The 117,641-nt window shown below is 41.7% G+C and overlaps 4 protein-coding genes across 8 annotated transcripts in view; all 4 read left to right on the forward strand.

Moving 5' to 3' along the window:
* The first annotated feature begins 4,551 nt into the window (after positions 1-4,551).
* Positions 4,552-21,047, forward strand: RP2 (RP2 activator of ARL3 GTPase). Its single transcript, XM_064711531.1, has 5 exons — positions 4,552-4,742; positions 13,524-14,189; positions 15,812-15,926; positions 17,104-17,189; positions 18,470-21,047. Exons 1-5 carry the CDS (start codon positions 4,605-4,607, stop codon positions 18,551-18,553), a joined length of 1,089 nt encoding a protein of 362 aa, XP_064567601.1. The 5' UTR covers positions 4,552-4,604; the 3' UTR covers positions 18,554-21,047.
* A 7,330-nt stretch (positions 21,048-28,377) lies between these two features.
* JADE3 (jade family PHD finger 3) lies at positions 28,378-92,504 on the forward strand. 4 transcript variants are annotated; one of them, XM_064711552.1, is made up of 12 exons: positions 28,378-28,524; positions 46,207-46,259; positions 60,034-60,093; positions 61,236-61,318; positions 71,735-71,892; positions 73,722-73,912; positions 76,096-76,307; positions 78,857-79,024; positions 84,700-84,816; positions 85,283-85,756; positions 87,464-87,581; positions 89,082-92,504. In XM_064711552.1, exons 3-12 carry the CDS (start codon positions 60,045-60,047, stop codon positions 89,972-89,974), a joined length of 2,463 nt encoding a protein of 820 aa, XP_064567622.1. In that variant the 5' UTR covers positions 28,378-28,524; positions 46,207-46,259; positions 60,034-60,044; the 3' UTR covers positions 89,975-92,504. The 4 variants fall into 4 exon arrangements, with proteins under 4 accessions (XP_064567622.1, XP_064567642.1, XP_064567632.1 ...); XM_064711543.1 differs by lacking the exon at positions 28,378-28,524 and adding an exon at positions 28,680-28,705; XM_064711572.1 differs by lacking the exon at positions 46,207-46,259.
* Positions 92,505-100,225: 7,721 nt separating this feature from the next.
* Positions 100,226-111,192, forward strand: LOC135448870 (regucalcin). 2 transcript variants are annotated; one of them, XM_064715311.1, is made up of 7 exons: positions 100,226-100,374; positions 100,841-101,003; positions 103,175-103,357; positions 104,641-104,856; positions 106,113-106,244; positions 109,956-110,110; positions 110,846-111,192. In XM_064715311.1, the coding sequence occupies exons 2-7, from the start codon at positions 100,844-100,846 to the stop codon at positions 110,894-110,896; spliced, it is 897 nt and encodes a 298-aa protein (XP_064571381.1). In that variant the 5' UTR covers positions 100,226-100,374; positions 100,841-100,843; the 3' UTR covers positions 110,897-111,192. The 2 variants fall into 2 exon arrangements, with proteins under 2 accessions (XP_064571381.1, XP_064571295.1); XM_064715225.1 differs by lacking the exon at positions 100,226-100,374 and adding an exon at positions 100,390-100,414 and having other exon boundaries at positions 110,846-111,186.
* A 3,398-nt stretch (positions 111,193-114,590) lies between these two features.
* The window catches only part of LOC135448980 (regucalcin-like), an 11,691-nt gene continuing 8,640 nt past the window's right edge, over positions 114,591-117,641 (forward strand). Inside the window, exon 1 of the mRNA XM_064715436.1 lies at positions 114,591-114,645. The gene's annotated coding sequence lies outside the window, so the exon portion shown is untranslated. The remainder of the gene's footprint in view (positions 114,646-117,641) is intronic.

Consider the following 117,641-nt stretch of genomic DNA (forward strand, 5'->3'; position numbering starts at 1 on the left):
TTATTGACTATTTGGATCTTCAGTAAAAAATACTTCTAAAATTACTTGTAGTACTCTGTGGTGTAATAATGATTTCAAATACTGTGCTGTCTCTGCATCTCATGTACTGCATAGAACACTGCTCACTTTGGTTCCGAACACCAGCGACAGGAAAAGGTCTATAGACAAACTGCAATTTCTTACAGGGAAGGTAATTTTTGAACAAACAGCTTAGCAAACATTAGCTATTCAGTTTGGCTGTTTGTTCCTTGTCCTATCAGGTTATGTTCACAGTAACCTGGGGCACAGGCACGCCTATCCATTGTTCCCACTTAAATAACCCCAGTATTAAAGCTGCATATCACAGACTCTATGCTAGGGACAGCTACCCACAAAACTGCAGAAAAAAGAGTGCATTTCCTTGTTGAGCAGCAGTAATGTGATTTAGCACAGTTACTGGTGACCAGGGCTAATTTCTGTATGCAAGGAAATGCTGAAAAGCCATATGTTGCTTGAAAATGGGCAGGACATTAGTCCAAAATAACCATTAGTAATGCTAAAAAGAAGATTCTAGTACATCTTATCACAAAATCAGCCATTTTGTTTGTTCTACCCTACTTGTTCTCAAGTTGCAGAGTAGCTTCTCTTGATGTTCAGTCTGGCAAGAATCTCCAGCAGTAGAGAATCTGCTAAAGAGAAAAATAAAGGCTAATATCTCATAGAATGTAATGACTGTGTGAAAATCCTAGTCTGTATATTCATCATCTGCTTCTGAAAAAGAAAAAAAATAAAAGAAAGGGGAAAAAAGGAAAAAAAGTATATGAGACTGAAATACACAGATGTCTTATTGAAATGGTTGTTTTACACATTCATCTGTTTCCCAACACAACTTACCAAGTCTGTGCAAGTATTTGTGCTGGGCAAGGGATGTTTTCTATGACAGTTCTGTCTTAAATGTGCATGAAAACACAGCCACAGAGAGCGAACCCAGCAGTAAAGTATCCTTCCCTTCCTTTCTGTTGAATACTGTGTAATGAATTCAATACTGTGGAAGGATTCATCTGTAATTCACAATTTTGTATGAGTATAGGTTAATCTAATGTTAACTAGGAGTTCTTTCCAAAGCTGTATATCAATTTTAGATAAGTTGCTAGGATCACAAACACAGGATTTATAATCTTTCCTGACAGAAAACATGAAAGGAACTTTTAGAAAGTATTTAAGCTCTTTTGTTTTCTTTATTTTCATGTCTTAGAAATTATATTTTCAAGGTGTTCTCTATAACCAACAGGATTAAAAACCTGCTTCAAACAAAACACAATTATTTCATAAAGGTATGATTACAAGAGCTTTAAGAGACATACAGAGAATACAATGAATCTCATGAAGGAGAAGGCTGTGAGAGTTGGCTTTGTGCATTTTGTCAGGCTTCCAACACCACCAGGGCAAACAGATTCTAATCCATGATAGGAGAAGTGCAGATGTGCACACAGTGAGCTCTCGGTTCCCTAAGATACCTGCTCAGGACCTGGGCAGGTTTCCAGGTCCTGATGTTTTCTGAAAACTCCTTTTCTGTGCTTTTGGGGCAATGCAGAAGACTGTCAAATGAAAGGAGGAAAGGGAGTTAGAATCTTGTCTGTGGGCATGCAAGCACTTCCAAGCAGTGTGGGGATGAGAGCCACTCTGTACAGACACAGCCCATGCAGGTGCTTTGCCCATCTGCCTGAGAATGGCATCACTGCTCCCCTGGGAAGGACAGCAGAGATCTGAAAGGCTCCTTGCAAGCTGTATGTGCCCAGAAGTTACCAATCCAGCAAGCCTCTTTCACCAAATACCTTAGAATATAACTTTTACAAAGAAAATGTTTTACTTTTCAGTTACCTAGAAACCGCTTGTGGAGATCACAAAACTCTGTATTAGACTGTAATTAGATATATTTCACAACACTCCCATGAGGGAAATCACTAATTACAGCAGTTTGTTGAAATTAAGGTGAGTGTAGTCATGGTTGGTAGTGACTGTGATACCATTGCAATCTTGTATTACTACACTTCAGGCTATGATTGTATCAGATCTCAGAAGCCAAGAGGGCTGGGTCTGGCTGGCAGATAAATAGAGAACGAAGAACTGAGCTACACACTTGGGATTTCTTAAGAAGTTACAGGCTTATAAATCACGAGTCATATTAATTTGACCAGGAGCTTTGGTGTCAGGAAACACCCTAGAGCTTGAGAGGTTGTGCTATGCCAGAGAAATAACACCTACAGCCTTTCCTGATCGGCTGCTGTCATAAAAAAAATCCTGTATTTTTATGGGACTGATAATTTTGCAGGACAAGTATATTGGTCATGGCAACATGGGAAAATCTCAACTCCAAAACTTGCATTTGCCTTGCATCCTCTCCTTAGTGATGTAAAAATAACTTTATTTTTCTTGCATTTGAATACCTTTTAGAAACATTACTACAGCAGTGGTGGGATATTTCCATTAGAGACCTCAGTGCATCTCAGCAAGGAAAGAAGTCTCTCTACACACACAGACTATGAAATTTTCTGTTACAACAGGAAATCCAATAATTGATGTGAGAGAACTATGTTCTGGTAACATAGTTTCAGGTTTTGTTGGTTTTAGCCTAATTAAATGGTATTTTAGCTTTTAACAAAAAGGTATCAAATGTTACTTTTTATTCCTTCTAATTTTTTTTTTAATGGTTGCGCAGAAAGAGGAGCCTGGTTGCCTAAAGGCTGCAGAACTTTGTTAATCTATATGAAATACGGATGTCTGGGAGGGCTGTAAGACTTCCAGAGAGTGAGCTAGAAGAGGTGAAGGTGTATCAGACTCCCGCATTAGCAAACACTCTCAAACTGTCTTAGCTGGACACACTCTGTGTCCTGGGTTGAGACACAATTTGGGAGGAAAGAACTGGTGTACAGAGGATTAGATGAAGATCAGCAAACCAGTGCCCAAGAAGATGGCATAGAGCAAATCCACTTTTCAGCTGAGATGTAAAGCTGTGCTTGGTGGTGTTGAGGGTAGCTATTGACCTGAACTGTAGCCTCAAAAGCTCAGAGCAGGCTTCACTACTGCCCAGGCACACGGTTCTGAGGTAAAGATGACGCCAAAAGGAGTGTCAGTCACACCTCCTCCTTAGCAACCATTTCTGAGCAATTGGTTTCACTTCCTCCTTCCTGCTGTCCTCGGGGCTCTGAGGTGGACAAGCCTTTCAGCCTGCTCAGCTGGCAGAGCACTGCTCTGCCACATCTCCTGGCTTCTCACCTCTTCTGCTCCTGCAGCATTCTTTGTTTTACACAGAATGTCTCAGAGGTTTTGTTGGTGGGTATGGGCCGGGTGTAGGTGGCCAGGCGCTGGCAGCACGGGTGGTCTCTGTGAGGAAACAGGGCTGTCCCATTCTGGACACCGCCACTTCCAGACCGCTCCAACAGATCCGCCATGGGCAATGGCTGAGCCCCTCCAGTAACACCAGCAGCACCCCTGGGAAAACGTATTTAAGGAAGGGCAAAACTATTACATACCAGTGAGAGAGAAAGAGGAGTGAGGAGAAGAAAGTGGGGAATTCCACTGTGAACAGAAAGGTCAAAAAAGTAAGAGGGAGTGGAGGTGCTGCAGTGCTGGAGCAAGGAGTTCCCTGTAGCCCATGTAAAGGACCACAGTGGGTGCAAATATCCACAGTGTGGCCCATGAGGGACCCCACAACAGAGCAGGGGGATACTTTCTGAAGGAATTGAACAAAGCATCGGAGACAACTTTGAAGTATTTCACCTCAACCACAGAAAAAATCCTCTGTAAAATCTCGGGAAAAAATGTTTTTGACTGGTCAGTCTGATAAAAAAAAATGTGAGTTTTCACTCTGGGGAAAAAAAACCAGCCAAAGAAAAGCAAGCCAAACAACAAACTCGCAAACCACAAGCCAACATAGGAAGCCCGACTATTTGCAAACGGAGGCACAAAGCAGAACGCTGGGGGTTCTTATGCCGCCGCTGGCCGCTTCTGCTGCTCTGAAACAGTTGCAAGGAGCTGGGTCGGCTGGGGCAGCGCTTCCAGGGAGGGAGCACGGCGGTGGCGCTGTCCCGAGGGGACCGCACCGGTGTATCCATAGGAAAATGATAAAATGATGTGATGCAGGATTAGTCGGGTTGTATTTACACCCCGAACCGGGCTGTTTGCCTCCGACATGCACAGCTGAGCCCACACACGGCTCCGGGCGGGACACGGGTTTCACCTCGGTGGAGCGCTGCGTTCACGGGCAGCCACCGCCGCCCGTTCCGAGCCTCTCCCGCGGGACGGGCGGGAGGGAACCCTCCCCGGGGCGGGGGAGCGATGCTGATCACGGACAAACAGCGCTGTGCCGCTCGTCCCGGCCCCTCGGCCCCGCGGGTGCGCTGCCTCCGGCGGCCCTGGCCCGTGTCAGGCACCGCCCCGCAGGCCGGAGGCGACGGCTGGAGCGGGATTGGGCGGGCAAGGGAAAGGGAAAGGCGGGGGGAAATGTCGCGGTCGCTACGGGAGACGGGAGAAAACCGGAAGCCGGCGGGGCGGGGCGGCGCGGCGCTGGCGAGCCCTTCCCCGCCGCCAGCCTCTCCCCGCCGGGCGGCGGCGGCAGCAGCGCCATGGGCTGCTTCTTCTCCCGCCGCAGGAAGCCGGCCCAGGGCGGCCAGCTGCCGCCGCAGCCGCCAGCGGGAGCTGGGCAGGACGCGGCCACCGGCGAGCAGAAGGCGCCGCAGTACAGCTGGGACCTGCGAGCCAAGGTACCGCCCCGGCGGCTGCGGGATGGGAATGGGGCTGGGGCTGGGGCTGGAACTAGGACTAGCACTAGGGCTATCGCTATCCCCTCTCTCAGTGGGCAGCGTGCCGCTCTCTCCTGCCCTCCGGGCTGTGTGCTCCGGCAGGGAGCACGCCTTCCCCGGTCCCGCTGGGTCCGCGCAGTTCAATGCGTTTATTTGAACAATTAAAAAGTGTTTAGCCTAAGGATTTTACCAGGCAGTCTCAAATTGTGCAAGCGGGGAGGCGGCGCGCTGGATGCGCGGCTGCCGGCGGGGCCAGCATCGGTCCCGGTGCGGGGCTGCTCCCGAGGGGCCGGCGCTGCCTCCCGGTGGGACGGCGCCCTGGGGACAGACGGCTTGGCTGTGACGGTCCCCAAGGTGCCTGCCTGCCCTCGGGGTTCCTGAGACAGCGCGGAGTCCCCTGGGTGCGTGCTTCCATCCAGAAAATCGGGATTAATGGCTGGGGAGCTGCTCGTGCCCGGGCGAGCCCCGCACTGGCATTGGAGCGGAGGCACAACACTCGTGCCTTGTGTCCTCACCATTGTCGATATTGATTCTTCCTGCTTAGGTGTTTGCGTTTGCGCTGCTGGTTTGGTTGGGGTTTTTTTTTTTTTTTTTTTTGTGTTTTGGGGTTTTTTTTGTTTGTTTGTTTGGTTTTTTTTAAGGTTTTGGGGTTGGGTTTTTTTGGTTTTTTTTTTTTTTTTTTGAGGAAGTAGAACTAGTTTACTAGCCCCTAAAAAAACAGATGAAGTCAAATCCTTTTTCCCGTGCTGTTTCCAGAGCTCCCGGAGGCAGTCATGAAGACTCAAGCCGGAAAGCATTTAAATGCTGGATAAAATGTATTTCTTCCTAGCGTCACTTCAAGTTTCACTTCCTAAACATATAATGACATTGTAGCCCTACTAGGCCTCTCTTCCTCTCCAGCTGCCTTCGGGTGGGGGAAGCAGAAACTGGGCAGGCGAAACACGTAATTAATGTGGTTTCAACAAACAAAATCCTCAAACCTTCTGGCCGTATTTTATAAGTATGGAAAAGAAAATGTGTGAACTTATTTGAATGTTTAGCTTGCTTGTTTTTTAAACTTGACCAGGTGCTCCAGGGTGTCCCTTAAGTCTTCCAAGTAGATTAAAGCAAGCTTAGATGGAGATGAGCTAGAGAGTGTGTGCGTGTGGCCTGGAGGAATTGGTTCCCTGCGGATAAAGATGAGCAGTCTGTGTTGGGCTTATTGCTTTGACTGGCCAGCAGATATTTAGGAAGCACACAGAGAAGGAGAGGAGAACAGCCTGTCATTTGTATGGAGACTATTCTCACAGCCAGAGGGGATGCACTGAAGCCGTATTTTAGTGACAGAACAGAACTTGGTCTAAAAGTAAATTACTAAATCAGCCTTTGGAATAATATTGTTTAATTTTAGAGCAAATTCACCAGCTAAAGCTCAATAGGTATGAAAATTTTTGCCCCATCTACTTATATACAGCTAACTTTGAAAACTAAAAGAAGGAAAGTCAGGATATAGAAAGACTTGATTCAGAGAATAGCCGACCTTGTTGCTAAGGAGATGATTGTTGTTAACTTACTGGAAGTAGGCTCAGGCTAACATGAAACTGTTACAGCACCAACAATCTATCTCTGTGGAGTAAAAAAACGTGATCATGTATTGCATGTGAAACTTCCTCTTTTTCTATAAAAGACTCTTACAAACCAGAAGAATCAGTGAGTTTGGGCTGTGCTAGTGAACTAGTGTGCAAGCCATCAACTTAGCTGCTTAATTTCGTACTGTTCAGCCTAAGAATGGCTATTTAATGTCTAAATTCATTTCTCTTGCTCTTTGCAGCGTTAGTTTTCATTGGGCTTTTTGGGTGTAAGATTAATACATTAAACTAGGAAAGAACCTTATCTTAGGTGAAGGAGTACTGAGCACTTGCTGCACTAAACTTGTTGATCCCAGTTTGTATTAAGTGATACCCTGTCAGTGTTAATGTAGTAGTTTTAAATGTTGTCTGTGATAATTTGTCCTGTTGTCTATTACTTTCTCATTTATGATGCTTCGCATATATTTATTTATTTCACAAATTTGCACACAAAGTTAAATTGAAATCAATTGGAAAACTTGTGGCACCAAGACTCCTTTTTATCCATCCAGTGCATTGAGTTGTATTCTAAACCCTGAAAATCTCAACTCTGTCAAGAGATGTGCTAAATTGTCTTTTGATGTTTATTGCCACTATTTGGGTTGGGGGTGTGTTTCTAATTTTAGGCTCTCCTATTCGGTGGTGCAGCTGTGGTTATATAGTTCCGTTTCACAAGCAGGTTTGTCCGTAGTTTTTGTAAACTATGCTCAGTATATTCTTACAGGTGAGCATGTCTTGCTGCTCAGACACTCCAGCTGTCTTCCTGTAAACTAATGCCACCCTGACATGGCAGAAAAATGTAGGCACACTTGTGTGCATATTTGTGTGATTAGGAATGTGTAGAGGGGTGACTGAACCTGAGGGGTTCCTCCAACAAAACTATTTCTTCTGCTTCTGAAGGGCATCATTGCTAGTTGAGACTATTTTAATGATGTTCTGATGGCAAAGGTTGATTGAATTGACGCTGTCTGTCTGCTAGTGTAGCCCTAGACAAAGAGAAGTATGATGATATCCCAGTGACTATATAACTCTTGTTAATAGTCCCAAAAATGGACCGTGCGGTAGGAAATTCTAAATAGAAAATATTATAAGATGCTGGTAGTTGAATTGAAATTAAGGAAAGTACATGAATTTGAGGAGCCTTTTCAGATTTCTATGTATTAAGTGAGGGCAGAAGTTTTAAGGTATTCAAAATTTAATAAAATCCAGATTCCATTGTAAATCTGCTGAGGTCTCTGTAATGCTTTCTGAGCCTTGGGTTCAGAGAAGTGGGTGAACATTACTCATGGTGCAGTAGAAGAACCAGAGGATCAGATTATTTTGAAAAAAGAAAGGAGAACGATGAGCATTCAGTTTCTTGCTGCTCTGGCATTCTCAGTCCATGAGTGGAAGTTTATTCCAGTCTGTTAGTACTGCATTGCATCCTGAGGACTTATCATGCCTCTTGATGTCTTTGGGCTGTCATGAGTCTCTTTCTGACCAAGGGTGGGAGAGGAACTTGGTGGTGCTCAGCCCTTCCTTCAGCTAGCTTTCCACCTGGCTTGGTTTTGTTTCCCATTGCATGACTAACAGCAGCAACTGAATGTGGGTATGCACAGACAGGAACTGGGGCTTTTGTGTCTTGTGATGGTACAAGATACACTCATGACCTCCACAGGAGAAGAAACACAAACAGCTGCATCATCTTTTTTGCTGTTGTCTCATGTTCAAAGAAGTAGGATTAGATTAATTATGATCATAGTAGCATTTAGAGCTTAGGGGAACTTTGCTTCCCAGATGACTTTTTAACTTTTAGGAGGAACAAGTAAAGTTTTGTTTTATGTCAACTGACTTGCAACTTAACTGGTTTAGTTGATAGGAAACATGCAGCTATCATCGTTATTGTGCTGTGTAGCTGGATTTAAAAAGTTAAAAAATCTCAAGAGGTTTCACTTTTTGCCTAAATCATAGTCTTTTGTTAGTTACCTTACATTTGAGGATTCTTTATGAATGGTCTGAGCTCAAGTGGGTATCTTGAATTGTCTAGATCTTGTTTAGGTAGCCATTTTGTACTTCATTTTTGAATATTAATAAAACAACTTTTTTTCTCTAAACATTGAATTTAAGGACAAGCTAAGTCATTGTATCTTCCTTATGCCTCCTGCTGCACCAGAAGAACTGTTGCTGTTTTTCTCAAAATGTGGTCAGATCAACTGAGAAACAGTCAGAAGGTTCATATTAAGCAGTATTTCCAGTTAGATCAAATACAGGCCCGTGGTAGCTTCTTTTCTTCTTTCACTTTTTCAGTATGCAGTGGTTAGCAGTGGTTTGCTGAATGTGAATGACTGTTTTATGCTCTTATGGGCATTATGGAAAAGCATGAATATTCCCAAGAATAGAATGAAATGAGCATTCAGACTGTTGTATTGGCCACTTCTAAAGTCAGGGTGTGCAGGAGATGCTCCAAAATGAAAAACTGTTTGCTGGAGACAGGAATCTTCATTACACTTTCTACCTTTTCTTGTTGTGCAAGAATCTTGAAATCTGCCAGTGGGTGAGTAACTTCAACAAGCAATCTCCAGAGGATGTTGCAACTCCTTACTTGAGGGCACCAAACCCATACAAGTATGAATATGCAGAAGTGTCTAGGCCTGGGAATGCACTTTTTTTTCTTATTTCCCTAATGTTAATTCCCCTGCTGACAAAAATAGTGCTTAAAGCTTCTTAAGTTGATGTGCCTACCCTACAGGTGCAGCTTTTAATGTCCCTGGGTCAGCAGCCAACTTTTGTGTATTATCAGCTGTAAGTTCTTTTCTTGAACTGCCGTCTGTAGTGACTTAGAGAGACAGGGGATGATTTTTTGAGAATTATATTAAAAAGAGAAGACCTTGGTGGAAGTGGTTTAGAAATACTTTACAAACTGTTTGCTCTGCAGCCTGAACAAGGGTAACTAGAGGAAAAAAAGTAACCTGTTAAGAACAGCTGTACTTTTTCATATTTGTGGGGGTCTATCACTATTGACTGAAACTCCTTCCCTAACGGATCCTGTGAAAAAGTCTTGCCAAGACATGAACTCATACCAGAAACTCTTCAAGATGTTGGGATCCTTTATGATTCTAGGTACAGTCACCGCTAACAGCTGTGAAGGTCTAGTGCTTGCAAGCCTTTATCTAAATGGCAGCTGCCCAGTTTTGGTACCAGCAAACTGGATGGTGGTGGCTGAGGAGCTGTACGTCATGTGCAGCTTTCACACAGCCTCTGACCTTCTTGCAAGACAAGTGTCTGCAGGAAGCAAAGCTGCTTAATGCACCTTGCACTTGTAACAGAATGCCCTGGAGCTGTAAGGAGCCGTGACAAACTCGTTTGCCTTCACTTCTCTGCTTTTGTTTGCTCTTTAAAATCCCTGCTCCTTACAGTTTATCCTCTAGCCCTTTGTAACAGACTTCTCACCATTGTGTAATTGCTAAGAAACGAAAATTAGGCTTCTGTGCCGGTTCTGAGAAGGCACAGAAGCCTATGAGAAGGAAAAATATTAGCCCTGTAAGAAGGGCTGGCTTGTTCATCATCACATCTGGTTATTTTAGGTCATTCCACGGAGTAATTCCTGAACCTGTGCATAGCCACTTTGGTAAGAAGGCTTCAACGCCTGAGCTGTGCCAATATCTATTAATGTGCAACTCCTATCTACTCTAAGAACTCTTTCAATTCAGCTGAAAATATTAAAAGCTACTGCTGTGAGTACTGGCACCTTTTGAATTTTATATCAGCCTGGGGAAAAAGGATGTTTAAAAAACCTGTTAAGGGCTGGAGAGTAAAGCATCTCTCTGGGTAAAATGGGTGGATTTGGACAAAGGCTTTTGAAACTTTATCCAAACACAAAGGACAAATAGATAAGGTGTCAAATAGTTGAATTTTCCTGACCTGACAGATGCTTAAGATTTTATAGCCAGTGGAGCACCAAATGAATGGGCAGAAAAATGTATATAGCCCTGGTTATGGTTGTATGAGACTGAAGATTTTACTTCTGTTTCTTTTGGCTTTCCTAGCCTGCTTTTTTTTTTCTATGTTGCCAAGACAGAGCTTAAGAAGCAGTTGGTGTTCACTGTCAGGGGAAGGAAGGTGATTGCAGTGATTTAATATTAACCTTGATGATACCTGAAGAGTTCAGAGATGGTGAATGTGCACCAAGAAGGCTGATGGCATCCTGGCTTGTATGAAATGGAGTGTGGCCTGCAGGACTAGGGCCATGACCTGTGCTTGGCACTGTTGAGGTTGTACCTCAAATCCTGTGCTCAGTTCTGGTTTCCTCACTTCAAGAAAGACACAGAAGTGCTGAAGCATGTCCAGAGGAGGGCAATGGAGTTGGTGAAGGTTCTGGAGCACAAATCTGATGAGAAGCAGCTGAGGGAGCTGTGGTTGTTGGAAGAAAAGGAGGCTCAGGGAAGACCTTATTGCTCTCTACAACCACCTGAAAGGAGGCTGTAGGAGGTCAGGGTTGCTCTCTTCTCCCAAGTACTGAGTGATAGGATAAGATAAAAGGCCCCAAGTTGCTGCAGTGGAGGATTAGATTGGGTATTAGGAAAAATTTCTTCATAGCAAGAGTTAGAACAGGCATCCCAGAGAAGTGTTTGAGTCACCATCCATGGAGATATTTAAAATATGTGTAGATGTGGCAGCTGGGGACATGGTTTAGTGGTGGACTTGGCAGTGCCAGGTTGATGGTTGCACTTGATGGACTTAGAGCACTTTTCCAATTTAAACTATTCTATAATCATATGGGCATATAAGGCGCTGTTGGATGCATCCTCACAGTCATGGTTCTGCCTTCAGACCTGTTTCTCTGGCATGTTTCTTTTACCCAGGAGAAGTGAAATATTTATATCTGCTATAGTCTTATATCCTGTCCTCTCAGGGGCAATAACCCAGTGGGGTGAGAGAGTATCAAACCTATTCCATGCAGTCCCTCCAGTCTGTACTGCAGTGTTACTCAAGAAATAGTCTTTAAAAGGATAACTGCAAACAAAATCAGAGGAAATGTACAAATTCCTTGGCATGGTCAACAAACTGAGAAGTAAAAGCTGTGTCAAGGTGGAACTCTTAGTTCTGGAAAATAGGCAAATAAAGAGGAGCTCCTGAATCTGGTAATAAGCTGTACTTTTGTCTTTAACTTGACTACTGTTGGTACTCAAAAACTCTAATTTGAAACTGTCTATAAGCTGTGAGTTTGCTGGCTAACCAGTGTTTTTCACCTAAGCCTAAATAAAATTGCAAAGTGAAGTTTCACACGTCCTTGCAAAGGCCACTGGGTAGGAGGAGCTAGAGCTGCTTCACAGGCTTTGTAGAGCAGAGCAAATCAGAAAGATGTGCTTGTGTTCCAAGTTTCAAAAGTGCTGTGAGTTCTGGAAACACTGAACTTCTCATTCCTAAGATAAGTAACTATTCCTCTGTGCCTCTTTTGAAAGCAGTAAGTCTGTGTCCCATGGCCATTAAAAAAAAAAACCCAACATACACAAAGATATACACAAAGATACGTACATGTTCTAGGAGATGCCTGGGAAAAATATGTCCAAAAGCATTTTTAATATTTGTTTTCTCAAGTAAGGGGGAATATGAGGGTAAGTAACTTGTATATTCAAATATGTAACACTACTTGAGACTAAGGATCTTGGAGAGTTAGAAACCAAAGCATGCTGTGTGACTGAGTCTTCCATGAGGTGTCCCTTATCTTTTGAGTCTCCCAGTTTTATTTGTAACACTTCCAGCTAACTTTCCTGGATGTGTACTAGTGGAATTAAATATGATTGAGGAGAGAATTCTAGGAAGCCATCTTCATTGTCTCAACTTGCATTTTATTTGGAAGATTCATCAGCTGCAAAACTCCTTTCCTGTCTGAAGGTCATATATGTTGCACAGAACAAAATACATTTTATCAGCTGGTAGAGATTTTTAGCTTTCTTTGGCTGTTCCAGTCAAAAGCAACCAGGGCTGGTTTTATGAATGTCTGATGCTAGCCCATTCTGGTTTATGCCTTTTGCTGGCCTCAAATATTGTGTCAATGTTTAACATGCTAGGAAGAGGTATTTTTAGGAATAGAACTACACCAAAACTGTGGTAATGCATGATAACTGATTAGGGTACAGCAAATTTTGGGAGCCTCAAGGCTGATAATCAGAGAGCAGGTTGGTGAAGAGGTCTTGTGTTAATAATTCACTTATACACTTTGAAGTGCTATTTTAATGAGCTTTCACAAGAGGGCAGAGTAGAATTTGCTCCAGGAACTGTGGATGGCTTGAGACTTAACTTATAAGTAGAAATGAGCCAGCTCAGATTCCTTTGGTTTTGGCACAGTATGGGCTGTATTATTCATGCTTTCCACCTGTATTGCATCCATCCTAGATGCTGTGTGGCTTGTGAGTTGCTGCTCTCTAAAGGAGAGTGCCAGGGAAAGCCACAGCCTCCCCCAAGTGTTCTGCCCCTGCCAGAGGGATGCTGGAGTGTGGAGGAGTTCTGCAAATGTGCCCCCCGTACCACCACTGCCAGTTTTTGCTTCTTGGACATAGCTAAAACAATCTCGTATGTTTTGTTAGCACAAAAGTCTTGTCATTGTTAGCACAAGATAATGCTGTGGCACGCATTAATGAGCTCTCTGTAGTTTGCAAACATAATAGAGAAGATACTGTTTGGCAGCAACAAGATTTCCTTGCAATGTGTTGAGGTAAAATATGACCAAGAAAATTACTCAAAAAAGAAAATACTGTGTATCTCCAGCTGTAACTATGTTGGACAATTTAATTATTACAGTTACTACTCTACACAGAGCCATCATCCTCGTTGAAACAGTTCAGAGTCTACAGTTAAAAATAGCTTCCCTTGCCCCTTTCTTTATTAAAGGACTAACTGAGTTGCTTTTTTTTATTCCCTTGGAGATCTTCAGAGGGATCTCTTAGTTGTATCTCAATACTGTGTATTCCAGTAGTTTAGCTGATAGAGTTGCTTCTGATCTTTCATCACTCATTGAAGACCCTTGTGGCAGTATATCCTGTACTATTCAGTGGTACTTCAATCAGTGCAGATCAATGGGCATTAAGCATTTTAATATTTTCTGCATTTGAAGACTTAAACCTTATTTTTCTTTTTTTTTTTATTCCTCCTTCAGATTGACCCCAAAGAGTACACTTTTTCCGGACTTAAGAATGAAACTGTGGGTCGACTGCCTGGAAAAGTAGCAGGGCAACAGTTTGTCATTCAGGACTGCGAGAACTGTCAAATCTACATATTTGACCATTCTGCTACAATCACAATTGACGACTGTGTAAATTGCCAAATCTTTTTAGGACCAATAAAAGGCAGCGTGTTCTTCCGTGACTGCAAAGACTGTAAGTGTGTGGTTGCCTGCCAGCAGTTCCGCACACGGGACTGCAGGAAGCTGGAGGTGTTCTTGTGCTGTGCCACCCAGCCCATTATCGAGTCCTCCACAGGAATGAAATTTGGATGTTTCCAGTACTATTATCCTGAGCTTGCTTTACAATTTAAAGATGCTGGTCTGAGTATCTTCAATAACACGTGGAGCAACATCCATGACTTTACCCCTGTGTCTGGAGAAAATAACTGGGGCCTTTTGCCTGAAACTGCTGCAGTCCAAGATTATGTTCCTCTGCCCAGCTCTGAGGAGCTGAAAGCTGTCAGGGTGTCTACTGATGCCACAAAGAGCATAATACCCATAACTCGAGGGCGGAGACAGAAAAACAGCGATGAATCGTGTTTGGCCGTGTTTTTTGCTGGTGACTACACAACTGCAAATGCCAGGAAGTTAATTGATGAGGTGAGCAACATTTGTCTTCATTCAGGCTTTTCAATTCCTAATTCAGCATTCCTGTGGCCAGCCTCTGATTCTCCCTGAAGGGAGACTATAGAGGCTCTGTTTGACTACTGACCATACTGATCAACTGCATGATTTAAGACTTCAAAGCAAGGTAAGAGACTGAATTTCATTTTATCAGTCAGTTGGTTTACAGTTGGCATCCTGTGAGTGGCACATCTGTCTTCTAACAGTTCTGGTCTACTTTTCCATCATGGCACAGCAAAGCAATGCTCTGAAGAAAATATGTAGTTGATTTGATGAATTTGGTCAAATATAGAGTAAGTGTTTGACAATGCTTGTGAAAGGGATGTAACTGATCAGCTTGTTAGCTTATTGTCCTGAAAGTCTCAGCTAACTAAAGTCTGCCCTGAAAGTTTTTCCAGTACTAGCAGGGAGTCTTAAAAGAAAAAAAAAAAGTGTTAAAATGTATCCCCCATGTCATCCAGTGCTGAAACTTTTTTTCTGAAAGGGGCAGTGGGTGTTTGTCAAGGCTGGTCAGCTGTCTTCAATGACTTAAATAGCTTTTTAAAATTTTTCTTTCTTTTTTTAATTTTTTTTCCCTGTGAGACAGCAGCTTCTAAGCTTGTCTTTCCTGGGGCTAAAACCTGGGAGTGGCTGGCTGCTTTCACCAGCCTCAAGTGCCAAGGATGTCACAGAGCAGAGCCAGTAACCATGGGCTACAGCATTTGAGAGTGGTATCTGCAAAAGCGGCCGATCACAGTGTTGTATGATCAACTAAACATCTGGTGGAGCTCTTTCCCTTGGGTTTTTGTCTGCAAGGAAAGAAAGCTGTAGGGTGTCTCCTTGCCTTCCCATTGCCCAGCTCGACTTTTGTGGATCTGAGCTACTGAGTTACTTGAGTGAAGGGAGATAATGATACTTATGGGTGGTTTCTTTTCTGACGAAGGAATAGCTACAGGAGGAGGGTAATAGATGTGTTCTCCTCTGTTAGTAGTTATTTAGAAGTTAGAGTTAAGAAGATGCTAAAGGACTAGCTAGTGAGTTTCTGTGGAAATCTAACTGCTCTGCAGATTAATGGATGTTTTGGAAGTAAAAATGTATTTGCTCCTTTCCCATGTGCTTTTAGTTTCAGATTAGATTTGGAGTAAAAATGAGGGGGTGGGACGTGTATATGTGTTTTCAAATGTTGTTAACTCTTGTTCCAAAACTGAAAATTAGCAGTGGATAGATGAGAGTTTCAGCTAATGCTTGACTGAACTATTGCAGACTGAAGAGAACTGACTGCTTGTTTCCAGATGCTGAATGCCTTTAAATCCCATTAGTTTCTGCTTGTGGGGGATTGTGGGGAAAAACACATAACCCTGGGCCCTAATATATAAAACAAAAACATTCACATTTATTCCTCTAGGTGCACTAGGGCAGAGGAGAAAATCTGGATGAATGGAATGAAAATAAACAGAAGTGTAGAAAAAGCAAATGATCTCTGAAAAGAGAAAAAAGGTCCCTTTGCTCTGAGACCTAATGTGTATGGGAAAAATGAGTCTATTACAGTGTAATCTGGATACTCAAGTTGAACTCTGTCTTAGAAGCATTTTTAACATGAATTCTTCCTCTGTTAACAGATGACTAGCAAAGGCTTTCAGCTGGTACAGACTAAAGAGGTTTTAATGAAGGCAGAGGATGCTCACCGAGTTTTCCAGCAGAGTGCATCAGAATTCATTCCACTGCTGGAAAAAGGTGAGTTTGTGTTTTCTTTCTCCTCTTGATATAGAAATCTGTCACTTGAGAGTTCTGGAGAAGAAAGGAATGAAGGACAAATTTGTATTTCAAAGGCATACTGTAAAACCTGTTGAGATGAGTTTTGGAAGCCTCAGTGAGGCCCTAAACCAGCCAAAACTCCTGAAGGCATCACAAAAGAGTTATTTCACATTTATTTTGTGTTTCTGCTCCCCCTCTAGTGGTCCAGCTGCATAGTTCAGGAGCAGTGGCACATGCAGATCTGCCTGGAGTGGTCAAAAAAAGCTCATGCTTTTAGACTGTTTCTGACTTGTCACAAGTGCTGCTCAACCACTGAGCTGTTCAGTGTTTCTGCATAAATTATTTAAGCAAATCAATATAGATGTACATAAAGCAGATAAGTGTTTAAAATTCTTGTTTGTAACTGTATGTGCTGTCTGAGTATTTCAAAAGCCTTTCTATTGATATGACTGCAGTTGGGTTTTGTTTCTTCTTTCAGAAGTACTGACATCTTGTTATGTGTTACATGCAAAAGCTCACTGCACATTCCAAAACTGGGTAGCAAGATGCAGGTTTTTCCATGGTGACATGAGAGGTCTGTGATGCTCATTGTAAGAATGGGACAAAAGTCATTGCATTTGTAAGATGGTAGTCCAGCTTATGGGCAATATTATAGTCATGTGGGAAGAAACACCATGTTCAGAATGAAACCAGAGAAAGCAGATCTGCAAATAGTGGGTGAGAACCAGTCTAAAAATCAGGCAATTCACTATCTTGGGACTGAAGCAAAAATGCTTGAATGACTCAGTCCCACTCCAGATGTCTGTGAAATGGCTCACTATTTGAGCAGTGTAGTCTGACTCACTTCCATGATGCCTTGACTCCTTAGCATTTTTGTGCTATTGCTGCCTTTCAAGAAGTAAAACTGGAATCCTGTCCAAATCTCTGAAAAAAAGAAAAAGGCATGAAATTGCAGATAACACTGTACTTTTTTTTGTAACATGTTTTAAGTCTTTTCAATTCTTTATCTTCTGTTATGGGGCTGCTCAAGCAAAAAAAATAAAATGCTTCTTGCAAGCTTCACAATTCCCTATGGGTTGAGACTATGGGCTGAGAAATCTACTGTTTAATGCCAAGCTTAAAAGTATTATTGATTTCAGATGAACCTATTTTCTAGGTCCAGTGGTTGCTTTGGAATTCAATGGAGATGGTGCTGTGGAACAATGTCGAAGCACCGTAAATGAAGTTTTTAGTGGCACCAAGGTAGGCTGGTGTATTGCTTGATTCACAGAAAATATTACAGAATGTTTGAGCTATTTCATGGTCAAGAGAGAGTGTTTACATGCTACACAATCTTTTTCAGTTCATGGGTAGTAAAATTGGAATATCCTTTTGTTGCTGTTTTGGTTTTTTGTACTTAAACATGAGTTACTTTTTGCTGACAAGAAAATTGTCCTAGGAAAGAAAGTTCTGAATCCCCATTTCCACTGAAGAATACAAGACTTCCACTTAGAACTGTTATTTCACATAACACAAAATCAAGTTCTATAATTGTAGTACAAAAAAGTTCCACTTAAGTCCTGGGTTTAGTCACTTAACTGTGGTGGCCTGTCTATTAAACCCTGACAAAGATAATATAATGGGATTTCAACTTTTTTCCATGTTTACTTTTGCTATGTAGGATACCACAGAATGGCTTCCTTCAAAGACAGTGTTCTTTTTTTCTTCTGTCAGCTTCTTTCATTTTAGCTTCCTTACACCATACCTCCTCTTTCCTTGCTGTTCCCTTTCTCTAAATGGTAATGGTTTTGAGAAAGTTTATGGAAACATTTAGAACACTCCTGATAACAGGAGAGTGACAAACCCTTTGCTTTCAGGCTGTTGTTCAAAGAAGACTTGAATATCTTTTAGACATCTAGCATCCAGGCAGCTCCTTGCTGTCTTTCAGTTCCTTTTAAAAGACTTACTTGGAACTAGGCTGCCTAATTTCTGGAAAACAGTAATCTTGTAGCTGGAGCTTGGACTTTCACATATATTCATAAATTTTGAAAAATGAAAAAGTAATTGAAGTTACTTTTTAAAAAATAGTCATCTGCTGGAGAAGCAATGAAGATTTTTTAAGAGTAATGTAGCACAAGGAAGTCTTTCTTACAAACTCTCCCTTTCTGTTAAAGGAAAGTAGTAGCCAAAGGATTTTGTGTATTTATATTTCCCCCTCTCTCCTGGAGAGAGTTGACTTTATCAATCAAAATACATCTAAATAGATGCTAACTGAAGCTGTGACCTCTGAATAATGAAGCCCCAAGCTGCTGATCCTGAAGGCAAGAGTTAATGCAGCCAGCATGTGTGCTAGGAAAGGGTGACAATAACAAATGGTGGAGGCATCAGGGCTGAGAGAATACTAGGATTTGTTCTATCACACAGTGGGAACCAGCAGAGTTGTGTCTCTCATGAAATGCAAAACTAAAAATAAGTCTTACTGGTTCCAAATGAGCATGACTGCTTTTACTGATGTATAACTATTTTCTTGTTTAACAAAACAGGTTTTTGTATCAGAAAGCAAAGCATCAGCATCTCAAGATGTAGACAATTTCTACAATTTTGCTGACATGCAGATGGGAATGTGAAGTTTAGCATGAAGGTGCTCACGTACGGTTTGTCTTAGACTTGGACGTCACTTGGCTTGAATATCGCAGTAGTTTTGTCATTTAGTTTTGTATTTCTCATATATCCCTTTTATAAAGCCACTGGTGGTTTTTAATACAATATTATCTGAACTGGAGTAAACTGCATAGCTGGCCATGTGCATTGTGTTTGAAACTTAAATTTAACTTCAAAAACAATTGAGCTTTTCTACTAACTTTTTTACAGTGATTTCTAAACATCTATCGACGCTTGAATGTTTCTTGACAACATCTAATGATTATACATATTTTATAAGTGCAATGCTGATCCAAGTTTGATGCAGTAGTAATTGTTATCTCTCACTCAGACACATTGTTTAGAAAGTGTATTTATGTGAAATTTGCCCTTCAAAATTTTCCCACATGCAAATTTGTCTTTACTGGGGGTCCAGGAAGGAAGCTGTAGTCATTTACTTTTTCTGACAGCTTAGTCTGAAATTAATTTTCCTTGTAGCATGCTTTCAAAAGCAGTTTGTGACTTTGGCTAACTCTCCTTCAGCATGCTTTTTGAATAAAGTTGTTTGCAGCAGCATTTGTGGTGAGAGTTGTCACAGCAGCATTGTGGTGAGTGAGCACTTGCCAGGCTTTTCTGCTCTAGGGTGAATCCTGAGCATGAATGCCCTGCAGAAGCTGCTCTGCTCAGGTTCTTTGGTGATACAGCTGCCTCTGGCATTGCCACCTCACACGTGGGATATATTTGAGGTTTCTTTGCACTTGAGCAATAAACCTCTGGCATATTGTTGTTTGCTAGAAGAGACATAGCCAGTAGTCAGAGAAGGATTCTGATGGCATTAAAAACCCCTTCTTCCTTGCTAGACCCCAGGAGAAGGCTTTTGCTTGCAGATGTAATATAGAAAGTGCTGTAAAATGCTACACACTGCCATAGGATTTATTTTGTATTAATTCTAAAGACAGACTGAAGAGGTACCACAAGCATTTTGTGAGATGCATTTGAATAGTGTTCAGAAATAATGCTTATTGCTAAATAATGCATATTAGAATGCAAATATTTATAGGTATTAAATACATGATTGATTTATTTTTGCATATTGCATCCTTACTGATTTTTCTACATGAACTTAAAGCTTCAGTCCAGGTTTACAAGCTCTCTGTAATACTTGAACCAATTGTGCATGCAGACACCCAAAACCAAATTTCATAATTAAAACATGGCTTGCCAGTTTGCTTAGCCTTTACAATTCATTGAAAGGATTGGGGCTGTGTTGAGGTGCTAAAGCCATTTCCTCATTATGGTCATCCATCAAAAGGGAAAATCTTGCAAATTTTAACTGAAGATGAGTCTTGACTCATCAGTTTCACAGCTCTGGAGCTCCAAAGTGGGTAGCTAAAAACATCTCTAATCTTTTTTTTGAATTAGCACATGAAAGAATCTCTTCTCCTGAAATTCATAATTCTGTAATGCCCAAGAGAGGTTCTGAACTGTTATTTTGTTGCTACTGGGCAAATGCTTGCCATTAGTTTAAATTCAAGAATATGTCCTTAGGACTTCTTGTTATAGTTATCCATAGATTAAATAAGGAAGAATATGTCCTGAATAAACTAAACCATTGGTGTACTGGAGGTAAGAAAATTGCCACTTCTTTGAAATGTTTTTATTTGACAAAGTCAGGCCACCACCAGAATTAAACTGATAGCAGAAAATACCACTTACTTGCACTTAGGTAGCCAGAAATTTGTTGTTTTCTTTTTTTTTTTTTTTGGTAAGTGTGAGGTGAGGTCTGTAAAAAGAGCTAAAAATTTTATCTTGCTCTCCAAAGTACTAGCACAACTAATCAGTCAACTTCCACAGGAATTAATCTAGATATATACAGTAAATATTATTTTGGTATGGACAGTACATTGAAATTGTATAATGTACTTCAGAGCTGGTGTTGTGTGATTTGTATAAGCAGTACATATACTGGACTATCTTGGTCTCTAAACTTTAACATATAATATTTCCAAAGTTACATGTTGACACATAATTATGTGTATGTTTATAGCTTATTTTTTGTATCATTAACCTGCCCTGGAAACAAAGTGCTAAATGGACTTTTGTGACTCCTTTTGCTGGAGGACAGGAAGATTAATTGAAAATTCTTCTAGGCTTGAAACAGTGGAATAATTTTTCTATGTGCTGGGAAAGAGCAGTGTTGCTTTTTTATTTTTAACAATGATGGTCTGTTTACTGATATCAAGAATTTTTAATTAAAAAAATCCCTAAATAATGAAGGAGTTTCTCAATCCAATTATTTATCTATCTTTTGATTTCCATTTCTTGCTAACAGGTGTTAAGAACACTTCTAGCTTAAGAGTCAGGAATTCTTTGCATTACAGAATGGTACGTGTTTAATGTATCCTTTGTACATTTCTTGTGTAGCTTTTAATGTAATTTGTATTGCACTGTGAATGTGATTCATAATAAACATTTGAAATGTTTGAACTCTGGATTCTGAAGACTTCTTAAAATTATGGTAGATTGAAAAACATAATTACATTTTATTAGGTATAAAAACTGGGATATTAAACAGGAATAGATCTTGAAATAGATACTCATAGCTAATTGAAAATAGGCATTCATCTTCTGAAAAAGGTGATTTTCTGACAGCAGGGATTCATCTTCTGAAAAAGGTGATTTTTTGACAGGAGGGATTTTTCCTCGGTCAGAGATTGTGGTGTTTATAGTAGTAAAATTGTTAATTAAGAAAGCAGGTCCATTTAATATCTGACAACCAGTAAAATCCTCCTGAAAACAGGCAAACATTTAATACATTTCCAAATGTGGCTTTAAACTCATCAGAAATGTGACTCTTCCAAGAAGAGATGGTCTGGGGTAACTCTCACTAGGCATAAGTGTTTGGAAAGAACATGAAGTACTGTATCAATACAATTGTCTTTTGAATATGTTGAGTAAAATTGTGAAACTTTCAAGTATCAAAGCTTTTGGTTTACCTTTAGCTATAATTGTACAGGTTTGCAGTTTGGAAACCATCTTGTTACTTCAGTTGGAGGCAAGTTGCCTAACAATCTTTTGTTTTATGTGTCTGAGTCATACCAAAGCTGCCCTTAAGTATTTTCACCATTTTTAACAATCTCATCTTCAAATATGAACACGAAGAAGTATCTGTGCCCCAGCTGCTAGAAGATCACCCTATTTCTTTTGTCATATCTAATATACATGCCTTCTTTTGCGTGAATTTAATCCACATACCAGGCTGCACTTATATAACTTGGACAAATTTTTTTCAATTCCATAAAGCAGCCTTAACCTTTTATTATAAAATACTTGCTTAAGTCATTCTGACTAATAAGGGGAAAAAAATTTTATTAACTTAAGCACGAGTAAAACTCTGTAGCTGAATATTTTCTTATTTAAATGCTGGTTTTTAAGTATTTAGGTCTTATTAAGACAGAATTCAGTGTTCTGCACAAATTTAAATCAGCATTGACAATGGTATCTTCTAAAAGATGTTGACTTCAAAGGCTGTTCATAAAAATTTAATGCAGGACATAGTGAAATAAATCTTTTAACACCTTGGAGTAGCCCAGTTGTCTGCCTGATTAGTTCCTAAACTCTAGGTCTTTTACTATCAAGTTCCTTGTTGACTCATTGGGACCTTTGTGCCATTTATTTCTGGAATGAATGAGTAAGCCTCCTGAGTCCACAAGGGTGATGTAGGCCTTAGGAGGTCTGCAGAAACAGCTCTTCCAAGGCATGTTTAAATCTGATCTAAACCATGTAAATTCTACTCCAACAGTTTCAGAAGCTGTGAATAAGCGCCAGTTGCAAGAATTGTCTCTAGCATCCATGGATTTGAGTGGGATGGTGCAACTGGCTGTAGCACTTCCTGAAGCTGTGTGCTGTAGTGCTGCATTTTGCTGCAGTATATGTTGGAAGGCAGCTAGTTCTGGGAGTCCACTCTGTTCCTTGGGCATTGACTGCAGAGTTTGCAGCCTGAGCTATAGTAATTTGCTGAGGACAACAATTTCTGAAAAGTAATCATTTGCTGTATTGCCATCCTGGAGGTTTTTCTTAAAGCTGTTTATTCTGAGCTCTGTCTCTCAACACAACCATCTACATATGGCAAAGCCTTGCAAACATCAAACCTGCTAGAAACAAGATGTGCAGGAGGATTAACTGAATGCCTGGGAGTCACGGAGCGTTAACAGTCCAGACATTCATATCTTGGTGTCCACTTTGATAGAAAAATGCTTTTTACTGCTTTCATCTCTTCAGAGGGCCCAGTTGCCATAAGACTGTTGCTGGTAATGTTTGTGGTCAGAGCCTTCCTGAGGCACATGTAGTCATCACTGCTTCTGAGTAAGAGAGGAGAAAAGGAGGGGGAAGTGAGAGAAGCTTTTAAAAAAAGCAGTTTTCTGAGTACATAAAGAAAAATGTACAACTGCTCGTTCTTTTTTTTTTTTTTTTTTGATTCATTTAGTGATAATCCCCAGCTATGACAATTTAATGGCCAGAATATCTGAGTATTTTCCCAGAATGTATATTAAGAAATCTGGCCAGCATCTGTCAAGTACAAGTCATCCTCTTTCCAATTGCTCAAGGCTTTAAAACTGCCAGTGCTGCAAGGGCCCAGGAGATCTTTCAAATATGTGTGGCTTTTACTTGTATCCTTTTGCTAAAAAAGATGTAGAAAGTTTGTCCTTCAAACAACAGGTAAAGTTCATAGATAGGAAATTACAGAGATGTTAAAAGGCTCTTGAACAGTGTTTAAATGAGTGTTTGTCTGATATTCCCAAACTGCAAAGGCTGAAAACAATGTGCTATTATAAGGTCTACCCAAATGATGAGGCTAAATTTAAGGCAAAGCACCTCTGCAGTACTGGAAGCTCAAAGGACTCTGTGTCTAGATGACAGTGGTATGGATCTCTCTGCTTTTTCAACTTCATTTTAGCACAAGTATTGTGGTACTGAAGTCACAGTTCATAGAGTCAAGTGAGAATCTACACTTTGATTTTTAAGAACCTTTTGTCATAGGGAAGAAAACTTTGAAAGCTTGGGTTTGTTTCTTTATTTTGGTTTGTCTTTTTATTTTCCTGCTTAAGCCATTAAACTCGTGTCTCAAAAATAAAAAGAAAAATAATTAAACCTTTTGAGGGATATGGAAAGGTTGGGTGATCACAGAGCTGTGATTTCTGAGCACTGAAGGGAGCAGCAGCCCTACTGTACCCTACTTACCTGGATGCTGTCTGCTGTGGTGAGATTTCCCCCAAACTGATGTACGTCACCAGAGAGGCAGCTAACTTTGTTGCCTCTTTTAGGCAATTTATTTCCTTTATTTTTTAGGCAATTTTATTTCCTCACTAATACAAGCATAACATGTATTCTTTGATTCATTTTTTTTTTAGGTACTTACTTCCATGCATTTAAGGTACAGAACTATAATACTAATTGGTTTTGAAAGCTACTGGCAGCCCTCTCCATTCTGTGCTACTGTCTTAGAAGGAGAAAGATAAATCAAAGATCTCCCTAAGCACAGAACTTTGAACTTGTCAGATCCTGAGAAGTGAAGCTGGGACATTTTGCTCTTAAGAGCGTAAATGGTTCATGATTGTGAAAGTACTTTTTTTTTTTTGTCTGAATGTCCTGATCTTTTTATGAAGGGAGATCTTCCCCTCCATTTCTGAAGTCCCTTCACAAAACAAAACAAAACAAAAAACCACTTCAGGGGCCTTTTTTTATAGAGTCCTGGAGATGAAATGGAAGGGCTGTACTATGACCTGAGGGCATCTTTTGATAGCTGCCCCAACAAGTGCTAAAGGATTGGATTCAGTGTTTAAAGACTGTCTTTTGAAGCTCTGAGTGTTCTTTGCTTCTATTTCTGCTAGTGAGTATCAGAAACATTTTTAGTCACAAGGGTTTAGAGATGGCTAGCCATCCTTATTAGAGATTCTGCTTTGCATTTTTTTACACAGAAGAATGAAAGTTTCTCTGCAGTCATAATTTATGCTCTCATTTGCAGGTGCATGTTTGTGCTTTATGGTAACAGTTCAATAATTTTGCTCACTGTGAAAGGAAAATAAAGAAGTTAAGCATTTCTGTCTCTTGCCAGTAACTGCCAGTGCTTGCTCTGGTTTCAAGGACATTGTGTCAAGGTTTCATCAATGGTATCTGCTTGCTGATGAAGGGAGTTTTATGCAGCATCTATGCATTTCAAAGAAAAGCGGTATTACCAGCCTTTGGTATCTGTGTATTTCTTTTATCAGAGACAAATAGAATCACTGGCCAGGGAGGCTTCTATGTACAGGCTGGGAATGCCACAAAGACTTGGAGGTAAGGGGTTTGATTTAATTTCCCAGGTCTTTCTAATGCTTATTTCCCCCAACTACTCCTCTGTGACATACTTGTTGTCTTTTTCTTCTCTGGCATCTGATCAGTGATAGCAGATGCAGTATAAAAAAATACTTGTTATTCAAATTTACTGGAGTGCTTCTAGGTATTTCAGTTAGAGGTGCTTCTTTTGTGGCTCAGATCCATGTCAAACTGGGTGACCATCTTCTCAAATGTTAAATGCTACTTCAGTGTAACTTTCTTAATATCCTAATATACCACAGGCAGCTTTTGTACAGCTGAGTTAGGACTGGGTTCAACTTGGGTATGGTATATGTGCATACATTATTTTACCCTGATCATACCTCTTCTAGTTTCCAGATCATCCTTCCTTTGGGAAGACTTCCTGCTTGTGTTACATTTTATCAACATGTTAACATCTGGCTTTGTAAATTCCTTATATTCTCTAGGTGCATAAGAGCATCTGTAGTTCATCCTTTTGTGAGCAAATGTAGAAACTGTGTTGCATACATCTTCAAAAGGAACAAAAGTGTACAATCTGCTTCCTATTTATTCATCTTGCTTGATGTTCCTATAGAAATACACAATGAATGTAAAGCATTTATTGAAATTTGTAGCCCCACAGACTTTCTGATATGGGTTTTCCTATGTCACTTATCTTTTGGCTATGAGCCCACCATGTACAGTTGTAGATTTATTACAGAATTAGAAGCTTGGATGCCTTTTTCTCTTGACATGGAACAGCCAGTGTAGGGAGGAGTGTGAGATTCCAGACATGGGAAATGAAGATAGCTGCTTAACACCTTTCCTGGGTTGGGCTGCATCTGCTCCTGATGAGGTCACTCATATATAAAGTAATGTGTCAGGAAACTTCTTGTAAGGATGTTTCCTTCACTGATGGGAATATACATTCTTTATTGTCCTTCAGAATGATGGATACTTTAAACACTATATGTGGGTGTGTGTGTGGTGTGAGTATACTCTACTTAGCAGGTTTCATGGACACAGAAAAAATATAAATTGCTCTGAAATCCTAACGGAAGATATTGGTACTTGAAAATGGTTTTTGTTCAGTTTAACTCAATCAGACTTTATTTCTTTTATGATAAGAAAACAGGTCTTTAGTACATGAACTTGGTTTTATCACTCTGAATTCCCTTCATTTGGGTTTTCAAATCTCTTGTCTTGAATTTAATATTGCTTGCCTTGCTGCCTGCTCCACCTGGTTTGATATAAAGGATTCCACAAGTGGCAGTGGTAAGGGCAGCATTCTTGGTGTTTTACTCGATATTGTGGTTTTCTGAAGATGCTCAGAGTGCTTTTCTGGCAGGTAAATGAACTGAAGGCAAATGAGGTGATTGCTGGTGTGTGAAGGAAGTCATACGTGTCAGCATTGCTGTTTAGTTGTGGTCTAACTGCATTTGTAGAAAGCTATGCCTCATATTACACTCAGGAATATGAACCAGTTATTTCAAAGAAAAAAGACTTTTTTTTTTTTTTTAATTTTGAAGCAGGTAGTAGATGCATGGAAGCCCTTGCCAGCAGTGATTTACAGTCAGAAGCCCACAAGAATTCAGTAAGAGCTGACTTGGACAAGTATTGGAGAAGTGATTTGCTGAGGGTTACTAAACAACGCTCAACATACTGTTTGGGAAATGTGATTAAGTACTTGAAGAGCACTCAGGGGAAGTATCTTACTGTGGATGCCCACATGGGCCAAGAGGAAATCAGTGCGAGGTGCCCGTGACTCGGTAGAGCAGGTGGGAGGCTAGGCTGAGCGAGATGGAACATTTGGCTGAAACAGTGCCTCTCTTCTGATGATCTGTTTCTCTTCATCTTTCAGCTGCTGTCAGAAAACATTGTAGAAATGCAGCTCAGGCATGCCAAACTATCCTTTCCATGCTTGCTGCTTATCTCTTCCTTTTTCTCCTTTGTACTCCTTATTATAGTCTTGCTGTTTCTTTTCTGTGCCTGGCCTCAGGAGAAGGCCTGTACCCCACATCTGAGTCCCCAGGTTCCATTTCTTTCTCTGCTGAGTTTCCATAGCCCTTCCATGCCTCAGTTACTGTGTGCATGGAGAAATGGGACTGCAGCAGCTGAAGGATGATCTCCAGCTAAGACTCTTTGCAGCAGTCCTTCTGCTAAGGAAGGCAAAAGGGGTTTCCAGAGGGTTTGACGCAAGCGATACTTGGTAATAGCAGTATGGGAAATGAGTGTGGGTGTGGGGCGTAACAACGGAGGAGGTTTGCTGAATTTTTGCCACTGTTTCCTTTATTCTGATGCTTCCTACTGTGCTTTCTATCCAATGTTGTTTCAATGCCAAAGGCTGAATGATTAACACTGATAACTGGCTAAAAGCTGCCTTAAGAAAAACTTGATGCTCCTTATTTTACAAATTGTGCCACTAAGTTCCCAGTTTAATGCTGGACTGGGCTGAGATGGGTGCATTGTGCCCTCAGAAGCTGCTGGAAGGTAAAAGGGATGTGGTGAGGTGCCTGGCCACCTCCATCGCTGCCACCAGCTGCCCAGTCCAAAGCTGAGTCTTGGTAGCCAGTGGCTTCAGGGATGCATACCAGGCACTACCCCTTGGCTCATCTTCTGAAGTGGCAAAGGGAAAAGTAACACGTGGGAACGGCAGGAGCCAGCTCCTGTCTCTCATCTGGTTTCAGGTATGGTTCTCTCCCCTCAGACCCTGACACCCACTGGAAGGGCTAAGACGGTGACCTTCCCTTCCAGCCCCTTCACAGAACCACAGAATGACTTAGGTTGGAAAGACCCCTGGGAGCACCGAGTCCAACCCATGACCAAACTCTACTATGTCAACTAGACCATGACACTGAGAGCCACATCCAGTCTTTTCTTGAACATCTCCAGGGACGGTGACTGCACTATCTCCCTGGGCAGCCCATTCCAATATCTAATCGCCCTTTCTGTGGAAAAATTCTTCCTCATGTCCGACCTAAAACTCCGGTCCATAGTTTTAGACTATGACCTCTTGTCCTGTCACTGGTTGCCTGGGAGAAGATGTTGACCCCCACCAGGCTACAGCCTCCTTTCGTGGTTGTAGAAAGTGATAAGGTCAACCCTGAGCCTCCTCTTCTGCAGGCTGAACACCCGCAGCTCCCTCAGCCGCTCCTCGCAGGACATGCGCTCCACACCTTCACCAGACACGCTGCCCTTCTTCCTTCCCCGCCGTGCGCTTCCCGCTCGCTCTCCGGGCGGGGGGCGGCTCTGCCGGCGCAGCTGGCAGGAAGGCCCGGCGCGGGCAGGGAGGGAAGGGGAAGAGGCGGGGCCTGGAGCCCAGCAGTGTCAATAATACAATAGGGCTCTTGTGCGGCCGCCGCCGCCGGAGGAGGAGCGGGCCGGGCTGCGGGCGCGCCGAGCAGCCGGCACGCAGGGCGGGAGCCGCCGCCGGCCACGGGCCCGGGCGGGCGGGCGGGGGCGATGCGCGCCGGCGCGGGACGGCACCAGCAGCACCCGCAGCAGGAGCCGCCGCCGCGGCGGGAGCGCCAGCCCTGACGGTCCGCGGCCGCCCACGGCAGCGAGCAGGGCAGGAGCAGGAGGAGGAGGCGGCGGCGCGCCGGGCCGGGCCCGGCGGCGGGAGGTGAGCGCGGCCCGGGCTGCCCGCATGGAGGCGGGGCGGGGGGCGGGCGCCGGGGCCGCCGCGCCGGGCCTGTGCGGGGGAGGCGCCGGGCCTGCGGCGGCGGCGTTTGGCGCCAAGGCCGGGCAGGAGGGAGGAGGAGGAGGAAGCGGCGGCGAGCGCGGAGAGGCGGCGGGCGCTGCGGGTATGTGGGAAGCGGCGGAGAGCGCGCGTTGCCGCGCCGGGGGCGGCGGGCGGGCGGGCGGCATGGCGCGGCGGGCAGCCCGTCCGGTGTGGGCGCTGCGGCCCCGGCCGCGTCCGGAGGGAAAAGTTACGGCGGCTCTGGAGCCGGGCGGGCGCTGCACCCGCGGGGGGCGGCAAGAGCCGGGCGACCTCCGGCCAAGCGCCCTTTTGTTCGCCGCAGCCCGGAGAGGCGGCGACCCGGCGGTGCCCGAGCCGGCGGGGCCCTGCGGAGCGCGGCTGGGCGTGGCTGGCGGGCGGGCAGACAGACAGACAGCCGGGCGCTTGTCCGCCGCCGAGCACCGCTCCGCCGGTATGTCGAGGAACTTGCTAGAACTGAGTTTGACAATGAAGCGCTAGCGCAGCCCGCCCCGCCGCGCCGCCAAGGTAAGTTTTTTCCCGAGCGGCGGGGGCGGGTGGCCCCCCGGTGCCCCCTGTGCCTGCAGGCAGAGGAGCGGAAAGGTCCCGGCTTCACTTCCCCAGATCAAACCTTCCTCCTTTGAATGCTGTTCGCTTTAATGCTGTTCATGTTTCTGCAAAGGCATGGCTTCGTTCTATGGATGTGCCGCGATCGGTGTGGTTAGCGGCTGGGGATGTAGTAAAAGTATTTATTCTTGCAAATAATAATGGGATGATTAATGGGAGAATTTGGTACAGGGCACCCTAAAATGCATGTTACTAGGCAAATAAACACCACTTTTTTCTGTGTTTTAACTAGAGTGATTTTAAAAAATCACTTGTAGTTACTTGAGGAGTTCAGCTATTGTTTGCAATTGTTATAACGAGCAGCTATGTATTTTTATTAAAATATCACTCACTTTGCACTGTGCTTCGAAGCCCAATGGTTTTTTTCATGTTCAGGAGAAAAGGGATGCTGAAGACAACATCCAAGTATGATAAGAAAGCCTTCAATTACTACACACTAGATACTTGAAAGCTGTTGTGCTTCTCTGATAATATAAAAGAGCCTTTGCCCTAAAACTGAAAGATTAAGAAAAATGTATTTTGTCCTGATGCTTGCAAGATGCATGATCAGCAGCCGACTTTTTACATCAGGTTGGTGCTTGTTATGGGCTGTTCTGTAGGGGATCTTGAGCACACCTGCTCATCTCTACACAGTGAGACTGCATCTTAGTGATGGTTAGAGAGCTGCCTTGAAAAGTGTGAGAGCCTTAGGCTGGAAAGGTCGACCTGGATGAAGGCACATTTGCGTAACATTCCAGCTTGCCACAGAGTTCCTTAAGGAGACATCAGAAAAGTCTTTACCTGCACTTACCAATGGGAGAAAATGCAATTAGAAGTCTCTGACCTTTTCAAAGTAAAAGCAAATTAGTACTTTTAGGATCTAAAGTTTGTGTTGTTTTGTTTTTCTTTTTTAATTGAATGTCTGACCTCTTTTCAGACTAGACGTGACATGCCCTGGTTTTATTGCAGAGAGGAGGAGAACTTGAAAGGTTTATTTGCAAAAGTTGGACTTTAGATGCAGTAAAAGTAATCAAAATAGCAGAACTGTTTCTGTTACCTGTCCCTCCTTTGATGTTTCCTCTTTCTAGGTTCCTCTTACAGAGCAAGCCGCCCTCCCCCAGTGGCAAAAATTCCTCTGAATTGGGTCTGACTGTAGGTCTTTTTTTGTTATATTTGTGTTATGTACACGTAGCAGATACCCAGAAAGGTTTGCTAGAGAACTGATGTAGGAACATATGCAGTGGCATTTATTGGCAAGGATGCGTGTTCTTTTGGGATCTCATTAAAACCATGAAAATCCACTGTGAATGTAAGAGCCTGGGATAGATAGATCTCAGTGTAGTGTTAGAATAAACCCAGCTGTTTTCTTCTCTGTGGTTCTGTGCACTTCCTCTCAGCAGTAGAAAATCAGGAAGTTTGTGTTTAGGATTTATTGGGATACCTGGGATTGTTGTGGGCTTTAATTTTGATTTTTAAAATATGTGCATACTTTTAACAGACCTGGATAATTCACTTATGGAGAAGAATTTATATGACGCCTTCTTAGCTACAATTGAGTATTATTTTTCCCTGTACATTTCTCTATGTATATACACACGGGCAAAGACGTGTGTGTGGTCACTGCAGTAGCTCCCACATGCTGAATGCTGTAGAGCATTTTCCCCAAGAGCTTGCTGCAGCTGGCCTGGGGGATGGCTTGGCTGGTGACCTCAGCTCCTGGCAAGTTGTTGGCAAGTGTCCAAGGCTATGGTGAAAATGGCTGGATTTGGTAGACTTGATGGGGAGAAGTGAAACTAAACCCTGCACAAGCTGACTTGAGTTTGAAACACTCCTGCAGTGTTCCTTGTGGTCTATTTAGGTAGCTTATTTTAATCTTTGTAATTAATTTCTGACTATCATGCCCCAGTGGGTGAGAAGCAGGGCATGGTGCCTGCATATTTTTGGTTAGCTTGGCAAGACATGGGATGCATCTGGAGAAGGAATGTGCACCCATTTCTGTTGTGCATCTTTTATCATCCATGGATGGAAATGTCATGTAAACATCTGTTTCTGTGGTTTGTCTTCCTCCTTTAGTCCCTAGAAGTCTCCTTCAAAAGTTAGTATGTGCTTTGGGGGGCTATTACTCGAATGGGTCTGATGGTGTAATGTTATGACCACTCTTCAGAAAATACCAGGTAATTTGATAGCAAAGAATGTTGTATTCAACCAAAATGTAAAAGTTAATATTTGGTTAAGTATAGGTATAATTCTCTCAGTGCATTTATAACCAAAAATTTACTGTTTTGTCTAGATCAGTGGTAGTGTTGTGTTTTAGTTGGTGACTTCTTTCTTTATGGACAGAAATGGGCTGAGCCAAAACTTGCTGTTTGCGCATGTTGCTTAATCTCTCCACTCCCACAATTTTTGTGGGAGCTATAGCTAAGGGAGCTTGGGGGCTTTTGAATTCTACAGAGAGGGGAGCCTCTGACATTGTGTGGTGTTTCCCTTTTCTGAAGATTTGAAGTGCCTGTAATGTTCAAGGCTTCATGTAATTGGAGACATAAATGCAATTTTTACATACTTTACTTAAAATGGAAACTAACAAGTTAATAATAGCTCTTATCGGGGGTATTTATGTAATGGAAGCCAACAGATGCTATTTGCATCTTGAAGAGCTGATGTACAAAATGTTATGTCAAGGCCCTGGCAGGTTTTATGCTGGTGGAGGCTGGGTCAGGTGGGAGTGGGAGATGCTGGAGATCTGGAGGGCTTGATGGCACCTCTGAAAAGTGAGATAACTGTATGAAATTTTACATTTTAACACATAGCTTATTTTAATCTAATGCTGCTAATAAAAAGGATAGTGTTTCAATTTGAAAATTGATTTCTTTTATATTTATTCATGTTAAATGATCAATTACACCTGTCACTTTAAAAGTACTTTTTTTAATGCTATTTTTCAGCTACAGCTGCATGTCTAATAAACCCCTAAAAAATTTGTCTATAGGTACTATTTTTATTGATACTTCAACTTATTTTGACTACAAGAAAGCATCTGGTAAATAAGTTTCAGAAATGTAATGTGACAAACTGGGTGTTGCTTTCTGTGGAAAGATGCTGATGTAATTAACAAGCACCTCCCTGTTTCCCTGGGCTGTTCACTCTTTCTTATTAATTTGCTTCCAAGTTACCCTTTTCTGGATGACATCTGAACTCTTCCAACATGTAATATCTTATTTCAGTGTGTAGGAGACCACGAATTTAGGGATTAGAGCAGTCTGGGATGCGCGATCTTGGACCCTAGGAATGCTCCTGCATTTGTAGAGCAATAATGCAGGCTTTGCTTGGATTTAAAGGAATGGAAGAGACCCTGAGCTGTGAGCATGACTGCGGAGGCTCCACTGGCACTTGCTTAGTCGCCCTCTTCAGAGAAGCAGGAGAAGGTGGGAGGATAAGCTCGTGACTGCTGATGCTATTTGTTATAACTTTCTGCTGGATTAAATACTGGAATGCTTGCCTTGGCTTGTTAAACTTTGTTTGAAAACTTTGGAGTGCTTTTCTTCTTCAAAGTACACCTGTTACAGCATTAGCTTAAAGAGCTGTGCTTCCTCATCATTGAATTGAATGGTGAACATAACAAATTGTGTCGTTAATGTCTCTTTGTGTTTTAATTAGAGCTCTAGGAGATGTTAAAAAAACAGGTTTGTGCCACATGCCTGACTGGTTGCTAAACTGAATATGTTTGTCACACAGTCTTGGGGGAATTTTGTATTATTTTGCTAATCTACTGTTCTGGGCTTCCTGCAGCCCCCTTTCCTTCCTTCTTCCTTTTTTCCTACCTCGCTCTAAAAAGTTACTTCTGAATATTTTCTGAGGGTTTGTCTTACGTGCTTAAAGCTCCTGATTGTTGATAGCCTTTGCTGGTGAAAGGCTCAGGCTCTTGCTCATGTCTTAAAGAGCAGTTTCATGCCTGCACAAGTGGTTTTGGTGCACAGCAAGTCCAACAGCCTCCGAGAGTTAGCGTAGTGCAGTGGGTGAGTCAAGGCTGGGATGCCTGAGATCCTCCAAAGGGAGGGGTGATACCCCACGCACCAGGAGCTGCAAAGTGAAACAACTGACCAGGAATATTTATTGTAACTAGGTAATTTTGTTTGACTGTGTTATGGAGAGTTTTCCAAGCTGATTTTTATTTTCAGGTAGTTCTTATTTTGGAATATGTTGTTGGGTTGATGACAAAATAATGAGAGGAGAACTGCATAGGAGAAGTTCTGCCTGGGTGTTGTCTTTTAATTATGCTATATAGTTTATTATGTAATATTGAATGACTGAAATTGTTTAAATCTGTAGATAAATGATGGATTTACTGTTCTAGACAAGAGCTACAGTAATGTGGCTGTTCACAAGCCCTTGAAAACCATAACTGAACTATGAGCTTTTGTTTGTACTTAAAAAATCTAAGTCTTGGTTTAACAGACCAGACAGTTTTTAAATAATGATTCCTCTATGGACTGTGGTGGTATTGAGAAAATTTCTTTTAGTGTGCAAATATTTAAATCTTCCCCTACATATCAAGTATAGCAGAATAAAAAGGTAGTATTTTCTATCTGCTGACAAGTCAGAAAACGTGACATCTTGAGCTGCTGGATACAAAAGTGTATAGGAGAAATGTCTACCCTGTCAAGGGAGGAAACAAATGTCCCTAGTGGGATTCCTTGTGTTTAATTCTCTTTATTTGTTCTGCTTTTAACTGCTAGTACTTATTAAATATTTTTTCAGTGTTAATTTGCAAGCTTTGATATGAAAGTGGCTGTAGAGGATTTATCATAGGAAATAGTGTCTGTGTCCTATACAGGCTTTGACTTTAATGAAAAAGCAAGCCAACCGAGGACCTTGTGGAGCTGAAATACTCAGTGTGTGAGTGTATTGGGAACACACAGGAAAGTGTAAGGCTCAGCAATTATCTGGCCAGGAGGAGCCTCAGCAGAGAGGTAGGACTAATACCTCTCCCACTTTTAATAATACTTGGATAGAAAGAGCAGTAGTAAAGTGGTGCTCTTCTTCCTGCTTTCATACTAATAGACTCTTTTCCCAGCAGGAAAATAGTGACTGAAACAGTGATAACGAGTGATTACTCTGCAGTGCAATGTAAACTTGTTAGATGTTGTTTGATAGGAGAGAGGATAAAAATGCTCATTTCAAGCACATAACAGCTTTTTATGGTAGCTTTTTTTTTTTTTCAAGAACTGCTGACCAGAGCACTGGAAAAGGAAGGGGTACTGCTTGTCAGCATTGCTGCTATGCTTTGACATCCTTAACCTTGTTTGGGGGAGTTCCAGCATCTCTTCAGCTTGGGCCTAATTCAAGAGCAGTTGTGTTTCTTTTACAAAAATCAAATTGCTTGTCATTTAAGTAACTGAAAGAGAGATACTTAAACCTGATAATGAAGTTGCAGTCTTCCTTATGTTAACAATGTAATCATTTCCATTGTAGCATGAAATGAGCAATCTTAAGAAGTAAGTGAAGCATTTTGCTTGACAAATTTGAGCTTGCAGCTCTGCAACAGAATGTGCTAGGAGTGAGGGAGGAACCAAAAAGTTGATCTTAATGTAAGGTCCGTGTTTATGAACAACAGTATTGTAATGGCTGTTGGCATACCTAGAAAGTAAAATTCACTTATGGTACTGATTCTTGTAAGGAAGATATTTTTTCAAAATACTATGTCTGTATGACAGATACCAATTTTCTTCACTTTGTTTGGTTAGTGCTTCTTCACTTTTTTGGGCCAAAGAAGAAAAAGATGAAAAAGCCCGTGGGAAGAAATAATTCCGTATTTTTATATAAATAGAAATGATGCAAAATGGTTTTGTATGCCCTTTGCAACTGGTATCCATAAATTCAAGTGGTTTCATTTTGGTTCTTGTAGTTTTGTACTTTTTAATGATTCATACTATAATTTCCAGTAATATTTTATGAAAATTGTGAAAGCTGTTCTTTATTCAGGTATTTTTCAGATGCCTAAGTTTGCTGCAGTTAGTAGTAAACGTATTTTTGATCCAAATACTTACGTAGATAGCTAGTGTACAAAGAGTTTACTTAAAATGGCAACTGAATGAGATTTTGCTGGTGACTGACAGGTTACATTCCTGTGTGTTTCTGCAGTTTTGATGGAGATCTGACTTGCCTTTATTTGGTTGCACACCTATACAGGGACAGAATATCTGTGGTATAATACTGTAGAAAATGGGGCTCTGCTCTGAGCTCCAAGAAAGAGTATGTTAAACTTTGTTTCAGTACTTAGTATTCTTAGTAGTCTTCCCTCTGTTACTTAAAACTGAATACATATGGATCTGATGCATGATGTTTTCATTTTTCTTCCTCTATAAATGCCATAAGACTTGAGAAGGTGGTACATAAGTTCTTAGAAAGCTTACACTCCTGCCAATCAGCTCAGTATCAGTCAGAGCCCTGTGACTCCCATTGCGTGGATTAAACTGGCTTAAGTGCTGTCTTAGATCCTTTGTTTGGTATCTTCTTGTACTTGTAGATTTGCAGAAGCCTCTATATGTAACACCAAACAGGGATGTGCATGAATTTACTGAAATTTAGTAGCTTTTGCAGGTGCCATTTCATTCTCTAAGATTATTGAAGTACTTTATTTTCTGTGTTCGCTTCTGTGTGCTTGATTTCTACATCTGAATCAGTCCATTTTTGAAGTATTAATGGGATAAGAATTGGAAAAAAAAGTCTGCAGAAACTTAAGGGAAAAACTAAAGCCTCACTTGCAGATGAGAAGTTGAATGTGATTTGTAGTTTTTACTTACCTCTCTCAGCCATCCATGTCTTTGATGGCTTTGTAGTCTCCCTTTGGCCCTCTTCTCTTCTTTTTGACTTAACTTTCCAACTTTTTCCTTATTATTGGAGAAATCAGTGTTTCCAGTGAATAGGGTCTCACAGTTTTCTTGAGACCCTATAAATCATCTAGGTAAAATTAAATCTGTCTCCTCTACCAGACTACAGACAGTATGGACTTCCAGATTGTTAGCAGTCAACCTGAAAGTATTTTGGCAGACTTGTTGGTTTGGGGATTTTTTTGGTGTAAGTTTGCTCAGTCTGATAAAGGGGGCATTTTCCTTCATCAGTGGTTTTTTGGGTTTTTTTTTTGTGGCTGGTACATTTGTGGGAGTTTACATATGTGTATGTATAAAAGCATCATGCACTGCAAATTTAAGTTGTATTTTTAAAAATTCATTAATAGAAGGATTTGTGATATTAAACTTTTTTCCTGGTGAATGCTGATATTGGTGTGATGACTATTTAGCTAGTGTTTAACAAGAAACCCTTCTGTGTTATGCCTGTACATAGGTAAATTTTGCTTGGTTAAGGAAGTTAAGTCTGTATGTTGAACTAAGACACACATCAACAATTGTATTTACTTTGGTACAGATAGTGAGAGTGTTTTAAAACAAAGTTGCTTTTATATTGGGAGGAAGTGCTAGAAAAAGTGAGACAGTGGCAAAGCATTGGTTTAGTGGAGTAACTTTTAAAACATTTTAATGCATCGTGGTTACTTGTATTTAACCATTTGCTACTCTAAGATAATTTTTTTGTCAAAATGCTATTTTTCTTTTCTCCCTTTAAATAATTTCAGGGAATCTATCCTAAGCTCATTCTGTCAAAGAAGTCAGCTTTCATAACAGCTTGAAGGTGTTACTCTGGTGTAACTCTGTTATAATGATCTGACTGGTCATGTACACCAAATTCTGAAGTGGCATTAGTGTCAGCCTTTGCACAAGGGCTGGACAAGTTGAGCCACCTTCACTCCTGTACCAGATTCCTTTGGCCATAACAAAGTGTCTTTAGATCTAATCTTTTAGAGGATTTAATGTCACATTAGGGTGCTCTATGTCACCTCTGCCTGTTTGTGGTCCCTTATAGGTTCACAGGGATTTAATCAGTCAGAATTGTGGATTTAACTGCATGATGGCAATTCTCAAAGGAGACAAAGCTCAGCTCCTTTGTTTACTTCTGCTTTTGAGCTTTCCAGGTCTGGCAGGATTATTGACGTTTTTGTGCTTCAGGTAAGCAGAAGTAATGTAAAACTCTTAAGGGAGCAAACCTATTAAGGCAAGTTTTCTCTCTTTTTATTTTTAATGCCAGTGTATTGTGAAGGGCAGTGTTACCTGCTGTCCTTCTTGGAACTGGTGGAAGCCTATCCATAATGACGTGGCTGGGAAACTGTCCAAATCTAGTTTTATCCCTTGCTAAGCAATATCAGAATTTTTGCCTCTGTAAAGGCAACAGATTTGTGTAGTAGAAGTCCTACATTAATAAACTACAAGAAAACAGAAAGATCTAAATATTTTAGACAATTCTGGTAAAGGTTTTTCCTTTTGACAGTAAGTTGTTATGACAGTGGGTACTTTAAAAAAGAATAGTTTTTGTGCTTTGCAACTTGGTCTTGCAATCCCCCACCCTTCCCCAATATATTTGCATCAGAAGATTTTAAAAAGAAATAAGCTCAGTTTTGTAATTTAGGAATTTGGATCACAAATTCATCAGATAAATGTTTTGCTAATTTCTGGCTTTGTTTTGGCAGTGGCTTTCATTCCCATTGACTCCACCAAGATCTAAGTTTCTCTGCTTGTTTCTCAGAGTTTGTCATGTGTTTTGTATAACTGAGTAGGAATGACTTTGGAAAAGGATTGACACAAGTTTCTCCTTTATAGCAGTAAAAAAAAAAAACCAACACAACCCTTTCCAACCAAGATGATTAAATATCATCTTCAGTGAAGAAGGCATATTTGGTTGCTGCCATGGGATTTGCAGCCACAGAGGAGGAAGGTGATGAAGTCTTGTTTACTGTGTTTTAGTGTCTGCTGCTTCATTAGTTGTCATTTGATTGTGCTCCCAGCCTTGTGTTTTTGCGGTCTAAGGGCAAAGCTTGGGTGCTTTATTTATTTATGCAGTTTCTTTGCAGGGGAAGGTCACAGTTTAAGTGCTGGTTTGATGTCTGACCATGAAGGAACAGAGAGGCTTTCCTTATGAAAAATCACAAATACCAATGTGCCAGGTTTAATAAAGGATGTCAAAAGTACTTTAAATCATTGTGGTCATCAAGTGAAGTTAACACTGTTACCTTTTTCTGGCCTCCTTTTTTTTTTCCTCTGGGAGCTGACATTCAGTTAAATACTGACTAAATGGTTTTATGTGAGGTGAGCTGTTTATGAGGGTTATTTTTCTGTGGCCACTGAGACCTCCTTAAGGGCCAGGAATATTCAGTATCTACACTGCTCTTTACTCAATTTCTACATAGCTGGAGTATTTGAAGAAACTCAAAAGAGTGTGCTCTGTAGCATTTCTGAAGCTCTGTGTTGTACACTGGTGAGCATCACAACTTAGTGTATCCAGAAAAGGAGACAGAATCTTTTCTTGCTATCATCCAGTTGTGAGATAACTTTCCTCCTGTAATCCAGGTATAAATTATTCTCAGTCTTTTTGCCTGTAGTTTCCTGTTTTTTTATTTGCATTGACTAGGATAGGAACAGAGGCTCGGCAGGCTCATTTGTTGTGGTGGTGGTTTGAGCTACGAGTTCCTGACACTCCCCAGCAACTGGTGGTTGGTCATCCTGCAAGTAAATGGTTGAAGCAAAATAGCACAGCATAGATAAGAAATGCTTGTACAGAGGGGTCTTCTGGTGAAGTGATGGGAATGACCATAGATGCTTAAGTGCTGTAGGTAGGCAGCAGCAGAGTTGTGCAATGGAAAAGGGTTTGAGCAAAAGGCAGAAAGTGCTGGGGTAGACTCTTGGTTGACCAGAGAGGAGGATTGGGAAGATGGGGTGAAAACTAAGGACAGCCTTTGAAGGTTTGGCAACTGCTGACACTTTGTGTCTTGAGGTGCATCCTGCTGCCGGGAATAGCCGCTCTTCAGAGAGAGATGCATCCTGCGCCAGGCCGAAGTAACATATCTCCTTAACATTCTGTCCCACAAAAGAGGAGCAGGGGTTTGAGCTGCTGTGCACTAACTGTCCTTGCATGCCTGAAGAGTACATATGAGGAGAGGAGGAAGAGAAGTCCCAGCATGTATCTGATTCCTGAAGGTATCCTTCACAGAACTGCAAATCAGTAGTTGAATGTGTGAGAAGAGAGAGTTCTGGCATCATTCCCTATTTGGTGTGTGAACTGGCTGTCCTGAACATGCTGGGCACTTTGAATCTCACTGTAAAGACCTTTCCATTTGCTGGGTGGGGAGTTAAAACCTTGTGGTGTTTGCTGTTTCTTGTTCCAGAGCTCTAGCTTGAGTACATTGGAGTGCACAGTTTGGTATTACTTTGGTCCAAAGGTTAAATATATCCCTTCATATTTTATATTGTCATTGTGTGGAGGATCCATATACTGCTTTTAGCGTTTGTAACTCTCTTTTGTGTGTGGTGGGGTCATGGAACTTGCTGTGGAGAGTATGAAAGTGGCATAGCTGTTGCATCAGAAACATAGCATCTGTTATCTTACCATACTTTGTAAGTTCTCACACATAAATAATTTTATTTTTTATTTTAAGATCTCCACTAAAGGTCTGTGTACAAATATAGTTGCATTAAATAATAGAATTTGGCTATGGAAAAAGATGCTTCTAGGTCATCTAGATTATTGCTTCTGAAATGTTTGTTTGAACCACCCTTCAGAAAATAGCATGGAACAGTACTGCCATCACTCAGCTACAGGAAATGCACACGAGCACATCTGCTTAGTACAGGAGGTAGAAGTCAAATGAGGTGGGTTGATACTTGAAATCCAACTGGCCAGCATGTGGCTGTGGCTAACAGCAGGACATGTAATGATCTCTTTCCTCAAGAACTGCATCCATTTTGTTTTGCTCAAGATCCTCATAAATAGCTTGATTTTGCTGCTCTGTGGCTCACAGACCTGTTTCCAAGTTTCTGGTAGCAGGTAGTGCCAAAATACTTCTGTTGTTTCTGCCTGTACCCCATTCCAGGCTTTGTGGATCAGGAGGCCTCCTGCCAGTTTCCTATGTTTTTATCTCAGTTTAGATCTTGTTCTGCAGCCTTCTGCCTCATGCATTTGTATTCTTTCTTCTACATTCCTCTGCCTTGAGGTGCATCCTGCTGCAGGGAGTACCTCTTCTGAGAGAGATGCATCCTGCACCAGGCTAAAGTAGCACATTGCCTTAACATTTCATCCCAAAAAGAGGAGCAGGGATCTGAGCTGCTGTGCACTAACTGTCCTTGCATGCAGCTGTACACTGCAGCATCTGTCAGGGATACCTATAGATAGATAGATAGATCCCTCAGTCTCTGATGTAGGGAAGAGATGGAATGGTGGAAGAGCTGCCTGCGATTGCTTTGCTCTCCCCAGCATGCAGCATACACGTGAGTTCTGTGGCTGTCTGAGGCACAGTACTTGCTGCTCTGCGTGTCTCATGGTGAGGTGCAGCCCTCAGCACAGACAGTCCCCACAAACCACTTTGTGCAGAGCCCTTTATACCCAAGTCCCATGTACTGTTGCCTTGCCCTCCGGCTGCGTTGGGAAGAGCTGGGCTCCGCGGAGCATGTTGTGTTGGCAGCACAGCAACCGGGACTCTTGTCCAATCTTTGTTTAAACGTCAAGAGCTGCAGCCTCCAATCCTCCCCCTGGGGACATGGGGCAGCAGTTCTCACTCTCAGGATGTTTCCTTAATGCTAAGCTTAAACCTTTTGGGTTTTGTCTTAAGTGTGTCCCATTTCATTTCATCTCTTACAGATACAGGCTTTTGTTTGACTAATTATAATTTCCAATCTGTATATGAAGAATGTAAACAACTTTGCATCTTAAAGTAGGTGTTTGTTTATGTTGGTGTTAGTAGCTTTTCCCTGTAAGGGCAGTTTTTTCAGCCTGACTCAGTTTTTTGCATGTGTATGTAACTTATGTTGTGTAACAATGATTTTCAAGTAATCGATAAAATGTTTTGAGTGTTTTGCAGAGTGGTTGGCACTGCACACAGGCTAAATAGCTGCTGTGTTGGATCACCATCTGATTGCCTGGGGCCCAGGACTTCAGAGCATTTAATAAAATGTCTTGATGTTACTTGTTAGTTGCCTTATGAAACCTATCCTTCTAGACATCCTGCTGCATTGTTTGTCTGAAGGTGGGGTAAGCTGCTGTGGGAAATTTTTTTCCCAGCAAGTTTAATTGGTTGCTGGGAATTACTAAATCACTGGCTGTTATTAAGAATAGGCTTGTTGCTGCATAAAGGTGTCACAAAATAGTTTTGTGACAGTGGGAAGAGCTGAAGGTGCTAGGAAGTTGCAGGCTTTACTAAATGCTTTCAGCGTCTGTATACCTTAAGGTGAGATGGACTGTCTTTAGATTTTTACAATGAAATTGTGAATTTATACTGAATTACTTTGTTGGCTAAGCCAGTGTGGAAGAGGGATAAAAATCAAGAGTACTGTTTAGAAGCTTGTGAAGAAGAGGAAGAATAAACAACAAATCAGTTTATTACAAGCAGAAATCCAGCACTGTTTGCTTCAAAGACTTTGTAGGGATTTTACAAGACTTTTCTTAAAGCTTACTGTCTTTTTCTTTGCTACCTCTAATCAGTGCAGGATAAGTATTGCCTGGAAATAGCTCTTCAGCTAAATATGATGGGAACTGTTTTGGTGTTTGGATACTTGTTCTATTATGATTTTTTCAGAACTATAAGGGAAGGAGTACCATTACCTTAAATACTATATTTATAATCTTAAAGACTACTGGCTTTATTTCTTTTGCTGTATTGGTAGCATTAATTTTTTGACCTGCCTTTTGTAAGAGGTCTGTGTGGTGTTTACTGGTAGTCCGTGGGGAGCTGTCTGTATGTGCTAGATATCTGAAACAATCTGTAAAAAACCAGGAAATTACAAATTTTTCTAATACCTTTCCCACCTAAGCAGTATTATATCCCTGGGATTATTTATGGAGGAGATGTGAAGCATCACAAGACCAGCTTTCTAATTCAGTTTTGAAAGTAATTTGTGAGGTAGGAATTGCACAGTAGATGATGCAAGTTATCAGGCAATCCATACTATCAGAAGCTAGCTAAGGAAGCATGGATTAGCAGAAATGCTCACAGGAGTGTTTGTAGCTGCTGAGAGAAACTGAGAGGATAATTGCTAATTAGTTTCAAACAAGACAGGTGAATTAATATTTGCAATTAATGATGTGGGTGAAGGAATGAGGCCTCTGTTCATTCAATACCTGAATCAAGCTGGGTGGAGCTGCATGTCTCCTTGAGAAGATGCTTTGAACTCCAAGTTACTTTGGCTGATTGGAGATGGAGTCTGGAAGGAGGGGTTGGATGGGGCTGAGCAGGGCATGGAGGGGCAGCTCTGTGACATAAAGCTTTGGCTGCATGCCTGCAGGCTGGGGGCAGTGGGCCCCAGCAGCAATAATTGCTCACAGCCAGGACTTGAGACAACAGTCGTGCTGCTGCAAAAGCAAATGCACTGGAGTTTATATGTAGGATTATTATCTGCAGCTCAGGTGACCGTAAAGGATATTTTTCTGTAAAAAGAGAATAGCCTTTTTTTGTGTAGGGAAGGATTCAGATGGGGAACTTTGTTGAGGATATCAAACTTCATACTGGTTTTGTGTGCCAGCCCAGGAAAGGGTGGTGGGCAGCAGCAACTAGAAGAATCAGAAACGTAGAAGGCATGTGCTGTAAACAGAGGGTGAGAAAACTGGGTTTCATTTAGTCTGGAGAAAAGACAAGGACCTACTTAAAAGAGAGTTAGATTGGTGTTCAAACTGTGTCAACAAAAAAGAGGTGAGATCATCAGGGTCCAGTGCTAGGAGAGACCTGGGAAAGGCTTGAGCAGCATGGGGAAAGGTGTGCTTAAAGTGTTGGGACAACTTGCTGGCACCAAGGGTCACACTGTGTGGAAGGAGCTCCCCTGGAGAAGCCCAGGTGCCTCTGTGATGCAGAGTCTGAGTTCCCAGTCCTACCTGGCTGTCCTTTTCAGGACCCTGGCAGATCTTTATTCTGTGACCATCTCTGTTTTTGCAAATGGCAGCACAGTGTGTGGGATGGTTGATGAGAAAAGCACGAAGCTCTATTTTCAACCAGTCCAATGCTTGTTTTGGTGGCTTGGCTGTTGGTAAGCACTGTGGTAAATTACAGAGAGAGCGATAGTATAGCAGTAGTGATAACTACAAAAATAGATCTGTGTTCCAAGTGGCCTTCTGTTGTTATAAGTTGTATTTTAAGAAATAAATCTTGCTGATGCTTTTTTCCCTGGTGACGCTTAGTTTCTAGGCAGTATTTATGAAAAGCTACTGTGCATTTCTAAGTTTGTTTTCTATGTCTACACTGTCCTTTAGCTCCTATAATTTTTTTTTTTTGTTTGTTTCTTCATGCCACAGTTTCTGTTGCTGGCCCATTGCTTTTTCAAATGCATCTGGAGAGTAGGAGTTAAGTCTGTTGGCAGTCTGTGTAGAAGGGAGGGTGAGCATCTTCTGTGTATTCTTTACCTTGCTCCTGAACTTGCTGCTCACAGGGAGGTTGGTATACTTCCATTTTTTATAATCTGTTGAGGAAGAACCCCCTGATCATTAATTTGAGGTTACTTAATTTAGAATTTCTCAATCAATATGTTGAGACAGATTTTAAAACAAGGAGGGGGGAAATAGTATTTTGTGGGGGCAACTGTATTTTTCATCCCATTGTGTATATTTGTTCATGGTTGTGAAATAAGTAAGGTTGGGACTGAAGATTATGACTATACTGTAAGGATTAGAGAAAGAAAACAATTTTTAGTTGAACCTTCCAGTATTTCAGAGCTCATCTTGGCATTTGACTGAGCAAATAAATGTGTTTTTAATGAAGAGTTCAAAAATATATTAGTTTTGTGGTTCAGCTGAGAGGCAAAAGCTGTGGTTTTGTTCACACTTGCAAGTTGTAGGCTGTGTTGCATTTTAATGATGCCATTTGCGCTGCCACAACCAGGGCTTTGCTTGTGTTTCTATGGAAAACTTATATTAAATGGCTTTGATCGGGACATTAAAGAATTATCCCATAATGAAATAAGTCATAAGAAAAATTGATTCAAAGTCATGTTTGGAAACTTAGCCAGCCATTTATTAATTATTTACTTATTTTCTTCGCTTGCCCTCCCTCCTCCAGTGTGTTTTGCGGGTGAGGCTCTTGGCATTTCTTAGCTGGAGGGTAGAGGCAGAGTACCAGGCAGGGTAGGACCAGCAGAGCAGCTGTTTAAGTGAGCCCCTCTGGTGACCCCCACTCCCTGTGTGCCAGGTGTTCCTGCTGCCCCTGAGCTGGGTCCCTCTGGATGGACCCTGTGGATTGCTTTGGGCCATGTGTGTGGTGGTGGTGGCTGAGTGTGTCTGCTTATCTCGAGTTAAAAACCCGACCCACATAGTGTGATTCATGTTTCAACAACCTTGGCTCTGGTACTGCTTTGATCTACAGATCTTGTGTTGCTCAAAGTTAATTGCTTAATGTGGGGTATAGCCAGAGAATGTCAGGAAGATGGGAAGAGGAACTTAGGAAGATTTAATAAAAAGAAACAAACCCCCAAACCAGCCAAGCACCTCTGCTGCCCACCCCCCTCCCCTCGCAAAAGAAAACCCCTAAAAAAAAAAACAAAACACCAAACACAGAAACACAAAAAAAAACCACCCAAAAGTGAAACTTTAAATCACATAGAATTAGTAGAGCCAAAATTTCAAAATCTTGCATAGTCAACATGCAGGAGCTGTAATATATTGTGTTCCTTCTCTCTTCCCCACCCCCCTGCCCCCCTTGCATTGTAAAGAAATGTTTTCTTTTGATGCCACAGCCTAAGTTGAGCAACAATAGTTGTAATAAGTAATGGGATCAGTGCCACTCCTTAGTGGATGGGTGGTTGTATCTTTTTCTTGTACTCCAGATGGGTGGAGGAGCGCAGATGTTAGAGCACGGTGCTGACACTTTGGCCAGAAACTGCCTTATTTCAGTTAGAAAAACCATGTCATATCCCCATTTTGAATTCTTTTTCTTCTGACAGGCTATGCAGTTATCGCTTCCTCGGTTTTTACTTGCATTTTTGCTCTGTAATACTTTCTTCCACAGCTCATAGCTGTCCTGTTTTTGTTAAGTTTTTGCTCCAAGGCATGGGGCAGACTGCCTGCCAGGACAGCCCTTGGTCGGGCTGCTGACATCTCTGAGGAGTGCTGCAACTCATCTGTTGGGTGTGACAGCTGTAATGCCTTTGCCATGTGCATTACAATAGAGCACAAAACATACATGTGCATGATCCTGCAGCAGGGGAATGTGGGCAGTTGGTAGAGGGAAAAATGCCTTCTATTCCCATGTTTAATATTGCTCAAGGCTCAGGACTAGATTAAAAAGGGCGAGTAAGCAGAATCCCTGCCAGGGAAGCTAAGCTATTTGGGATTGTCAAGGAGAGGTCTGGAGGAATGTCGTGGGGAATTAAATCAGGAGCCACATGGAGCTTTCCCTCTATGCTTATTTTGTTTGCCCTCCTGTGAATTTCTAAGCATGTGTGGTTCATGGAAGACCCTCTTGAATGAAGAAAGCATCTGTGTATAAGGAGAAATCAACACCTTAAGCCAGCTGAATAAGTGTGCATCTATTTGAATGTGTTTGTTGAAGTGGTTTTATTGCCAAAACAGGATAGAAAAAATCCTAATCAAAATTTCATTTTGTTGGTATTAGTAAAGTTCATTCATATTAAGAGGATGGCAAAATCAACTTTGAGAATATTCTTATAAATTTGTTTTTAGCTGTTGTACTTATTGCATTTCTATCATAGTAGGTGCACATATAGCTGATATATATCAGTTTCCCTCATATCAAAAGAGAATTGTGGAATTTAAGGCTTTATATTCTGGGCATATCATTTGCTTGGGAAAGCTGTAATAAAAATTTAATACAACCTTCACTTACTTGCCAAAGATTAAATTGTAGCTCAAACATGAAATGCTTGATGTCATTCCTACTACCTAAAAGCACTCCTTTCGTTTTTTTAGGAGCTTGTGATGTCATCAGCTGAAGCGAAAACATCTACCTCATGACCTGGCATGTAAGTGAGGGAGGAACTAATACTTAAAAATAAATAAATAAATAAATGTGTGTTGGTGTTTACAATGTGTAAATTGAATCTATATACCTTCAACTTTCAGATATCACCTTTTGAATGAAAGCTTTCTGAATTTTAAAGGAATATAAAGTCTTTTAAAGGGGAGGAAGTCATAAAAGAAGCTGTTAACAGTAACATTTCAGCCTGCGGGACTCCGTAATAATCTCAGTTAAAATCTGTCTTATGTATCCCGTAATGTTTGAAATGCTGTTAGGCATAGATGGAATAATTTTATCTTAACTCAGTATTTGCTTGTGCTGCTTCTACTCCTTTTTATTCTGTGATTCTTTTCTGGATGTAAATTCTGATAGTTCTGATGAATGCACACTATACATGGTGATACCCTTCCTAAAATTAAATACTCTGCTTGTGCAGAAGATTTATATTCTTGTTATACTCAAGATACTTCATAGTGAACTTTCTGCAGCTTTGTGACTCTTCTATTTTGTTCCCTTAAGTAAGCAAAAATATTCCAATCCTCTGCAGAGGCATTTTTAGATTTTTTTTTTGTCTGCCCACTCTGCTTTTCTTTTATGTGGCTTAGAGGATTAAAGTGCAGTCAGTGCTTTGAGGGGCCAATGTCAGCAGTGAGCTGAGTGTTCCTAATTGGTGCCAACACCTGTCCCTCATTATGAAGCCTTGTTCAAGCTGTCCGGTGAACCGAGGTAACCGGCCTCCCTTGCATGTCTCTAATGTGATTATAAAGCCCTCTCCTCATGCAAGTTTTATTACTTATTCAACTTTTGGACTGATGTGGAAAGTAAAGCTAAGCTGAGCCATTTGGCTGGCTACCAAAGATCATAAGGAGTGGCAAAGAGAAGGGATTCACTCATCTCAATTTCAAGAATTTTAGATCAAAGCTTGCTTCTGTTATGACCGTTTAATATTTTTTTTTTAAATGGGGGGAGGGCAGGACTGTTTTTTGGGTTTTTTTTCGTAGTTTTCAGCGTCAAATACTCTGAATTTAGAGACCAGTTCTACAAACTCCAGCTGAGCTGTGAACCTCTGAGTGTAGCTGCTATTGTGCATAACCCATTGATTTTCTGCAAATAGAGCTTTGGCCTTGACTACTCTTGCACCATCGCTTTGTCTTCGAGGGGTCAGGGCTTAGCAATTCTTTTCTACACAAAGCCAGCATCAGCCTCTCCTCCCACCTGATTCTGTACTGTTAGCAGGGCTGTGATGCATTGTGCTTTGCCATTGCAGTTGGAAAAGATGACCTCAGATAGATTTCACCAGTGAAATTGATGGCTCAGATGAGATGGATCACTATCATGTTTAGGCTTTACAGGTTTAAGCAGATTTCATTTTTCTAAGTAGTTTAGGTAAGTTTTTAAGTGTTTAGCTTGCAAAATTCAAGTGTGCAGCAATACAGTGCTGGCTGGAGGTTTTGGGTTATTTCCCTATGAGGGAGGAGAGAGGCAGAATAACTTCAGATGTGTATCTTGGAAAGGTTCGAGATAATAAACCTGTAAGAATCACATGAGAACACTGTTAGTTATCCAGATTTGGAAAAATGTAAGAAAATGAAAGCATAGTGGATTCTTAAACTTGAGACATGGAATTAGAAGTCTAGTTATTAAGGGGATTGAATCTCTGCAGAATAGAAGAGAACCCAAAAGAAAATCCCAAGTGGATAGGGCCCTAAGGTGGATGTAGGCTGTATTTGTACAACTGTTTATTTGATTTCTCCTTTAAAAAGAAAAACTAAAAATCAACAACTCAAGCACACTGGGAATGATCTAATCTTTTACTTAATAATTTTGATCAGAATTGTTCTGTGAACAGCAATCAACAAATTTTAAGGGTAACAGTATGTCAAGTGTCAGAATCTCTGCTGAGTGTGCTCATCATAATCAAAATCTTATCTGATAAACAGAGTCATTTCAATATTTATCATGGCCTTATAGACACCCCTCTGATCTGTAGTCCATAGAGGTCAGGTTAGGAAGCAGTGAATTAAAAACCAATGAAATCCATAGCACAAGAGGATTTAATGGATCATGAGTATGTGTAGTTTCAGATGATTTACCTTACTCAATTAGGCCAGTTGCTGTCTCTCATAATAGTCTGCAGTGGACACCTCGGGAAAGAAAGCATTATAAAGTTCTATGACTCTGTTTCTTGTAAAATTTTGATTTTGGGATTTCCAGCAGATTGACATGACATTGTGTTTAATAGCCCTTATTCTCCATTTTGCTTAATTTCCTTCAATCTGTTTTTCAACCTCTGCAATATGCCATAGCATGGAGTTTCTCAAAGTCATTTTGTACATAATGATATTTTTTTCCCTTCATTTAATTACTTTCCCTTGAAGTTTCTTCTGTAACTTTGTTTTCCTTGTCTCCTGGGCCATGAGAAACTGTGAGTAGTCTCTTCATTATGTTGCTTCTCTTTGCCACTTAAAATAGATCTCTCCTCTTCTACATCCTCCTTTCACAGAGAGTCTGTTTCATCTCTTACCCTAAAGCCATGGTAAACTTTCCTTAGAGCTGTAGGTGGGGGTTCACATTTTACAAATACTTCTCTAAGGGTGTTGAGGGAGCTGGAAGATACTGCCTTGCACTTAGCCTCAATGAGTGATCCACTAATGTTGCTCATCCATAAAGCTTTCTCTGTGTCATTGAGTGTAGCAAATGAAACCAGACAGGTTTGTGTTGGTGCTTGTTGCTGCTGCTCCTGGGCCTTCCCAGAAGGATGCCTCTCTTGCATCAATGTGGTGTTCTCCTCCTACAGTAGTTTGCTACGGGTGATTTGGGAATGTCCAAGTACTGTATTTTTAAAGGCATTCAATTAATGTGTGTGTTTCCATTTTCTTCAGACCTAGAAGTGTCTCACAGGTGCCGTGGTGTGACTGTGTATGTATTAACCAGAAGCCATAGTCAATATTGTGATAGGCCCACAGCACTCTGCCTCACTGGCAGGATGGCTGAAGGAGCAGCTGCATGTGTCTGATCTGTCATCTGCTGCCATATCACAGCTTCTCTCTGAACAGCCAGTCACTTTTGGTGTTGCAGAGCTGGGGAGGTGCATGGCCAGAGTCTGGGGTGGTTTTATTCTGCCCCAGTCCAAGTGCAGGCTTGATTGTGCCTTCTCTCCTTTGCAGAGCCCCTGGGAGCTGGTACAGCTGCAGTGTGCCCCATGTCCTGCAGCTGGGTGAGGTAAGGGCCTGCAGAGAAGGCAGCTTCTTTACAGGCCTGTGAAAACCTCTCTGAGCAGGTGGAGTTGCATGTACAAAACATATCAGCTGCAGGTTTTGCCTTGCATCATGGAGTCTTAAGAGTGATGCTGCTGTAAGGGTGGTTTTGTTTGTTTTGTTCAGTTTCATAGTTGTACTTTCAGTTGGAACCTCTTTTCCTGTTTCTCAGCAGAGATTTTAGTACTGTTCTTCACAGCATGGGATTCAATTGCAGCAGCTGCAGCATCTTGTAGCTCTTACCATATGAGTAAACATGTAGTGAAACACCTTCCTACTTCCATGGCTCGTAGGCATTTCCATTCTTGCCAGTACAGGAGTGCAGACAAGAGACCTGCTTTGGAGGCAGACTCATTTCCTCACACCTTGGCAGCTTTGCAAGGTCAGCTGTGGATAGTTCCTTATCCTCAGGAGATGGAGAGTGTTCTCCTCTACTTTGAGTCTACCTGTTCAAGTCCCCATGTTCTTTGTGATCCACCTTGTGGGTTGGCACCTTTTCTCCTGTGCCAGAAAAGCCACCTGCATCAGCACAGCCTGAGAAGGACATGTTTTCTGCTAGGAGCTGTAGAATTAGTTATTTAAATCTTGTTTATTTCCACAGAATAGAAGAGGAAGGAGGAATTTAGAGGACTGTTAATGGTCAGTCCTGATCAGTGTGTCCCTTCATTAAAAATATGAAAGTACTTTGGCTTCAGTTGGGCCATTTGATGAGAAATTGAACCTTACATGGTTTTCAGGATGCTTCCCCAAACAAGATGTGGCATTTTTGAAACCTTGGGCAGATAGAATGGTTCTTTCCTCTTTTCAGGGGTAGTATCAGCCCCAGTGAACAAGTCTGTTACTTATTTAGTCATTGCTGCAACTCGTGTTATGGCAGAGAAAAATACTTGTTTCTGCCTCTACTTTGTACATAAAAATGGACAAACATCATTTGGCCACAGTACATCTTTCATTATGTTTTTTCCCCATGTCAGTTTGGTGATATAGAGAAACCTGGAATAGTATTTATTTTTATAAATCTATTTTAAATATTTGACTAAAAGACCCTCTGTGTCCTCTGATGTGTTGTATATTACAGATAGTACAATAACATTAATTTAATTAACCAGACATTAAAATTAATTTTAAATCATTAGTTATTAAGACAGATTTTTTTATCTCTTCAAAAGATTTTTTTAAAAATACTAACCTAATCTAAAAAATATTTTTAAAAACCTTATAGTAAATGTTTTCTCATGCTGTGATATTTTGACATGGAGAGCCAAAATAACAATACAATTGCATATATACATGTTGTGTGAAAGGAAAATGTTGAATAAGTATTCAACCAGAGATTTGAAATACTCTAAATACTGTTTAGAGTTCTGGCTGTGACAGAACATTCCCTTTAATTGTTCCTATCCAATGATCCCCTTAGTGCACTCTTTTTACTTGAGGAAAGCTTTAGCATCTAGATTTATTTCAACTTGTAAATGACAACCGTTTCTTGTCAGATAAGGAAAGAAATTATCAACCTAATGTTTCCTGCAGGAAAATATTTGTGTTCTTACTTTCTTTGTGTAGGATATAAAGATGCATATTGATATTTTCTGCCTTTTACAATCTGTCAGGTTTTGTTGGTGATGGAAAATTTTGCAGTGAAGTGGTTAGCCTCTTGGAAGCATTATAACTAAGAAAAAAATTAGTTGAAACAGATAAAATAGTTAATGCAGGCTGCTGTTGTTGATTCTTTTATTTGATATTTGAAAAGAACAAAGCAAGAACAGTGAAATCAACTTTAATATATTTATTAGCAAGTACAAAAAATTTAAATTATTATTTTAAGCAAGTGTTTTGTAGGATATAAGAACTGTTTCCTATGCTATTAATAGAAAAGTTGTTTTTCATAATCCCAAATAGCACAAACATTTCTGGATCCTTCCTTCTTTGATAGTATTTCCTGCCTGTGATCCTAGCTGCAATGCTAGTACTGTATTTTGTCATGAAAGCATGCATTAGTACAGCTGAATAAAAGAAAAAGATACAAGTGGGCAACTGCTGGCAGCATCAGGCAGATGGGGCAAAGTGGAGCTTCACTTGAACTAGTCTAATACTGGTTATTGCTTAATTTTCAATTAAGTAGGGATACTTCTGTGGGCTTTCTTTTGTCCCCATCTCCCGTGTCTCTGCAGTTTCATCATTGTGCAACAGCAGAACATAGTGCATCACAGGGATTTTTCTTCTGTTTTTTTCCACATGTGCATCAGCACAGGAAGGGCAGTGAGTGACAAGGTCACAGAATGTGCACTTGGGAGACCTGCCTGGATGCAGCTGCTTGCTGATGCTAGAGGCTCCAGCATGATGTATGGCTGCTCTGCGCTGCAGCTCTGAAATGTCAGGGCTTTTAGTGCTTGCTTAATATGAGCTTATCATGAGGGTAGATATGGTGAAGACTGAAAAACACTTAGAGCCAAGGTAACGTGAATCATTCCAGTTCTTAAAATAGAAAGCCCAGCTAAGCGCTCGGAGGTTTTTCTGCTCAGTCATATTGGTGAAGCGTGTGCTGGTCCTGTTTCTCACCAGTGCCTGGCATGCCTGTGGCTGCAGTCTCCTTACAGATAGACACAGGGCACGTGGCTGCCTTTGGGTGCTGAGCCCCCTGGGCAGCCAGCCCCTTGTTTGCCTGGCTTAGCATAGGGTGTGATGACCTCTCCTGGTCCATTTTTAGTAGCAGTGCACCCACATCAGTCTTTCTTCAAAGCCAATGTTGTCCTTAGCTTTGTTTAGTAAGTGGACTTTTCTTCTTTTGTCCCTTGGTTCTTGAATGTCAGTGTTTAGTCAGGTATGAGTTTTCTTCTGAGGAAGCCCTGTAAAACAGAACATGTTCAATAACTGTGAGCCCAGCTGAGGGCTCTTCCGAGTGGATGAGCAGCTGGGGTAGGTGCTTTTCCGTGGCCCTTGGTGCAGGTGCAGTTTCAGGGCTGTTATGTGACCTGGCCCTGCCTCCTGGGCATTTCCTTCAGGGATCAATTTGCTGCTGTGTTGTTTCCAGCAGCCTGACAAGAGACAGTTTATGTGATGCTGAGCAGAGGAAGTGAGAGCTGTAGTGGCATCCTTGTGTTGGCAGTGTCCTGCTGGCCACCTCAGCAGGTGGTGGTGCTTGTTTGTTCAGTATCAAACAAGCACCACCACTTCCCATTGTGACTTTCCCCTTGGGAACTTGTTCCTCATTTCATCATGCTGGAGACTTCCTTGCTCCCCCAGGGAGGGACCTACAGCACTGAGACGGACCTGGCTGGGGTGGGCAGGCAGAGTACCCTGCTGAGGGCTGTGACTCCCTTTTCTGAGGGATGGACCCTCCTTTTTGCCTTTTCTCTGCCTGGGAGTGATGCCAGGAGGAAGGTGAGAGGAGCTGGGAGGTGGGTGTGAGGAGTGTTCATGGGGCTGCAGCTACACAGACACACTTCAGGCGTGTAAGCGTGGCGATGCCAGGAAGCACCAGACTGGTTGTGGTTCTAGGGAAGGAAGGGATTTGGGGTTGTTTTCTTTTATATTAAAAGCAGATTTGCATTCAAATGCAATATGATGTTTTGAAGGAAATGATTTTGTGTGTCCAAATCTTTGATGCTGTTTTAGGAAAATGATAGTCCTTTTAATAAACAGCTGGTATAAAACCAGTGTTGTGTTCAGGAGCAGAAAACTGATAATGAGGTCTGAAGCAGAGAGTAGCTCAGAACCAGGTATAGAGTGGTGTATTTGATTGAATTAATGACAGTCTGATGTGGTTTATTTTTGTTTTAATGGACTGCCCAGATCAGTATTGTCTTCAGGATGCTAATGCTAGAACTGCATGTTTAATAGACAGAAATATTTCCATGTCAGCCTGGCCCACCTGGCTGTTCTGTGTACAGGCCAACACGTGTAGCTTGTCTTAAAGATGAAAATAAGGCTGCTCAGTCAGTGCTGGGTGTCAGGAAAGCACTGGGAAGACAGTGCAGTGTAATATCTTTATAGCCTCTTGGAGAGTTTCTGCTGAGGTAATGGCGGCACTGCACGTGTTGCTGGTGATTTGTTCTTCTGAGGATTTCTGGTTTTTAACAAGCTGCTTGGTGTGAGGCAATTTAGAAGGCCTCTGGTGTAAATCTGCTCCCCTACCCTTGCAGTGGGTCAATGCATGGGTGTGGTACCAGAAATTAAAAACTGTACTTCTGTTTTCAAGGTAGGAAAGGTACTTGGGGTGCGCTGTATGTTATCGTGTTGTCAAAGCACATTATGAATGTGAAGTAGCATCACTGACCCTCTTTTTATACTTGGAAGGCAAAGTGATGGGCATTAAGTACTTTGCACTAGGCTGAATGATGGATCATCATGGTAGAAGGGCACGTGAAGTGATGTCACATTTCCTTTTTGGCCCATAATCCACAATGAATGTGTCTATGTGATTATATTTGGGGTTTCTTCATCCTAGTTTTATGATCTATCAGATTACTTCAGTCCAGTTCAGAATTTAGCAATTTTAAGGGGTAAGTCATGTTGGAATATGATATTTTGGACTTCTTTTTTTCTTCTCCTTTTTAAACCTTCAGTACCTTTGAGGCAGCTGCCGAATTGCTTTATATAAAGATGCAACATCCAAGGAAGACAGAGTTTGAGACTGTCTTGTTGCTACTGCATTTCATATAGACCCATGTTATTAGCCATATTCCTGTAATGTGCACTTCCTTGCTTGCTACAATTACTTACTGCCTAATGACAAAGGAATTGGCTGTTGCTGGTACTGCTGCTTCTAAAAACTGGTGCATTCCTCCTTTGTTGAATTACAGATTATTATGTTAATTGAGACTTAGTATGGAATAGTAGCAAGAAAAATTTTACTTTGTGGTGAGCCCAGAAGTGAGCCCAGACCAATCTTCACAAAACAATTCCTTATTTTATTTTGAGAGTTAGGGGAGACTAGGATAGATGTGGTCACTCTATTATGGACTTCTTGAGTACAGTAGGAGTATACTACAAATTTTTAAGAATTTTCTGGTTAGAGTGAAATAAAAAAGCAATCACAGAATTCTTAAGGTTGCTACTTAGTTTGCTGATCATCCTCTTCTGTGACTTGTTTAACCTTTCAAAACTTTTCAGTGTAGCAAATATTGCTACATCAGGTTCTAAGTGAGTATTTTTTCCAGTTTATATAGCCTTTTTGTGAGATTGGATAGGATATTAAAAAATAATAATAAAAAACCCAAACACGAGTGATCTCTCTTCCTCTAGTTATTTGAAAGGTTGCATTAACTCTATTCATATTTCGTAATTTCCCTGGCAGTTGACTATGAAATCTGACCTATTTAAATGGTTTTACTGTACTACATTTCCTGGAGACCTTTCAAGATAATTTGCTTCCTAATCTAAATTTAACAGTTACATAAACCACATTTTGGAGACTTGGAAATTGCTACCTACTGCCTCTGCCTTTTTTTTTTCTTTTTTATTGTAGACAAGCCATATTGTAAAAATGTAAGTACAGAATTTTAATCTGAAATTTGCATGTAGCCTGTTGTTTGGTTTTCATACATAGATGCTGTTTTTCTTTTTAATAAAATGAAGTAGGTTACTTTTTGTCCCACTTGAAAATTTCCATAGTGTTGTGGCCAATTCCATTTTTGTCAGGCTATTTTAAGATGTGAAGAAGTAAAATCTCACAGGTCTAGGATATATTTGCTTTACAGTTTCTTGAATTTTCTGGTTCTGTCTTTTCCATCTTTATAGGTCCTTACAGGTACTGAGTAGTGTATGGATGTGTTTAACCTTTGTCTGCAACAAACTGAAGCCAGGAAGCACGGCTATTCCTTGGAGATACTGTTTTGTTCAGAAATCTTGGCTCTCTGTAAGGATTCATTTTGTGTGCTTGTCACTGATGTCTTGCCTAATATGCTGTACAAATTCAGACTGTGATATCTCATCCTTATGTCTGCTGTTACTGATGAACTATGCAGAGGAATGCATTAGAAAAAGTAGCTAAAGGTAATAGTTTATTTGGTAAATTTAGTTGTTTACTCTGATGCAAATTGAAAATGAAAAAACATTTGTTTGTCTTGTTTCTGCAGATATTTGAAATGGGTTTTTGTTTTGGATAAGGCTCTGAAATTTTGTTACCTGTCTGCTACTTACATATGCTACTTGAGTGATTTTTTTTTTTTTTTTTTGAGTAATTCATGGTAACTAGCTTTTGAAAAGTGGGAAGTACCTTAAGTCAGTGCTACATTGATTTTCCTCAGGGGCAGGAGAGAATGGTGGTGGAGGCAAGTGGCTGCTTCTTGTTCACTTTAGCAGTGCAAGTACTTGTGAATAAGCAAAAAGGAGCAAATAAAACTTAGAAATCATTAATTACAAAACATATCTCTTAGATTTTTGGAAATATCAGTGTTACTATCTTAAGATTGTTGCACATGCTGGCTGAGGTGTTGATTCCTCTTAGCTTGGGATTCATGTTTTAATTTCAGCCAGGCGTGTGCAGGGTGGCTTTTTCCTGGCTTTCCTTGAAAGTGCGGTGATGTGTTGGATACAAGCATCGATTCTGTCTCCAGGGCAAAATTCCCAATATGTACAGCAGCCTTGTGGAAGCCAGGAAAAGCTGGCAGCATAGTGCTGCTGTCTGTAGCTGAGGTTTTCCTGGGGTTGTTTTCTGCTTAAACACACAGAGAGGTTCAGGGCATCTTGACCTGTGTTCAGTTGTTAAGGTGACTGCAGGCAGTGATGCTGAGTTCTCTTTATTAAAGTTGCAGTTCATGTCTTAAACTGTTTCAAACAGATTGGGCATAAATGTGCAGCCATGGCTTGGCAAGTTAGAAGTACAACAGGTGTAGAATATGGTTCAAGTTTAGGAATAACTACTAATTCATATTAAAAATTATGCCAGCAAATGTTTCATTGCAGTAATTGCCTGGAGAGTTGAACATCTTTTTCCTTGTGACATGATGATTTCTTACTGCTGCTTCTGTTTTTCAGTTTTCATTTAGAAGATCCCTGAAGGTGGGCATCTTTAGAATTTGTATATGTTGTCATACAAGTGATTAATAAGATGTCAGTCTCTCTGTGGACTAAAAATGAAAAAAAGGGGGCAAAAGCACTTAATATATTGTGTTTGTATTTTTAATGATCATTTTTGAGGTAGTCTGTGCTTGCCTATAATGTCTGTGCACTCTTGAAGTCCATAGCCAAAGCACCCCTACTTACTTCCTAAGGTAGGGAGAATCATGACCACTGTAGTGACTGAGAAACAAGGATTTTCTCCAGGCATTTTGGGGGGAGGCGGGTAGAGCCGTGCCTCATCTGCTCTGCAACAACGTTTCAGTCTTGAGTTGCTTTACACTCCCTGAGCTTGTACATTGAAACTGCAAGAAAGTGTTAATGTTGAAACTTAAGTCTGTCGAATCAAGAAGTTCGTCGTGTCCATTTGCAAAATGCCTGGACAAACTGAAGGATGCCAGTCTGCTTTGGGGCTTTTGGACTGAAGCTGGGAAGGGTTGACATAAATTTTCATGTGGGAGGAAGGGTGTCCCCTGTTTCTCTGAACTGTGCAGCTTCTGATTCTCCATTCTTCAGAGGCAGGTGAAGTGAGGCAGGAGCTTTCCCACGGAATGGATGTTTTGGGATCCCTCTCTAGTGTCTAGGGAATGGAAGCATCATTATCAGGGAGCCTTTCTGATGAGCCCTCATGCCTTGGGTGGAAGTGAGCTGGAAGTTGTGTGGCAGTCCCAGTGTGCACAAGGGGACAGCAAAGCGGTTCTCTGTTAAACAGAAAAGTGAAATCCCCTGTAGAGGTGGTCTCTGCTGAATGGTGCTCAGGCTCTGGGTCCTCCTGCATCGTGTGGGGACATAGGGTGAACTTGTAGCCCATTAGGCACTTAAATAACCTGACTTACCAAACACACCCCACCAGTAATTTGTTGTAACTGTGGATTTTTATACGCTGTTAATGTGGTTAATATTGCTGAAAAAATCAGGAATCCAATACTATTACTATTTTGGGCTTTTTGCCCTCAGTGACTACTTTTTCTGTTTGTCTGCTATCATGGAGGTGTAAATCTTCCCTGAGCTGCTACAAACCCAGTTCTCAAATAACAGCTTGTTCCTTTTGTTTAGTGTGTGTTTGTTTGTTTTTCTACTCTCATGGAGTTTTTGGCAGAGGTGAGCTTTCTGTTCTAAAGGTTTTATTACACTTGCCATTTCTATGTAAGCTCTCTTTGGAGCGTAGGCATCTCTACTCTTCCTTCCTAGCTGCCCAGGCAGGAGTCCAGGCTTCCTGGGTGTTCTGTCCTGTAGTTGTCTCTCTCAGCCTCATGTTTGACCCTACTTTAATTGAATGCTCATGTTATGCTTTGCAGATAGCTGTCCTTAGTACAGAGTGAAAAAGTTTTATTGCAGCATGTTTATATAGGCTCTAAGAGATGGGAATCACCTGCCATAGGCTTGCAACACCTTTTAACAATTGCTCAAAAATTCACCTGGACATAAAAGCAAAGCAAGTAGCAAGCACTTCCATTTCTTGCTAAAATGGGAGTAAGTTTTATTTGCTCTTGATTAAAATCCATGCCTTTTAATTTCACAAGTTGACAATATGAAAGTAGTCGTGTACACCTGCCTTCAGTACTCTACAGCAAACTTCAAGTCTGGTGTCCCCAAAATATATACAAAGACAAGTCCTTCTGACCCAAGTGCCTTCTACATGTCAAACAACTTTTGTCCAAGAGCTTCGTGGAAGTTTCTTCATCTGTACAAGCTACCTTATGTTGCTTGCTGGAAGCAAAGCCCTGGTGGTGTTTTGACTATTTAATATTTGATGTTGCTCTTTTCTTGGACACTGGTCTGCACATGTAGCATGGCTGCCTTGTCTCCTCTATGTTGCTTGAGCTGTGAGAAGGTGAATTAATGTGAAATTATTTGTTATGTGATGGAATTTTATACCATGCTTAAGTGATGATGCAAATGACCTTTGTCCTGTGTCTTTTTTTCTTCCTCCCCCAGGTTAAATACCTGACTCAGAAATTCTGTATCTGCTTTCTTGATAACTGCAAGCATTGCTTCCTTTGTCAGCTTTCAGGAGTGTGGACAATGTCTTTTTGTATAACAGGTTGAAAGGATTGATTTAAACTTGGAGTTGATCACTGCATTTAGATTCAGTAAACTCACTCTCTTAAATATAAAGACTGCTGAAATTTTCCACTAAATTAAACACTTGTGCTGCAAACAATTCAATTTCAATCTCTTCAAAGCCTTTGGGCAGGCTTCTCTTATCTGGAGATCTTGTTTATCCTGTGGTATTTAGATAATCTCAAGAGCCATTGTACAGTAAGTAATGTGGAGTGCTTATCAAATGGGATATTCAACTGTGTTGCTTTTTTTAATGGCATGTGGTTATGTTTAAGCAATGAAGCTGTTTACACTTCAGGTATAGCCAAGCTGGCACTTAAGAGTACTGCAGACATTTCAGGTTCAGCTATCTGCAACCTACTTGAGCATATCTTCTGCTTAAAAAGAAGCAAAAAAAAAAAAAAAAGAGTTCTTGTATATTCCTTTATAATTACTTTTTACTTCTTTTCTTTATTGATTTTCTCATTCAATCCATTACAAACATAGGGGTGATTTTTATTTACTGCTATTAATTGTAAACTGTTATTGAACCTTAGTTAACAAACATAACATTGAATGTTATAGAGTGGCAGGACTAATAAGAATATATATGGATTTTTCTTGGCACTTGTTTAGAGTATATAGGTGATAACTGTTTTGATTTTTCTTTTATTAAGTAGAAGTGCAGAAGGTTCTTCTTCCCCTCTCTCTGTAGCATTACATGTTCAAAATTGAATTTCAAAAAGTTCAAAACCTTTTTTTAATGCAGCTGGTGCAGTGCCACTGAAGTATTTCTCAGTGATGCTCTTGATCACTTCTCAAACTTCTGAAAACCACGTTGCTTGTGAAATAAAGGGTGATCAGATGACTTAAATGGCATCAGTCACTGCTTTCTATGATTGTCGCTATTTAAAATCTGCCTTTTGCTTTGCATCGATGCCTTAAGGTTTCTTTGTGTTTTTTTTGTTTGTTTAGGTTTTTTTAAGGTGTGTTATATTTCTAAATCCCTGCCTTGCTGTGCATCCACCTTATTTCCTGGCCTCCACTGTCTCTCAGCTAGCTCCTGCCGCCATGGCAACTCTTGCTCCAGCTGAACAGATGGGACATTGAGTGGAGCAGTGCACGCTCATGCCCTGCCGGGAATCAGCTGGCGGCTTGCACTTCTTTCTGCAAAATTAAAAGCAGGCTCTGCCCAGCAGAGGCATGCTGGTTTTGAGGGTGCTCAGTTTCACAAATAGCACTGTGATCCATTAGTTGCTTGCAGAAATAAAACATAGTGACTGGACTGGGATTGTTTCTATGCCCAAGGCCTCTTCAGAGGAGCTTTGCCTTTAGTTAGAAGAACTTGGCATCAGCCAGCAGCCAAGTGATTTTCTGGTAGAACAATTGCCATCAACTTGGTTTTTTTTTTCTCTTTAGGATGCGTCAGGATGAAACGCCACAGGCATCTAAGCACCAGTGACAGTTCAGACAATGAGAGTAAGTAATACCTGCTAGTTTTTTCTTTGGTCTATCACCCCCTTGTGGTTTCCCTCTGTGGTTTGAGGGCAAACTGTTTAACCTCTTAAAATTTAAAAAAAAAATGTTTCTTGGTGGGTTTCTTTTTGCATTTGTGGTCTTTGGTGTTCTGAATCATGTTATAGGAGGAGAATAAGGCAAAGAATCTTATAAGGGGAGTTCTGAGTATACTTAGAATTTCAAGAGAAACTTGTATATCTTTCTCATTTATAGTTGGCAAGAAGAAATCTGTAAATCAAGAGAAATTTTACTGCCCAGGGTTCTATTCTGTGATTATTTTTCTAAAAATAATCCCATTGTCTCATGGTATGCAGAGCTTCAACATTAAAATAGTTGGGGGTGGCAAGCTTCTTGAGCATTAATGTGTTAGAATTATAATCAGTACATTGATTGCTCTGTTATCTCATACTGAATGGAGTTCTTGATCTACTCCATTTCTCTCTGTTCAACAATTTAGTAAAGTTACATTTTAAGTGTTCCTTGGCAGACATCTACCTGAATATCTTCCCATTTTATCTGCCAGAAAACCAAAACAGAACAACCCTGTGTGACAGGGTCTTGTTTGTATCTTATAAACCGGTGCCTACCTAGTAGCTCTGTACATAATAATGATTCATTGTCATACTCACTGCAAGTCATGGATGTATCCTCTGCTAAAATAACATTTTGCCAGAAACATCTCAGATATCGCACTATGGGTTTTTTGCATCTCTTGTTAGCACATTTTAGTATCATTGCTTTTTTCTTTAGAGGTTTTTTTTTTGAACATTTTCAAGCTCTGTTTTACTCTTCCTTCCACTTTGTTTGAAGGGAACTAAATGAAAGAAAGCAGTCTGTCTGCTTGTTTCTGTTTACTCATGCTTGTGTTGGGCAGAGCAGAGTGTACCCATAAACTTGGTGTGCTGTGCTGTGGTTTTATAAAGAACGAGTGGAACAGGAAGAGCTGAAATTAAGCCTACAGACTGCCTAACAGGTTTTTTTTTGCCCACATCTTGTCAAAAATTATAATTCAAGAGATTGGAGTGCCTTGTGTTTCACTGGAAAATAAATGAATTGAACTGAGCTATAATGATCCTTTTTTATTTCTTCTTTTTTTTTAACAGGTCCTTCCACTTCCTTTTCTTCTTGTTCAAAATACAGGAGCAAGTCAAAAACACCAGCAAATGAACAAAAGAAGCCTGCTGAGGTAAGAACTGGGTTGGTCACTGGTAGTTTGCTTTCATGCAGTTTTCATGTTTCTAAGCCTTGAAGATAGTGAGCTATGGATCTATTGCTGGTGAGTCCTTTTGTCACCTGTCAAATTCTTTGTGAACCCTCGTTTTCCTCACTGTGTGAGTATTATAGGAGCTCTGATGTGTGATGGTCCAAAATGACTTATGGCATTTGCAGATGGTAATATGTAGTTTGTTCTTTCCCTGGAATTTTAATATCATTTTGAAATTGGGAAAAACTGTTATGGTTTTAGGAGTAGAAAAGTGGCTAATATGTATGTGTTTGGGAAGGATATTGTCTGCTTCAGGATGAAACAGTGGGACACTTAAGTGGGTAGGATATGTATATGCAGTGTTTGCTACTTTGTTACTCTTGGCTTTTTACTGTCAGTGTAGCTTTTTTGTGTACTCTGCCATCTCCACCTGTTAGAATCTCAACACTTACCACTGTCACTGGACCTGTACTGACCTATTTAATAAATTGACATTTTTGCACAATCCAGTGCCCAAAGCTATCCTGTTGGCCATTCCATTGGTAGACCCTCCTAGTGGAAGATTTGTTGGCTGCCTTCTCCAGATTTTATGCTTGCTTTCTTAAGGGCTGAAGTCAGATGCCAACTACAAATTTGAGAAATATTTCTTGTAGTTAATTCCCCTTACTTGTTATCATATTGCCTCTGAAAGAGTCCTTCAGAATTTTAGTATGAGTGCTGAAAAAACGCTGACAAACCCCACTTATTTCTATAGAATTTAAGGTTATTTACTATACCAGCAGCTTTTTACCTGAGTGGTTACTGCAGTGCAAAGTTGTGTGAAATATGTAGATCATGCTCCTATAGCTTAAGCTATTCAGCAAATATGCTTTGTGCTTCTTTTCTATGTGCTGCTAACTAGGTGGTTTTGGTGTGGTAAGAACAGGGTAAATGATACAGGATGTGTCATTTCTTTGGAAGCTTAATTCTCATTGCAAGTCAATTCAAGAAAACTCAATTCTAAAAGAAAATGCAAAAATGTTAAAAAATTAAAATTGGCTAGAACTAGCTAGCTACTTAGTGTTTTATTTGCAGCCACCAAGAACGTTAATAAAAACCTTCTAAGCTTTTTGCCTTTAAGATATGAGGATTATGGTTCTGTAAGAATTTAAATCTTAAAGCAGCTTGTGGCTACTGAGGTCTTGTAAGCGTTGCTCATGTGTGCCTAGGCAGTAGCTTTGTTACCAGTCAAGCCGTGCAAATGGGAGCTGAAGCACATGTTTTGCCAGACTTGTTGCTGTTTTGGATACACCTCGGTGCTAGTCCCTTCTTTCTGCCCAGCCATCCAGTTTTATTCTTGTATCTCTTCATCATAGGAAATGCCCTATTACAGCCTTCTCTGAGTTTGCTCCATTTTTTCTCTATGTGCATATGTACATTAAAATAATAATTATGAAGATGTGGTCCAGCTATGTAGCATACAAGTTTTGTTTACATGACATCTAGCAATTAAAACAAGTAGTGTTTTCAGTTCCTCCTTTTCAGATCATCTTTGCTGCCTTTTACCAGTTCTGAGGCAAAATCTTGATTCCTTTAATGCTTAAAATATGAAACTTTGAAGAACAAAACCTGGAGTATACACTTGAAATTTCAAAGTCTGTTTCATGATGTAATCCTTCTAGTAATACTGGAATTTCTTTGTCATATTTGACTTAAGATTCTCCTCCTGGGGGGTGGAAAAAAGAAGAAAAAGAAAAGGAAAAAAGTCCCAAACTTTAGAACATATCCCCTTTGGAAAGAGTGTTCTGAGTACAACATTTAAAAGATCCCTGAAATGAAGTTCTCTTGGAAAGGCAGTGGAAGGGAAGGTGACAGTAGTAGCTGTACCTCTTGTACATAAGACTTCTGGCTGTTGTTTATGTTTTGCTTTTATTCCACTAAAAGCAAGCACTCCCTCCAACCCCTTGAAAAGCATATACTGGGAAGTGTACTATACAAAATGCTTTTGCCAGCAGAGCATTGAAATTGATTATTTATGCATCAAGTGGTGACAGGGGAGCAAAGCAAATACTGAAAAGGTACCCCACTATACATCTAATATCTATTAGATAGAAATTTAAATTTTCAGGCTGACAGCATCTCTTTAGCAAGGCCTCTCTGTAACAAGTTGGCATTGCTCTCCTTTCATTCACCTCTGCTTGCCAGACAGCAGGCTGTTTCTTGAGTTAGTGATGCAGAAAATCTAGAAGGTCAAAGCTATAAATAGTTGTTTGGGAATATTTTTGTTCATGGTCTTCATACATTAAAATTTTTTTCATGCCAGTAAGCCTTGGTTTTTCAAATAAATTGCACGTGAGTATATATGCTTTCTTCCCCTTCCTGTACCATCACCAGCCCAACCTGAGTACCTGGGTTCTCTCCAAAGAAAAGCTTGGGTTTGGTGCTCCAATAAGCAAGTAGTGAGTATATGTCCAGTTCAGGCCTTATCTAAATATGCTGGTGTCCTCTTGAGTTTGCCTGTAAAAAGTGATGAGTGGCTGCCTCTGAGGACTGCTTGAATTGCCTTCCAGGTGCTTTAGAATGCAGGTGGGTTTGGGAATGGCCTCAGCGAAGCGAGGTCTCTGGTGTTACTGCCAGGCCAAGAGGTGTTGTGTTACAGTGCAAGTGCCAAAGCCCATTTCCAGAGCCTGTATCAATCCAGAAGAGATTGATTGATTGATGTTAGTGGGTTGGACCTGGTTTCAACTTACTCCAGTCTGCTCCTTGGAGAAGAAGGTGAGAACAAGGGAAGCCTGCAATGATGCTTCTTCAGACCGTGGTGCTTCTGTAGGTAGCGTCAAAAGCAGGGCTGTGTCTCTTTCTCACTGCTCACCTTCTCTGGATTACAGTCTATCACAAACTACTGAAATGGTGACTTCAAAATTCTGTTATCCAATTAGTTCAGCATTTACTGTGAATAAATAAATTGTGTTGAGGTTAGAGGCACACCAGTATTTCAAAGTCATAGCTGGTTTGGAGACTTTTATGATGATGTTGGCTGCATACCATTTGTGGTGTTGCCCCTCAGTGGATTTAAACATAGACAGGAGGGACTCACAGCCTTCTGCAGTAGGCTGTGTGGGAGCAGCAGGGTAGGAGACATTTGGATGTCTGGCTCAGCATGAAGCCTGTACTTGGCAGTTTCCTGTCTCCATGAAAGCTGAGGCAGAAAATGATGGCAGAGTAGTGGGAGTAATTTTTGCAGGGAAAATGCATTAGCTGGACTGGCCTGTATGACTGGCCATGTCTTTTCCCTTATGCTTGTGGGATCAAAAAAGAGCCCAAGAGATCTTTATGACACTCAAATTTATGTATATCGTTTTTCAATCCTGTCTCCTCCTTGAAAGTGCAAAGAGGTTAAGTTAGTGTTGTGCTTTTTTTTAAACCTTTTCCATATAACATGGTAATATTTTACTGCTCTTTGCAAATAGGGTTTCGAATCTCACAGCAGGAGTAATTTTTAATCCGTCATTGCTGATTGTGACAGCTGTATTATCATGTGAAATGCAGCTTATCTTCCAAAAGTAAATGGTCTGCATTCATTACTTGGGTACGTGAAACTCTTTTTAGTGCATTTAACTGCCACATAAATTGCAGGTCTTGATCCTGAGAAGCAGCCTGTAAGACTAGACTCTTGGCAGCAAATGGACTCTTTTTGCAGTTTGAAAGTGCTTTATTTTGTTCTGTGACTGAATGGGCAACGTGGTTAAACTATATTGCTTTGCATGCACCATGTGTAATAAGAGACTGCCACTTTTATGTGCATGCTCACTTTAAAAAATTCTGAATTATCTGGGATGTGTACAGGCTTCTCAGGACCTCTGGCAAGTGTGTGCTATCCATGAGCTACTTTTTAGCCTGCTTGGGTTAGTTGTTTTTTTTTTAAAAATACGTAAGGCTGGAGGTGCAAACTCATCGGTTACTTCTATGATTTTTTTTTTCCTTTGAGATACTGTCTCAGGCTATTTGAACTCTTTAGGAAGAGGTGACCCAAATGCAGAAAGGTGTGGAAGAGCTTGCCTGTGAAAAAGCTGAGTTATTTTACCTTTGAAGCGAATGAGCAGGCATAACAGTAAAGTGTGAATGGGTTGGAAACAGCAGAGCTAGAGTGCTTCAGTCCTGCCTGTCCTTGTGATGGAAGAACTGGACAGAAAAGGCAGCCATGAGCATTGAAAAATGAGGCCAAAACTTGAAAAATCTGTAGCAATTAAAAGGATATCCTTTTCATGCAATTAGGCTGGGAAGCTCATCTGCTACAGGAAGTGGTTGAGACTGAGAATTAAACAAGATTAAAAAAGGAATTGGACAGATGATAGCAAGTACAGATTTTTAAAAATATCTGTATAAATTAATACCACTTTAAAAATTGATTGTTAGGATTAACCCCAAAATCCAAAGCTTATGTCTGATTAGCAACCAGAAGGAAACTTGACATGTTCTTGCACATTCTTCTGGCTCATGAGATACTGTCAGAGACATGATGTTAGGTAGCATTGATTTAGTATCCAGTTTCCTGGCATTTCCTATACATGCTTGTAAAAGGAGGCTTGGAGGAATCATGGCTACTTAAATGAAAAGTACAATATTTAATTTACTTAAGCCCTGGATAATTAAGATAGTTTTAGAGAGTAAGGGGTTTTAATATTAAGATTTACTGCCTTACTTGCCCAATTGTGTGGATGTTTGGGAACTAAAAATTTAATTCTACACATATTCCTGACTATCACAGCATTTTTAACATTTCAAGTTTCTCAGTCTAGTTGGTATATGTGCCTGGAACTGTAGCTTCATTTCCATTTGAAATTTATGTTGCCTTTTATTTTTCTTTGCTGCCAAAAATTGCTCAACCAACCAAAACCCAAAGCAAACCTGCCTTAAGTTTCTACACTTCTCTAGAAGGTAAATTTCTTAGTTCAGAAACTTCCTGCACAGGTAGCAATATATTAACAAGAAGAATTCTCCCTTTCCGGGATAAGCTCACTAAGTTCTGTTCTTGGAGTTTCATCCCCTATAAATGGGCAGTCTTTTGTGCATACTGTCAAACATTCACAAAGATAAAGTATGCTTAGATATTGTGTGATTTGTAATAAGTCATATTAGAATTTAAATTTTGTTTATTATTTTTGAGGTGATTTTTGGTGTAAATCTGCTGCTTCAGAAGTCTGTTTGCTAAGGGCCTGTATTTGAGAGCTACAATAGTAGAGTAAGCCTTAATGCTTGGGGGTGCTTATGGGAATAAAAGTTACTAGATTCTTTCAAAGGAGAATAAAGAAAGATTATTTTACTCTCAAAACGATGGAAAAACTCTTGTGTAATTTACATTTCACATAAACTCAAGTGTTTGACAGTAGAATTTCAAACTTGGCCTTCGAGGTGTGTTGGGAGGGACACCAAAAATCTAGGAAAATACTAGCTGTTGTCTGGTTAGAGAGGATGCTGGCCCTCATTCCATGCTGTTTGCTGTAAAAGATCTAATATACTTCTGCAGGGAAGACAGGACATAGTAGTTCCCTCCTGCTTTTTAAAAAAATCCTAGCTCTGTGTTTGTGAGCAGTGCATCTGCTGACTCCCCAGGTGATGGGTGACAGCTGAAAAGCCTGAATTATTGCTGAGTTCTGCTGGGTGCAGGGGAAGCCTGAAGCAGTTCCATGCAATCCAGCATAAAGTGGGCTTTGATTGTAACAAGAGCAGTTAACCCATAAGGTCCTTGGGCCTTGGAGCTGTGGTTCCCAGTCATGGCCTGGATGCCTGTGACAAGTGACTTACCCGTGCTGGGAGTCTGTAAGCAGTTGATCAAAGGACCTGAAAGCACAGCGAGTGTCACAAGAAGTAGTACTGGCTTACATTTAATTTTTAAGAGATGACACAATCCATTTATTTTTCCTCACACATGCATTTGGGCAAGACATGGTGAATGAGCAGTGGCATCAGTCAGCTTTGGTAGTAGCTTGCAAGGGGTATTGGAAAAAGTATTTCACTAATTTTTTTCTTCATGTGGTTTTAAGTTTGCAGTGGTCATGAACAGAAGGTGCCTGTGCAGATTTGATATTTGAATTGTTCATCAAAGATGGGGGTTGTAGAAGGCCATTTTATTGTTAAGACCATTCTGTTTTCAGTGCTAGTATTTTACTGTAATTCTCTATAGCATTATTTGCATTCTCCCTGATATCTTTAATGGATAAGGATACTTCATGCGAAATCATATTCTTTGTTTCAGAGCCTGATTTATTCAGAGGAAGCACAACAGGGTCCAGTGAGGAAGATTATATATTGCATTTCCATAGAGTGCTTCCAGAATGAGTTTGGGTTCAAATCAGAGGTGGCTTTTGGTGAAGCATTTTAAAATAAATTCTGAGAAGTTAATTTTTCTCGGACATACTCTTCTAACATAATTTCCAAATAGGACTCAGAAGTCTGAAAAACAAATATAACGTGCAAACTATATATTTGATATTGTTGTTTCTTGGTGTATTAGTGCTTTGGAGGAGCACAGCATCCAGATTTCTCAAGACTTTTTGTAGAATTTAGCTTTTAAAGGCTTTATAGATGGCAATGTGTCTGCAGAGCTGACTGGGTGGTTCTCATTTCCTCAGCAAAAGCAGGCAGACTTCTACTGCAGAACAAGCCACTGTTGGCTTGTTCTGGTTTCAGTAAGGGTAAAGCTAATTTCTTCTCAGTAGGTGTTGCAGTGCTGTGTTTTGGATTTGGAATTAATATGGTGTTGATAACACAGTGATGCTTTGTTTATTTGGTAATTTATGTTTATCCCGATTCAAGGACTTCTTTTATGTGTCTCATGCTCTGTCAGGGAGGAGGTATGCAATAAAAAATAAACCGTGAAACCAAAAAGACTGGGAGGGAGCATAACTGGGACAGGTGACCCAAGCTGACCAAAGGGATATTCCACACCATAGAATTGTTCCATGAACTGGGGGAGTTACCCAGAAGGGGAGCTGATCTGGGTTTGGGAAGCGAGGTGTGGCACTGGTCAGTGGATGGTGAGCAGCTGTATTGTGCACCACTTGTTTGAGTTTTTCCTTTTTATTATCATTATTGTAACTATTATTTACCATTATTATTGTATTTTACTTTATTTTCAATTATTGAACTGTTCTTATCTCAACATGTAAGTTTACTTTGATTCTACTCCCCATTCCACCAGGTTTGGGCGGGAAGACAGGGGATCAAGTGGCTGAGTAGTTAATTTCCAGCTGGGCTTAAAACCACACCATGAGTAAAGAACAAAGTCTTTTATTCCAGATTTAGGCCCCAGTTCTAAAGCATGAAATATGTAATAGAAGTTCTCAATGAAATGGTAACGATTAGATTATGAGACAATGATGACATAAGCAGACACATTTCATTGATGTAATTTACTCAAAGTGCTGTACTGCTTGTGGTGGAAGCCAAAAATTCCTGGCAGCAAAATGAAATTTTAAGTTCAGACCAAGCAGTCTTGCATGGTAAGGCTAAAACTCGTTTGTACTTTCACGCTCTCTTTACTAAAAATTATTTTTAATAAATCCCACTGTCACACAGTAACTACTGTGGAATGCTCAGAGTGGTGGAGAGTTTCCCACTTCTGTGTGGCTCTGGGGGCTGCACTTGATTATAGCTCTGCTCTACAGGGCCTTGTTCTGTTGTGTGCTAAAGACACTTGGCACCAGCTGAGTCTGGTTGTGAGGAATGGTGTTTCTGGATGGGAATATTTTATAAGCCTAGCCTTGGTGTGCTCATTTCAGGTATTTTCAATATATATGATACTACAGGTGATGTTAAAATAAAGGTGAGGGGTTGTGCTTTATATAAGGCAAGAAGTAAAACTACTTTGGGGCGATTGAAAGGTGAGCTGAGCTTCATGGGCTAACTGGAAATGCAGGTGGTTCTTGCCAGGAGGGGAGAGTGTGTGCTGTAGAGCAGACTAGCTGTTGTTCCATGGACACAGTTAGTAAAGGAGCAGCATTTATTTGTTTTTCAACATGAGGAGAAGCTGGCTATCTAAATCCTGGAGGCATGTGTGCTGCTCTTTGTGTGGATGGCTTAGTTCATAGCCTTGAGGCTGACTGCTGAAGTTGAATTTACTTCATTTGTCAGAAAACTCTCTTTGGGTCCCCTGAGTGTTTTGGTTTACTTCCACAATGAAAGAAATACAGATTGAGTATTCTCATACGTTGCCCTCTGAGAGTATTTTACTGTTGGAAGATCCTGCTTTGCCACACGTGAAGAAATGAAGAATGACTAGAGCTAGATTGTAATGATTCCAAGTGTCTGCAAGAAATCCTCAATTGCACTGTTAATCACAAGTATGAACAGGCAATTCTTAGGAAGTCTTAGCTGAGTTTTGGAGTCCCTTAAGGTTTCAACAGTTATCTTTTTATTGATTAAATTATTGACTTTCAGTGGTACCTATACTGTAAACTGTAGAAATCTGAAGCAGAGAAATTAATGTTGTGGCATGGTGACGGTGTGGTCAGTACTTACAACAGTCAAAAGAAACGCAGAAAAAGTTCATGGTCCAAGGGGTTTGTGCTCTAAAAATAGAGGTACAGTTTGCATACATAATGGATGATCAGAAGACTTGCTGCTAAGCAATGCAGTTAGAATACTGATGCCTTTAATATAATTTTTCATCTAGTGGTTAAGAAATAGTGAGTTTGATAGGAAATACTTCACTTTTATATTCTGTCACTGGCTTAAAAGGTAGTTTGTAAAGCACTTACCTCAGATAAGATTTGAGAAATATATTTTCTGGTAATTAAAGCAGTCATTGCACTTCTCCTGTATCATACTTTTCCATTCCAGCGTTCTTTGGAATTGTACCCTGTTGGTGTTACTAATAATTCTGGCTCTGTACCTGTAGCACAGAAAACTAAAATGCCTTTTAAGCAACATAAATAATTTTACATTTTATTTTGGTGTGTACATATAGTGCTTGGAGAAAAAAAAAGGATGCTTGCAGTCTCAATGTTTCACTCTTGACATTCAGATTTTAATAGGAGCCTGTTATGTACCTGAGGAGTTTTGTACAGAAGGCAGCAGTGAACAGCCTGTTCTGAACCAAGGCAGGTAGCACATGATTAGCAAATACAAGACCCTTGAGTCTGTGGGTTTGAGTACCCTCGGTCAGCTTGCTCTCCTGGCCACCCGTATGAGATGCAGTTGTGGAACATAATGAAGTAATACTGATGTTCCAGGTCACCAGCAGCTATTTCAATACCTGTTTAGCACAGAGACTTTTAAAGTAATATTTACTGGATGATTTCCAAGAACAGCCGAGAATTTTTGCAGTAGGCATAACCAGTCTGGTACTGTCAAATTGAAAAGGGTACATGGAGATATTGGGCTCTGAGATTATTACTCTCTGGTTATAAAACTGAATTGGTAAGAAGAGAATTCAACCTGTCACAACTTACTGCAGGGGTATTTTCCATTTCGTTTTATGACCCTTTGAGGATTTGATTTCTTATTACAATAATACAGTTAATTAGTTGCAATGTCTCCCTAAAACCAAGTCACGGTTACTGTTTTGCTTTACTGATCATTAAGCTGGTGCAGTGTAGCAGTGGAGGAAAAAAAGAGGATAACTGTGCCCTTTATTTAAATTGTCCACACCTGTAGTTGACAGATATTGACATTAAGTAAGCTTTGAGATGACTAATAATCATGTTTACATGCTTGTAAAAACGTAACTCTCTGGAGCCAAGTGTTATGGCTGAAGATCTGCTGCTATGGTTTGCTTTGTTTGAGGGTGATGTTTCATGGGATAAGTTTGCTGAAAGATGCTGAGGCTGGATTTTGTCCATCACTGCTTACCCACAGAGCAACACAGGTCTTATGTTCCAGCAAGGGCTGCTGTTAATCTTCAATCTCAGAGATCCCAACCAATAAAACTTCAAGTGGTTTTAATAAATGAGCAAGTGCCTGTCCATCAGTTTTGCCATGGCAGCTGTTTGAACCCCATGATGAATATGACAGTTTAAAGTAGCTGAACTGAGTGAAAGAAAAGGATATCCTACCTTGTGTCTAAGTTGGGGTACAACCTACAGGCTGACAATAAGCTGATTGAAAATATGGTGAGATGCCTTGAATCAGATGCAGGCTTCCTTTCTCTTCTCTCTGGTTACCTGTAAAAAACTTCTTCCTTCTGGTTAGCCTTTGGGCAGCAGTATGATTTTGAATTAGTGTAAACTTCTTATCATACTGTACCTAATACAGTAAAAATTAATAATCTAGGTAGTTTCAAATTGATTTGTGTTGATACTCTTAAGAAAATTATCAATGCTTATGCACTGTTTCAGTGTAAATAAGAAAAGTACCTGCTACATTGTTTAACACAATGCTCTCTCTCAAATCCATGTTTGCACTCTGTGTTTCCTGCAGGTGTTCCGCAAGGATCTCATTAGTGCCATGAAACTGCCAGACTCTCACCATGTCAACCCTGATGAGTATTACGTCTTTGCAGACACGTGGAAACAAGAATGGGAGAAAGGGGTTCAGGTTCCAGCCAGTCCAGAAACTATTCCGCAGCCTTCTCTCAGGTATTGCTGGTCAGACATGGATCATGTCTGCAAAATGGCAACTCTGAGAAGATGGTCTCTCAAAACCGAGTTGTCTAAGTGCAGTCAGATTTTCTCTGTTGGTATGTTTAAATCTTCAGTGTAGCAGCCTTCAGACATGTTCTTAAACCACACAAGTGCCAATTTGGAAAGCATTTCTGTGGTGCTTCAGTCCAGATTTCATTCTGTCTGCACGCTGTTACAGTATCTACATTGTGAGTGTAAAGAGATCTATTTTGCTCAGTCACATGGTGCTATGGATTAAAAGCTGTTTTTTATTTCAGCATGGGGAGTTGAATAAATTAAAAATAAGCCCATACTTTATGCATATTACTTGAAGGGTTTCCCTACACTGCATGGTGATATAGAACACTAGGCATTCAGTAATCACTGATACCTGATAAAATGACTCATTTGCTTATATAATCTAATTTTGGTTATTCTCAATGTTTTAACTTTTTATACCTTCTCTCACCACAGTTGGCTATTTAAGATTATGGAAGTTTAGTGATCTCAGATTCTGAAGATAGATAAAGAATCTTCTTTTCTCTCACACTGTATTTAGGCTAGGGAAACATAGCACTGTAGTCCTGCAGCCCTTCCTGGTGGAAACAAAGCTTGTTTCAACAAAGAAAGGTTAATGCCAGTGTGCTCTTCAAGATGAAGATAAATGAATTGTCTGGTGAAAGTGCTGTGTCAGCATAATTTAATTTCTACTGAAGCTTTTGTCACTACCAAGTTATTAAAAATAAGTATATTGCAGCTCATACCAGCAGTATTATATTAGAGGAAAATATTGGACCAGAAAGAAGAAAAGCTCACAAGGGAATTAGAGGAAAAAGTGAGCAGGGTAAAGGGGGATGAAGAATGGGAGAAGGACATTGTTTGTGCTGACATCGTCCAGTTAGAATTATGTGGGATACAGCTTGACAGCTGCCTCCTCCTTCTTTACTGCCTTATTTTCTAGAGTTTTTATTTTTTCCTTGTCCTGTGGAGGGTGAGCTCCAGAAAGCATGTAGAGCTGCTCATGCATGGCACTATTCCATTCTGTATCTCTCTGGCTTCCTTCCACATGTAGGGCTTTTTGCATTGAATTCAGAGAAAGATTGAACTTTATCTAGTTCAGATTATTCTTTCCATTCCAAAATCAAACCAATTAAATACAGAGCTTATCTCTGAAAATACTTGAAAGAAACAACAGAAGGAACACAAATCTTTTTCTCTGTTGCTTCTTGGATAACTTTTCCCCTTTACATTTTTGCTTGGCATCATAATGTTTCTTGCATAACAAAAGTAATGTATTTGTAATGTGGGTAAGTTGTCATTTACAAAATAAGGGTTGACTAAGTATCCCAAATGGAGAGCAAGGATTTTTCCCACAGACACATAGACACTACAGTAGAATTACTACAGTAAGCTTTCATGAAAAAGCTGGTGTTTTGAAGACATCAGTTGGCAAGATTTCCTTATATCATTGAGGAAGAATATAGGACAAAGATTGTATTGGTTTTGTGCATAATACTTTCTGTGGGTTTCAGAAACAGTTGCTTTGTCATAGCAGTAGCATTTGTTAAATTGAAGTCATATGGACAGGCTTACATTTTAAATAGGGTTCTGTATGTGTAGTAAACCTTGGAACATTTTGGGTGAAGAAATGACATTTCGAGAATCCTGTCTCCCTAGGCTGACTATACTTACTGGCTGGTTTAAAATCTGTGAAACCCCAGTTTTCTTTGCACTTACAGCAAATATTTTATGTCTTTCAAGGATGGGTCTTAAAAAGCTGTAAGTATTTTTTTTTTCACTCACAGGGTTGTAGCAGAAAAGGTAAAAGAAGTACTGTATACACGACCCAGGAAATACATCCACTGTTCCAGCCAAGAGCCCACAGAGCCAGGTTACATCAACATTTTGGAACTAGCAGAATCTATGTGTCGCTATGACTTGGATGACATGGACATCTTTTGGCTCCAGGAGCTAAATGAAGAGCTTACAGAAATGGGTAATTCCACAACATGTTCTCATTTTAAAAGCTGCGCTTAATTTTTGCTGTTTATGTTTTTTGCTGTTGACTAGTATTTCTGTGTAAGGTCTCTGAAAGATTGCTGAATGAGAATTGAATGGAGAAACAGGAGCTAAAAAGTAATTACTTTCTTGATCTGTTAATGTTTTATCTTTTATCTGTTGTACCTAAAAATTTCTTGATGTCCGAAATCATCGGCAACTTCTGCAGACTGAGGCAGGAGAGAAAACGCCTACACCAGGTGGAACTAATTCTAGGACTTCAAAAGTTAAAGATTTTGTGTAGGGAAAGCAGATGTTTCCATTTCTTGAACTTGGAACATATCTACAAATTCAGAGTTCTGAGGAACTTGCATGCTGGGTTCTCAACAGAGTAATTAAGTTTCACACATGTTAGCCCATTCAAAATCAGCAAAGTAAACTTTCTTTTGCCATGCAAGTTGTGGGTATAGAGGTCTATGAGCAGGACTGAGCTATGGAAAATGATGTTGGAATTATCACTGGAATAACTGAATTGTGGTGGAATAGCCTGTGTGACTGGTATTCTTCCATGTGTGATTGTAGGTCCTTTAGGAAGGACGGATTAGCATCTCCTGAATTGGCTGCTAATAAAATAAGAAGTACCCATAGAGAAGTGCTAATCAATGGCAGCATTGTCTGTAACAGCAATGAAATAGTGGTGACTGAGATCCAGAGGGGAGTGAGGAGGGGAAGTAGTTTTTCTGGTCCTGGGCTTCAGGACAGCATGTTTCTTCTTAGGTAACTGGGTGGGATCTGGGAGGCAGCTCTGAAGGGTGGAATTACTGAAGAGAGCTAGCAGGACTTCAAGAGCACTGTCCTCTAAGCACAAGAAAGTTCCAATTATGCATTCAGGAAGATGAGTAGAAGTGCTGGGAGACTGCTTTGGTGAAGTAGGGAGCTCATGACTGAGCTCCAGTGCCAGAGGATGCATATAAGTAGAAGCAAGGACGAAAACTTCCCAGGCATACAGGAATGCTGTGAGTAAAAGCTGTTAGCTTTTCAAGGGGGCAGATCTCCTCCATCCATGGAGATTTTCAAGATATGACTGCATGTATCTCTCAAGCAACAGCCTTTTTGGATTTCCTATTGACTCTGCTTGGAGCCCAGGCAGAGGCTGAAGCCCTCTGTAGGACCTTCCTACCTGAATGATTTGGTAATTCATTTAATTCAGGCAATGAGAAAGTATTAGAGCATGGGAGAGAATACTTTAACTCTCCCTCTTTATTGTTTGTAACAAGGAATCACAATATTTTAACTGAAGTAGCCTTAGTTAAAATATTAGCCTCTGCAATTAATGTTATGTGAGTATCCCAACATTTGAAGACCTGAGTAAATCACAAGCTGTGAACATTATTATCATTTTTGAGCAAGGATTTTGATGAGATGCAATTTGGAGATGTCTTGTAGCTGTGAACGTCATGGGGTTTCTAATGCTGTATGTCCTGAAGCTGCAAACTGAGGGCTAATCTCATAGCAAATACTTTTAAAGTGGTCCTGCTTATGCTAAGTTTGATTAGTGGTGAGTATATATAACGTGTGTAGTGTTCACGTGAACAGATAGTATGGATTGCAACAGTATATTTATCTACTATTTTATTTTTTAAAAAAAAACATCAGAAAAATAAAACCATTTTTCATAATCATCATATTTTGATCACATCATCATGATGGACTTAGAGGTACTGGGTGGTGCAACTTTCATTATAAGATATGAAGTATTACTTTCATTATAAGATACGAAGTATTCTTGATAAGTTTTGTTTCCTAGAGCATTAGTCTTCAGAAGAACACAGTGTGTGATTTTGGATTTCATTAGTGTTTAGTGAAATTATGGAGATGCAGGAAGGGTTGTGTGAGAGCAGCCAGCAGTTATAGCAACTGCTGTCTTTTATGCTGCAGTGTTTTCTTCCAGGTGCAGCCTTGTGGTTTGTGTAAAATTTTTACTCAAGTAGTAGTTCTGCTTGTATTTATAAAACAATGTTATAATTAGTCTGTGAGTGAAAAATCTTGTGTTTTTTATTTTATTTTTAGATGCCGTGTCTGCTGCATTAGTTGCTAGAAGTTGTCTTTTTTCTCTTCCTGCGTCTCTGACTCAGAGGCATCTGACTGTCCTCTAATTGCCCTTCCCTTTGTGTGTTGCAGGCTGTGGGCTCCTGGATGAGAACACGATGGAGAAGACAATTGAAGTGCTGGAGCGGCACTGCCATGAGAACATGAATCACGCCATAGAGACCGAAGAGGGGCTGGGCATCGAGTACGACGAGGATGTCATCTGCGACGTGTGCCGGTCCCCGGACAGCGAGGATGGCAATGACATGGTGTTCTGTGACAAGTGTAACATTTGTGTCCATCAGGTTAGTGCCTGCAGCAACGGTGACACTCTCCTGTGGTTTGTTTACCCAGGCAAATGTGGAATTGGAATGGATGTTAAATGCTAAGTAGAGGGCTTGGTGGTTTTCTGCATAGGAAGGATGGTGCAATACTGAGTTGAAATTTTGGACTATAACAATTACAGTAGATTAAGTGGCCTAGCAAAGTTAATAAGTGGACAGCTACAGTCTAGCAGGAATGCAAAGTGTGTTTTTGGGACATGCAAGTATTTCGTCTGTGACTGTAAATAATTGCTCCCCCTATTACTAAATCTGCTTTTGAAGATAAACAGGACAGGAAATACTGGCTTGCCTGTTTAGGAGAAATCTAAAGATCATTTGTTTCAGAGCTTTTTTTTTCTTTTACTGACTACTTCTGTAGTCAGACATAGACTGTCCAAATTTAGCCATCTGGAACCATATGTAGGCACTTAATAGAGTGATCTTTTTCAGGAGCCATCAGCACCTGCAAAAACCATGGTCTCAGTCTGAATGGTGTTCATGTTTATAGTGTTTCAGATGTAGTCAAGACTTTACACTGCCTGAGCTCAGCATAGTCAGGTAAAGGTATCCTTATAATCAGAGAAGGGGTATGAATCCTGTGGTTCTGTGCATCCTATTCTGGAAGGGAATTTTGCTACAAATTGAAAAGAGACCAAGAAAGTTCCTTTTTTTTTTAAAGCATTTTTGTACTGACTGCAGGTAATATTTGGAAAACATATCTGTCTGAAAAAAGACCTGTCACCTCCCTGCTCAGAGTGGGCTGGCTTCCAGCCTGGCTGCTTTCCTGACCTGAGTCCCCGTGTGAAGCAGCCTGTGAGCCTGAGCTGGCAGTAAGGTGGCAGTGACAGGAATAGGGCTGGCAGCTGGGCTGCCAGTTCAGTCCTCACTTGTGCCTGTTAAGGAGTAATGATGGATTTGCAGTCAAGGGCTCATGGTTGTCTCCTGACAGCTGAGCTTGAGTTGATGGTCTGCTGCCTCCTTGCCCCTCACGCTTCCCTGTGCTGGATCTGCCTGAAACAAACTGGAGAGTGTGTCTGGGCTAGAGTGAATCCTAACTATAGCAACAACTTGTTTCATTTTTAATCTGGATCAACTTTGGTTCAACAAGTAGCCTCAGGTCTGTTTGTCGTCACAAGTTTGGAGGTGGAGGGGAGGAAGAGTGTGAGAAAACTCTTCCTTTGTGGTACTCCTGTTGTTCTGGCTCAAACATGTTGTGAAATTACTGTTTTAGTAGTCTAGGCATCCTTTGCTGATCAGTTAAAATTAGAAAATAGTTTCAGTCCATTTCCAACACCCTAGATATGATCTTAGATGTAATGCCATTTCTGCTCTAGTAACAGAAAGAATTCAGGTGGGAATATGCCACAAAAGAGGAGAAGAACACTTGTAAAATTTGGATTGCAGCTCCCCCTGTTGGGCTTTTACAGGAGTTGTAGCATCAAAAAAAAAAAAACAAACTTTGAGGTTAGTCAGTCTTGCTGCATTTAATTCAAGGAAGTCCCCCTCCCTACAAGCTTGACATAAATGTGCAGTGTTTTATGATATTGTTTAATATTAAATACTGAAATCTTACAAGCACAAGTTTGGGAAGGCAAGTATGGGAATTTTATACTAGATTTAGTCTGGAAGAATGGTTACAACTACTGATCCCATTCTTTTGAGTCTCTTAACGTTATCATTACTAGAGATGGTGTTAGAAATTATGAGATTTCCTGTGATATCCATCCTTTTGATAAAACTTTTATTTGGAGTGGTTGAGTGAAATTAGGCCTTGGTGGCAGCCAGTGATTTCAGATAACTCAGCTTCATGGAGGTAGGAGGGTTGTGTATGTACATCAGGATCCACAATTGGCTCCATTAAGAACCATGAGGAGTTTGAATTGGAAACTAAATTATTTATTTTCCTTTTTTATTTTAATTCTCAAACCTAGCAAAACTTAAGAAATTTTTAATTTTCCATGTGGTTAAGTGCAATACTTGGGAAATAAGTCTAAAACCCAGCATCTTATACTTCCAGTGTATGCTGTAATTTTTGTTGCAATATTATATAAATATTTAAAGGAAAAAAGTTTACAGAACTGTAAACACAAACACTGCAGGAAATGCAATGCTCATATCCCTATCCCTAAATAGAATTATGTTAGAGTATTACATTTTTAGCAGAAGGAAGTGGTGATTTTAGAAAGTATTAGATACAGAAGCTAATTTGAAGGAATATCCATGTTGTTTACTTCAGAAGTAAAGTGTTTAAAAAGTAAGTGTTTAAAAGTCACTAAAGTCAAAGGTAAAGGTTTGTAACACCAGTGCTGTTGTGCAGTCCCAGTGGATATGTTTTATAAACAAATGTAAAAACTTGCTTTTGAGGCTGTTTCTCTCTGGGATTAATTGACTCATTTTAAGGTAAAGAAATCACAGATTAAGTGAAGGCTGGTAGTGCCTTTACTTTTTGAAAGCTTTGCTCTGTGTGAATATGAATGCTTGTGTGTGAAATAATTTCAGCGCAATGATTCCAATATCTGTTTTTCTCCAAGGCTTGCTATGGCATCTTAAAAGTACCTGAAGGGAGCTGGCTGTGTCGTACCTGTGTCCTGGGAATACATCCTCAGTGCCTCCTCTGTCCTAAAAGAGGAGGTGCCATGAAAGCTACCAGGACAGGGACCAAGTGGGCACATGTGAGCTGTGCTCTTTGGATTCCAGAGGTAAAATCCTAAGTTCTCTCATGTCTTCCTCTTCCTGTTTCATCCTCTGCCTTCTTGCATTCTCATGATTTAAGGTCTTTGGCATAATACTGGGCTTTGTTTTGATAGGGCTGCTCAGTCTGTGAAGTGTGGGAGAGAGTCCAGATTATGTTCTACTAATGAGTCACTTTGTCACCTGCATTTACTCAGCAATCACTTCTTGGTGTCATTATGGTATCTGTGACCTACCAGAAAGGGCAACTTATATAAGCTGTATCTTCCAACTGCAGCTTCACTGTCTCATATTTTTTTATGAATTTGTGTGCTTGAATACGTGTGTAATTTGCATGAGTACCTCCACTTTTTTCAGAGTTATGTTGTTTGCTTAAAGGTCGCCTGCACTGCATTATTTCTTTAAGATGTATGCTGCAGTTTGTGTTTAAAGTTTCTTCGAATTAGAATTTTTCTGAATGGTAGGGAGATGAGAATTTTTATCTTCATGTTACATGCACTTTATTAATAAAGGCTTTTTTGATATATCTGTGCATAACATATATGGAGAGTTTCATAATGAAGTTTTACACTTCCTCCTCCATTTTGACTCAAGTTTAGCATCACAGTGTAGTTCTGTAAAACAGAAAGTTCACTTAGGTATAGATGGAATTTGTGTTTAATTTTGCACTTGGGATATTTATGTTTTATTTCTGGTGAGATTCACAAATCTATTATGGTGGGTGGTTTAATGTGAGACAGTAGCCAGATCTGTCAGCACCATAAAATCAAGCATACAGTATTTTCTGTGCAGACAGGTCTGATGTGTGCACAACTTTGAGGAAGATGTTAAGATTTTGGTTTGGTTTATTTTGACTTAGCAACTGGATATAGTGTATAATTCTTAGTTGTCTCAGGCACATATATCTGCTTCTTAAGGAGATGATCTTTGCAGCTGCACTTTTCCTTTCAGGCCTCTTTGTAGTTTCTGTCATCGCTTTCACTTTCAAGGAGTGAGCAGTTGAGAAAAAACCAAAAATATTTGTTTTTTTTTAAAAAATCAATTCTCCTCTTGTGCTCATGAAGTCTCTTGCCTGGAAGCTCTCCTGGCTCTGAGAGACTGGTTTTTCTAAGAGGTCCATTCTGCATGTGGTTGCTTTGCTGTTCTCATCAGCAGAAAAGGAACAGTGAGGTTTGCGAAGGTGGTGGGGCAGGAAGCACACCCTGGCTTTTTGCCTGCCCAGGCTCTGCTCTGGCTGAGGAAGAGAAGCTGCTCCCAGGGTGGGAGAGCTTGAATCCAGCTGTTTCCACCGCCCATTCAGTGATTCCAGGTTTTGGACACCTCCTCTCCGTCCCAATGCCAAGAGTGCCAGGCGTAGTGAAGAGGTGGTACGTGCCTGCAGGCATGGGAAATGATCCATTCTCTTGGGCTTGTGTGTAGTCACAGGTAAAACAATTCAGTTACCAGAGAAGCCAGGAAAACCCTTTGTAAATCTCTACTAAAATGGCAGCTCAGTTTCTGTTTGGAGGGGCCTTATGTGCTGCAGGGAGCAAGAAAGACAGAGTTTGAAGACCCAGGGATGGATGCTTTAGGGGAGAATGTGCATTCTCATGTATCTATTTTTTTTCCTCCAAGATACTAGCATGCTGCAACTCCCTAAAGGAAACATTAATTATAAGTCACTGGTATTTCCTCTTGAGGCCCTAACAAAGTGAATCAAGGCAGAAAGCAGGGAGGAAGGGGCTATAAAACATCTGTGTCTTGTGGCAAAAGGTTCAGAGAAGCTCCATGAGTCACCAAGTGTAGTCTTGCATTGTTGCAGTCAATTGTGCCAGGTATTCTCCTGCATTAATTCATTCAGCACTGTCTTAAAATCTTTATTCTTCCCTGCCTTCCTTGGGAGTTAATGCTGTATAAAGGCTTTCTTTTCACTCCTTTGACTGATTGGGACAATTGAAGGTTTTTACTTTCCAAAGAGTACTCATTGGTTTATATCCTTTTTCTTCTGCCTTTGCTTTAGTGTAAGTATGTGGTCTATTTAATGTTTTTCTAAAAGGTGTTCTTCTAAATTAAAAAAAAAAATCAAAAAAGGAAACATTGATACCAGAAAACCTGTATTGAGTGTTTTGAAATTCAAGGTGTTTCCCTGCCTTAGATAACCTATTATAGATATGTCCTCTGCCAGTCAGTGTGGTGTTAGCTGAAGCAGAAAGTGATAACACCCCCTGGCTGTAGAGCAAAGATAAAATTTACTGTCCTGAGCAGCTGTAGTGAGTGGCTGTGCTCAAGCCACTGGGCTGCCCTTCCCAGCCACTGATGCAGATCCTTGTGCACTGGAGCAGCTGCTGGTGGCACAGTTAGCAGGGAAGTAGAGCACAGCAGGGTGATTGATCATGTGCATAACATGATAATAGGCTTCAACAACCCACTGTCTTCACTCTCTCCCACTCCTAGAACTTCTTCAGAGTATAGCAGTCAAGATGTAACCTGATGCAAAGTGAAGAAATGGAGAAAATGACTACGTGTTATGGCAGATGGATCATTTCTGCCTTGGAATGGGAGTTCTTGGGGGATGAAAAGGTTGGCTTCTGCTCTCTGGATCCCTTGTGAGCAGCAAAGTTCAAACGGACTTTGCCTTGACTCCTCTCTGCAGAAACATGCAGGTGGCACAAGGCCAGTGTAAATAAATTGCACCTGACTCTGTAAGTGCCTCTTTGTGCTTTTACAAAGTGGGGTAATATCAACAGTCAGCATTACAAGCTGAATGAACAGTATTTCCAATATAAATGCTTCCTGACCTTATGAGTCTCCTCTGGGGAAGGAGCAGGGAGAATATTTAAGGGGGCAGAAAGGGACAGGGAAAAGGTCTGTGTCAATTCCCAGCTCCTGCTGGGAAGCCCAGTGGAAAGCTGATATTACTCAGTCTCCAGAAAAAAGTCATTGTAGGTTCTGATTTCTTTTTGAAAAGAATATAGACAACCTGGCACATTCATGAAATCCCTTGGTTCTTAAGGGAAGTCTTGTCTCTCAGTGTAGTGGTAACAATCAATCTTTGTACAATATTGTTTCAGAAATACCTGTGCAACTTGTTCTAAGCATGGTCAAGTCAGGTTCATGAAAGTTTCTTTCATTTTGGAAGCAAAAAAGCTTCATTTGATGATACTGAAGATCACTGATCATGATTTTGTTGAGCTACTCAGGCATTCCAGGGACGGTCTTGTCACTTTTCCACCAATTTAGGGAAGAGGTTAAATTGTTAGCCACGTCTTCTCATGAGTACATCATGTATTGCCTGACTGTTCTTCTTTAAAACCTGAACCTTCTGAAGCATCTCAGTGTCTTCCTAATGAGGACTTTGGGAAATGCCATGCACTCAGTATATTCCAGAAGATGTGGGCTTGCACTTGGCAAATCAGAGAGGGAAGTACTGTAACAAACACTATCTTATTTGAGTCCATTTATGTCATTAATGCATGAACTATTGGTCATCTTTTTTTTTCTAATGTGGAAATGATGAACTGAGTAATCTCTTGCAAAGCTGTTCTTTCCACCTACTTAAATGATCCTTAAAGCAATGCATGATAAGGAGAGAGTAGCAAAAATATTCTGAGCATAGCAACTGTGACTTAGCACTGCTATCTTTGGCTAAGTCTACCTCACTGAGGAGGTCTGCTGAAGGAAAGCTTTTCATCCATAGGGATTAAACAGGTTTTAAAATGAATATGTGCATCAAATGATTGATGATGTACCTCCAAAGGGAAGCTAAAAAATTCAGCTTTGTCTACCAGCTCTTGTAAAGTTGCCAGTTTAATTATCACATGTTAAACTAATTCATCCAACCCAGATTTTCCTGGGTGTCTCTTACTGTAGATTTAATCTATGAAAATGACTATAATGTAGTAATTTTCTAGAAAAACAAAATAATTGTTGTTCAAATCTCACCCTTAACTGCTTTTTTTAGCCATCAGCTTTCTTCTGGCCTCACAGTGCCACAGAGCATGACCTAGGAACCTCCTTTCTTTAAATTCTTAGGTTTGACCCCTTTGAGAAAAAGCCCATAATCCCACCACAGGAAATACAGGTCTGCTCTATTCAGATTAATTGCTTTTAGAAAGTGTGCTGTATCAGTATAGTGTCAGCATTGTGGTTTTGGTTCAGCCAGGTAGCCCTCCAAGACACACAACTACTGAATTCCAAAAGTGTTGGAGAAGTGTCAAAATCCAAGCTTTTGGAGACTGATGTTTTTGGGACAGTTATCCCACTGAAATATTCTGCCATGTGCCATTCTCATACTGGCCCAGTTCTGCATGTTAGTCATTCAGAGCTGGCCAAGTTTTTGTTCGTGTGCTTGGATAAATCCTGTCAGGATGGGCTTAGGGATGTCTACAGATATAGATTTTTCTGTTTTGGTTTCTAAATCATCATGAGGAAAGTCCTCATATCCCTGTATAGACAACAGAAAACTGAGAAACTTCTATCACAATGGATATGAGGAAGTTAATATAACAAAGAATAGGAAGAACTATTCTGTCTATATATGGGTGGGGTTTTTTTCTTTTCTTTTAGTAATATCTATAATCTGGTCTACCAGAGACAAATTGATCATTGAGACTAAGTCTGTGAAAACTAGCACAAGATGATATATCCTGCTGTGTAATAAGAGAAGTTTGTTGGGTTTTTTTTCCTCAAATTATGTTTGATACAGTCCATAGTTAGGAAAATGTCTTAGGATTATCTCTTGCAGTGGGAGTGCTCAGTGGAGAGGCAGAGCTGGGAAGCAAGACTTTTCCTGGCTGCTGACTGATAGATCTGGTTCTGTCGCAAATATTGAGTTGACAGAAGGAGATACCGTAGCAGATCTAGGGATTTTATAGAAGGAACTTTTCAGGAAAGTGTTCCTGTTTTGTTCTGAGGGGCTTGTATTTTGGCATTTTTTTAAAGTTAGACCTGTAAAAGCAACACAGAGGGGAAAAAAAAAAAAAACAAAAACAAAACCACAAGGGAATGGAAATAAACTTAGAGTGACACTTGCTGCAGTGTCTCAACTGGTGGTGGTTTAGGAATCGTATTCCCCAATTTAGTGTTCCCACTGAAGCACTTCAAACCATGCACCACATCCCCCTCCCTTGAACCAGGCTGAAGAGGGCATTTGGAGGCACAAATGGTAAGGATCATGGATCAAGGAAAGAAGAATTTACTGGAAGCGGCAAGTGAAATAAGAAAAACAAAGAAAAATGGACTGTAAGAGCTACAATATCAGTAACAGAGCCAGCACTACCTGACCACTGGCCTCACACCACACTTACCTGACCAGAAGAGAGCCCTTCCCCCTGCTCTCAGAAAATGATGTGAGCTGGGATAGAATAACCTCCGAGTCCTAGCCATGCTTCCTCTTGGCTACTGCAAAAATTAACCCTGTCCTGGCTGGAATCAGGACGTTGGTTCATAACAAGGGCATGCTGTAGGTGCCTCAAATGTTTTGAATTATTGCAGCTTTGAGTCACCAGGTTAAACTGATAGTATTCCACACTGTTGTCTCCATGTGAGATTTTTTGGGGTCCTTTTCTGAGAAGTATGAGTACATGGAGATCTTGCTGGAAGAGAAATGAATGGATGGCTTTCTTCTTCTGATATAAATGGAGAGATTGGGTTGGGTTTTTTTCCCTTTGATAACTGGTTTCTGCACTGCTTTTTTTCTTTACAGGTTAGTATTGCTTGCCCAGAAAGGATGGAGCCAATCACAAAGGTGTCTCACATTCCACCAAGTCGATGGGCTCTAGTGTGTAGTTTATGCAAACTGAAAACTGGTGCTTGCATTCAGGTACGTCCTTGTCCCATAGTGACTCTGCAGGGATGAATTTGTCAGAAGGGCAATTTTGGTTTTGCATTTTGTTCTTCCTGTGTTCAGAGATGCTTTACAATGGAGATGACTGTTGGATAGATGTCTGCTTCTTCATAGCCATTTGCTATCAAATTAGTTGACTAGACAGAAGAATTAGTCAGGTTTGCCATCTTTTGAATAAGGCTGAGGTGTTTAAGAGCCACTATTATGTTTATCAAAGATTAACAGAAAACTTCTACTGAACACTCTGTAAACAAGAAAATACTATATTGGGTAATACCAACTTCAAAGGGATCAATATTTTTAAGAATATGTAGGAAATTGGTTTTGGTAGGGATGGATTTTCATGTGGTTGAGGTAGTTATGTCCTTTTTTTCTAGTTTGCTGCTACTGTTAGTAATTGAGTAATTAGTAATTGAGGCTTTTTGGTTTGTTTTGTCTGCAGTGCTCCGTGAAAAGCTGCATCACTGCCTTTCATGTCACCTGTGCCTTTGAGCATAGCTTGGAGATGAAGACTATCCTGGATGATGGGGATGAAGTCAAGTTCAAGTCGTACTGTCTAAAGCACAGCAAGAACAAACAGAATTCGCTGCCTGATGTTGAGGAGCACCCCAAGAGCGTGCCAGAGCAGAAGCAAACAGAGAGTGAGAAAACGAGCCTGCGAGCCCAAAAACTCCGAGAGCTGGAAGAAGAGTTTTACTCACTAGTAAAAGTGGAGGATGTTGCAGCAGAGCTGGGCCTTCCTAAACTTGCTGTAGACTTTATCTACAATTACTGGAAATTAAAGCGAAAAAGTAACTTTAACAAACCATTGTTTCCTCCCAAGGAGGATGAAGAAAATGGCTTGGTGCAGCCAAAAGAAGATAGCATTCATACTCGCATGAGGATGTTCATGCATTTAAGGCAGGACCTAGAGAGGGTAAGAATTAACTTGTAAAGTTTTTGAAAAACTATTTGCAGGTGAGCAAGGTCTTTCTTTGTGGATGAAAGAAATGGGGAATTCAAAGTGAGATGATTTTGAAAATAATAATTTAAAAAATAAAAACATACAGACTTCAACTCCATTTCTATATGCTGTACTGCCTGCTGCAGAGACTTTCAGGAGCTGCCTCTCTCAGTCCAATGAAAGATCCAAGGTGAAAGCAGAGCTTCCTGACTTGCTTAAAGGTTATTCCTTTACGTGTTCTAAGATGCATATTTCTATGCACAATGAACATATTTGGTAATTGACACTGTGACTTCAGCTTCAGTTGAGTAAATGTTTAAAAAAATGAAGACATTTATTTGGCCCACTGCAGTAATAGTTAGTGGTACAGATTAAATTAGAAAAAAATGTTACTTTTATTAAACAGAAAATAAGAGTAAGGCTTGTTACCACTTGGAGGCTGCCTGTTAGGTTGGCCTGTTGGGTAGGGGTTACCTGTAGTTTCCAAGTGCTTAGAAATAGGTAGTGAATGTAAAAAGGTAATAAAATAAAATAGATGTGATGAGGAGAGGGGAAGTAAAAGCAGAAGAGAGGTAATAGTGTGGTGAGAAAAGGGGAAAAATATTGTGGAGAGAACAACATGAAGATACAGGAATATTGTTGGAGCCAAGATTTGCACTTGTCAGTGTAGCTGTTGTCTTTAATCTATCATAATCAATCTCAGATCTTTTCCAGGACTGCTTTAGATATGTAAGCATACTTTAAGAAAAAAATATAAACCCCATAATATGGAGGATTGGTATTTGGGGGTGGTTTTTTTTTATTTTTCAAGAGACCATGTCAAGCTTTTTGTTTGATAAATGTTTGGTTTGCGTCAAATATTGTTGAAATTGATGTGCTTATTCTGAGTGGAGGGGATTCATAATTTGAAATGCCGGTTTCCAAGTTTCTGAACTTCTTGTGCCACAACATTTTCTATTCTAGCTTGGGATAAATATAAATTTGGGAATCTTGGAATTTAGTTTCTAGGTAAAGAAATGGAACTGAGTGCTAGGGAAAGTTTATTTGGTAGATTCCTTTCATCCAGCCCCCTGCTGTTTCTGTGTTTTGAAAGCACTTTTAGGTGTTTATCAAGAACTTCCAGTGTCTCTTCTTACTCTTTCACCTTAGGTGGAAATGTTGCTATTAGCTCAAACAAGTAGAATTATGTGGAACTGAATCAGAATGGTTTGGGTTGGAAGGGACCTTAAAGAGCCTCTAGTTCCAACACTCCTGCCAGGGACAGGGACACCTTCCATGAGACCAGGTTGCTCAAAGCCACAAGCACACTTCAGGGATGGGCCCTCCACAACTTCTCTGGGCAACCTGTTGCAGTGTCTCACTGTAAACAATGTCTGCCTTACACCCAGCGTAAACTCACCCTCCTTCAGTTCAAAAACATTGCCTCCTTTTCTGTCTCTACAGGCTCTGGTCTCTGTGTCTTTCTTACAATCCCTTTTCATATAAGGAAAAACTGCAGTGAGATCTCTCCAGAGCCTTCTCTTTTCCAGGCTGAACATTTTTTAATAGTTAGCTACATTCAGTGATATTCACAAGAACTTTACCAAGGGATTTTGCATGTAATGTTGTTGATACAATTTGTAAACTATGTCTGGATTTATTTTCTTACTGCCTTTTAAGTCTCCTGTTATTCCTCCATAGGTAAGAAATCTCTGCTACATGGTAAGCAGGAGAGAGAAACTGAAGTTGTCCCACAGTAAAGTACATGAGCAGGTCTTCAACTTGCAAGTCCAACTCATTAATCAGGAAATTGCTGCAGGTAATCATATAAATGTAAAATATTTATAAATCCTGCCTGTATTTAAACTAAAGCAGTGTATTCTCTTTATGTTCTTGGTTAGTGCTTTTAACATGTAAAAATGCCTTTAAGAATTTTCTTCAAGTACATAGTCAATCAAAGTAGCAACACAGAACTCCATAATTGCTTAAAATATTTACTTGACTATTTCTTTATTTTATGGCTGTTTCTGGTATATGCCTATTGCTTATCACTGTGGCATCCAGATAGCAGAAATGAGCTGCTGGTGATCTCTAGGTTTTTGCACTGTTGGGCTGCTGGTGTGTGGCACTGGTTCCCCACAGCAGCTCCACCCTGCTGGCTGCTTCTCCAGCTGAGAAGGCTTTTTTGCTGGCTGTCACCAGTTGGTTCCTTCAGGCAAGAGAAAGAGTGACTGATGGGAATTGCTGCTGTTCTCATGTGCCTTGTGCACGTCATGAGCAGCGCAGATTTCTTAGCTTGCCATCTGCATTTGCTCTCCTTCCTTCCAAAAGAGTTTAAGTACTCTGGGTATTAATAGGGACTAGTAACTCTTTGGGAATGCTGAGGTGCCAAACCCCACCCTGCCCTTTGCATTTACAGCAAGTTTTTAAAATAAGGAACACAGCATTTGGAAAGAGAAAAAGCATATGCATACCAGTGTAGTTACTGGGATTTTTTTTTTAATAGGAAAGGCAGCTATTTTTTTGTGTGAAATTAAGATCTCTCTGGTCTTTCAAGATACATACTTCACTGGTTTAGGGTGAAATCTTCCTGCTTTTTTTCTCTGCCCCTGAAACATTGATAGGTTTTGTTAGTACTGATAAGGGTGTTTTTTTATAAGTGTTTTAGGTCAGACTAGTACTTCATGGAAGCAGTGGCACTCTGAAGCTCCTTGCTTTTGTGTAAATGCATTTTATTAGAAATGCCTACTAAGTTTATTTAATATCTTTACAAGTACAAGTATTTTTTTAATACTTATTATAATAGCCTGATACTTGCAGTGGGTGCTGTAAGCATGTATTACCACAAACAACTCGTATGTTGAGGTAAAAAGACTTTTAAAGCTTAGAGAATTTTATAATACAAAGCAGAGAGTTGAACTAAATCCAAATTGAAACTCAGTTTGAAGCATTGTTTTTTCTTCATCCAAAACTGAATATGAACCTTTTTTACAGCGTTGTTGGAACAACTTCAGTCATATCTCAAAACTGGTTCAATTCACTGGCTTAGAGCCCTGTAAAAAGGGCACATTGTTGTTTTTAATGGAATATTTAAATGCTTACCTAAATTCCAAAGCGGTGGATAATTTGGAACAGTTTGGTTATCCCAACTTCTCCTTTGTGTCCTAAAATAATTTCACGCTAATTATTTGCAAATGCTTCTTACTGTTGCATGAGCATATAATGGACTATAAACTTGTTATGGATGGCAAAAGAAATTATGCTTTTTAAAAAAGCCTTTTTTCTTTTTCTTCTGCTTCCTCACCTCTTTCTCCTGTAGGCCATACCCTGACAAGTGCACTAGAGAACACACTGTTCTACCCACCTCCCAGGATCACCCTGAAGTTAAAAATGCCCAAATCAGCATTGGGAGACTGCAAAAATAACTCGCTGAAGCCTGGCAACAGACCGCTTTCTCCTGACAACAACAGCACTGTTTACAGCAAACGGAGTGTGCCAATGTCAAAGGAATCGTTTGAAATTAAAGCAAAATCTTATGCCAGGTATCAGCACGACAGCAGAAGTAATGGGCTGCTGGCAGGGATCGGCAAGCTGCGGAGCGAGGCAAAGGATTCTGGCCCCACGCAGCTGATGGAGTTTCACCGGGGCCAGCCTTCCGGGAAGCCTTTAGCGTTCCAGGCTGCTCTGCATGGACAGTCTTCCATCGGGAACGGGCGGCTGCAGCAGGAGAACTCAAGGCTGGTGTCCAAATCCAATGGTCTGATGGGCAGGGCAGGAGATGTGAGCCAGAGAGACAGCTCCAGCCAGACGTCCTACGAACAGGAGTCCGTGCTCACGGCTCACTTGGCCAGCCAGAGTGGATTCCGCAAATCCACCATAGAACATTTCAGCCGGTCCTTTAAAGAGGCTACCAACAGTCTGGTGAGGACCACGGAAGATCTCCGGTGCTGTGAAAAGCCCACGAGAAGACTTGCAGCAAAAGATCGCTTGTGGAGCAAGCAGACGCTTGAAGGTGCTCCATACCAGGACAACGATGGGTACTGTCCTGACTTAGAGCTGAGTGACTCTGAAGCAGAAAGTGATGAAAACAAAGAACAAGTGAGGTTAAGACGAAGTAGCTCAGAGCGAGAAAGCCCAAGTAAGGACTTTGGAAGAGACTGTCACAATAGAAACAAAAAGAATATGATATCTCACAGTTCGGTACAAAGGTGATTAGAAGCCCCCACGGGGTAATTCAGCCTTTATGTATTCCGGTGTACCAGTGCAAAGCTCAGCATCAGAAGGTTCCAGAAAATAGTCTAGGACCTATTTAGGAAGAGCTGCAGTAGGGGATGGGGGAAGGAGAGAAAGCAGAGTAGTTTTGTTCAACTGTGAATTGGTTTGCAGTCTTTGCAGGGTCTGCTCAGTTATCCACAAAGTTGTGGAAATTGTGTGTTTTGTCAGAGGGTAACATCTGGGAGAGCACAAAGCAGTTAATTGTGCAAAAATTCAGGAAACCGCTTCTCCCTTGCCAGCTTAAGTGCAAGGCACTGTGTTCATGTGGAGGCAGTCTGGTGGCGGTGGACAGGTTTAGAAGAAGTCCTTGCATTGCTCTAAGGTGCTGCAAGAGACTGCAAACGGAGACACTGAAAGTGCGTTGTTATGGCACCTGCAGTGTGGCTTTGATCCAGCAATGCACTTGCGGATGTGTTGGGAAGTGAAGCACGTGGAAAGCCCTGCTGGTTTCCCCCGGGAACGTTTGTGCTCAGCTATCCGAGCACATGCCGGTGTGCTCTGCTGGATCAGGCCCAAAGTGACTACTAAGTGCTGATCCCCTTCTGCAGGAGGCTTGGAACTGCAGTGCCGTTCGCAGGCTCCCCGCAGAGGGCGGAAGCAGGCGTCGCTGGCGCTCGCTGCCAAACTCGCTGACCTCTAGACGTGCCCCCCATTCCCTGCTTTTGCTGAAGATTGTGTTTCTCTTCACAATAATTCGCTTCTTTTGTAAATATACAACTTCTAGTACTTCAGTTTTTTTAATCTCTGTACATAGATGCTTGTTGTGGGATGCACTTGTAAATATTTTACCCAGCTAACAAGTACAGATGGCTAATTTTGTGGATAGTGTTTACAAAAGTAGATGTACTACTTCAAAGAAAAATGCTATTTGACACTTACATTTAGGCAATCACCGGTGATGCCAGGTTCCTCTTGAAACTGAGATTTCATAACCGGAGGTGTTTTTACCTGGTATTTTTAAAGTCAGCTGAATTAGAAATAATTTTAGCTGAATTTTTTTTTCAGGTGCAAATTTTCAACCCTAGTTGCCTGAACACAGGCATAGGAGTCTTCTGGCATCTAGGTCTGTAAAATTTTAGCCAGTCATCATTTAGAGTATGATGGTTTAATTAAAGATGTTTTTTTTTAATTCCTGAAAATCTACTATTTTTATTATGCTGCTTTTCAACCTCTGGATCAGTTGCTGTTTCCCAGTCTAACACAATTTTGTATGTCCTTTAAAATCAGCAGTTATTAAATAGTGATTAAATTTCAGCCAGTACTGACTGAGGAGTCGAGAAGGGAAGGGAATGAATCCCTTTCTGTTTGTTTCAAAGACAGGGGATTTCTGTTTGAATGCAAACTAACTTGTTTTACAGATGGTGTTGTGTTGATCAACAAAGCTACTGCACTATTTTTGTCTGAAATGCTGTACATTTCATAAACACATCCTCTGTCCCCACATCACTGGCTGAAACTACCTACAGGTTATGTAGGGCACGTTGTACAGCTCTGTTGAGGGCTCAGTTTTGTCTACAAACAAAAAGGTGTTCCCTCACAGCGTGAAGATGACTATGCAGAATCTGAACAGCAGCTTGGTTTCACTTCGTAGTTTTAATTTATTGCTTTTGGGTTGGGAAATGGCAACGACATTTTCAGATTTGTTTTAAACTAACTTTGAAATCTCCCTAGTTGCAATAGGACTAGCAGGTCAGGGGCTGGAGGACTCTTCAGAAGTGAAATCATTTTTAAAAAAGTATACTTGGCCAATCTGCTCTGTTTGCTTCATGCATCTTATTTTTTTTTTAATTTTTTTTTTTTTTACTTCTTGATTTTATGTATATTTGTGTAATTGATCTTTCTAGAGCTGTATCTTCAAAATTATTTCTTTTGGTGTAAATATGCAGTAGCAATTTAGGTTTCCACATATTTTATTTTTTATGGGAAATGCTTTGTGTTCTAAGCCATGGGTCATTCAGAATAAGTAAACAAATGTCTGTTCATTTGTATTCTGGTTCTGATTCTCTTAGTTCTCCTTCAATATTTATTAGTAATCCTCTCTCACTGGCCATGAAATTTTATGAAGCTTTTATTGGGAACACTTATCTGGGAGGTCAGCAAAGTGTTCATGTTATTTTGTGGCTGTAAGCATATGACAGAAGAGAGGGAAAATGGTGCTTCAGCAAAACTCAGCGTTTCTGCTCTTCTGGGGTTATCAATTCAGTTGTTTCCAGTCTGGGCAATGGTTTTGCTAATTTTTACATGATTTTAATAGACATATGAAGGAGCCCTTGGTTATGTAGTTCTCAAGTATTGTCCCCAAAGTGCATTTGCTAGTTTTTATTGTGCGTTCGGTGGCTAACTGTTTGAAGTATTACCTCTTAACCTTATTTGTCAATTTTTTGTTGTGTTTTTGCATTTTGTTTTATATATATAAATATATATATATTCAATTTTCCAAGATGGACTCGGTCTTTTTCAGATGTCCCCTTTTTACAAGTACTTTTTCATTAAATTATGAAACTGCTAACAATATTTTCATTTGTTGTGATTTATTCAGGGCTTTACCACCCTCTGTGTCTGGCAGGTTGTAAAACTCATCAGTACTGTGTCCATCAAGAGTAAATTATTTCTGCTGATTTGGCAATACTTTAACAAGTTAAGTATCCAGGAAAACCCTTCCCCTTCTGCCTCCCAAAAAAGAGTCGCTGAGCACTAATTTGCTCTGTATAGGAAATAGTGCAAGCCTGGCTTTTGTTTCTGCCTAGCTGAGCAAATGTAACAGACCATGTGCTGCCCTGGCCTCCCTTTTCAATGTATTTGCTTATGCTGTAGTATGGCTGGTTGTCCCTGGTGGGACACAGTGAGTGACAGAGGAAGGGCCGTAGCCAGGCCTGCTGTCTGATCTGTTCTTGTACCCGCAGACGTGGCAGCTCAACTCCCACCGGCCTGCGTGCAAGGGACGGAGCGGGGCCAGCCTGCGCTCCTGGGCTGGTGTCCCCTTCACCTGGGTTTTCCTGACCTTCTGCTGTAGTTCCCCCTGCTCCCACAGGCCGGTGCTGTGACGTGCCTCGCTGGCACAGAGGAGCTGCCGCCTGGGCTACAGCAGGGAGGAAGGAAGAATGAGAAGATGGAGGGAGAGGTGCTGTGCTAGCTGCACAGCTGATCCCATAGCATCCCTCCTGCTCGGACTGGCTCTGCAGCTGGCAGCCTTCAAGAAGGATGGCATTGCAGTGTGGCTGTTGCAGGCAGCAGTGACCCTCCCGCCTGCCATGGCCCCGGCAGCAGCAGAGTCAAAGCTGAGCAGCCAACAACACCCTGTGGGCTGGCTTAAGGGCTGGAGTGACTGAGCAGGTGGCCCCAGGCAGGCTGGAACTGTAGCTAAAGAAAGCTTGGGTGAAATGGAGCCCAAATCCCTCAGCTGAAAAGCAAGCAGGAGGTAAAAAAAGGGGAGAAGGCAGTAAAGGTGAGACAGAAGGGAAGAAAAGCCAGCACTAGGAAGAAGCAGTAAGCGTTGGACATTATGTACCAGCGTTTGTTGTTATTCAGGACCAGGATTTCTTCTTCCCTAAAGGCATCTGGCAACAGATACCAGCAAAAGACTTCCTTGTGACTTTCTGACTGGTGGTTCCAATTCCCTCTCCACATACAGTCTGCTTGTGGCTGGTATGAGGGAAAGACAGGGCCAAAGAAGGAGATTGGTGTCCCCATTAATTAGGAAACATCTACTATTTGTAGAGTCTTATCAAATAACTAAGCATGCTTACTTGTTGATGGTAACATGGTCCAAGGGCTAAAGGGGCTGCACAGTGGTTCTGAGCACCATCATCTCTGCATTTATGTTTCTGCCCTAAAAGAAATGTTTCTCAGTTATAACTTGTGTATATCACTTGTGGAATGTTTTCTTTGCACCATAAATCCCAAATGATTGGAGGAGAAATTGACAAATGTTTGGCTATTCAATGTAAGCCTGGAACATTCCCTTGAATTTGATGTTGTTGCTCTGATGACCTGGCCTGGATGTGCAGGCTGTACTGCAGACTTATGGTGTGGATGTGATACCTGGGAGGGAACCAAAGCCTGCCTCTGCGAGCTGCCAAGATAATCCAGCGAAACCACTCATTCTCATCTTGGGAATTTGGATGATCCCAGAACTTGTAAAGGTTTAGCACTGCAGGGAATTGACACATCTATTAAGAGAATAAGCTTTTGATGCGAATTAAGGAACAAAAGCTGCTTGCACAACCGGGGAGCTTGGCATGCAAGGGAAAAATACCGGGGAAGGGCAGAGATGGAAAACAATGGAGTGCCTCAATGTGGCTTCCTTAGGAAGAAGTGAAGACACACAGACTTCTGGGCTCTGGTTTCATGGAAGATGCCTTGCTACTGCTGCTTCTGAACGTTCCTTTTACACCAGCTTCATGGCTGAACACTTGGTCCACTCCTGAGGTGAAACTCTCTGGTATTTACCTCTTGCAGAGAGGATTCTGGGATAACTGCTGTCAGGCTCTGCTCCTAACCAAGTGAGTGCATCTCGTGGGATGTGGCAGGAGGATTAAAGTGACTGCAAGCACAGACTTCTGAAAGAAAATGTTACATAGCAGTTGGGTAAATTGTTTGAAAATAGTGGACGTGCATGACTGTTTCTGTTCCTCAAGTTCCCCCCTCTGCAGAGAGCTTGGATAAATTTCTGTGACCACGTGGTTGTAGGAGAAGCAGCCTCGCATATTTGCTCATTAATTTCCCTGCCTCTGTGTATGCAGCTTCCAGATAAACTTTCTTTTTCCAGTAGGCTTCTTCTGTCTGGGGCAGTCTCCTGGATCCACCTTGCCCTGCCCTTTCTCTGGGATTCTTCTTTTGTTTTAGGTTGGGCAGACCCTCCCTGCCTTCCGTTGCTTTCTCATCAGACTTGGTGCTGGATATCTGCCTCACCTGGGCTGCTTTATCTGATATACATTGTTTTAAATCTCTGGCTAGCTTCCATGATGACACCTTCATGGTTTCTTTTGGCTTAAACATCCTTAAGACATTTTTTTCCGGTTTCTGTTGTTGTTCCTCAGGTGCTGCTCCACCCACCCTATCCCAAGGAAAGAGCACTGGGGAGCAGGACAGAAGTTGTATTGTGACAGTTCCATAACAGTTCCAGAGTTGTTCTGCTCATAAAATTGGTGGGCCACTGTCCTGAGGAAGCTCAACAGCAACATAAAAGAAGGTGCCATCAAGAAATCTCATGGTTGTCTGAGAGCTCTTGAGCTTGTGACAGACTTCAAGAGTAGTACCTGTAGAAAGAAAAGTGTTATATGCCACTTGGGAAAATGGCTCTGGTTATACCTTGGGAAATGCAGGCTCTGGTGAGGGAATGAGTCATCTGAGGGGGGAAAACACCTCTGAACTAGCCCACCCACTTCACCTGAAACCACAGTGTCTGTCTGCATTCCTTTGTAGTTCCTTATCTCAGAAGGGTGGTGCTGGATAGTTTGGGAACCCCTGTCACTGGCATTTTAGGCTCCATTTGCATCTGGTTGAATGGAACCTGACCAAAGTGCTTTCCCTCCTTAAAACTGGCTCAGCTATTGTTCTCTTGTCTCCTCTAAAATGAAGCAGGAGCATTGTTTCATCTTTTTCCTGATTAATCATTATACAACAAGTCAGACATCTCTCCTGGTTAAAAGAAGGACAGAGGCTGAGAAGCTGGATGAGCCAGGTGATGCAGATACTAATAAGCAAGTTGTAGTTTACACTCGTTACAAATGGCTAGTACATAAACCAGACTCCTCAAATTGTCTGGTTGAACATCTTAAATTAAAGCTCTGTGAAGTCACCCTAAATCTGCAGTTAATTTGAAATTTAATTTTGATTTGGCCAGAAGAAGGATTTGCATGCCTGCAAGCTGCAAACACTGAAAGCACTGTTGCTAGATCAGTTATTTGAATGAAAGATGCTGCCTTTCCCTCAAGTCCTGGCTCTGTTGCACGACCTCTGTTGTGACTATAATTCTGCAGCTGCTGTAGCACATATCAATGCTTTTTTTTTTATCCTGAGGCAAGTAAAATGCAAATCCAGGTCACATGGGGTACAAAGACCAGAAAAGTAAGGCATTAATGAAAAGTGTCTTGGCTGTGCTCCACTGAAGAATGCTTTCTGAAGCACCCTGTTGCCCAACTGCTCCCAGTACAGAGCAGAGGTCTGGAGAGGCACAGGCTGGGAACTCCAGATTTGTGAGGCAGCTTCAGGCAGCAGAAACCTGCACTGGTTGGTGCTCCCAAGACAAAGCAGATGGAGGTGTAAGTGTGAGAGTGTGAGGGTGTTCATGAAGCACTGGGGAGACTGGCTGCAGTGGGAAGGGTTACACATTTGCTTAAGCATTGTAATCTTAAGTGAGAGATGCTTTTTCATGAGCCTGTGGCCTGTACAGAAGGAATTGTGCTGAAAGAAGTCTGTGTAATAAACTGTAATAAGTAAAGGGTACAATTGCCATTTTTGTGAAAACTGGTTTTTAAAGGCTAAATACTTCAATATGACTTCATGGTGATTTCGTGCAATCCTTTGTAGAAAGGATTCCCTGTCTGAGCTTCTTAATCCATTCTGCATTAACTTGTGTGACAGTGGTGTTGGACACATTAATTAGTCAATGGGCACAAATCTGCTGGTGCCACCTTCTCCCAAGCAGACATTTGCGAACAGGAAAATGGAGTACTTTGGCAAATGTTTTATTATGTTTAAATACACAACTGTGATCATCCAGACTAGTAAACAATTGAAACTTCTCAGCAGTTTGATCTCTCCTGGAGTTACTTGTTGCTTGCTAACAAATAAAACTTGATCTGGATACACAAACCAATTCCAAGGATTATACTTGGCTGCAAACAGGTGCATGGCAGTGCCAACTTTTCCTTTCCAGTGAACTGATGGCAGTGACTGATTTCATGTTTCTACCTCTGCTCTTGCTCAGAGTTTTTTGCTTGTCCCTCCATGTGTGCACCCCCAAATGCAGTACTATCTCCTAGTGCAGAACTCCCACATGCCCACTCTGGCTGCCCTAATGGATTTAACAGGCTTGCACTGAGGTAGTGGCTCTTTGGGCTCCACAGCCCTTGGCACAGTCCCTGCTCTCAGTTGTACCTTGCCCATCTGCTGAGGTGGCCTGACAGAGGCAGCTTTTGGGACACAGGCAGCTGATACACAGCATTTGCACTTCATACCAGCCATGGATCGGGCCTAGAGCTCTCAAGCAGGAAGGAGGACTCACAGTAGTAAGGAATGAAAAAAGACAAGGATTGCTCTAAAAATTAAGAAATGGCAGGATCTGGCTCATAAAAGAAGACAAGAACGACTGCAACTTTCCAGGAATGAGCAGAAGTAAAACCCAGTCTCTACAGTGCCTGAAATAGTCCAGCACCTCTTCTTGCCTATAGTCATTGAGAGTGGGGGTTTTTTTCCATCTCTGTGGTGCTCTGGCTGTTCTCCAGAGCTGCTGAGTGTTTCCTGACTGTCAGGAATGGTAATGGCTTCTGGCAGGCTGAGGGAACCTGCAGGCTGGGGGAGAGCTGTGACTTCACCCTACAAGGCCTCCCACATCACAGATCTCCTCTTTGTGTTCCTCGTGGTTGTAGATAAGTAAGAATTCCACTTCCCTGCTTCCTCCCTCCCACCATGTGGAATAAATGCTAAGCCAGCAGTGTGGAAGCCACAGAGGTGCTGAGTTAGCTCCCTATCAGTCAGATTTGGCCACACAGTAGCCTGTGGCTGCAGTGCCACAGTGGGAAGTTCCCAGTGGGAAGGCACAAGGCAGTACAATCTTTGGCAGCCACCTCTCCCGTGCTCTTCTCTCCCACGGTGAACTTGTCCTGGCAGAAGACTTTATCTGATGCTCTCTGTGAAGGCACCCCAGCACGGATTCCTCCCTGCTCTACCTTTCAACAAGCTTGGATTAGCCAACACAGAGAGGACAAAGCAGGGGTGCTGTCCCATGTAACTAGAGATCTGAGCTCCAAGCACATGGCACAGAGTCTGTGTTGTAACCCAGGGCTTACAGAGGCTGTTCATTTTCTCCCAAGGTGTGTGCCAGCACACAGCTTGTTTTGATGCCTCCAAACCATGCTGGCAAATGCTTATGTCAGCAAGGAACAGAGACTGCTGAGGTGGGTTGAGGGTGTATCTCCTGTTGCTGCTGGATTCAGTAAGCTCTTGCTTTGTATCCCAAATGGCCTTGCAGTGTGCAAAAACAATGGGAGAGCAGTAAATGTGGCTAAGCTTTGTAAGAAGCAATAATTGTTCTTCATTGCACTTAATGAATTCTTTGATTCTTTGCATATGGGTTTGTTTGTTTGTTTTTTAAAATTTCTGAATCTTCTTTCCATGTTGTGAAGTGTATGGAAAAAAGAAGAGAGATGTGGCACTTTTTTTCTGAATGTTTCTTTGTGTTGGTTGTTGCTAATAATTTGCTTGCCTCAGATCTGAGATGAATTCCTGCTATTTGTTGTACGTGCAGCAGTAGGACAGAAAAAGAAATTAATTCAATGCTAAACACTGAAGGAATACCATGGAAGCCCTATAAAATAGAAGTCTAACTGCTCAGATAAGATGACAATAAGTTAATGAACATAAGTTAATGAATATCACATCAGTACTACATCAGAAGAAGCCTACATGAAGCACATGTCGGTAAGGTCATGCAGCCCATGAACTTTCTGAAGATACCACTAATAGAAATAAATGTTAGCAAGTAAAGCCTGGGCTGTGACCACCTGCTTTATGAATAAAGGCAGCCAAATAAAAATGTTAAACAGGATATAATTGCTGCAAGGAGGGTGTATGATTCTTGGGATCTTTTGCTGGTCACTGTGACCCTAAGAGATGTTAAAAGTCTCTTTTCCCAGCCCGAGCGCTTGAAGAAGGAGTCAGAGCTCTTCAGTTCTTGGTCTCGAGGTTGTTTATTGTATCTTATCTATAAAAAATTTTCTCCTGTCCTGCTGAGGTCCGTCCAGCAGGACAGTTCCAGGCACTCTGCCTGCCCCCGGGGCAGTGTTCTGTCTTTATACTAAAAACTAATATGATATAATACTATACTAAACTAATACTAAATACGATATTTGCAATTACTTTCCAATACCTATCACCTATGTTAGACAGTGAGCTTCTACTCTAAACCAATCTAAAAATGCCAACATCACAGCAGAAGATGGAGGCCAAGAAGAAGAAAGGCTGGACACGCCCAGTTCCCTCCATCTCGCCTCCTGAATCCCCATACCAGAAACCCCAAAGTCTACTTTTTCACCCCGTGATAACTTCACTATTATTCTACCTAAACTGTTGTGGCTTGCTGATCTTCATATAAGGTTGGTAATTTGCTCCACGGGTCATAATCAAAACCACAGGTGTTTTGGGCTCCGTGCCAGGGCTTCTGAGCCCCCTGGCAGGGGTCTTGCCTGTCCTGGACAGACAAAGGGGTATTCTGGGTTCCCACATATGATAAGGAACAGATGAAATATCTAAGAGGAATTGTGTGGGGACTACCTCCTAAAAGACCCTGCTGGGTGCTATGGGATCACTGGTCGCAGTGCCCCTTCAATAAAGGGGCTGCTACATAAGCCAGCTGGAAAGCAGAGTCTGGATGGGGAAGAGGCGAGCTATGGAGCAGTTGAGTTAATCCTGGTTTGAGGGGACACAGCAGCAAGCCAGCCTGTGCCTGCCTTGTGCTCCTGAGTTTCGGAGTGGAGACACACAAGGCCACTGAAGCCACTTTATGACACTGATCCCTGTGGGGGTCACCAACTCCAAGTCAAAAGGCAATATGTCATGGGATGCTGAAGAGGAGACCTGGAATAAAAAAGGTACCCACTGCTTTGAGACTTGAGGCCTGGCAGCTGTAGTGGCCATAGCAGGCACAACAGACAACTCCATCTGCAAATTTTGTTGCCAGCTGTTTGCCTCCTGCCTTCGGAAGTTTTTGAGACTAAACAGCATGGGAAATAAAAGAGGACAGGGCATGTGGAAGGCCCAGGATATCTGGATAACCAAGGTGCTGCTGCAGGAGCTGTGAAGGATCCCTGGTGCTGGAAGTCAGGGCCAAATTTCTGTGGCCACCTCCACCAGAGCAAGAAGGCAGGGAGAAGCCAGGCCTTGGGGGAATCAGCTTCTCCAAGGGCCACCGTAGTGGGAAAGAAAGCTCCTTTCCCTCCCTGCAGCTCTTGGAAGAGGGGTGCCGAGCCGCTGCTGCTCGGCCAGCCGGCACCGCCGGCTCCGGGGAGAGGAGGATCCCGCGGGGCCCGGCCGCGCAGCCCGCCCCTGCCGGGGGGACCAAGGAGCGCTATAAGAGCGGCGGGGGCTGGAGCGCTCCTCCCGCGCGCTGCGAGCAGGTACGGCCGGGGCGGGCTGGGAATAGCGCTCCTTGCTGCTGTGAGTTACTGATGATTGTTATTGCTGCTCTTCTCTCCCGCATTCACGGGCAGGCGGGCAGGCAGGCAGGGTCCCGCACACGCCGAGTGTACATGACACGGCGGCGCACACAGACACACAGACACAGGCACAGACACACGCACACCCACACACACACAGACACGCACACGCACACAGAGACACACACACACAGACACGCACACACACGCTGCGCCCCAGCAGCCAGGCATGCGGGGGCGGGCCCGCGGCGGAGCGGCCTTGGCCTCCCTGCGCCCGCCCGCACCCCGATTCAATTTCCCCCCTCTGTTTTATTATTCCCTCTCCTTGGGTTTTTTTTTTCTCTTTTTCCCTTCCCCGTTCCCGCTGGTGGCTGGCTCCCGCAGGCCCGGCGGGGCCGGGCTGTAACGCGGTGTCGCTTCCCCGCAGGCCATGTCATCTGTCAGCATCGAGTGCGTGGCCGAGGGCTGCAGGATCGGCGAGTCGCCCGTGTGGGACGACAGGGAGGGCGCGCTGCTCTACGTGGACATCACGGGCAGGAAGGTGTGCCGCTGGAGCCCCGTCACCCGGCAAGCACAGGCCATTGCCCTGGGTAAGGAGCCCTGGAAAACCCTCCCGGACTGCGGGAGCTGCGCGCTGGCCCTCGGGCTCTGTCCCTCGGCGGCTGCACTGGCTCAGATCTGGAGACCCTTCCCTACAGCCGGGGTTTCCTCCGTTGCTAGCACACTGGGAGACACTAGATACAGACCAGACCTAGTCCTGGGGGCTTTCCTTATGATTTTTTAGTACTGGCTTATGTTTGATGTATTTCCTCTCCCTGTAAGTTGTCCTCAGCTCGCTCTCTTTTACTCGTACTTTGTCCCAGAGGTAAAGTTCTTCTGCTGGTGCCTGTAGTAGTTCTGATGTGAATGATCAGTGCTCATAACATTTTCTGTATCATGAAACATTTTCTACATTATGAAAGATGATTTCCAATAATGCTTTAAGAAGGTGATACTTTTTCAAGGTAGTGGTGTCGCCAGCTAGAGTCTCAATGGCTCAAGTATTTTTTCCAGAAAGGAAGAGATATGCTAACTCACATTACAAAAGGGTTGCAGATTTACTGCTGGATGTGATAGAGTAAATATTTGTGTTGGGAGACAGCTCCTTAAGTGGTTTCAGTGCAATTTATTATTTTCCCGTGTTCAATAGCACTTGGTGAAAATCAATTTTGCCTATCTTTAAGCTGTTCGCATTATTCACTAGAAACTGATCTGGGCTTATCTGCCTTCCAAATTACTGTAGTTGCTAATTTCAAGATGAGAGAAGATTTTGGAAGTGTTGCTTCCCAAACTTATTTCCTCTTAGCTTAGCTGAGGGTGTGTGCATCTCCTTTCCCCCAGACTGATCTACTCTCAAAGGTGTAGTCTTTTGCTTGCAGCCTCTCTGGAGATGTGGAAGGGAGAGCAGCTGATGTAGCTCCTGTGTTTCTTTTATTTTTTTTAAATTGTTTCCTCTCTTTAGTAATAAAACAGTTATGATTCATAGCTGTGTCTTTGGGAATGCCACAATTAAAAGAAAAAAAACAACCCCCAAACAACTAAAGAATGCCATGTGATTATAGTAGCAGGCTTCCAAAGTGGAAACTAAGAGAAATTATTAATTATTAAAGATTTTAATAAGAGAATTACAACAACCCTATGTTAGAAACAACTTAAAATGCCGTTTATAACTTTACATGGTTAGAAAGAACTTTCAAATGCCCTCAGCTGCTAGAGCTGAGCTTGCAGTCAGGTGTTCATCTCCAGTGCTGGAGATGGACAAATAGCATTTGGATTTCTGTCACGGTGATACTGCTGCCAGGGCTCCAGAGGGAAGGGGCATCCTGAGCCATGAGCAAACAGCTGGGAAGGAGCAGTTCCTCTTGTACCCAGAGGTGGCTAAGTGTCTGAAAGTATTACCTAATTATATACCCCTGCAAAGCTATAAATACAAGAAATGTTTCAGTTTTAAATTAGAAAATTAGTGATTAGTGCCATTCATAGAAAATACTATGCTGGACTTGTTTGCCCTGCCTAAAGTTATTATTCCTTAGATTGCATCTGATTGTAGGCTTTTACAGAAATGTTGTCTTTGCACTCACTGTTTTCTTTTACTAATTCCTTTATAATAACATGTAATTGAGGTTTTATGCATAATAGCTCAAGTGGAGTCATGGAAAGTGAGTGTGAACTAGTTTTCTCTTTTGTTTGAGCTCTTGGGGAGCTCTGCCACTCCTTGGTGTGTTTTTGGTGCTGCTGGAGGTTGAGTGGCACAGCAGAGTGTGGTACAGGAGTGTCTCTGCCCCGTGTGACCTGTCCCAGTGCAGAGATACTCTGCCTCCATCATTCACGGCTCATTTACACAGGAGCTGTGCTAAATAAACACCGTTGCTCTAGAGCTCTTGTGGCAATTGATTTTTCCCTTGGAGAGAAGACAGCCCACACAGTAAGCAATTGTGAAAAGCATATGCTCCTCTCCTCCTTTTTATACTTATTTTTTTCAATAAAGCACCTAGCACAACTAGGTGCTGGTAATGATTATGGCTCCTGGTAGCAGTGGTAATACTCAAATTCATGTGACATAATCTGTTTCTATGTATTTAAACATCAGTTTTGTTGGTAGAAAAGTAGGATGCTTCTCTTGCCTGTGGTTTTGCTGAGTTCAGTTGGCCTGTCTAAAGAGGGCAGGAAAGAAATGTCTCTTCATGGCACATCTCACTTTTCAATTTCACCCCGTTTCCAGATGCCCCTGTGAGCTCCGTGGCTCTCCGTCAGTCTGGGGGTTATGTAATCACCCTGGGAACCAGGTTTGCTGCTTTGAAATGGAAAGAGGAGCTGGTAACCACCATTGCTCAAGTGGACAAGGACAAGGCAAACACCCGGTTCAATGATGGCAAGGTGGATCCTGCAGGGAGGTATTTTGCAGGTATGCTGCAGCCTCTTTCTTCCCTCTGGTGCTTGCTGGGTTTTGGTGATAAGAGGCAGTGATCAGTTGTAGATGCAGCAAGTTTTCCTTCACAGTTAAATGGGGGAGATTTTTTTTGTTTTCTTCAACCAGTGCTTAAATCCACTTACAGATTTGTTTATATCACCTGGGCACTATCTAATCTGGACTGTTTTGATGAAAAGGGGCTGACTACACCAAGCCTGCCTAGTTTAAGATACTGGCCTTGCCTCTTTCCTGTCAGCTGCTTGTTTTGAATATTGGAAGGGTGCAAATAGAAAATACTTTTTCAATGAGAAATTTATTATATTTTGTGGTTTGTCCTCTGTAACTCAGAATATTATTTCTAAAAACTAAGGGACTATTCATCCTGGAGATGAGAAGGCTCAGGGGATCCTACCTGTATGTATAAGTGCCTGACTGAGGAGGGAGTAAAAGAGATGGAGGCCAGGCTCTGCTCAGTGGTGCCCACTGAAAGACCAGAAGGAGTGGGCACAAGCTGAAACTCAGCCAATTCTGTATGAATGTAAGGAAACTCTTTTACTGGGGGTGACCAGACAGTGGAACAGGTTGTCCAGAGAGAGTATGGAGTCTTCATCCATGGAGATCTTCAAGGCCCAACACTTGGTGGGAGGAACCTGTGGTGTCTGACCCTGCTCTGAGCAGGGGGTGATCCTGGAGGATGCCCAGAGGTGCCTCCAGCCTCAGCTGTGATGCTGTCCTCCTGATTTTCAAACCACCATTCTGTGCTTTGCTGTGTCATTCAGTCCCAAGACCTGACTTAACCTGCATTTACCCAGCCTCTCAAGAGCCAGTCTCAGCTGCCAATTTCAGCGTGTGAAGATGAGATTTGCTTTAAAAGAGGCTTTAGTGTGAAACTCATTCTGAGGGAGGAGGTAATTTTTTTCCACTCTCTCAGCTCTACAAGGCATTAAGATTAATTGTAAGTTAAATGCTGGCCACACCTGTCTTAATATATGAGTGACTGAATAAAACATTTTGCAGGAATCATGCTGCACACCATTTCTGCTGCAGAAACATTCAACAAAAGAACAAAGGCTGTGTTTTGCCACCTTCTGCTAAAAGCAAGCACTTTGGAAGTCTGCCTTTTCCTTCTGTTTTTAACTCAGTTTCCTCCTCAAATTTCAGAAGCCCCCCCTTTCTCTGCTGGCGGTGTGATCACCATGGTAGTGAGAGGCTGTCCCCAAACGTGGAGAGGAGCCCATTGGCTCTGAACATGCTTTTTCCCCTTTGGCTGTGCACAGGTACGATGGCAGAGGAGATCCGTCCTGCCGTGCTGGAGAGGCGCCAGGGCTCGCTGTACACGCTCCTCCCCGACCTCTCCGTGGTGAAGCACTTTGGCCAGGTGGACATTTCCAATGGGCTGGACTGGTCACTGGATCACAGAACCTTCTTCTACATTGACAGCTTGTCTTACTCCGTGGATGCCTTTGATTATGACCTCCAAACTGGAAAAATTGGTATGAATGGTTGTATTCTAAAGCAATTGTTTGTGCCTGAAGGTGGTGGTGTTTGTTTCTGCTCTGGTCATTACACAGAGATGATCAGAGCTTTGGGGGATGAGCAGAAGCCATATTAACCTCTGTCTGCGTAGGCTCCTGGCTCAAACCAGTCAGGGTCGTTTGGTAATACTATAAAGTATTTAAATTGGCACTTGGAGTAGCAATCTGTACTACTGTTACTAAACACAAGGCATATCTGATCTTGCAGCCAAAAGGACAAAGTGTATCTCACCTGTCTCTTCCTGTGGCTGCGTGTTTCTTGTTACTGGCAGCACAGGCAAAGTGACAGCAAGCTTGTAATCTTGCACAAAACCTCTGCCAGCTTCTCTAGATATTTTTTCACTCTTCACCCCGTTTTTTTTTAAATATAAGCTACTAAAGGAAGATAGTGCAGAAACAGCAAGGCAACAACGGTAGCAGTAACTCAAAGCTTCCTTCATTAATTTAAAACAAAACAAAGCCTTGAGGGCTTCTACAAGCTTGGGCAAAAGAAAAATTCTGGTGACTTGGACTAGTAATTTGCTTTTGAGTACACAGGCTGCAGTATTTTTCTTTTAAGAGAGCCCAGCCAATTTGATGTTTTACAACTCTGAATTTAAAGCAATTTTGGGTGTAGCACCTTGTCCTAATGTCTCTCTGCTATGGCTTATAACTGATTTTTTTCCTAGGAAATAGGGTACTTCTCTCTCTCACTCATTCTTGCTCGCTCTTTCTGTGGGCAGTCTGACAATCCCCAGCAGCAAAAAGGAAACTCATTAAAAGTGTTGCTGCATATGAGGAGCATTGAAGTTGTCAGAGCATAAAATAAACAATGTTGGAAAGTTGGGTTTAATTTTCTTTACTAATAGTGGATAAAAGTCCAGATAGAGTTTTTGTTTTTTGATCAATAGTATGCCTTTGAAATTGATGCTTTATCCCCAAACTCTGTGTTTATGTAATCTCTCAGTTTATAGATCTGAAGGTCAGTTTTGTGTTGAAACAGTGACTATTGCCACGTTCCAGCAAACTGATCCACAGGCTTTCATGCTGAGAAACAACTGTCTCAGGAAACAAACAGGGCAGCAGACACAATCTATTTGTTTCATGGGAAAAAAAAAAACTCAGAGCCTCAGCACAGCTTTTGAAAATAATAGTACAAATAACTCTGCTGGACTGTGACTGATAAAAATTTTAACAACTGTCTCACTCAGTTCTGTGGTTTTTTTACGCTGCAGGCAACCGTAGGAGTATATACAAACTGGAAAAAGAGGAGAGCATTCCTGATGGGATGTGCATTGACACAGAAGGCAAACTCTGGGTGGCTTGTTATGATGGTGGGAGAGTGATTCGCCTTGACCCCGAGACAGGTAAGTCCTTGCAACAGATGGACTGAAATTTTGTGTTAAACAAAACAGAAAAAAACAAACCCAAAAGAGGAAATAAAAACAAAGAGTGAGGGGTGGGGTTTTTTCACCTCACAGAAATAGTGTATCTGCTCCTTTTTAAAAACTCTGCTTTTTTTCTTTTTTTTTTTTTCCTTATAATTTCAAACAATTTTATGTCCCTGATCTCAAAAATTACCTTTGTAAATATGTCTCCTTTGTTCCCAGCATCTGTTTTGCTGGAAAAGATAAAGTCACTAAGGAGACCATCATTCTGCTTGTGAATTGTTTGTGTTAGCATCCTCTTGCATCCTCCAAAATTAAGACCAATGTTTATCTGGTTGATAAATGGGAAAGATGACTTAAAACCATTTTTCAGTCTTATTTCTTCAGCTTAGTATATTATTTTGGGCAGCCTGCTGGATTTTATTACAAGTCCCATGGGACAATTATGCCAGCAACATCTTTTTTATTGTTGGTGTTTACTTGCATGATCAATTTTGCAATGAAATAATTAAAAAATGTTTAATGGATTCCACAGCATTTTATCATTCCCACAGTAATGTCTTGGGTGTGCCCATTGTCTGAGTCTGTTGTTCATTGCTGCTCTCATTTGGGCTCTAGTGATGTGCCAGGGATGATTTACTCTGGGTAGAAAACACATGTAAAGCACTTAAGGGAAATGAACCACATTCACTGCAAAGGGCTGTTGGGAGGGAATGGGAGCATGATTTTGTCAGATCCCAGACAGCACAAGTTTGCATCATGCAGCAGAAGAGAAACTGCACTGGCATGCCTCTGGAGCCTAGCAGAAGGCTTGGGGTTTTGTGGGACTCTGCATTCAGGGCTGCCAGTGCCTTGTGTGCAGTGTGCAGCAGACCCTGGCACACGTGCACCAGCCTTGCTTCTGACCCTGCTGGAAACTTCTGCCATTTTTGAGTCTTGTTTCTTCAGCTTGGAGTATTGTTTTGGGCAGCCTACTGGCTTTTATTACAAGTCCCATGGGACACTGTTGCTTTCTCCCTCACCTTTTGATCTGTACCCATCCAAAGTCTTGCCAACCTGTAGGAACTCTCCAGTTGTGCAGAGTCTGCACCCCAGCTCAGGGAGAAGGAAGCTCCAGCAGGAAGATGCCAGCAATGCTGGGACTTGTCTCTGGACCCACATCCTCTCACTTAGTGGGCAGAGCATTCCTTGGTGACATCCACCAGCCCTCTGAATACCCTCCTGATGTAGTAGATTCAGTAATTTTTCCTCTCTGGTTCACTGTTTCTGCCTTTTCCCTGCCTTTTATTTTCCTTCCTTTTTTTCCACTTTTTCCCTTTTTTTCCTTTTCCTTCTTCCTTTTGGAAGTGTTTTCATATGGGAAAGCTAGAAGGAATAGTGTCCATAAGCAAATGTGTAGGGATAGCAGGATTATTGATGGCAGAGTACCTATCCCTGATGCACTCCCAGTCTTTAACTCTGCTCACAGATGGATGAGGTACTGATGTGTTGGTAGTACATTTCTCAGTGTACTTCTCTTCCATGAACCTGTTCTGTCTCCCCCTCACCCATGTCATAGCACCTGCAGAGAACAGCGTTGTGAAGTTTCACAGGGTAAGTGTCCGTGTCAAAAAGAGCCACCTTTTTTTGTGAATATCTCATGCTTACCTGCCCTCTCATGCTATCATTTTGAGGTAATATGTAAAATCTGCAATTTCCTGAATTCTGACTGAATTGTAATTATTTAGGGAGATAACCCAGTGAGGTTTGAAGAGAATTCTATGAGAGCCTCTTTTAATGCACAATAGCCATTAAGTGTGGCTTGAATGGCTGTCAGCCAGTGCAGATACATCCACCAATAAAGAGCTCATCCAAAGCACGTGAGGGATCTTCAGGTTTCAATGATAACAAAGCCTGGACTTTGTTTTTAGGGTAATGGGACCAGGAAACTTGTTTGTTTGGCATCTTTCCTAAGTGAAGGTTTTGAGGATCAGGGTGAAGCAGATTTTCAGGTCTAAGCTTCCTTAGCAGAGATGGCTGCTGCCTTTAGATTGAGGATGTGCTACAGGGAAAGGCTGATGGCTGATCCCTGGGGCTTGCAGAGGACTCAGGAGGCGTCTAATGTACAGGTTACCAAGTCTTGTCACAGCTTCTGGTCACTCAGTGACCTGCTAGTTTTACTCTTTAAATTGGAATCCTACAACCATTAAAGCTGGAAAAGACCTCCAAGATCATGGAGTCAAACCATCAACCAGCAGTGCCAAGTCCACCCCTAAACCGTGTCTTTAGGTACCACATCTACATAGGTTTTAAATACTTTCAGGGATGATGATCCCACAACTTCCCTGGACAGCCTGTTCCAATGCTTGACAACCTTTTCAGCAAAGAAATTTTTCCTAATGTTCAATCTAAACTGTAATTAAACATTATATAGTTCTTCCTAATGATTGTTTTCAGCATCATTTGACATTTATAGTGTCAAAAAGATTTGCTATATTTGTCTCTTCAATAGAGACTAAGCACAGAGTAATACTCCAGATAGATTGTAGAGCATCCAGGTGCAGATTTTCATGAAACTCCAGGGAGACACCTCAGAGCTTTGTAAATGATATCTTCCAGGCTGTTATCCACTGAGAGCACTCTACACCTGCAACCAGGTTCTAGCTCCTTGTCTCTGGGGCTCATGCCCCTTTTCCTACAGTCCATGTTTTTTCCTTTTGAATGCCCTTCCTACTTACTTTCTCCCAGACTTGGTGTTAGTCACTTTCTAGGGTTCCCAACATCCTGCTATTTCAACACATCACTAAAGTTGGTTGCTGTAAGGGGACCAAGCCCTTTGCACATGCAATTGGGAGGACAGAGAAGTTACACATTTTCTAAGGAAGTTAATGTGCATATTTTCAGAAAGAGAAATTAATTCACTTGTAGGTACATAAAATAGGCATAATGGGAATAGGCTGTTATTGCCCAGAATTAGCAGAAATTTTGGAAAAATCTGCTGCAAGATGTCTCAACAGCCTTCTGGTTAGGGCTAGAGGCAATGTGCTCACTACCCTCATTAAGACCGTCGTTATTTGTTGGCATAATAAATGTCTAGTATTATTTATGGTAGCACTAATTTTCTATAAACATCACACATGTCCCATGATCCCTGTTTTATGCAAGCTTGATTTGGAAGACGGTTGAAATTTCAGGAAAAGCTTCTAGGAATTAATCTTCCCTAACCGCAGGCAGCAGAGGTGCAGCAGGAGGTGCGCCTCCGCAGCGCTGCGCGAGGTCTGCTCGCTCCAGGCTGCCTTTGTAGTTGAAAGCAGAAAAGTCAGCAGGTCTAGGGCGTGATTCATGTGACCTGTTTTAGAGAGGAGTCCTATCCCATTTCCATTGACTCCATGGACAGCCTAGATGATGAGCTCAGATACGTGTTTGTGCTGTGGATGTTAGCGTTTAATTAGAGGACAAGCTGGGATTGAAGTGGGATTTGTTGGTGATACCTGAAACTGAAACTTGTCAAATGATACATCATCAACAACAGGGCTCGCAGAAGTCTGGTTTCTCCCTGTCATGGTGCTTGTCAGTCAGGGTGCGACCTGTCCCAGCCCTGGTTCCCACTTTTGCAGAACATCTGGCTCTACAAAGGTTATTTGTGATAATTTGTTTAAATTTCTTGTTCTAAGTCGACAAACAGGAAACACCGTGCATGTTTTCCTGCAGGAAAAAGACTCCAGACTGTGAAGCTTCCCGTAGACAAAACAACTTCCTGCTGTTTTGGAGGAAAGGATTATTCAGAAATGTTTGTGACTTCTGCCAGTGATGGGATGGATAAAGAGTGGCTTTCACGGCAACCGCAGGCTGGTGGGATTTTCAAGGTGAATTATACTTTCCCCTTTCATTTTAGAAGGCTGTTGTTTCACTCCTGATTTTTTCAGGTAGCAGAACTCCAGTTGGCAGTGCTGGGAAGCTGGAAAAAGGCAGTTGTTAGAACATTGGTCGTATATGTTAAGCTGCTGTTTGTATATTTTGTTCCTCTTGCAGAAAGTTAAACACATTTAGGGGTTTGAAGATACTTTGGGGTTTAAACTTTGTACCAATGCTGATAGTGCAAATTTTCGATGCCATCATCTCTTTATCCTTCTCCCTCTCCCAACACTGTTTGCATTTTCTATTTATGGAAAGGATGGGTAAATACTTACATATCTTAATCAGAGGCAGATAAAAGCATCTGCTTTTATTTACTTTCTAGTTAATTATCAGGAAGTTATCTCTTTAAAAAATTGTTCCACTGGGATTTGTTTTAAAGCCCTGCTCTTTGTGTGTGCATGCTGAAGGTTACATTGTGAACTGCAGAATTAAGGCTTAGCAGTATCTAAGAGAAGAGGCTTTTGGGGAATGGACTCTGGCCTGTGATTACTGAGCTTTAGAGAAAGAGCATGCATTGAAATTCCAGTCTGTGATGAGCTGATGTGTGCAAAATATAGTAGGATGTCAAGCTGGAGCACACAGTCCTTTTCTAAATTAAAGCATGTCTAGTTTTGTAAGGAAACCAACCACCTAATAATGGTGAATTATCACTCTAATTTTTTTTTTCCTCTGTGTTTTAACAGATAACAGGACTGGGGGTGAAAGGAGTTCCACCATATCCATTTGCAGGTTAAATACACTCTTCAGAACTGATTACAGAGGGCTGGCGTAAGCAAGACAAGTCTGAAGGTTTTATTCTGGTGTTCAGCATCTTTTGCTTGGAAACCATAACCCCATTACAATCTTTCATCAGGAAAGGATTAAAAACTACTGAAATACATGGAATATTTTAAAACGGATCTTTTTTCTCCCTTGAAACTTACTTTAAATATATGATGGTACTTTTTCTGCTGTGCTAAAAGGATTCTCATCCTAATAAGCTACTGTTGTAATTCTATTTTATGATTAAACAATATTTTAATTTATTTTTATTGAGTAGTCTTCTGTCTCATTTGCAACTTATGCTATATTGTTTTACTGATTAAACTAGTTGTACTGTCTCTTTTGCATATTTTCAAAGTTCCTCATAAAATGCCTTTTGGTGGTCCTACTACTCTTTTAACTGTAACTTCATTTGTCCTATGATGTTCTCAACAACTGAGACAGTATTACCTCTCACTGCATCTGCAATTTCCTTCTAACAGGCCTCAGCTGTGGCTGTGCTTAAATTAACCCTGGCTGGAATTTATCATGATCTCTCCGTGGTACCTGTTACCATGTTGCTCCTTTTGTTAAATACAAACCCAAAGTTTTGGAGTCAAGAACCATATGCTTTTCTATCCTTTGAAGATCTTGGCCTGTTTTGGGGACATCCATGATGACAGGAAAACATTGGGCATTCTTGGCTGTTTGTGGATAAAGCACAACCTGCACACACAAACCTCCTCCAGAACCAGCCTCCCCCAGAGTACAGAGAGGCAAGGCAGGCCCACATGCCCAAAAAGCCACTGCTTCTACAAGTGTGAAGGAAAGGGAAGATCTATTGCAATTTCTTCACACCACCTGTTGTGAATGAAAACTTACTCACTGGATTGCATTTTTGCCTTTAATTTCAGGCCTGTATGTGCTGCAACAGCTGTGATGTATCTCAGTTGGATTTCATTCTGCAGAATTTTGCTCTTGGAATGTTACAGATTCCCATGTTAGTGCACCTCCATCTGCAGGTGGAATAGCTGTGTGTCCCCATCCTGCTGTGTGAGGGTCACCCACCAGGTGACTGCCAAGTGAGCCTGTGGCAGTGCATTTTCTCTCCAGGCAGCTCCAGGAATCCACACATAATGGTTTGCCATTTCTGAAGGCTTGTTGCACTTAGTTTCTGATGGATCATCTTCTGTTGGCTGTGCCCTCCAGTGTGCAGTGGGTGACTCAGCTGCCCACCAAGGCCTCAGTGCTGCTTTGGTCCAAGGGTTCAAAAATTATTTTGTACACATTACTGTTTCCCCTCTTTAAATCATGCAGGGATCTGTCCTGGTAGTTGGTAAAAAAAAAAAGATTTAAGCAGCTACACTTCAGTGTGGATGAGCATGAGGCAGTGAAGGAAGCTGGGCCATGTTCTTTGTGGTGTCCACATCCTTCATTTATTTTGTGCTACAAGGCACAATCTAAAATCTACTCAAGGCACAGTATTGAGAAAGCTTGAGTTAAGAGAGATGGTGAATGTAGCAAATTTAGGGCTCCGATCTCACTAAAGTCACAAACCTGGTGATACCTGTAACTCTGGAACCATGCTGTTGGGCTGCTGTGGTTGATCACTAGTGGAGATCCAGAGATGCAGCAGAAAATAAGGGGGCATAAACACAGATAATCTTCCTCTGCCATTGCTGTTGAAGTTTTGTACCTCTGCTCACCCTCACACCATCTGGCAGTAGGGTGATTGCCAGAACAACACAAAAAAACAAGCCAACCTTTTTTATGTTGTTGCTGCATTAGAAAGTAAGAGCAATAGCTTGTACAGGCATGAAAAATTGGGTCAAAGATTAGTTTATCAGAGCTGGCTAGGAGGCACCCATGAGCCACAGGGAGGAGCACATGGCTGCTGGAGGCCCTCTTCCTCCATGCTGTGCATGGATGGCACTGGGCAAATGTCTGAGCAACTCGTTTCTATGTGCTTTGTGAGTGTGAGAGCACAGGCAGGTAAAATAAGCTGCTGCAGACATTTTACAAATGAATGCCACCTCCCCCTGCAGTAAAAGCACCTACTCTTCTTTGCTGCACAGGTTTTGTGGGCTTCCCATGAGCAGGAAGAGCCAACTCTGCCAGGAGAGTTGCATTTTTAATGCTGCCGAGATGCCCCGGGAGCGCGTCTCAGCGCAGCCTGCAGTGCAGGGGCTGGAGCTGCTTCCTGCACCCCAGCCCTGAGGAGCCCAAACTGGTGCTGCTGGCGTATTTTCACTCAGGTCCCATGACTGGGTGCTGGATCTGGCAAACTGGAGCTGAGCCGTTGCTGGTTCCCTCAATTAGGAAGGCTTCCTGACTTTTGTTTAATCCCTCGCTTATTAATGGCGCTCACCTCTTTGATCAAAGATCAGCACTGATTTCAATTAGGGTTGAGCAAGAACTCAGTGACAGGAAAGGCAGTATCAGGAGGAGCAGCTGCTGAGCCCTCAAGGGTTTCTTCATCCTCATGACCAAAATCTATAGTCATAGGTGAAGCATAGTTGTTCCCAACCAAGCTGGAGAAAGCTCTCGTAATCCTTTGCTGGCAAAATAGCTCTGCTGGAATAAAAGCAGGCGGCACTGACTGCCTGGGGAGCTCCAGTTCTTCCCATCTCGAGCAAAAGGGAGGGACCAGGCCCTTCCTACAAAAGGGTGAAGCCAGGAAAAGATAAGCTTTGGTTTCACTTTTGAACCACGCTGTCAAGTGGGATATCTCTGGGGTGAGTAACTATACCTGTATCTGCCCGGGGTTTTCAATGCCTGTGTCTTTGTTAACTGCCTGTTAGAGGGAGGGCTCTTCCCCTGAGAGCTGCAAAGGTGCATAAAAACTTTAAGAGATCAGGACAACCAAATAATAAGCAAACTAGAGTTTCTGGAGCAGTGAATGATGGGATGGATCCTCAAGGGGAATAAGTAACACAAGTATATTTTGGAGAGATATGGGGGAAAAAAAGGGAAGCAATGGATTTACCAAATATTTGCAAAGCCACAAGAACAAATTCCGAGCTATTGTCTGAGCACGTGCCTGTGGGGAACAGAAGATAACTATTTAAATACCACATTTTGTGGTGTGATAATGCCTTGATATTCTCCTGACTATGTTGATAAAAACTAGGGACTACCAAAAGCAGCGGGTAAGAGTTGCATCAGAGTGCACCAAAGCAGTGGGAAAGGAGAGAGGAAGCCACACCAGGAGGAGACAAGTGGCTGGGTGTCAGCCAGGGGTACAGGGGTACGTGGCTGCCTTTGGCCAACTTCACTAGAAACTTCTGCTTTGCAACCCAGCAACATCACAAACAAACAAAGGGCATGGCAGGGCCAGGCTCTTTATGTTGTGGAAACAATTAATAGAAAAGCTGCTGGCTAGCAAATACATGCACCTGCTACTGCAGAGCTGCATCACTCATCAGCAACACCCACAAAACCTTTGAGATGTGTCTCTTCCTAAAGTGACTGGCTTCTGGAAAGGCAGACATGTGGGATGTTGAAATGGCAGAGTGGGACGTGGTAACTGTGTTGGTAGCCTAGAAGTGGTGAGGGTAGGAATAAGAGATGGTGCAAAATGTGTCAGGGGCATCCCCTGAGCATTTGCAGCCACATGAATAAATTAGAGAGATGTGTTCTGGTATAATTTTCCCAGCTGCTGTCCTTCCTGTGCCACTGATGATCCAACACTCAAGCTGCTCACCCAGCAAGCTGCACATTTGGTGTTTTCATTGCCAGCAAGGTGAATTCTTTGTCCCTCTGCCTCACTTGGTTTTACGTAGCTGCAGCCTGTGACGGGGAAGTCAAGTCACCAGAAGTGAAAAGCTGTGTAGAAAATGTGGTTTTCTCCTCCAAAATCCATTTAAAGAAAATGCTTTGGGAAATATTTTGTAGAAAACAAGATAACTTATATTTCTCATTTGTTTTTTTTTTTCAGCTGAAAATTAATTTTCAGTGAAAATTATCATAAGCCAGAATTTTCCTTTTGGATATGTCTTCCAGCTGAAAATGCTGTGGAATACATGCATATTGTTATACTTGAACCTCCCTTTGAAAGCAGCAGAGGCTGAGGGTTTGTGCAGAGATGAGTTGGAGACTTTGGGGGCCAAGGAAAGCTCAAAAGGGTCCTCAAGGCACCCAGAATCACACTGTGTGTAATAGAGTGATTTTGGAAGGAGTTTGACTTGGAAATATACCTGGCTTTTTCCCTAGAAATATTTTAATTTGTTTATGTCTTAGGGCTGTAATTTTTTAATCTCTGAATGTGGATTGATGGTGACTATGGTAGGATAATACATCTATCTTGTCTGCTTGCTTATCATGTTCATCCTATGAATCATTTGAACATCAAATTACAGTGTTCGTTAAAGTATTTCATGAATAAGGAAATGCATTGTTACTGCATGCTGGACTGGGGCTGATTTCTCCCAAGTGGCTTCTGCCCTTGCTGAGTGTGGCCCTGTCACCAAAATTCTGGTGGTCACTCTGGCTCAGTGCCCAGCTTGGTCCCTGTCCCCATGGCAAGCCTGCCTTGTCCCCACCTTGCTGGCCCTGCCATCACCTCCCTCTGCTGAGCAGGGCTGGCTGGGAGAGGGCTCTTGGCATCTCCCACCTTGGCCTCCCACAGACAGAAAAAGAAGGCAAATGCCAAAGAAGGAGGAAAATAAAAGCCAGGCAAGACATCACCATCCTGCAGCATTCATGGCAGTGGCTGAGAGTGCCTGGTAAAAGTCCTGCCCTGTGTGTGATACAGGCAGCAGCTTGGAGCTTTTTGCCAAAGCAGGATCAGGCTTTGCGTGCTCAAGGTGAGGAGCCCTGGGACTTCACTCACAGGAAGCTTGTGGCACAGCTGGGAGTAGGAGCCAAGTCTTAAAGATGATAATAGGCCTTAATCACAACAATATTTTTTTCTTTATCAGAATACTACAAAACCCTCCCTCGCATCTTTCATTAACCTTCCCTTTTCAGCACCCTAAATTTTGGAAGGCTGAGCTAGCCCTTGGGGCAACTGAATGGTGCAATGCCTCAGTTTCCCTCTCACACTCTCCCGACATGAGAAAAATACTGAGCAAGGATTTTTCTCTATCACATGTCCTGCTGCTGGCACTGCAAACCAGACCATTCAGAAAGGCTTTGGTCCCTGCCTCATCATTCATGTGACTGCTGACTGAATACAAAATGTAAAGGGTTACCTGCTCCATGCAGATAACATCAACTGGTGCACATTTTTAACCGTCGCTGAAAACAGCAGCCAGTTTCATTGGACCAGTGCTGGAAAAGAGTCACCAAGCCAGGGCTTGCAATATTTTCCTCAGCAGGTGCGTTGGTGGGATGAACTGCAGAGTTTCGCATGGGTGTCCTCCAGCTTGGTAACGATATTCAGCTGTTTGACTGAGGGGAAAAGGGTTCTTAAAATTCTCTGGTTTATGGAGATGGTTACTTGAGTGTACATTAAAAGTTTTAGCTGTCTGCCTGCTTATTTGAAGGGTCAGTTTGACATTAACAATGACATGATGTGTGTTTGCACGGGAGGGAGAGAGGGAAGGAAACAGCAAAAAAGCACTTTTAAGGTCAGTCATTCATTTGTATTTTACCTGTATCTTTTTAGGGGTACTGAAATGACCAACTTTTGTGCAGATGATTTGAAAAGGGATGTGGACAGAGGTCTAGAAAGGCTCTTTTCAAATGGCTGCCAGAGAGAGGGTTTAGTTTCTAGAGCAGAGAGGATGTTTTTACATTAATTTTTTCTTCCTAACAGGAAAATTTTCTTATGGTCTCCAAATTCTGATAACTTTTACCGGTAAAACAGGTTAACAATTTAACTTGGAAAATGTTTCAGTGACACCTGTCCGTCCCTTGTGCATGAGTCCAGGAGGCTGCAAAACCAACAAAATGTTGGAAAGAGGATATAGGCAGGGTGGATGTGATGATTTTTTCTGCAGGGATTTTGCTTTGGGGGATTACAGAAATATTTGGTGATTTTTGCTTGGAATTTCTCATCTTTCCTTGCATGCTCATCTCTGATGGGTCAGTGCTGTACCAAGCAGGGTGCAAGGTGCTACAGACAAAGGTGTCCAGGTGGCAGGATGCTTGGGGACTGATTATGCTGGGAGATTTTGAACTGGGTTTTTGGGGGTCTTTTCCTCACTTTTCCCTCTGAGATGCTGTATTTGGTGAAATGTTACTGCTGCATAGATCCCTGGGGTGCCAGCAGGGAGGGCATGGCAGGAAATGAGCAGAGCACTGAGCAGAGGGGGAACAGGGACTGGGTAGGACAGGGCTGAGTCCCTCACAGCTTGTGGGGACTCTTTTGGAGGCAATGCTGCCAGTTAGGGTTGGATGGTCCTTCCTGTTAAAAGCCTCCATTTTCAGCTGCTAGTAAAAATTAGTGAAACCTCAGCTAGCAAAACACAGACCTTCCCTTCTAATTGCCCTCTTCTTAAAAGCAGGGAGGGGTGAGGATGATTTGAGCCACAATATTCACCAGTATGGGAGCCTCCACAGCTGGAGTGACACACAGGAGTTATTTCTGTGGCAGAGGGGAGGGATGCTGGGGCTGAATGTGCAGTCAGGGAAGGTGGGTGTGCTCTGAGGGTCCATGGGACAGGGCAGGTCTCTGCAGCATCACTGGGGGAACAGGAGAGGAGGAAGCAGGCAGCTGGTGCAGGATGGTTTCTCGCCTGCCTATGCCTTGTGAAACAGCTGGCAGTGGTGTGATTGTGTTCTCCTCATGTGGTG

The sequence above is a fragment of the Zonotrichia leucophrys genome, chromosome 1, assembly GCF_028769735.1.
Source record: "Zonotrichia leucophrys gambelii isolate GWCS_2022_RI chromosome 1, RI_Zleu_2.0, whole genome shotgun sequence".
In the NCBI taxonomy this organism is placed as follows: domain Eukaryota; kingdom Metazoa; phylum Chordata; class Aves; order Passeriformes; family Passerellidae; genus Zonotrichia; species Zonotrichia leucophrys.

Bases quoted from the DNA above. Each gene is read 5' to 3' on its own strand.
- JADE3 (XM_064711552.1), top strand. From the start codon at position 60,045: ATGAAACGCCACAGGCATCTAAGCACCAGTGACAGTTCAGACAATGAG. The intron at 76,308-78,856 runs GTTAGTGCCTGC...TTTTTCTCCAAG, and splicing joins GTAACATTTGTGTCCATCAG to GCTTGCTATGGCATCTTAAA. The intron at 79,025-84,699 runs GTAAAATCCTAA...TTTTCTTTACAG, and splicing joins GTGCTCTTTGGATTCCAGAG to GTTAGTATTGCTTGCCCAGA.
- LOC135448870 (XM_064715311.1), top strand. From the start codon at position 100,844: ATGTCATCTGTCAGCATCGAGTGCGTGGCCGAGGGCTGCAGGATCGGC. The intron at 103,358-104,640 runs GTATGCTGCAGC...GGCTGTGCACAG, and splicing joins TGCAGGGAGGTATTTTGCAG to GTACGATGGCAGAGGAGATC. The intron at 106,245-109,955 runs GTAAGTCCTTGC...GTTTTCCTGCAG, and splicing joins TCGCCTTGACCCCGAGACAG to GAAAAAGACTCCAGACTGTG.
- RP2 (XM_064711531.1), top strand. From the start codon at position 4,605: ATGGGCTGCTTCTTCTCCCGCCGCAGGAAGCCGGCCCAGGGCGGCCAG. The intron at 15,927-17,103 runs GTGAGTTTGTGT...CCTATTTTCTAG, and splicing joins CATTCCACTGCTGGAAAAAG to GTCCAGTGGTTGCTTTGGAA. The intron at 17,190-18,469 runs GTAGGCTGGTGT...TTAACAAAACAG, and splicing joins AAGTTTTTAGTGGCACCAAG to GTTTTTGTATCAGAAAGCAA.